The sequence below is a fragment of the Sphaerodactylus townsendi genome, linkage group LG12 (assembly GCF_021028975.2).
Source record: "Sphaerodactylus townsendi isolate TG3544 linkage group LG12, MPM_Stown_v2.3, whole genome shotgun sequence".
Classification (NCBI taxonomy): Eukaryota; Metazoa; Chordata; class Lepidosauria; order Squamata; family Sphaerodactylidae; genus Sphaerodactylus; species Sphaerodactylus townsendi.
Window position 1 is genome coordinate 46,989,377 of NC_059436.1, and position 132,664 is coordinate 47,122,040.

The 132,664-nt window shown below is 54.8% G+C and overlaps 2 protein-coding genes across 8 annotated transcripts; both read left to right on the forward strand.

Moving 5' to 3' along the window:
• The first annotated feature begins 21,714 nt into the window (after positions 1 to 21,714).
• ST6GALNAC6 (ST6 N-acetylgalactosaminide alpha-2,6-sialyltransferase 6) lies at positions 21,715 to 30,544 on the forward strand. The gene is made up of 4 exons (XM_048513044.1): positions 21,715 to 22,111; positions 23,690 to 24,087; positions 25,092 to 25,199; positions 25,668 to 30,544. The coding sequence occupies exons 1-4, from the start codon at positions 21,974 to 21,976 to the stop codon at positions 25,855 to 25,857; spliced, it is 834 nt and encodes a 277-aa protein (XP_048369001.1). The 5' UTR covers positions 21,715 to 21,973; the 3' UTR covers positions 25,858 to 30,544.
• A 6,379-nt stretch (positions 30,545 to 36,923) lies between these two features.
• Positions 36,924 to 120,178, forward strand: AK1 (adenylate kinase 1). 7 transcript variants are annotated; one of them, XM_048512240.1, is made up of 14 exons: positions 36,924 to 37,145; positions 55,196 to 55,379; positions 59,980 to 60,141; positions 62,302 to 62,474; positions 64,309 to 64,422; positions 66,205 to 66,396; positions 69,937 to 70,027; positions 76,445 to 76,524; positions 99,525 to 99,567; positions 106,480 to 106,515; positions 107,964 to 108,127; positions 109,387 to 109,503; positions 112,792 to 112,983; positions 119,831 to 120,178. In XM_048512240.1, the coding sequence occupies exons 1-14, from the start codon at positions 37,086 to 37,088 to the stop codon at positions 119,897 to 119,899; spliced, it is 1,677 nt and encodes a 558-aa protein (XP_048368197.1). In that variant the 5' UTR covers positions 36,924 to 37,085; the 3' UTR covers positions 119,900 to 120,178. The 7 variants fall into 7 exon arrangements, with proteins under 7 accessions (XP_048368197.1, XP_048368198.1, XP_048368202.1 ...); XM_048512241.1 differs by lacking the exon at positions 59,980 to 60,141; XM_048512245.1 differs by lacking the exons at positions 36,924 to 37,145; positions 55,196 to 55,379; positions 59,980 to 60,141; ... (1 more) ...; positions 64,309 to 64,422; positions 69,937 to 70,027 and having other exon boundaries at positions 66,383 to 66,396.
• The last annotated feature ends 12,486 nt before the right edge of the window (positions 120,179 to 132,664 follow it).

A 132,664-nucleotide genomic window follows, 5' to 3' on the forward strand; every position in this document is an offset into this window, starting at 1 on the left:
CCCCCCCCCCCCCCACCCCCCCCCCCCCCCACCCCCCCCCCCCCCCACCCCCCCCCCCCCCCACCCCCCCCCCCCCCCACCCCCCCCCCCCCCCACCCCCCCCCCCCCCCACCCCCCCCCCCCCCCACCCCCCCCCCCCCCCACCCCCCCCCCCCCCCACCCCCCCCCCCCCCCACCCCCCCCCCCCCCCACCCCCCCCCCCCCCCACCCCCCCCCCCCCCCACCCCCCCCCCCCCCCACCCCCCCCCCCCCCCACCCCCCCCCCCCCCCACCCCCCCCCCCCCCCACCCCCCCCCCCCCCCACCCCCCCCCCCCCCCACCCCCCCCCCCCCCCACCCCCCCCCCCCCCCACCCCCCCCCCCCCCCACCCCCCCCCCCCCCCACCCCCCCCCCCCCCCACCCCCCCCCCCCCCCACCCCCCCCCCCCCCCACCCCCCCCCCCCCCCACCCCCCCCCCCCCCCACCCCCCCCCCCCCCCACCCCCCCCCCCCCCCACCCCCCCCCCCCCCCACCCCCCCCCCCCCCCACCCCCCCCCCCCCCCACCCCCCCCCCCCCCCACCCCCCCCCCCCCCCACCCCCCCCCCCCCCCACCCCCCCCCCCCCCCACCCCCCCCCCCCCCCACCCCCCCCCCCCCCCACCCCCCCCCCCCCCCACCCCCCCCCCCCCCCACCCCCCCCCCCCCCCACCCCCCCCCCCCCCCACCCCCCCCCCCCCCCACCCCCCCCCCCCCCCACCCCCCCCCCCCCCCACCCCCCCCCCCCCCCACCCCCCCCCCCCCCCACCCCCCCCCCCCCCCACCCCCCCCCCCCCCCACCCCCCCCCCCCCCCACCCCCCCCCCCCCCCACCCCCCCCCCCCCCCACCCCCCCCCCCCCCCACCCCCCCCCCCCCCCACCCCCCCCCCCCCCCACCCCCCCCCCCCCCCACCCCCCCCCCCCCCCACCCCCCCCCCCCCCCACCCCCCCCCCCCCCCACCCCCCCCCCCCCCCACCCCCCCCCCCCCCCACCCCCCCCCCCCCCCACCCCCCCCCCCCCCCACCCCCCCCCCCCCCCACCCCCCCCCCCCCCCACCCCCCCCCCCCCCCACCCCCCCCCCCCCCCACCCCCCCCCCCCCCCACCCCCCCCCCCCCCCACCCCCCCCCCCCCCCACCCCCCCCCCCCCCCACCCCCCCCCCCCCCCACCCCCCCCCCCCCCCACCCCCCCCCCCCCCCACCCCCCCCCCCCCCCACCCCCCCCCCCCCCCACCCCCCCCCCCCCCCACCCCCCCCCCCCCCCACCCCCCCCCCCCCCCACCCCCCCCCCCCCCCACCCCCCCCCCCCCCCACCCCCCCCCCCCCCCACCCCCCCCCCCCCCCACCCCCCCCCCCCCCCACCCCCCCCCCCCCCCACCCCCCCCCCCCCCCACCCCCCCCCCCCCCCACCCCCCCCCCCCCCCACCCCCCCCCCCCCCCACCCCCCCCCCCCCCCACCCCCCCCCCCCCCCACCCCCCCCCCCCCCCACCCCCCCCCCCCCCCACCCCCCCCCCCCCCCACCCCCCCCCCCCCCCACCCCCCCCCCCCCCCACCCCCCCCCCCCCCCACCCCCCCCCCCCCCCACCCCCCCCCCCCCCCACCCCCCCCCCCCCCCACCCCCCCCCCCCCCCACCCCCCCCCCCCCCCACCCCCCCCCCCCCCCACCCCCCCCCCCCCCCACCCCCCCCCCCCCCCACCCCCCCCCCCCCCCACCCCCCCCCCCCCCCACCCCCCCCCCCCCCCACCCCCCCCCCCCCCCACCCCCCCCCCCCCCCACCCCCCCCCCCCCCCACCCCCCCCCCCCCCCACCCCCCCCCCCCCCCACCCCCCCCCCCCCCCACCCCCCCCCCCCCCCACCCCCCCCCCCCCCCACCCCCCCCCCCCCCCACCCCCCCCCCCCCCCACCCCCCCCCCCCCCCACCCCCCCCCCCCCCCACCCCCCCCCCCCCCCACCCCCCCCCCCCCCCACCCCCCCCCCCCCCCACCCCCCCCCCCCCCCACCCCCCCCCCCCCCCACCCCCCCCCCCCCCCACCCCCCCCCCCCCCCACCCCCCCCCCCCCCCACCCCCCCCCCCCCCCACCCCCCCCCCCCCCCACCCCCCCCCCCCCCCACCCCCCCCCCCCCCCACCCCCCCCCCCCCCCACCCCCCCCCCCCCCCACCCCCCCCCCCCCCCACCCCCCCCCCCCCCCACCCCCCCCCCCCCCCACCCCCCCCCCCCCCCACCCCCCCCCCCCCCCACCCCCCCCCCCCCCCACCCCCCCCCCCCCCCACCCCCCCCCCCCCCCACCCCCCCCCCCCCCCACCCCCCCCCCCCCCCACCCCCCCCCCCCCCCACCCCCCCCCCCCCCCACCCCCCCCCCCCCCCACCCCCCCCCCCCCCCACCCCCCCCCCCCCCCACCCCCCCCCCCCCCCACCCCCCCCCCCCCCCACCCCCCCCCCCCCCCACCCCCCCCCCCCCCCACCCCCCCCCCCCCCCACCCCCCCCCCCCCCCACCCCCCCCCCCCCCCACCCCCCCCCCCCCCCACCCCCCCCCCCCCCCACCCCCCCCCCCCCCCACCCCCCCCCCCCCCCACCCCCCCCCCCCCCCACCCCCCCCCCCCCCCACCCCCCCCCCCCCCCACCCCCCCCCCCCCCCACCCCCCCCCCCCCCCACCCCCCCCCCCCCCCACCCCCCCCCCCCCCCACCCCCCCCCCCCCCCACCCCCCCCCCCCCCCACCCCCCCCCCCCCCCACCCCCCCCCCCCCCCACCCCCCCCCCCCCCCACCCCCCCCCCCCCCCACCCCCCCCCCCCCCCACCCCCCCCCCCCCCCACCCCCCCCCCCCCCCACCCCCCCCCCCCCCCACCCCCCCCCCCCCCCACCCCCCCCCCCCCCCACCCCCCCCCCCCCCCACCCCCCCCCCCCCCCACCCCCCCCCCCCCCCACCCCCCCCCCCCCCCACCCCCCCCCCCCCCCACCCCCCCCCCCCCCCACCCCCCCCCCCCCCCACCCCCCCCCCCCCCCACCCCCCCCCCCCCCCACCCCCCCCCCCCCCCACCCCCCCCCCCCCCCACCCCCCCCCCCCCCCACCCCCCCCCCCCCCCACCCCCCCCCCCCCCCACCCCCCCCCCCCCCCACCCCCCCCCCCCCCCACCCCCCCCCCCCCCCACCCCCCCCCCCCCCCACCCCCCCCCCCCCCCACCCCCCCCCCCCCCCACCCCCCCCCCCCCCCACCCCCCCCCCCCCCCACCCCCCCCCCCCCCCACCCCCCCCCCCCCCCACCCCCCCCCCCCCCCACCCCCCCCCCCCCCCACCCCCCCCCCCCCCCACCCCCCCCCCCCCCCACCCCCCCCCCCCCCCACCCCCCCCCCCCCCCACCCCCCCCCCCCCCCACCCCCCCCCCCCCCCACCCCCCCCCCCCCCCACCCCCCCCCCCCCCCACCCCCCCCCCCCCCCACCCCCCCCCCCCCCCACCCCCCCCCCCCCCCACCCCCCCCCCCCCCCACCCCCCCCCCCCCCCACCCCCCCCCCCCCCCACCCCCCCCCCCCCCCACCCCCCCCCCCCCCCACCCCCCCCCCCCCCCACCCCCCCCCCCCCCCACCCCCCCCCCCCCCCACCCCCCCCCCCCCCCACCCCCCCCCCCCCCCACCCCCCCCCCCCCCCACCCCCCCCCCCCCCCACCCCCCCCCCCCCCCACCCCCCCCCCCCCCCACCCCCCCCCCCCCCCACCCCCCCCCCCCCCCACCCCCCCCCCCCCCCACCCCCCCCCCCCCCCACCCCCCCCCCCCCCCACCCCCCCCCCCCCCCACCCCCCCCCCCCCCCACCCCCCCCCCCCCCCACCCCCCCCCCCCCCCACCCCCCCCCCCCCCCACCCCCCCCCCCCCCCACCCCCCCCCCCCCCCACCCCCCCCCCCCCCCACCCCCCCCCCCCCCCACCCCCCCCCCCCCCCACCCCCCCCCCCCCCCACCCCCCCCCCCCCCCACCCCCCCCCCCCCCCACCCCCCCCCCCCCCCACCCCCCCCCCCCCCCACCCCCCCCCCCCCCCACCCCCCCCCCCCCCCACCCCCCCCCCCCCCCACCCCCCCCCCCCCCCACCCCCCCCCCCCCCCACCCCCCCCCCCCCCCACCCCCCCCCCCCCCCACCCCCCCCCCCCCCCACCCCCCCCCCCCCCCACCCCCCCCCCCCCCCACCCCCCCCCCCCCCCACCCCCCCCCCCCCCCACCCCCCCCCCCCCCCACCCCCCCCCCCCCCCACCCCCCCCCCCCCCCACCCCCCCCCCCCCCCACCCCCCCCCCCCCCCACCCCCCCCCCCCCCCACCCCCCCCCCCCCCCACCCCCCCCCCCCCCCACCCCCCCCCCCCCCCACCCCCCCCCCCCCCCACCCCCCCCCCCCCCCACCCCCCCCCCCCCCCACCCCCCCCCCCCCCCACCCCCCCCCCCCCCCACCCCCCCCCCCCCCCACCCCCCCCCCCCCCCACCCCCCCCCCCCCCCACCCCCCCCCCCCCCCACCCCCCCCCCCCCCCACCCCCCCCCCCCCCCACCCCCCCCCCCCCCCACCCCCCCCCCCCCCCACCCCCCCCCCCCCCCACCCCCCCCCCCCCCCACCCCCCCCCCCCCCCACCCCCCCCCCCCCCCACCCCCCCCCCCCCCCACCCCCCCCCCCCCCCACCCCCCCCCCCCCCCACCCCCCCCCCCCCCCACCCCCCCCCCCCCCCACCCCCCCCCCCCCCCACCCCCCCCCCCCCCCACCCCCCCCCCCCCCCACCCCCCCCCCCCCCCACCCCCCCCCCCCCCCACCCCCCCCCCCCCCCACCCCCCCCCCCCCCCACCCCCCCCCCCCCCCACCCCCCCCCCCCCCCACCCCCCCCCCCCCCCACCCCCCCCCCCCCCCACCCCCCCCCCCCCCCACCCCCCCCCCCCCCCACCCCCCCCCCCCCCCACCCCCCCCCCCCCCCACCCCCCCCCCCCCCCACCCCCCCCCCCCCCCACCCCCCCCCCCCCCCACCCCCCCCCCCCCCCACCCCCCCCCCCCCCCACCCCCCCCCCCCCCCACCCCCCCCCCCCCCCACCCCCCCCCCCCCCCACCCCCCCCCCCCCCCACCCCCCCCCCCCCCCACCCCCCCCCCCCCCCACCCCCCCCCCCCCCCACCCCCCCCCCCCCCCACCCCCCCCCCCCCCCACCCCCCCCCCCCCCCACCCCCCCCCCCCCCCACCCCCCCCCCCCCCCACCCCCCCCCCCCCCCACCCCCCCCCCCCCCCACCCCCCCCCCCCCCCACCCCCCCCCCCCCCCACCCCCCCCCCCCCCCACCCCCCCCCCCCCCCACCCCCCCCCCCCCCCACCCCCCCCCCCCCCCACCCCCCCCCCCCCCCACCCCCCCCCCCCCCCACCCCCCCCCCCCCCCACCCCCCCCCCCCCCCACCCCCCCCCCCCCCCACCCCCCCCCCCCCCCACCCCCCCCCCCCCCCACCCCCCCCCCCCCCCACCCCCCCCCCCCCCCACCCCCCCCCCCCCCCACCCCCCCCCCCCCCCACCCCCCCCCCCCCCCACCCCCCCCCCCCCCCACCCCCCCCCCCCCCCACCCCCCCCCCCCCCCACCCCCCCCCCCCCCCACCCCCCCCCCCCCCCACCCCCCCCCCCCCCCACCCCCCCCCCCCCCCACCCCCCCCCCCCCCCACCCCCCCCCCCCCCCACCCCCCCCCCCCCCCACCCCCCCCCCCCCCCACCCCCCCCCCCCCCCACCCCCCCCCCCCCCCACCCCCCCCCCCCCCCACCCCCCCCCCCCCCCACCCCCCCCCCCCCCCACCCCCCCCCCCCCCCACCCCCCCCCCCCCCCACCCCCCCCCCCCCCCACCCCCCCCCCCCCCCACCCCCCCCCCCCCCCACCCCCCCCCCCCCCCACCCCCCCCCCCCCCCACCCCCCCCCCCCCCCACCCCCCCCCCCCCCCACCCCCCCCCCCCCCCACCCCCCCCCCCCCCCACCCCCCCCCCCCCCCACCCCCCCCCCCCCCCACCCCCCCCCCCCCCCACCCCCCCCCCCCCCCACCCCCCCCCCCCCCCACCCCCCCCCCCCCCCACCCCCCCCCCCCCCCACCCCCCCCCCCCCCCACCCCCCCCCCCCCCCACCCCCCCCCCCCCCCACCCCCCCCCCCCCCCACCCCCCCCCCCCCCCACCCCCCCCCCCCCCCACCCCCCCCCCCCCCCACCCCCCCCCCCCCCCACCCCCCCCCCCCCCCACCCCCCCCCCCCCCCACCCCCCCCCCCCCCCACCCCCCCCCCCCCCCACCCCCCCCCCCCCCCACCCCCCCCCCCCCCCACCCCCCCCCCCCCCCACCCCCCCCCCCCCCCACCCCCCCCCCCCCCCACCCCCCCCCCCCCCCACCCCCCCCCCCCCCCACCCCCCCCCCCCCCCACCCCCCCCCCCCCCCACCCCCCCCCCCCCCCACCCCCCCCCCCCCCCACCCCCCCCCCCCCCCACCCCCCCCCCCCCCCACCCCCCCCCCCCCCCACCCCCCCCCCCCCCCACCCCCCCCCCCCCCCACCCCCCCCCCCCCCCACCCCCCCCCCCCCCCACCCCCCCCCCCCCCCACCCCCCCCCCCCCCCACCCCCCCCCCCCCCCACCCCCCCCCCCCCCCACCCCCCCCCCCCCCCACCCCCCCCCCCCCCCACCCCCCCCCCCCCCCACCCCCCCCCCCCCCCACCCCCCCCCCCCCCCACCCCCCCCCCCCCCCACCCCCCCCCCCCCCCACCCCCCCCCCCCCCCACCCCCCCCCCCCCCCACCCCCCCCCCCCCCCACCCCCCCCCCCCCCCACCCCCCCCCCCCCCCACCCCCCCCCCCCCCCACCCCCCCCCCCCCCCACCCCCCCCCCCCCCCACCCCCCCCCCCCCCCACCCCCCCCCCCCCCCACCCCCCCCCCCCCCCACCCCCCCCCCCCCCCACCCCCCCCCCCCCCCACCCCCCCCCCCCCCCACCCCCCCCCCCCCCCACCCCCCCCCCCCCCCACCCCCCCCCCCCCCCACCCCCCCCCCCCCCCACCCCCCCCCCCCCCCACCCCCCCCCCCCCCCACCCCCCCCCCCCCCCACCCCCCCCCCCCCCCACCCCCCCCCCCCCCCACCCCCCCCCCCCCCCACCCCCCCCCCCCCCCACCCCCCCCCCCCCCCACCCCCCCCCCCCCCCACCCCCCCCCCCCCCCACCCCCCCCCCCCCCCACCCCCCCCCCCCCCCACCCCCCCCCCCCCCCACCCCCCCCCCCCCCCACCCCCCCCCCCCCCCACCCCCCCCCCCCCCCACCCCCCCCCCCCCCCACCCCCCCCCCCCCCCACCCCCCCCCCCCCCCACCCCCCCCCCCCCCCACCCCCCCCCCCCCCCACCCCCCCCCCCCCCCACCCCCCCCCCCCCCCACCCCCCCCCCCCCCCACCCCCCCCCCCCCCCACCCCCCCCCCCCCCCACCCCCCCCCCCCCCCACCCCCCCCCCCCCCCACCCCCCCCCCCCCCCACCCCCCCCCCCCCCCACCCCCCCCCCCCCCCACCCCCCCCCCCCCCCACCCCCCCCCCCCCCCACCCCCCCCCCCCCCCACCCCCCCCCCCCCCCACCCCCCCCCCCCCCCACCCCCCCCCCCCCCCACCCCCCCCCCCCCCCACCCCCCCCCCCCCCCACCCCCCCCCCCCCCCACCCCCCCCCCCCCCCACCCCCCCCCCCCCCCACCCCCCCCCCCCCCCACCCCCCCCCCCCCCCACCCCCCCCCCCCCCCACCCCCCCCCCCCCCCACCCCCCCCCCCCCCCACCCCCCCCCCCCCCCACCCCCCCCCCCCCCCACCCCCCCCCCCCCCCACCCCCCCCCCCCCCCACCCCCCCCCCCCCCCACCCCCCCCCCCCCCCACCCCCCCCCCCCCCCACCCCCCCCCCCCCCCACCCCCCCCCCCCCCCACCCCCCCCCCCCCCCACCCCCCCCCCCCCCCACCCCCCCCCCCCCCCACCCCCCCCCCCCCCCACCCCCCCCCCCCCCCACCCCCCCCCCCCCCCACCCCCCCCCCCCCCCACCCCCCCCCCCCCCCACCCCCCCCCCCCCCCACCCCCCCCCCCCCCCACCCCCCCCCCCCCCCACCCCCCCCCCCCCCCACCCCCCCCCCCCCCCACCCCCCCCCCCCCCCACCCCCCCCCCCCCCCACCCCCCCCCCCCCCCACCCCCCCCCCCCCCCACCCCCCCCCCCCCCCACCCCCCCCCCCCCCCACCCCCCCCCCCCCCCACCCCCCCCCCCCCCCACCCCCCCCCCCCCCCACCCCCCCCCCCCCCCACCCCCCCCCCCCCCCACCCCCCCCCCCCCCCACCCCCCCCCCCCCCCACCCCCCCCCCCCCCCACCCCCCCCCCCCCCCACCCCCCCCCCCCCCCACCCCCCCCCCCCCCCACCCCCCCCCCCCCCCACCCCCCCCCCCCCCCACCCCCCCCCCCCCCCACCCCCCCCCCCCCCCACCCCCCCCCCCCCCCACCCCCCCCCCCCCCCACCCCCCCCCCCCCCCACCCCCCCCCCCCCCCACCCCCCCCCCCCCCCACCCCCCCCCCCCCCCACCCCCCCCCCCCCCCACCCCCCCCCCCCCCCACCCCCCCCCCCCCCCACCCCCCCCCCCCCCCACCCCCCCCCCCCCCCACCCCCCCCCCCCCCCACCCCCCCCCCCCCCCACCCCCCCCCCCCCCCACCCCCCCCCCCCCCCACCCCCCCCCCCCCCCACCCCCCCCCCCCCCCACCCCCCCCCCCCCCCACCCCCCCCCCCCCCCACCCCCCCCCCCCCCCACCCCCCCCCCCCCCCACCCCCCCCCCCCCCCACCCCCCCCCCCCCCCACCCCCCCCCCCCCCCACCCCCCCCCCCCCCCACCCCCCCCCCCCCCCACCCCCCCCCCCCCCCACCCCCCCCCCCCCCCACCCCCCCCCCCCCCCACCCCCCCCCCCCCCCACCCCCCCCCCCCCCCACCCCCCCCCCCCCCCACCCCCCCCCCCCCCCACCCCCCCCCCCCCCCACCCCCCCCCCCCCCCACCCCCCCCCCCCCCCACCCCCCCCCCCCCCCACCCCCCCCCCCCCCCACCCCCCCCCCCCCCCACCCCCCCCCCCCCCCACCCCCCCCCCCCCCCACCCCCCCCCCCCCCCACCCCCCCCCCCCCCCACCCCCCCCCCCCCCCACCCCCCCCCCCCCCCACCCCCCCCCCCCCCCACCCCCCCCCCCCCCCACCCCCCCCCCCCCCCACCCCCCCCCCCCCCCACCCCCCCCCCCCCCCACCCCCCCCCCCCCCCACCCCCCCCCCCCCCCACCCCCCCCCCCCCCCACCCCCCCCCCCCCCCACCCCCCCCCCCCCCCACCCCCCCCCCCCCCCACCCCCCCCCCCCCCCACCCCCCCCCCCCCCCACCCCCCCCCCCCCCCACCCCCCCCCCCCCCCACCCCCCCCCCCCCCCACCCCCCCCCCCCCCCACCCCCCCCCCCCCCCACCCCCCCCCCCCCCCACCCCCCCCCCCCCCCACCCCCCCCCCCCCCCACCCCCCCCCCCCCCCACCCCCCCCCCCCCCCACCCCCCCCCCCCCCCACCCCCCCCCCCCCCCACCCCCCCCCCCCCCCACCCCCCCCCCCCCCCACCCCCCCCCCCCCCCACCCCCCCCCCCCCCCACCCCCCCCCCCCCCCACCCCCCCCCCCCCCCACCCCCCCCCCCCCCCACCCCCCCCCCCCCCCACCCCCCCCCCCCCCCACCCCCCCCCCCCCCCACCCCCCCCCCCCCCCACCCCCCCCCCCCCCCACCCCCCCCCCCCCCCACCCCCCCCCCCCCCCACCCCCCCCCCCCCCCACCCCCCCCCCCCCCCACCCCCCCCCCCCCCCACCCCCCCCCCCCCCCACCCCCCCCCCCCCCCACCCCCCCCCCCCCCCACCCCCCCCCCCCCCCACCCCCCCCCCCCCCCACCCCCCCCCCCCCCCACCCCCCCCCCCCCCCACCCCCCCCCCCCCCCACCCCCCCCCCCCCCCACCCCCCCCCCCCCCCACCCCCCCCCCCCCCCACCCCCCCCCCCCCCCACCCCCCCCCCCCCCCACCCCCCCCCCCCCCCACCCCCCCCCCCCCCCACCCCCCCCCCCCCCCACCCCCCCCCCCCCCCACCCCCCCCCCCCCCCACCCCCCCCCCCCCCCACCCCCCCCCCCCCCCACCCCCCCCCCCCCCCACCCCCCCCCCCCCCCACCCCCCCCCCCCCCCACCCCCCCCCCCCCCCACCCCCCCCCCCCCCCACCCCCCCCCCCCCCCACCCCCCCCCCCCCCCACCCCCCCCCCCCCCCACCCCCCCCCCCCCCCACCCCCCCCCCCCCCCACCCCCCCCCCCCCCCACCCCCCCCCCCCCCCACCCCCCCCCCCCCCCACCCCCCCCCCCCCCCACCCCCCCCCCCCCCCACCCCCCCCCCCCCCCACCCCCCCCCCCCCCCACCCCCCCCCCCCCCCACCCCCCCCCCCCCCCACCCCCCCCCCCCCCCACCCCCCCCCCCCCCCACCCCCCCCCCCCCCCACCCCCCCCCCCCCCCACCCCCCCCCCCCCCCACCCCCCCCCCCCCCCACCCCCCCCCCCCCCCACCCCCCCCCCCCCCCACCCCCCCCCCCCCCCACCCCCCCCCCCCCCCACCCCCCCCCCCCCCCACCCCCCCCCCCCCCCACCCCCCCCCCCCCCCACCCCCCCCCCCCCCCACCCCCCCCCCCCCCCACCCCCCCCCCCCCCCACCCCCCCCCCCCCCCACCCCCCCCCCCCCCCACCCCCCCCCCCCCCCACCCCCCCCCCCCCCCACCCCCCCCCCCCCCCACCCCCCCCCCCCCCCACCCCCCCCCCCCCCCACCCCCCCCCCCCCCCACCCCCCCCCCCCCCCACCCCCCCCCCCCCCCACCCCCCCCCCCCCCCACCCCCCCCCCCCCCCACCCCCCCCCCCCCCCACCCCCCCCCCCCCCCACCCCCCCCCCCCCCCACCCCCCCCCCCCCCCACCCCCCCCCCCCCCCACCCCCCCCCCCCCCCACCCCCCCCCCCCCCCACCCCCCCCCCCCCCCACCCCCCCCCCCCCCCACCCCCCCCCCCCCCCACCCCCCCCCCCCCCCACCCCCCCCCCCCCCCACCCCCCCCCCCCCCCACCCCCCCCCCCCCCCACCCCCCCCCCCCCCCACCCCCCCCCCCCCCCACCCCCCCCCCCCCCCACCCCCCCCCCCCCCCACCCCCCCCCCCCCCCACCCCCCCCCCCCCCCACCCCCCCCCCCCCCCACCCCCCCCCCCCCCCACCCCCCCCCCCCCCCACCCCCCCCCCCCCCCACCCCCCCCCCCCCCCACCCCCCCCCCCCCCCACCCCCCCCCCCCCCCACCCCCCCCCCCCCCCACCCCCCCCCCCCCCCACCCCCCCCCCCCCCCACCCCCCCCCCCCCCCACCCCCCCCCCCCCCCACCCCCCCCCCCCCCCACCCCCCCCCCCCCCCACCCCCCCCCCCCCCCACCCCCCCCCCCCCCCACCCCCCCCCCCCCCCACCCCCCCCCCCCCCCACCCCCCCCCCCCCCCACCCCCCCCCCCCCCCACCCCCCCCCCCCCCCACCCCCCCCCCCCCCCACCCCCCCCCCCCCCCACCCCCCCCCCCCCCCACCCCCCCCCCCCCCCACCCCCCCCCCCCCCCACCCCCCCCCCCCCCCACCCCCCCCCCCCCCCACCCCCCCCCCCCCCCACCCCCCCCCCCCCCCACCCCCCCCCCCCCCCACCCCCCCCCCCCCCCACCCCCCCCCCCCCCCACCCCCCCCCCCCCCCACCCCCCCCCCCCCCCACCCCCCCCCCCCCCCACCCCCCCCCCCCCCCACCCCCCCCCCCCCCCACCCCCCCCCCCCCCCACCCCCCCCCCCCCCCACCCCCCCCCCCCCCCACCCCCCCCCCCCCCCACCCCCCCCCCCCCCCACCCCCCCCCCCCCCCACCCCCCCCCCCCCCCACCCCCCCCCCCCCCCACCCCCCCCCCCCCCCACCCCCCCCCCCCCCCACCCCCCCCCCCCCCCACCCCCCCCCCCCCCCACCCCCCCCCCCCCCCACCCCCCCCCCCCCCCACCCCCCCCCCCCCCCACCCCCCCCCCCCCCCACCCCCCCCCCCCCCCACCCCCCCCCCCCCCCACCCCCCCCCCCCCCCACCCCCCCCCCCCCCCACCCCCCCCCCCCCCCACCCCCCCCCCCCCCCACCCCCCCCCCCCCCCACCCCCCCCCCCCCCCACCCCCCCCCCCCCCCACCCCCCCCCCCCCCCACCCCCCCCCCCCCCCACCCCCCCCCCCCCCCACCCCCCCCCCCCCCCACCCCCCCCCCCCCCCACCCCCCCCCCCCCCCACCCCCCCCCCCCCCCACCCCCCCCCCCCCCCACCCCCCCCCCCCCCCACCCCCCCCCCCCCCCACCCCCCCCCCCCCCCACCCCCCCCCCCCCCCACCCCCCCCCCCCCCCACCCCCCCCCCCCCCCACCCCCCCCCCCCCCCACCCCCCCCCCCCCCCACCCCCCCCCCCCCCCACCCCCCCCCCCCCCCACCCCCCCCCCCCCCCACCCCCCCCCCCCCCCACCCCCCCCCCCCCCCACCCCCCCCCCCCCCCACCCCCCCCCCCCCCCACCCCCCCCCCCCCCCACCCCCCCCCCCCCCCACCCCCCCCCCCCCCCACCCCCCCCCCCCCCCACCCCCCCCCCCCCCCACCCCCCCCCCCCCCCACCCCCCCCCCCCCCCACCCCCCCCCCCCCCCACCCCCCCCCCCCCCCACCCCCCCCCCCCCCCACCCCCCCCCCCCCCCACCCCCCCCCCCCCCCACCCCCCCCCCCCCCCACCCCCCCCCCCCCCCACCCCCCCCCCCCCCCACCCCCCCCCCCCCCCACCCCCCCCCCCCCCCACCCCCCCCCCCCCCCACCCCCCCCCCCCCCCACCCCCCCCCCCCCCCACCCCCCCCCCCCCCCACCCCCCCCCCCCCCCACCCCCCCCCCCCCCCACCCCCCCCCCCCCCCACCCCCCCCCCCCCCCACCCCCCCCCCCCCCCACCCCCCCCCCCCCCCACCCCCCCCCCCCCCCACCCCCCCCCCCCCCCACCCCCCCCCCCCCCCACCCCCCCCCCCCCCCACCCCCCCCCCCCCCCACCCCCCCCCCCCCCCACCCCCCCCCCCCCCCACCCCCCCCCCCCCCCACCCCCCCCCCCCCCCACCCCCCCCCCCCCCCACCCCCCCCCCCCCCCACCCCCCCCCCCCCCCACCCCCCCCCCCCCCCACCCCCCCCCCCCCCCACCCCCCCCCCCCCCCACCCCCCCCCCCCCCCACCCCCCCCCCCCCCCACCCCCCCCCCCCCCCACCCCCCCCCCCCCCCACCCCCCCCCCCCCCCACCCCCCCCCCCCCCCACCCCCCCCCCCCCCCACCCCCCCCCCCCCCCACCCCCCCCCCCCCCCACCCCCCCCCCCCCCCACCCCCCCCCCCCCCCACCCCCCCCCCCCCCCACCCCCCCCCCCCCCCACCCCCCCCCCCCCCCACCCCCCCCCCCCCCCACCCCCCCCCCCCCCCACCCCCCCCCCCCCCCACCCCCCCCCCCCCCCACCCCCCCCCCCCCCCACCCCCCCCCCCCCCCACCCCCCCCCCCCCCCACCCCCCCCCCCCCCCACCCCCCCCCCCCCCCACCCCCCCCCCCCCCCACCCCCCCCCCCCCCCACCCCCCCCCCCCCCCACCCCCCCCCCCCCCCACCCCCCCCCCCCCCCACCCCCCCCCCCCCCCACCCCCCCCCCCCCCCACCCCCCCCCCCCCCCACCCCCCCCCCCCCCCACCCCCCCCCCCCCCCACCCCCCCCCCCCCCCACCCCCCCCCCCCCCCACCCCCCCCCCCCCCCACCCCCCCCCCCCCCCACCCCCCCCCCCCCCCACCCCCCCCCCCCCCCACCCCCCCCCCCCCCCACCCCCCCCCCCCCCCACCCCCCCCCCCCCCCACCCCCCCCCCCCCCCACCCCCCCCCCCCCCCACCCCCCCCCCCCCCCACCCCCCCCCCCCCCCACCCCCCCCCCCCCCCACCCCCCCCCCCCCCCACCCCCCCCCCCCCCCACCCCCCCCCCCCCCCACCCCCCCCCCCCCCCACCCCCCCCCCCCCCCACCCCCCCCCCCCCCCACCCCCCCCCCCCCCCACCCCCCCCCCCCCCCACCCCCCCCCCCCCCCACCCCCCCCCCCCCCCACCCCCCCCCCCCCCCACCCCCCCCCCCCCCCACCCCCCCCCCCCCCCACCCCCCCCCCCCCCCACCCCCCCCCCCCCCCACCCCCCCCCCCCCCCACCCCCCCCCCCCCCCACCCCCCCCCCCCCCCACCCCCCCCCCCCCCCACCCCCCCCCCCCCCCACCCCCCCCCCCCCCCACCCCCCCCCCCCCCCACCCCCCCCCCCCCCCACCCCCCCCCCCCCCCACCCCCCCCCCCCCCCACCCCCCCCCCCCCCCACCCCCCCCCCCCCCCACCCCCCCCCCCCCCCACCCCCCCCCCCCCCCACCCCCCCCCCCCCCCACCCCCCCCCCCCCCCACCCCCCCCCCCCCCCACCCCCCCCCCCCCCCACCCCCCCCCCCCCCCACCCCCCCCCCCCCCCACCCCCCCCCCCCCCCACCCCCCCCCCCCCCCACCCCCCCCCCCCCCCACCCCCCCCCCCCCCCACCCCCCCCCCCCCCCACCCCCCCCCCCCCCCACCCCCCCCCCCCCCCACCCCCCCCCCCCCCCACCCCCCCCCCCCCCCACCCCCCCCCCCCCCCACCCCCCCCCCCCCCCACCCCCCCCCCCCCCCACCCCCCCCCCCCCCCACCCCCCCCCCCCCCCACCCCCCCCCCCCCCCACCCCCCCCCCCCCCCACCCCCCCCCCCCCCCACCCCCCCCCCCCCCCACCCCCCCCCCCCCCCACCCCCCCCCCCCCCCACCCCCCCCCCCCCCCACCCCCCCCCCCCCCCACCCCCCCCCCCCCCCACCCCCCCCCCCCCCCACCCCCCCCCCCCCCCACCCCCCCCCCCCCCCACCCCCCCCCCCCCCCACCCCCCCCCCCCCCCACCCCCCCCCCCCCCCACCCCCCCCCCCCCCCACCCCCCCCCCCCCCCACCCCCCCCCCCCCCCACCCCCCCCCCCCCCCACCCCCCCCCCCCCCCACCCCCCCCCCCCCCCACCCCCCCCCCCCCCCACCCCCCCCCCCCCCCACCCCCCCCCCCCCCCACCCCCCCCCCCCCCCACCCCCCCCCCCCCCCACCCCCCCCCCCCCCCACCCCCCCCCCCCCCCACCCCCCCCCCCCCCCACCCCCCCCCCCCCCCACCCCCCCCCCCCCCCACCCCCCCCCCCCCCCACCCCCCCCCCCCCCCACCCCCCCCCCCCCCCACCCCCCCCCCCCCCCACCCCCCCCCCCCCCCACCCCCCCCCCCCCCCACCCCCCCCCCCCCCCACCCCCCCCCCCCCCCACCCCCCCCCCCCCCCACCCCCCCCCCCCCCCACCCCCCCCCCCCCCCACCCCCCCCCCCCCCCACCCCCCCCCCCCCCCACCCCCCCCCCCCCCCACCCCCCCCCCCCCCCACCCCCCCCCCCCCCCACCCCCCCCCCCCCCCACCCCCCCCCCCCCCCACCCCCCCCCCCCCCCACCCCCCCCCCCCCCCACCCCCCCCCCCCCCCACCCCCCCCCCCCCCCACCCCCCCCCCCCCCCACCCCCCCCCCCCCCCACCCCCCCCCCCCCCCACCCCCCCCCCCCCCCACCCCCCCCCCCCCCCACCCCCCCCCCCCCCCACCCCCCCCCCCCCCCACCCCCCCCCCCCCCCACCCCCCCCCCCCCCCACCCCCCCCCCCCCCCACCCCCCCCCCCCCCCACCCCCCCCCCCCCCCACCCCCCCCCCCCCCCACCCCCCCCCCCCCCCACCCCCCCCCCCCCCCACCCCCCCCCCCCCCCACCCCCCCCCCCCCCCACCCCCCCCCCCCCCCACCCCCCCCCCCCCCCACCCCCCCCCCCCCCCACCCCCCCCCCCCCCCACCCCCCCCCCCCCCCACCCCCCCCCCCCCCCACCCCCCCCCCCCCCCACCCCCCCCCCCCCCCACCCCCCCCCCCCCCCACCCCCCCCCCCCCCCACCCCCCCCCCCCCCCACCCCCCCCCCCCCCCACCCCCCCCCCCCCCCACCCCCCCCCCCCCCCACCCCCCCCCCCCCCCACCCCCCCCCCCCCCCACCCCCCCCCCCCCCCACCCCCCCCCCCCCCCACCCCCCCCCCCCCCCACCCCCCCCCCCCCCCACCCCCCCCCCCCCCCACCCCCCCCCCCCCCCACCCCCCCCCCCCCCCACCCCCCCCCCCCCCCACCCCCCCCCCCCCCCACCCCCCCCCCCCCCCACCCCCCCCCCCCCCCACCCCCCCCCCCCCCCACCCCCCCCCCCCCCCACCCCCCCCCCCCCCCACCCCCCCCCCCCCCCACCCCCCCCCCCCCCCACCCCCCCCCCCCCCCACCCCCCCCCCCCCCCACCCCCCCCCCCCCCCACCCCCCCCCCCCCCCACCCCCCCCCCCCCCCACCCCCCCCCCCCCCCACCCCCCCCCCCCCCCACCCCCCCCCCCCCCCACCCCCCCCCCCCCCCACCCCCCCCCCCCCCCACCCCCCCCCCCCCCCACCCCCCCCCCCCCCCACCCCCCCCCCCCCCCACCCCCCCCCCCCCCCACCCCCCCCCCCCCCCACCCCCCCCCCCCCCCACCCCCCCCCCCCCCCACCCCCCCCCCCCCCCACCCCCCCCCCCCCCCACCCCCCCCCCCCCCCACCCCCCCCCCCCCCCACCCCCCCCCCCCCCCACCCCCCCCCCCCCCCACCCCCCCCCCCCCCCACCCCCCCCCCCCCCCACCCCCCCCCCCCCCCACCCCCCCCCCCCCCCACCCCCCCCCCCCCCCACCCCCCCCCCCCCCCACCCCCCCCCCCCCCCACCCCCCCCCCCCCCCACCCCCCCCCCCCCCCACCCCCCCCCCCCCCCACCCCCCCCCCCCCCCACCCCCCCCCCCCCCCACCCCCCCCCCCCCCCACCCCCCCCCCCCCCCACCCCCCCCCCCCCCCACCCCCCCCCCCCCCCACCCCCCCCCCCCCCCACCCCCCCCCCCCCCCACCCCCCCCCCCCCCCACCCCCCCCCCCCCCCACCCCCCCCCCCCCCCACCCCCCCCCCCCCCCACCCCCCCCCCCCCCCACCCCCCCCCCCCCCCACCCCCCCCCCCCCCCACCCCCCCCCCCCCCCACCCCCCCCCCCCCCCACCCCCCCCCCCCCCCACCCCCCCCCCCCCCCACCCCCCCCCCCCCCCACCCCCCCCCCCCCCCACCCCCCCCCCCCCCCACCCCCCCCCCCCCCCACCCCCCCCCCCCCCCACCCCCCCCCCCCCCCACCCCCCCCCCCCCCCACCCCCCCCCCCCCCCACCCCCCCCCCCCCCCACCCCCCCCCCCCCCCACCCCCCCCCCCCCCCACCCCCCCCCCCCCCCACCCCCCCCCCCCCCCACCCCCCCCCCCCCCCACCCCCCCCCCCCCCCACCCCCCCCCCCCCCCACCCCCCCCCCCCCCCACCCCCCCCCCCCCCCACCCCCCCCCCCCCCCACCCCCCCCCCCCCCCACCCCCCCCCCCCCCCACCCCCCCCCCCCCCCACCCCCCCCCCCCCCCACCCCCCCCCCCCCCCACCCCCCCCCCCCCCCACCCCCCCCCCCCCCCACCCCCCCCCCCCCCCACCCCCCCCCCCCCCCACCCCCCCCCCCCCCCACCCCCCCCCCCCCCCACCCCCCCCCCCCCCCACCCCCCCCCCCCCCCACCCCCCCCCCCCCCCACCCCCCCCCCCCCCCACCCCCCCCCCCCCCCACCCCCCCCCCCCCCCACCCCCCCCCCCCCCCACCCCCCCCCCCCCCCACCCCCCCCCCCCCCCACCCCCCCCCCCCCCCACCCCCCCCCCCCCCCACCCCCCCCCCCCCCCACCCCCCCCCCCCCCCACCCCCCCCCCCCCCCACCCCCCCCCCCCCCCACCCCCCCCCCCCCCCACCCCCCCCCCCCCCCACCCCCCCCCCCCCCCACCCCCCCCCCCCCCCACCCCCCCCCCCCCCCACCCCCCCCCCCCCCCACCCCCCCCCCCCCCCACCCCCCCCCCCCCCCACCCCCCCCCCCCCCCACCCCCCCCCCCCCCCACCCCCCCCCCCCCCCACCCCCCCCCCCCCCCACCCCCCCCCCCCCCCACCCCCCCCCCCCCCCACCCCCCCCCCCCCCCACCCCCCCCCCCCCCCACCCCCCCCCCCCCCCACCCCCCCCCCCCCCCACCCCCCCCCCCCCCCACCCCCCCCCCCCCCCACCCCCCCCCCCCCCCACCCCCCCCCCCCCCCACCCCCCCCCCCCCCCACCCCCCCCCCCCCCCACCCCCCCCCCCCCCCACCCCCCCCCCCCCCCACCCCCCCCCCCCCCCACCCCCCCCCCCCCCCACCCCCCCCCCCCCCCACCCCCCCCCCCCCCCACCCCCCCCCCCCCCCACCCCCCCCCCCCCCCACCCCCCCCCCCCCCCACCCCCCCCCCCCCCCACCCCCCCCCCCCCCCACCCCCCCCCCCCCCCACCCCCCCCCCCCCCCACCCCCCCCCCCCCCCACCCCCCCCCCCCCCCACCCCCCCCCCCCCCCACCCCCCCCCCCCCCCACCCCCCCCCCCCCCCACCCCCCCCCCCCCCCACCCCCCCCCCCCCCCACCCCCCCCCCCCCCCACCCCCCCCCCCCCCCACCCCCCCCCCCCCCCACCCCCCCCCCCCCCCACCCCCCCCCCCCCCCACCCCCCCCCCCCCCCACCCCCCCCCCCCCCCACCCCCCCCCCCCCCCACCCCCCCCCCCCCCCACCCCCCCCCCCCCCCACCCCCCCCCCCCCCCACCCCCCCCCCCCCCCACCCCCCCCCCCCCCCACCCCCCCCCCCCCCCACCCCCCCCCCCCCCCACCCCCCCCCCCCCCCACCCCCCCCCCCCCCCACCCCCCCCCCCCCCCACCCCCCCCCCCCCCCACCCCCCCCCCCCCCCACCCCCCCCCCCCCCCACCCCCCCCCCCCCCCACCCCCCCCCCCCCCCACCCCCCCCCCCCCCCACCCCCCCCCCCCCCCACCCCCCCCCCCCCCCACCCCCCCCCCCCCCCACCCCCCCCCCCCCCCACCCCCCCCCCCCCCCACCCCCCCCCCCCCCCACCCCCCCCCCCCCCCACCCCCCCCCCCCCCCACCCCCCCCCCCCCCCACCCCCCCCCCCCCCCACCCCCCCCCCCCCCCACCCCCCCCCCCCCCCACCCCCCCCCCCCCCCACCCCCCCCCCCCCCCACCCCCCCCCCCCCCCACCCCCCCCCCCCCCCACCCCCCCCCCCCCCCACCCCCCCCCCCCCCCACCCCCCCCCCCCCCCACCCCCCCCCCCCCCCACCCCCCCCCCCCCCCACCCCCCCCCCCCCCCACCCCCCCCCCCCCCCACCCCCCCCCCCCCCCACCCCCCCCCCCCCCCACCCCCCCCCCCCCCCACCCCCCCCCCCCCCCACCCCCCCCCCCCCCCACCCCCCCCCCCCCCCACCCCCCCCCCCCCCCACCCCCCCCCCCCCCCACCCCCCCCCCCCCCCACCCCCCCCCCCCCCCACCCCCCCCCCCCCCCACCCCCCCCCCCCCCCACCCCCCCCCCCCCCCACCCCCCCCCCCCCCCACCCCCCCCCCCCCCCACCCCCCCCCCCCCCCACCCCCCCCCCCCCCCACCCCCCCCCCCCCCCACCCCCCCCCCCCCCCACCCCCCCCCCCAATGCTGGCAGGGGATGAAAACATAATCCATAACATCCTGGAGAGCCTAAGACCTGGCCACCTAATGAGCTAAACGTCTTCGAAGTTGGAGATCGAAACCACGTGCAAAGCTTGGACAGCACAGCGAAGTCACTTAAGGGCACTGCTATGAGAATGTTGCAAATGTGTAATGAAGGTAGTTGAAAGTGAAGTTGTGGGAGCCGGAGGTGGTTGGATTTTTTCATTTTTAAAGATTTTAACATCGTGGCATTTTTCCAGCCCTGGGGAAACTGCCGAAGCTTTCCTGAAACAGCGTCAGTTTCACCGGAGATTAAATCCAGACCGAGAAAGTGAAGAAAAAGGAAACAGATAATCAGTTACACTGATCAGACTTTCCCTCTTATAGAAGCAAAAGAGTCATTCCCATACACGTGCATATTCTGTGGTGTGAGGACAAAATGCATCTATTCGCAGGTGACACCCACAATGCCCAGAGATTGAAATGCAGTTGTAAATTTGTCACTTTAACGTGGTTCTTGTTGATGTCAGAAACTTGACGCATGTCAGGTCGCCTGCCTGACATCAAACGGGCTACAGTCTCTGCAATGTTAATGTGCTTCCCTGAATCGCAGCTCTCTGCCGCCTTTGTACTATGTAACCTGTAGTATGTCGATTGTGCCCAAGCGCCAGTCGGGCTGAGAACCCTTCCAGAGACAAGGAACAAGGTTGGCCAAACCCCCCAAAAAACTTGCCACACAACAGGAATTGCACAAGGATTCGAATCCTAGAAAGAACACCTAGTGAATGATTTGCAACATACTTTGGTAGCATATAGCAATTTTTGAATGATGGAAATAAGTACTAATACTATACATATGCACTGAAGAAGATTAAGCAGCAGCACTTCCAAGCGCGGAGTTTTGCTGCTGCTTCTTTAGAGCCTTGCTGCTCCTTGGCACTTGTACAATTTGAAAGTGACGGCGGATTGAAACTGTTTCTTGAACCGGCGAACCATTTGCGGTTAATGGCGGAGTGGACCCTTTGATTCCACCAGATTCCGCCTTTTTTCCGTGTTTTCCATTGGACTGTGAATGAAATATTTATAGAATTACGGTCGGGAGAACCTTTATGGGCTCATGGAATGATTTCATTCTTGATTATGTTATTTTGTGAATATTGCATAGATGCCCTTTAGTCATTGTTGGCATTAACACTTCCTTGTGCAATTCCTGTTGCGTGGCAAGTTTTCTTTGGGGTTTGGCCAACCTTGTTCCTTGTCTCTGAGAACCCTTCCTGCCAGCTTCAGAATGAACAATTGTCCCCTTGTTGCTTTGTAATTTTTTGTTTTGATGTTCCTGGGGATGGAAGGGGGGGGGGCTTTGGGGCATTAAAAAGGAGTGCTAGAAGAGCCAGGGTTTAGTACTGGCTTCTTCTAGGGCTATGCCAAAGTCTGCCAATAAAGATATCTGATCATAATCACCGAGTCTTATGATTGAAGTCTATAAAATTATGCATGGGGTAGAAAATGTTGACAGAGAGAAATTTTTCTCTCTTTCTCACAATACTAGAACCAGGGGGCATTCATTGAAAATGCTGGGGGGAAGAATTAGGACTAATAAAAGGAAACACTTCTTCACGCAACGTGTGATTGGTGTTTGGAATATGCTGCCACAGGAGGTGGTGATGGCCACTAACCTGGATAGCTTTAAGAGGGGCTTGGACAGATTTATGGAGGAGAAGTCGATCTATGGCTACCAATCTTGATCTTCTTTGATCTGAGATTGCAAATGCCTTAGCAGACCAGGTGCTCGGGAGCAGCAGCAGCAGCAGAAGGCCATTGCTTTCACATCCTGCATGTGAGCTCCCAAAGGCACCTGGTGGGCCACTGCGAGTAGCAGAGAGCTGGACTAGATGGACTCTGGTCTGACCCAGCAGGCTCTTTCTTATGTTCTTATGTTCTTATGAGTCTGATATTGGTCCATATCCTGGGCTTGACAACGTAAGCGCAGTTAAACTTTTCTTCTGACTTTCACACATGCAGGTCAAAGTCCGTGTGAAATCTGCTTAGGGGCCAGACATGGGCGTTTCCAAGTCTTGGGCTCTTTCCCCTCCCTGATCTTTGGCCGCTGCCTCTCTCTTTGCTTCTGCAGAGCCCTCGAGCGGCTGTCTTCCTCATCCTGTTCGGTCTAGTCATGCTGCTGATACTCTACAGCTCCAACAGCCGGAACGAGGACTTCCGCTACACTTCCACGATAGGAAGGGTTACTCTGCCTGATAGCCTGAAGGAATGGGGGGTGAAAAATGGATACCTCCCTGTTTCTGGAAACAAGGTACTCGAAGCACCTGGACTTTTTAGCTGCATTGTCCTTTAAGGGGGGAAAATGTCCTGGTAGGGAACCCGACCTACTCTTGAAGGCTTGAAACCTGGCAGGGGCTGATGAAGAGAAGAGTTTTGGATTTATATCCCCCCCTTCTCTCCTGTAGGAGACTCAAAGGGGCTGACAATCTCCTGGCCCTTCCCCCCTCACAACAAACACCCTGTGAGGTAGGTGGGGCTGAGAGAGTCCGAGAAGCTGTGACTAGCCCAAGGTCACCCAGCTGGCGTGTGTGGGAGTGTACAGGCTAATCTGAATTCCCCAGAGAAGCCTCCACAGCTCAGGCGGCAGAGCAGGGAATCAAACCCGGCTCCTCCAGATTAGAATGTACCTGCTCTTAACCACTATGCCACTGCTGCTCCTACCTACCTACTTTACTGCTACAGTAACATGACTATCTACCTGCTCCTATCTACCTACTTTACTGATACAGTACTTTGGGGGCATGGCTTCAGGTGTTCCTGCATTCTGAGGTTAGGTGGTAGCAATTCAGGATAGTGCTTTCTCACCAACGTTTTTGAAATGCCGGTACCTCCACTGTCCCCTTCTATTATGGTCTTCCACTATTGGGTGGAGTCATTTTTGTTTCAGGTGGCCTTTCCCTCCTTCCTGCCTTATGTTTTAATTTCTGTCTCTGTGCCTTATATATGTGTTTAGTTTTGGCTTTAAAGATTTTTATCATGTATTTTTTATATCATGCTTTATTTTCGTTATTACCCTGTTTCCCCTAATATTAGACATCCCCGAAAAATAAGACATAGTAGAGGTTTTGCTGAAGTGTAAAATATAAGGCATCCCCCAAAAGTAAGACATAGCAAAGTTTTTGTTTGGAAGCATGCCCGACGAACAGAACACAGAAAAATAAGACATCCCCTGAAAATAAGACATAGCACATCTTTGGGAGCAAAAATTAATATAAGACACTGTCTTATATTCGGGGAAACACGGTAGTTGTGCTGGTGGCCCTGACTGGACAGAAAGGTGTGATATAAATCTTGAAAATCATTGTGTGATCCTGGGCTAGTTGCACGTACTCAACCTCACAATGTTGTTGTGAGGATAACATGTAGAACAGGGGTGGCCAACTTATGATGCTCCAGATGTTCATGGCTATGCTGGCAGGGGCTGATGGGAATTGTAGTCCATGAACATCTGGAGCACCATAGGTTGGCCACCCCTAATGTAGAAGAAGAGAGGGTCATAAGTTCCTGTTGGGGAGAAAGGTGGGTTGTAAACGAAGAAAAGAAATAAATTATAGCTCAGAAATAACACGTTATGAGTCTTTCTGTCTGCTTTGTTGCCCCTTGATGGACATGCTCGGGATTTCCGCGCTGACAGTCAGAACTTCATCCTCGGGCGTGTGTGGGCTCAATATGGATCAGGTCCATGGGGAGAGGAAACTTCCACCTTCCCTGCTGTGGTGTTTTCTCAATCGGAAATAATGAAAGCTTTCCAGGGAGTGGCTTTTAGGAAATACTGTTACAGGGAACTTACTTGAAGCGATACACCGGGTTTCACTCTCTTTCTTCCCAGACCTTAGACCGTCACTGTAACCAATGTGCAATTATCACCAGTTCCAGCCACCTCCTTGGGAGCAAAATGGGGCCAGAAATCAACCAGATGGAGTGCACAATCCGCATGAACGATGCTCCCACCACGGGGTACGAAGCGGACATTGGCAACAAAACCACCTTTCGGGTGGTAGCCCATTCGAGTCTCTACAGGGTCCTGAGGCGCCCCCAGGAGTTTGTCAGCAAGAACCCAGATACCATCTTGATCTTCTGGGGGCCTCCCATCAAGATGCAGCAAGTCCTCAACAAGGTCATCCAACGGGTCAGCCTGTCGTTCCCCAGCATGTCAGCTTTTGTAGCTACAGGCAAGCGCATGTACCAGTTCGACAACCTGTTCAGGAAGGAGACTGGGAAAGACAGGTAAATCCAGAGGTGGGATCCAACAGGTTCTCACAGGTTCCCGAGAGTAGGTTACTAATTATTTGTGTGTGCCGAGGGGGGGTTACTAATTGGTGATTTTGCCACGTGATTTTTGCCTTCGTTACGCCCCTCCTCTCAGCAGTAGTGCGCAGAACTTGAAGCAGTCTAGCAGGAGGTGCACTGGCGTGCGTGGCAGCCTGTGCCTGAGTGCATTCGTTTCCCGCTCAAGGACCGGCGCAGCAGCTGCGTCCTTGCCACAGCCCCGCCCAGGAATGCCCCGCCCCCGGAATGCCCTGCCACGCCCCTGTCGTGCCCCGCCCAGCCCCATTGGCGCTACGCCACAGTTTGAATCCCACCACCATGGGAACCTGATACTAAAATTTGTGGATCCCACCACTGGGTAAATCCACATAGATGTATTGTCGAAAGCTTTCATAGCTGGATTCAACCGGTTGCGGTGGGTTTTCCAGGCTGAGTGGCCGTGGTCTGGTGGATCTTGTTCCTAATGTTTTGCCTGCATCTGTGGCTGGCATCTTTAGAGGTGTATCACAGAGGGAAGTCTAACATATATATATATGGTAAACAATTAAAGTGGGATTTACGTTCCATATTGAAGATGGGCCAATATTTTGAAAATATTGAAAGCTTTTTTTGCATGACACAGAATTAACTTCCGAAACGTGATGCCTCAGATACAGAAAATAGGTGACTTGAAAAGGGGAACAGTCAAATGTGTAGTCTTTCAAGGACCGTTAGCTGTGATCACTCAATGAAACTTCCAGGTTGAGGGGCAGCCTACCTCTGAATGCCAGAACCTTTGGTCTGACGCAGCAGAGCTCCACTTGTGTTCTAAGAGTATCTGCAAAAAGTAGCCTGTACGTGAAGTAAGCAAGTAAACAAATCCGCTCTAAAATGCATCCCCGTTTTCTAGTCCTGCGTCTGCCATCTCTTTTGATTTGCCTTGATGATTTCTCCCCCCACCCCCACCCCTGGTCATTTCACAGAGTGACGTCACGCTCCTGGCTGAGTACAGGCTGGTTCACCATGGTGATTGCCGTTGAGCTGTGCAACCGAGTTCACGTTTATGGGATGGTCCCCCCCAATTACTGCACGTAAGTAACTCTCTCTCTCTGATTTACTCTTTTGCTAGGTTGGAATCAGAGGTGGAGCTACCAGGGGGTGGGGCGGGGGTGCGCATTGCACTGGGCGCATGCCTGGGGGGTGGAAAATCGCCTGCACCCCTGCAGTACCCGCCCCCCGCCAACACTTACTTTAGTGAAACAGTGCAGGCTGAAGAAACGGCCTGTCCCCTTCTGGCTGATAACAGCCTGGTGGGAACTACACTTCCCAGGAGACCTTGCGAGCCCCAAGGTCTCATGGGAAGTGTAGTTCATCCTGGTGGGAACAGGCCAGTTTTCCAGCCTGCACTTTCACTAAGGTAAGTGGGAAAGGGGGGGGGGCGCAGAGGGGGCGGGGGGCGGAAAACACAGGGTGCAGTATGGCCCAGCTACGCCTCTGCTTGGAATGTTGCTGCCATTGGCTGTTTTATCCTCTTTCTCTCACTTCCCGTCCTGCAATAGTCAGAACCCTCCGCCCCGCAAGTTGCCATATCACTACTACGAGCCGAAGGGCCCAGACGAATGCGTCACCTACCTTCACAACGAGCGGAGCCACCGGGGTAACCATCACCGGTTCATCACGGAGAAACGGGTCTTTGCCAACTGGGCGACCCTCTACAATATCACCTTCTCCCACCCAGACTGGGATTAGCCCTGCACACCCAATGCCAACAGACACAAGGTGCCAAGCCTGCCTGCTCGGGCAGAGGAAGTCAGGGGGCACCCTCTCTGCCCCCGAAAGAGGAATCCGTTGAGTGAAGAAGCTGCTTCAACAACCCAGAGATTTCGCTGCTCAACTTCCGATGTCCAGCCACCGTCCCGGCACCGGCCTTTCTTTCTGCCCCCCAAAGCCCCCTTGAATCAAGCAAACCGCCCAACCAGTTCAGCATCCTGTCGGATTCCAGGAAGTTCGAAAACTCGGTGTGAACACAGTGGCCTTCCCCCCCACTCGAACTATACTCTGCTACAGCACATGGAAGTTCCATCTAGCTATTTAGAAGCAGCTCAGCCCTTTCTTTACTCAGATGTTAGAACGCAAGTACAGAGAAGAAAGGACGGGAGGATTCGTGTCCTGACTTCTGGAGGGGGTTTGTTATCTCGCTCCCACTCTCCACCTCCCAGCTTACTCACTAAGGTTACTTCCTGGATCTTACTAAAACAAAGCCTCCCAGTTGTTGCTGCTAGCTCTAAGTAGAGCTTCAGCAGACCCCTTTTAAGAGCAGGGTGCCACAAAATCAGCAGGGGGAGAATGTGGCTCTTGGGTACAATGAGGCCCAACCATCAAGCTATACGTTGATGACCGTACACTGCTCCCTTCAGTTTAATGTGTTTTTGTGGAATCTGAGCGAATGCAACTGAGAGGCAAGTGGAATGTCTGCGGCCACTAACCAGGTATGAGGCAAGGGGAGGCCCAAGCTACTACCACCAACTCTCCCCTGCCCCACCCCTGCCCCTGTTTCCAGACTTGCAGATGGCAAAGGAAGACAGACTTGCAAAGGCAACGCTATGCCCCTGCTTCTCCACCCAGCATGTCTGTCACAGTGCCAGGAGGGGTAGGTATGGTCACTAGTTCGGATGCTTTTCAAAGGGGCTTTTTCAAGGCGGATAAACCAACTAGTTGCTAGCTATGATAAATAAATAGAACCTCTCTTCTCAGAGGCAGCGTGCCTCTGGCAACCAGGGAGACATAAAAAACCTGCTTTTGGGTTTCCAGAGGAGCAAGCTTGGCTGGATCCCCTGCAATCCAAATTAACCCCCCCCCCATCTTTTATTTTGAAATTTCAAATCTAGAACGAGTATCGCTTCCTGATTTTTCTTTGTCATTTCTGTAGCACTTTTTCCAACGTTTTGCCGTTCTTGTACAATCACCCCAAAAATTTGGTTGAGATGGGGCAAAATAATATGGCTTGAAATATAGTTCTGAGGTTGCTTTTCATGAAGGATTTTAGGAGGTCGATTTCAGGGTCGGCGAACAGAGTGGAGAAAGGGATGTGGGTTGATCTTTGCCAACCACTTGTCTACTCAAGTCACACACCCCTACAGCTTTCCTACGGGTGTAGTTCCACTTCTGCCCAGAGTTGACCGACCATCCACTGAACATCCGGGCAAAGATCGAAACTTGGTTGCCTTGATCAGGCTTAGCGCTCCTTACTGTGCCCAGCACTGTCCCTAGCCTCTTCACGCTCTATAAGCACAATCACTACTAGGTAGTCAACTTTCCGTTCCACATGTTCACCTGCGTTGAAAGTGCTGGGAAGCGCACCAAAAAAGGAAGCCACCACCCCTCCGCCACGCCCTCCCCACGCCCGCTTTCTACCACCCGATCTCACCGGGTAGAACACGAGGCAGGAGGGCGATAATGGACTGGTTGGAATTATCTTAAAGGAACCACCAGCTGCTGTTTGAGAGTTGCGCTCTTCGCGCCTTCATCTCATTCCCCCCATTAAGCCAATCTGCCCTTAGCAACTCTTTGCAAGATCACCATGGCAACTCTTTGCTGCAAGCGCCTGAGCTGGGGGTTTTTTGCTCTCCAAAGGGGCCGGTGACGCCAGTTTACAACTCCAGCTCCCAGTTTTGCTTGGGTTTTTTGCACTCCGGCACAGCTTGGTGCAAACGGTGGGAGTTTTCCTTCCTAGACGACTTGTTCCTGAGCGGCAGGCAGAGGTTGCCCCTGGGATTTGGAATGGAAGGGTGCCCTCCTGAAGGTGTTTGGGTAACCCTCAGCCGGGTCCTTATCGCGCCATGACGTCCCGGTTTGTACATCAACACTGCAGGTGGCGTCAGAGCAGCGCCAACGCCCAGAGAGCTGCTGTTTATACAGCTACACACGCAGCGAAGGGGTTATATATTTTCGTCCTCTCTTATCACCAGAGCAGCCGCTCGTCAAAAGAGGGGGAAGATGCTTCACAAAGCGAATCCAGATAGACTTGTTTGCAGGTCCCTGCTCAGGATACAGAGTCGTACCCCGTCATCTGCCTTAACAATAACAGGCATGCTCTCCGCCGTGTGATTTGTGAGGTATCTCGTGCCTCCATGTCTACGATCACCGAACCAGTTGTCACATGTTGACTTGAGGCCACCAGTGTCCTTATGGGGAGGGGGAGAAGCCGGGTGGCCATCGCCAGGTGTTGTTGCTATACTTCCTTTCTCTGATCTGTTGCAAATGCCGGGAGGAAAGAGTAGCTCTCCCTGTAGCTGTGCTGGGCAGCTGAACTACCTGTCTCTGTATCTGCATGTTATATTACCTTCTAGGGCTCCATAGACCAATAGGCAAGGCTCCAAAGACTAGATTGCTGAATTCTTTCTCGATTTGTCACCAGCTTTGAATAACCTCGCCATGCCTCAGTTTCACCCTCTGTAAAATGGGTTAGGAAAGGAAGGTCTGTCAGGCCAGATGTGGGGAGGGGTTATCAATATTTCTCTCTCCAAAAAAGCTGTGGGAACACAGAAGATGGTTGATGCTCGGAGGTTTGCAGAATTCACGTCGTCTGCGGTCGTGCTGACCCTCAGAAGAGTGCTGTGCGCCCATCTCTGGAAATCGGGCCGTGTACCCCCAGTGTGAGGGCTTTAGCTTATGGCCAGGCCTGCCACAGGAGCCACTTTGTGAGTCACCGGTGTCACAAATGTGGTCATGCGCAGAACTGCTGGTAGGACAGGCGGCTTGTCATGAAGAGCAGCTTATCCGCTTAACTTTGCTGAAAGCTGCAAAGCGTTGGAGCTGTCCGGCTAGCACTTTGAAATAAAACCACCTTTAGGAATCGCGCAGAGATGAGCCGAGTAGTATTGAAGACCACCTTTGCGTCTTGGTAGAATTCCGGGGGGTGCATGGAGGTGTATCCGTACGCCTAGCTGAGTTTCTGGGAAATCTTTAGGGTCTTTCCTGATATCCTTCACTTCTCCTTCTCCTCGGCTTCGTTCTTCCCTAGGTGGTTAAACTGTGTCAAGACAGAATGAATTCAGGCCGGAGTGGAAGGTGACCTATCGGAATACATCCTCAAGAAAATATCCCCACACATAGAAAACTAGCATGTCAAGGTGGGAGATCAGGTAAGAACTCTTGATCCTGACATGCTAGTTTTCCACGCAAAGTGGATTTTGTTGTATAGAGGAGCATTCTAGCATGTGAGCTGGATTCTGCAGTCTGTAGTAACCTGGCTCTGGCATGAAAAGTAAGCCTAAAATTCCATTAAAAGTGTGAGGAAAAAACTTATCCCATTACCCATATTTATGGGTTGGTCAAGAAGATGGTCAACTATGTAATGTTTGAATGCTGTAGGGCTGTCAGTGGTACAGAATTAAGAAAGGAGTGGCTAGCCTCATTTTTCCCATGTGTACACATGCTAACAAAATCTGGGATGGAGAAAACCCAATTCTTGACTGTTTGCGAGATGTTGCATCCCATATTTTGTATATACTTAACTCCTAGTCCTTCTGAGTTATTGTGCAACTAGGGGATCTAAGTGCCAAACGTAGGATAGCCTCTTTTGTCTGAATGGCTCCGGGGGATACTTAAGGAACCCAGTTGGTCAGATATGTAAAGCAGGCAAGCTGTTAGTCACCTATTTCTGTCCATTTGAAGAAGTATGTGAACCTGCAAGTGACACAGAGTTCTTAATCATAAGACTCCCTACAGTATAATGAAGTGTTCTGTTTAATGCAGAAGCTTTGCAATAAAGTACACTGCCTTATCTATTAGCTATTGTCTCCTGTGGGACCAAAACAGTGCTAGTTGTCTTTATCAGACTTGTGGATGATCAGACATCTGGATCATTTAGTCTTATGTGCATACACTTAAAATAGACATGTGTAGAACTAAAGTGTAATCAAATTGGACCATCCAGGAACTCGGGGCTCATTTAGATTAGACACAAGAGATCCGTGATCAATCGAAGAGATGTCAATCTCCCACCACAAGCTGCTATTAGCTCCCATAGGAGAAAAAACAGGCTCCCAGTGACGACTGTTTGGGACTCGAATTCAGTAGTTTGCAGCTAATTGGCAATTCAGGACTTGACAGCAGGGCCTCGACGCAGTATATTGTATATTAACAATATTGACAAGGAACAGCCGATTGGGATCGAGAGTGCCTTGATGATCTTTGGGGGCAGAGTCTTCTAAAATATCTCTTGTGGTCGGCACAAAGTGTTTCAATGGTGGGTCGCTTTTTTGCATGAACCCTTTTTTGGGAATTCTGTCCAGGAGTCTTGTGCCCTTGACGAGAAGCAGCTAAACGTAACGGAGAGTGTTGTGGTGCCCGGAGCTGCACACCAAATCGGAAAGGAAGAGAGTTTTGTAATTATTTGTATGGAAATAAATATTGCTACATCTTTATCTTGCAATATTTTCTTGTGTTCCTTTTCTTTTAACACCCCCCCCCCCCGCGCACACACACACAAACACAAACACAAACATACATACAGGTCCATGATACCCATCTCCTTGTAAATTCAGAGTACTTTTGAGTGTATACCTTTATGACTGAAAGCAATCAGTTCACCCGTTCAGTTTATCTGAAATCTGTACCCCTCCTCTTTTTCTGTATTCAGTAAGGCCTGAGTTGTTATTTGTGTCATGGTGAATCCTTGACACAAAGCAGTGGCGTAGGAGGTTAAGAGCTTGTGTATCTAATCTGGAGGAACCGGGTTTGATTCCCAGCTCTGCCGCCTGAGCTGTGGAGGCTTATCTGGGGAATTCAGATTAGCCTGCACACTCCCACACACACCAGCTGGGTGACCTTGGGCTAGTCACAGCTTCTCAGAGCTCTCTCAGCCCCACCCACCTCACAGTGTGTTTGTTGTGAGGGGGGAAGGGCAAGGAGATTGTTAGCCCCTTTGAGTCTCCTGCAGGAGAGAAAGGGGGGATATAAATCCAAACTCCTCCTCCTCCTCCTCTTCTTCTTCTTCTTTTTCTTCTTCTTCTTTATCATGTCCTATTCCGGATGCACCCCGGCATCATGATATACCTTGTTCAGGAGAAAGATGGCCAGAGATTTGTGAATGTATCTGCCATTTCCTGAACCGTCTTTTTTCTAGAATGTTCCATTTGGGTCCTTGTGCCTACATAGTTCTGTCCCCAAAGCACGAGGACCCAATCGAAGCATTCTGGAACAAAGACGGTCCAGGAAATGGCAGATGAATTCACAAATCGCCAGTCATCTTTGTCCTGAAGAGGGTATAAACTGGTCTGTGAAACAAACTTCAGAGGCAGTGCAGTTCATAGGGGTGGGGTGGGGAGCAGTTTTACGGTGGCCGGGGCAGTGCCATTCAGTGTAGCCACGCCTTCTCCGAGAAGCATCGAGGAGTTGTGGAGAAGGCGCAAAAATACAAGAAGTCCCAAATCAGACAGCTCACTGTTGGTTTCCAGTGGCCTACACCCAGTGGTGGGATCCAAAAATTTTAGTAACAGGTTCCCATAGTGGTGGGATTCAAACTGTGGCGTAGCACCAATGGGGCTGGGCGGGGCACGATGGGAGTGTGGCCGGGCATTTCGGGGGCGGGGCATTCCTGGGCGGGGCTGTGGCAAGAACGCAGCCACTGCGCCAGTCCTTGGGCGGGAAACGAATGCACGCAGGCGCAGGCTGCCACGCACGCTGGTGCACCTCCTGCTAGACTGCTTCCAGTTCTGCGCGCTACACATGCCAGCTGGGTGACCTTGGGCTAGTCACAGCTTCTCGGAGCTCTCTCAACCCCACCTACCTCACAGGGTGTTTGTTGTGAGGGGGGAAGGGCAAGGAGATTGTAAGCCCCTTTGAGTCTCCTGCAGGAGAGAAAGGGGGGATATAAATCCAAACTCCTCCTCCTCCTCCTCTTCTTCTTCTTCTTCTTCTTCATCATCTTCTTCTTCTTCACACCGAAAATGGTTTCTGAATGTCAGTCACGGGGGAGGGGGGGGCTCTGCCTTGCATTGGAACTTGGCCAAATCTCAGGTGCCTGGGAGGTGACTGGTTGCTCATGGTGGAAGGGAATGCAGCCTTCTCAAACCTTGGTGAGCTATTTGCTGTCACTTTACATGCTGGCATTGGATCTGAACACTGGCATACCCGGGCTAAGTTGAGCTGTGCTGGAGTTCAGCCCTTACTAGGAGGGTTTTGCCGGCATCTTTCATGCATTTGGACAATTGTTCTCTGAAGAATTGTTCTCTGTGCCTGTTCACCCGGCACAGAATAAACCTACATTGCCTTCTGCCCTGCTGTAAATATTAACTAACAAACCCAAACTGTCTTAGATCGGTTCAATTCAGATATCACATCAAAACATGTATATTTCATTTTAATAAACTATTTGTGGTGGGCTGGGAAACCAGGATTTGAATTCTGCTTCCAATCATTGCATTAACGTCTTTCTCGGTGGTGGCCAACCTTTTGGACTCGGCGTGTCATATTCAGAAAACGCCAAGCTTGGCTCTGCTGGCGTGTCGCCCCCCTCAAACAAAAGAGAAACCATTCTTTACTCGTTCATTTATTTTAAAAAACAGTCCCATCGCGTGTGGTGCTCTGTATTATATAAAGAAATGTCAAATAATTACACAAATAACTCAAACGGAGAATAGTTGTTCTCAGGTGTTGATGAAAGTTGGCGTGTTATTGAAAACGTCATAGTTTGTCACCTTTGACACAAGTGTCATAGATTTACCATCACTGGTTTAATCTAATGTTTGAGTTGACAAATGTGAAAATGGTTAGCAAATTAGACTTTACAGTTTGAGATGAGTTTGCAAACTGGCATACTTCCTAACCGTGGTTTGGTGTGATGTGCGAACTGGCTATTGCTCCGTCTCTGGAGGCCACGTCACCTAGACGATTGGTTCGCCTGTACGTTAGGAATGGCTGAAACCATGTTAGCCAGCACAGGCTGTGGTTTAGCATGGTTAATAAATCACACACTTAATGGCACACGGGATCGATTAAACCGCGAAAAGGCCTGCTAACTTTCCTCTCGTGATCGGGCTATGAATACATGGCAGTTGCACACATCCGCTTTAAGCGTTGCGTAGTTGTTTGCAGGGTACACAGATCTGATGGCCACTTCCTTTGGAGACGACGGGAGTTCTCCACCTCTGAATGAGACATTTGTGGAATATAGGAATGGTTTGGAAAGGTAACCCTATCATGCGTGGTCCCGCATCTGCCAAACACCGTGCAGGTTAGAGGCGGATGAGAAACCAGGAAGAAGATGACAATTGGATTGCTGGATAGACTCATCTCTACAATGCTTACATGACATCATGTTCGCGTTGAGGAATAAAACACCCTGCATCCTGGCAAGCAGGCAGGCGAAAACGAGGCCCTCTTACAACCTGTGGATGCGTGTTCAGAATCCAAACTTGACCCAATTAGACCCGGTAGGCAAGTTACACCTGTATCAGCTCATGGGGCTGTAACACTTGTATCAGCTTATCACTGGCCCATCTCGGCCCGCGCCTCCTCCCCAATCATAGTGGTTCTCCAGGTTGCCAGTTTCCAGGTGTGGCCTGGAGATTCTGCCAGAATTACAGTGAATCTCCAGATGACCAGTTCCTTTGGAGGAAATGGCAGCTCTGGAGAGTGGAGACTTTCAATAGTGATGGCCCCTACCCTCTCATAAAACCGCCCTCCATAAAGACTCCACCGCAAAATCTCGAGAGACACCAAACCCTGAGTTGGCAACCCTATTAAACGAGGCAAAATTTGGTTCCCCCCCCCCCCCCGCCCCAAGACCAGCTGCCAGAAAGCCTATCAAGGAGAGCTGCAGGGGTTGGGCCTCCGAGTCTGTGAGCAGCTATGTCCTCTCTCCAACTCGTTCCTTCCTCAGCCCGTTTCTGCCTCCGTTTCTTCCAGTGGCCCACCTCTGAACGCCAGCCTCAGCAGAACAAAGCACAAAAGGCATTCTGAAGGGAAAGAAGCCTTAGGCTGTGGGCCGTAAATTTCTCACAGCTGCAGTGGAAAACAGCGTCCTTGGCCACGGCATCGGCATCGCTGCCCCCTCCCCGCCTCTTTCGCTCCCACCGTAATTCTTTGCAGACCAAGCAACATCTGTCCCACAGCACCACCGCCACCACTGCTGGAAGAGGGACACAGAGAAAAGGAGGCGTGTGGCCCAAAACAGGAGCAGCATGTTTTAGGGAGCGCTCCCCAAATTTAAAGAAGCCTTCATCTTCAATTAAATTTGGAGTTTGTTTGTTTTTGCGTGCATGCCACCATTCAGAAGAAAATAGTATTCTTTCTCTGTATTCAGAGGAGGCCAAACCAGCACCAGCAGCAGCAGCGGCAGCAGAAGAGGAAGAGGAGGAGGAGAAGAGTTGGATTTATATCCCCCCCTTCTCTCCTGTAAGGAGACTCAAAGGGGCTTACAAACTCCTTCCCCCCTCACAACAACCACCCTGTGAGGTAGGTGGGGCTGAGAGAGCTCAGAAGAACTGTGACTAGCCCAAGGTCACCCAACTGGCATGTGTTGGAGTGAACAAGCTAATCTGGAATCCCCAGATAAGCCTCCACAGCTTAAACCACAGAGCAGGGAATCAAACCCGGTTCCTCCAGATTAAGGTAGACCTGCTCTTAACCACTCGGCCACTGCTGCTCCTCTCACAGGAGGAAAGATGACTAAACAATGCAGCTTTCCCCAAATTTAAAAATGAGCTGCCCTTGATCAAGGGGATGCCTTTTCTCCGTTTCTCCCCTTTTAATCCCAAACTCTTCTCAGTCATGATACTCAGAGAAGGAACTTTTTTTATTTTATTTATAGCCTATATTTTCCCAAATCAACTGAGTAGTTTTCCTCACAGTGTCACAAGTAATTCTGCTCAAAAGGGTGGTGTCTGTCGGCACAGGTGGGTTCAAAGGCATGCTCTCAGAGCACAGGTGTCAAACTCGTGGCCCTCCAGATGTTATGGACTACAATTCCCATCATCCCCTGCCAGCATCAGGCTTGCGGGGGGTGATGGGAACTGTAGTCCACAACATCTGGAGGGCCCCTGGGCTGGCCTGTGTTCTCAGAAAGGTTCATCAGGTGGAAGTGGAGTGGATGGTGAGACCCCACAGTCAGCTTGGGGTAGAGCCAATCCTTCGAAGTTCTCGAGGTCCATTACAAGAAAGGTACTTTTGACTTCTTAGCACCGCAGTTCCCTCTTAGGGTAGTGGGTGGGGCCTGTTGGGGTGAGGCAAAACCCATGGGGTCGGGTCATGGGTCAGTGGCTGAGCATCTCCTTACCACGCAAAAGGTCCACGGTTCAATTCCTGGCATTTCCAGTTAAAAAGATCAGCTCAGGACTGGGTCTTAAAAGTCACAGAATATGCAGAGATGCCAGTGTTTGTAAGAGACAAGGACAGTTCTGGAAACCTTTGCGGACTACCTACTGGAAACATATTCAAATAGAGAAATAACAGCAGGATTTGAGATTGAAATGAAAACAGAGGATTGGATTGAAATAGTTTTATAAGAAGGACTAAAAGCGAAAGAAATGCAGATCTGAACCATAAGCACACAGCTACAATTGAGTTTGGATCCTTAATGAGTTAGCTGGAAGTCGTCGTGGATGTATGTAGGGATGTCTTTGAAATGTGGTTTTTTTCCCTTTTCTTATTTGTGTGTTTTTCTTTTCTTTTTTAACTATTACTCCTATATTGGGGGAGGGGAGATTAGATGTATTTCCTTCTGTAGTTTATCCACTCAGGGGAGGGGGCAGTATATCAAATGCAAGAAATAATAATATGTGGCGTAGGAGGTTAAGAGCTCGTGTATCTAATCTGGAGGAACCGGGTTTGATTCCCAGCTCTGCCGCCTGAGCTGTGGAGGCTTATCTGGGGAATTCAGATTAGCCTGTGCACTCCCACACACGCCAGCTGAGTGACCTTGGGCTAGTCACAGCTTCTCGGAGCTCTCTCAGCCCAGTCACAGCTTCTCAGAGCTCTCTCAGCCCCACCCACCTCACAGGGTGTTTGTTGTGAGGGGGGAAGGGAAAGGAGATTGTCAGCCCCTTTGAGTCTCCTGCAGGAGAGAAAGGGGGGATATATATCCAAACTCTTCTTCTTCTTCTTCTAAAATTTTCATAACATAGAAAAAGATCAGCTCAGAAGTTACCGCAAAGCTCGGAACCCCCGGCCGGCTGACAGAGCCAGTCGGAGCAGACACACAATGCATAATTCAACACTGTGCCTTGTTAGAGAACTAGGATTGGAGAGAGCTGGGTTCAAATGCTGCCCCAGCTTGGAAGCTCAGCTGGCAGCCTGCCTCCAGCTCTTGACCACCTCTTCTTGTGGGGATAAATTGCGGGGGTGGGGGGTGGGGGATCCACGCATTCCTTTGAAAGAAGCACATTTAAAAACATGACACGTGGATGCATCTGATGGGGCCAGAGGGGTGTCGCCCCCCCCCCCCGCTTGTCAAGGGGCAGACCTGGGGAAGGGGTCGGGGCTGGAGCTGGAAGAAGAGCTGAGAAAGAGCCCCCATTCCCTCAAGGGGGGGGGTTTCTTCCCAGGCAGAGCCCCCATTCCCTTCAGGGGGGCTTTCCCAGCCAGAACCCCCATCCATCCCCTCAAGGGGGGGGGGGGGCCTTCCAGCCAGAGATGTTTGGTCCTTTCCCTTGAAGCTGGGAGGGCGAGATGTCCCCGTGCAGACCCCAGCCCCAATAGGCACGCCTTGCGTTGCCCCCTCCTCTCCTCTCCTCTGCCCTCCTCCCCGACTCCAGGGGGGAATTCCCTCCAAGGGGCGAGGCCGCTCCATCTGCGGGCACTCGGCGAGCGACCCCTCCCGAGCCTGGCTTGCCTTCCCCGGGGCGGGCGGAGGAGCGGCCGCCCACCGCCGCAGTGGCTGGGGCTGGAGCAGGCAGGCAGGCAGGCAGGCAGCGGAGCAGGCTGGACGGGGACGGGGGCTTCCCGGCGCGCCAGCCCCCCCGGGAGTCCCCAGCATGAGCACGGCGGACGCCAGGGACTACGTCTCCCGCCGGGAGATCCCGCAGCTCTTCGAGGTGAGCGGGGTGCGGGTGGGTGGGGGGCACATGGCCTCCCCCTCTCAAGTGGCTGGGGACCCGGGTAGGAAGCTGGACGGACTTGGGCCTCCGATTCTGTTTGGCCTCCGGTTGCATGGCCCAGAGCCTCTGAGCATGGCCAAAGCGCCCTTTCCCTCCCTGCGAGGAAGGCCGGCCGAAACGCTTACCCCTCCGGGGGAAAACGCGGCTCGTACCCGCGAAGTCGCCAAAGCCTAGCCCGCCCCCAGCGAGGCGAGGAATGTTCCTGCGCCAGTGCAGAGAGCCTGTTTCCTGGCGGGACCGCAGTCTCAAAGCCGAGCCTTGGGAAGTCACGCGGGGAAGACTCTGAACATGTGCAGAGTGCCGTTTGCCAGACGTGCTTAGCCTGCCAACTGTTTGCGGTGGTCATGCTCAGCCTCAGGAAACTCGATGCTCAAGAGCATGTGCTGAATATCTTTGCATCTGGGGACCCCTGCGGCGCGTTTCTGATCGGGGGACCTAAAATTGAGCAGATTCTAATGTTCAGCCTCATGCCAGAGGCAGGCTAGGATTACTGCCATCCAGGCAAATGACATCCAAGTGTTTCCCAGCAGAAACGAGCCTCCAGTGTCAAAGGAGAGCTACCGTACGTCGAAAACAGAGCAGCTAATTTATAAAGCGTATGGGCGGCTAAATTAGTGGACTCGATGACTGAAACGTCGAGATGCGGGTATTTGGTTTAACAGATTGAGCTGTTAAGCTGGGGGGTTTTCACAAAAGAGCCATAAGCCGACACCTGGCAGACACTATTTTGTGAAATAACTTTTCCCTCTCTGGTGATCCATTTTGTTTCTGAGATTGTGTACCCAGACAGGTCCCGAATAGGACGCTAAGAACTTAAGGGTTTGTATGTGCCAGTGTGGGAGAGGGTGTTTTTGGGGGGGAGGGGGGAGCAATATTTAACCCAGGCTGCATTGAAATCATTCATCCATTGTATGGCAGGAGGGGACCATTGCTTTCCCAGGAGAAGGGGTTTTCCTCCACAGAATATTTCCCTGGAAAAAAAAATAATAATCAGGTTTTCATTTGTGCCATTCCCCTTAAAGAAAGGAATTTGTTTTTGGATTTCCTTGTACAGAGAGCCCAGTGTTGAACATCCGGGATCTGGAGTGTGGCACGGTGTTTCAAGGGGGATCCAGAAAGCAGGGATGGCCAACTTTTTCAAGTTAGGGCAGTGATGGCGAACCTATGGCACGGGTGCCAGAGGTGGCACTCAGAGTCCTCTCTGTGGGCACATGCAAACAGAGTGCCCCCCCATCCTGGGCAGACTGGCCTGGGCTGCTGGGCTCAATTATTAGCATTAAACCTAAGACCTAGTTTTGGGGAAGCAGTATAGGTAACCCTGTTAAGCGCTGTTAAACTAAAGCGCGATCCTTTACCTGGAAGTAAGCTCGGTTGCTGGCAATGGGGCTTGCTTCTGAGTAAACCCTCCTAGGGTCGTGGATTTCCTCCACCCATTGGAAGAGTTGCCTGTGACTGCTGCTTCCAAAGCAAAGCCACCGACTTCACCACCTGCTTACTCCTGAGTAACGCTTGCATACCTGTTTCGGAATTAACCGTTTTTTTCTAAACAAAAACCTCAGTATTCAGGTTAAATTACCGTGTTGGCACCTGGCGATAAATAAGTGGGTTTTGGGTTGCAATTTGGGCACTCGGTCTCGAAAAGGTTCACCATCGCTGAGTTAGGGGTTAGATCCTGCACTAGTCTGGCCTCACTGGGAAACATTGGAGGCCCCCCTCCCATCAGGAGGTCTGTCTCTTCCGCCTGCAGCCTGCTGCATGGTTGCCGGTGCAAATGGCAGCTTGTGTCTCCTCTGTCCCCGGTTACAGTACACAAAAACAAGCAATGTGGTACCACTGCATTGTGAGTTTCCTTCTAAAAGCCAGCCAGCAAAGTGCAAAGGAAGGACACCCCCCAGGGATGTCAAGAGGACGAGGTGGAGAGACGCAGGCCTCCCGTTTTCAGCGGCATCCCCGCCATCTTCATAACATCTATAGATTCAGCCTCAAATCAGACTGTCAGGATGTATGTGTGTGTGGGCCATGTGTGTAACAATTCCACGAGTTCTAGAACTGAATTATCTCCTAAATTTTCACAGTGTTAATAAACTTTTTACTTGCGGTACTATTAAGAATGGGTACTGCGGTTCTGAACTCTTGTTTTATTTATGTGGCGATTATTTGGGATTGCATAGGAGTCTGCTGTGGCCATATTTAGATATCACGAGAAGCCTCTAATCTGGAGGTTTGATTCCCCGCTCTGCCGCCTGAGCTGTGGAGGCTTATCTGGGAATTCAGATTAGCCTGTACACTCCCACACACGCCAGCTGGGTGGCCTTGGGCTAGTCACAGTTCTTCTGAGCTCTCTTAGCCCCACCCGCCTCACAGGGTGTTTGTTGTGAGGGGGGAAGGGCAAGGAGATTGTAAGCCCCTTTGAGTCTCCTTGCAGGTGAAAAAGTGGGAATATAAATCCAACTCTTCTTCTTCTTCTTCTTCTTCTTCTTCTTCTTCTTCTTCTTCTTCTTCTTCTTCTTCTTCTTCTTCTTCTTCTTCTTCTTCTTCTTCTTCTTCTTCTTCTTCTTCTGTGACAGCTTCGAATGGAACTTGCTTGTGTCCGCTCACGTTCCTTGTCTTTTTCTCCTGATAGTCCAAATGTTATTGAAGTCTTTCTGGAGTGGGAGGCCTTGAATCAAACCGCAATTTGTTGTGATACCAGTTTGCTGTGTTACCTGAGTGTGGGCACCTGGACCAGACGGATTTTATTCTATCTGCGCCTGCTGATGTTCCTCCCCTTTTTCTCCTCATATGTCAAATGTGATTGAAGTCTTTCTAGAGTGGGAGGACTTGAATCAAACCGCAGTTTGCTGTGATTCCTTTGACACCTGAGTGTGGGCACTTGGGCCAGACGGATTATGTGGATTTTGCCATTCCGCACAGCTTCAAAGAGCACTGAAAGCAGTTTGAAAGTGCATTATTCTGCATGTGCGAAATGAGCCCAAAGTCTCTGCACACAAGCCCCAGCTTTAAAATCCCATCTTGTGGGCACCTGGATTCGGACATCATGGCTAACTGAACTTTGATTCAAGATTTCCAAAACCACGATGCCGTCGATCACATTTTTTGTACAGGGAGAAGGGAGGGGCAGGTGAGACGTTTGAGGGAGCAGATGAAGAGAAATTTGTGTCTTGTCACAGGCAACGATCTGACAACTGAATGTCTGAGGTAACTGAAAAACAGAGAGAACTAAACAACAGGGAAATTCTAACTGTGGTGTCATTTCTCTCTCGGTCCATTCCCGCAGGATATTATGCTATTTCATTCCCACCTCATTTTCCGGACTGTGTGAACCACAGGCACACAGAAATGAGGTGGGAATGAAGTAGCATAATGCTGATGTGGTAGGCTGGGATCTACCCAGAGGTGGGATCCAGCAGGTTCTCACAGGTTCCCGAGAGTAGGTTACTAATCATTTGTGTGTGCCGAGAGGGGGTTACTAATTGGTGATTTTTGCCTTAGCTACGCCCCTCCTCTCAGCAGTAGCGCGCAGAGCTTGAAGCAGTCTAGCAGGAGGTGCACCGGTGTGCGTGGCAGCCTGCTCCTGCGTGCATTCGTTTCCCGCCCAAGGACCGGCGCAGCAGCTGCATCCTTGCCACAGCCCCGCCCAGGAATGCCCCGCCCCCGGAATGCCCGGCCACGCCCCCGTCGTGCCCCACCCAGCCCCGTTGGCGCTACACCACAGTTTGAATCCCACCGCCATGGGAACCTGTTACTAAAATTTTTGGATCCCACCACTGGATCTACCATTTTTTGGACTGTGGATGAGGGGGTCTCGTTTTACAATGCCGCTCTTCCATTAAAGGGTCCCTGCACATGGAAAGGCTGCGCAACAAGGACGGAGCATTCTCTTTGTGGTCCTAGATTTCCAATGCATTGCAGAGGTGGGAAAGTGGAATGGGTTGTTTTAGAACACAAGTGGGAGGTGCTGATTTTGAACCTGCCCCTTTCTAAGTTCCCCACAAGCAAGCAAAGAGGCTCCTGGCCTTGTCTGCTCTCTGGTGTACTAATTCCCTCCTTGAGGAGACTTTGTAAGTAGAGGAAAATATTAAAACAAGATGTGGTATAGTCCGTGCCAACACACTATCGGAAGACTCTACCACAATGATGGCGAACCTTTTTGAGACCGAGTGCCCAAACTGCAACCCAAAACCAACGTATTTATCGCAAAGTGCAAACATGGCAATTTAACCTGAATACTGAGGTTTTAGTTTAGAAAAAACGGTTGGCTCTGAGGCATGCGTTACTTAGGAGTAAGCTTGGTGGTAAAAGATAGCTTTGCTTTGAAGCAACCATGCAACTCTTCGAACGGGTGACTCACAACCCTAGGAGGGTTTACTCAGAAGCAAGCCACATTGCCAGCAACTGAGCTTACTCCCAGGTAAAGGATCGCTCTTTAGTTCTTCCCATGAAAATCAGTGGGGTTTAACAGCGCTTAACAGGGTTACCTATACAGCTTCCCCAAAACTAGGTTTTAGGTTTAATGCTAATAATCAAGCCCAGCGGCCCAGGCCAGCCTAGATGTGTGTGTGTGGGGGGGGCAATTCCCCCCCCTACATGATGAACTCTGTGCGTGCCCACAGAGAAGGCTCTGAGTGCCACCTCTGGCACCCATGCCATAGGTTCGCCATCACTGCTCTACCACCTTCTTCTCCTGCGTGCATAGACCATTTCTTAACACAGGTGGAGTCAACCAAGAATCAGGAGGGACCATGGCATTATTCAAATTAATATCTGCTGTCTGTCACTACATAGAACATTCTCCACGTATCCAGATATTTTAGACAAGATGTTATTTGACCTCATTGGTCCAAATAACCCTGCAGGACATTTCTTCTAGCTCGGCTCTTCTGCAGTTTCCTCTGACAATACAAGGTGTGGTTACACCATGGTTGCGCTACACCACACAAACTGTCTCCATGGTAGAACACTGGATTCTGTTTTGACTACCTCACCTATTCCTCACAGCAAACAATCAAGTTGCATTTGTTGTTATAGCTAGAGAACAGCGTCTTCCTTGTCTCTCCCTCTGCAGTTTGGTGCTCCTATTTGATGGGAATATTCTGAAATCTAATTTTAGCCAGAAAAAATGTTTTCTTCTCTAGGTAACAGAGAGGCCGGCGGGGTTCATTGCCTCACCCGGAACGCTGATCCACCCCTTAGAAAAGCAAAAAGCGTACTCCTGGATTTTTTATTTTGGAGTATTTTAAAGAGTGTTTCTTTTTCTTGCTGGTGAAAGAAATCAGTGGCCCCTGACGTTCTCCAAAAGTTAGTGGTCAAATACCCGCTCAAGATTTTCCTGTTCAGGGAATTGTTCATTATTACTCTATAGAGAGTGTCTTAACCTACTGCATCTGTGTATGGTTCCCCAGTTGCACAGTGGCAGATAGGAAGGCGCTCCAAAGGGTGATCACTACTGCACAGAGGATTATCGGCTGCCCTCTCCCCTCCTTGGAAGAACTCTATAATTCCCGAAGCCTAAAAAAAGCCCAAAATATTCTGAGAGACCCGTCTCATCCAGCACACTCTCTTTTTGAACTGTTACCATCCGGCAGACGATACAGGTCTATCAAAACTAGGACAAAGAGGCTTAGAGACAGCTTCTGCTCTAGAGCTGTGGCTATGCTAAACACCGCGGCTTCGTGTTGATGTTTTGGGGCTGTGTAGGGATGGGTGGAGGAAGGGGAAAGTGAGGATGGGGTATGAGTCTGTGTGCATCGAGGAATGCTGCTGTAAATTTCGTTGTGCGTTCACAATGACAATAAAATGCTTATGCTTTGTATAATCCCGTGAAAGTTTTCCATTTAGCTATAGTGACACTGAACATTGCTTAGCCTTTAGTAAGGCACACGGGGTTACTCGGTTAAATTATTTATTTTGGAAAAGTGTGCATTGTGAATGGATAAAAGGTCCTGTACGTAAAGAGAACCAGTGCGGTACAGCGGTGTGGATGCCGAACTAGGGCTTCAGAATCTTGAGTTCAAATGTTCCCTCAATCAGAACGTCCCCTGATAATCTTCACCAGTATTCTCACTCAGCCTGTCCTACTGTCAGGCTGGAGGTTGGCATCGGGAAACTGCAGGAGGATGGGAGGAGGCAGAGGGCCTTTCTTCTCTGCAAGTGTCCAGCTATCGCTAGCTGAGCTGTGCGGCCTTGGAGACAGGAAACACATTCTTTTATCAAGTGTGAAACTGTTACTTTGCTTTGCTTTGTAGAGTAGTACCTTTTGGCTGGGGGGCGGGGCGCAGGGTGCTATAGGGCAGTGATGGCGAACCTATGGCACGGGTGCCAGAGGTGGCACTCAGAGCCCTCTCTGTGGGCATGCACAAACAGAGTTCGTCATGTGGGGGGGAATCGCCCCCCCACACACACACACCTAGGCTGGCCTGGGCTGCTGGGCTCGATTATTAGCATTAAACCTAAGACCTAGTTTTGGGGAAGCCGTATAGGTAACCCTGTTAAGCACTGTTAAACCCCACTGATTTTCATGCAAAGAACTAAAGCGCGATCCTTTACCTGGGAGTAAGCTCAGTTGCTGGCAATGTGGCTTGCTTCTGAGTAAACCCTCCTAGGGTCGTGATTCATGGTTGCATGGTTGCTTCAAAGCAAAGCCACCAACCACCACCAAGCTTACTCTTGAGTAACGCACACCTCGGAGCCAAGCATTTTTTCTAAACTAAAACCTCAGTATTCAGGTTAAATTGCTGTGTTGGCACTTCGCAATAAATAAGTGGGTTTTGGGTTGCCATTTGGGCACTCGGTCTCAAAAAGGTTCGCCATCACTGCTATAGGGGATATATGCTGGGGTTTTTCACAGACTTTTCAGAAACGTCTTTGCTGTTGCTATTTTTCAGGTTCCAAATAAAGTCCGCTGATCAAATCTACAGTTTCTTTTCTTTTCAGACCCAAGGTCTGGCGCCTACCTCATAAGTTTGTTTTGAAGATAAAATGAAAGAGGGGAGAATCATGTAGTTGGAGGAAGGGCTGAATTTTTTTTTAAAAAGGGGCAGATTATTAATTTCTTGGAGGTAACCGTTTTTGAAATTTAGAAATAACTTATGTTTTTCTGACCCTGACAATTCACAGATGCTAAAATACACACGGATACTTGGGCTCAGCAAGAGGACTCTAAAAATTCCTGTTATGAGGAAATTGCTGTGTTTTCCTGCTTGTTTATCTGACACCTCACATCACAATGAAAGCCAGCCTAAAATCCTACGGGCTCACAGGGCTGTTGTGTACACTATGTACATGTGTATCCTATGCTGAGATTCTTGGAGGAGAGGCAGAACAAAAACATAATACATAGAAGAAGAAAAAAATAACTAGGTTTATTCAAGGAGTCTGTTTCTGCTGCTAACAATTTGTAAACACTGAAATACACATAGTGAAGCCTACTGGTTTTCCATTCACTGTCTCTGGAAACCTGACCTGAAAATATGGCAATGCCACCTAAAGAGGAGGGATCATGTGTTCACCCCACAGTGTTGGGTTGCCAATTATGGGTTGGGAGACTCCTGGAAATTTGGGGGCAGTGCTTGGGGAGGAGGAGGAGGAATAAGAAGAAGAAGAAGAAGAGGAAGAAGAGGAAGAAGAAGAAGAAGAAGAAGAGTTTGGATTTATATCCCCCCTTTCTCTCCTGCAGGAGACTGAAAGGGGCTTACAATCTCCTTGCCCTTCCCCCCTCACAACAAACACTCTGTGAGGTAGGTGGGGCTGAGAGAGCTCCGAGAAGCTGTGACTAGCCCAAGGTCACCCAGCTGGCGTGTGTGGGAGTGTACAGGCTAATCTGAATTCCCCAGATAAGCTTCCACAGCTGGGAATTTGGGAAGGGGAGGCTGGGATTTGGGAAGGGGAGGGAATTCTATTTTGATGTGGCACGATATAATCCACTCTCCAAAGCATCCATTTTATCCAGGGTAGTCTCCAGGGTAGATCAGTTTTTATTCTGGAATATCTCCAGCCCTACCCAGCGGTTGGCAAACCTAAAGCGTAGCATTCTTTTTGATGCCCTTATTAAGGCAAGCAAGAAAACTTGTTGTGCGGGGAGGGGAGGGAGGGTGGGGGGGTGAGGGTTGTGTGGGGGGGCGACGACCCTGGAGATGTATCGAACTGTTTTCCACAGATGTTCTCCAGAGATTCTCAAAAGCCTTATTATACTCCCAAAATAGTAGAAACCCCTTTCAAATTGAGCAAGCATTTTGTGTGTAAGGTGTTTGGCAGTGAATAATTTAAAACGCCCGTAACGGCGCACTTGCGAGAGATTTCAGTATTTTATATCACCCCTGGCATGGTTAGAGGAGGAAGTTGGTTTCCCTGATAATTTTTGCTGCATGAAACTCTGGGAGAATTCAGAGGTAACCCTGTGCTGCAATATGCAGAAATATTTTCCTCTCCAACTGTGTGTTGAAAAATGAAGTGCCTCTGAGCACTCTGCCTAGGACTTACCCTTCCTAGGATGTTGGGAGAGGAGCCATGCTGAAGGATACTCTTTTCAAGCCAGCTGAGTCACAGTCCTCCTTTAGTTTTTGCAAGCAAGGCCCAGGTTTTCTGGCCCCGTCTTTGGAAACTAAAGCATGAAATAAAAAGCAAGAATTACCAGCCTTCTAGCATTTCAGTGTGTCAGACTGTTGCTCTTGGAAAGAGACCAGCGGCACAGCCTTGATGCACTCCCTGCACAGCTAAATCATGAATTCAGTTGCTTTAGTCTACAAGAGTTGGATAGATTTATGGAGGAGAAGTCCATCTATGGCTACCAATCTTGATCCTCTTTGATCTGAGATTGCAAATGCCTTAGCAGACCAGGTGCTCAGGAGCAGCAGCAGCAGCAGAAGGCCATTGCTTTCACCTCCTGCATGTGAGCTCCCAAAGGCACCTGGTGGGCCACTGCGAGTAGCAGAGAGCTGGACTAGATGGACTCTGGTCTGATCCAGCTGGCTTGTTCTTATGTTCGTTCGTTTGTTTGTTTGTTTGTTTGTTTGTTTGTTTGTTTTTGATTTCGTATACCGCCCTATCCCCAAAGGGCTCAGGGCGGTGAACAATATAAAAGCATATATAAACATAAATATATAAAAGTTTAAAATTTTCATTCTAAAACAGTATCCCACAAACCCATATGCAACCCTCCCAAGAAGAGTGATGGGTCCCGATTATGTTAGGGACCCTATACAGCAGGGGGAGGATGAAAGCAGGGCACCCTCAGCGGCTGGTCTCTCCGAAGGCCCGGTGGAACAATTCGGTCTTGCAGGCCCTACGGAACTCTCCAAGGTCCCGCAGGGCCCGGACAGCTGGTGGTAGAGTGTTCCACCAGGCAGGGGCCAGAGCCGTAAAGGCCCTGGCCCGAGTGGAGGCCAGCCGCATCATTGAGGGCCAGGGATCTCCAGTAAATTGGCCTCTGCTTAAGGCCTTAAAGGTCAACACCAACACCTTGAAGATGATTCGGAACTCCACTGGGAGCCAATGCAGCTGGTGCAACACAGGCTGGATATGATCCCAGATGGCACTACTGCCTGTGAGCAGACGTGCAGCTGCATTTTGGACCAGTTTTAGCTTCCGAATCAGACGCAAGGGAAGGCCCGCGTAGAGCGAGTTACAATAGTCTAGCCTGGAGGTGACCGTTGCATGGATCACAGTGGCTAGGTCAGCGTTGGAGAGGAAGGGAGCCAGCCGTCGGGCCTGTCGAAGATGGAAAAACGCAACCCGGGTTGTATGGGCCACCTGGGTCTCCATTGAAAGAGACGAATCCAGGTGGACCCCCAGGCTGCGGATGGAGGAGGTCGGCGCCAATGTGACCCCCTCCCACACCGGCGGCTGGAATTCCCCAATCTCTCCCCCCCGGCCAAGCCAGAGGATCTCTGTCTTCGATGGATTAAGTTTTAACCTGCTCTGTTGTAACCAACCAGCGACCGCCTCCAAACAATGCTGTAGAGCTGCAGGGGCGGTGACAGCTCCCGCCTCCATCGACAGAATGAGCTGAGTGTCATCAGCATACTGATGGCAGACCAGCCCAAAGCTCCGTACCAACTGAGCAAGGGGTCGCATATAGATGTTAAATAACAGTGTTCTCAACCTGGGGTACATGTGCCACTGGGGGTACATGCCCGAGTGTTTGGGGGTACGTGAAAAAGTACATAATGGGTATGCTAACGTGGGGATACAGTTTTAGGGAAATGAGTTGCCAAGGGGTACGCAAGTGAAAAAAAGTTTGGGCACTACCTGTCTAGAACTTTTCTGTTGGTCTCAACACAAACCTGTGAGGAATTGCAGAAGGGAGGTGGTGGAGAGAGGAACTCATTTGTCAAGAAGAGTTGAAGAAGAAGAAGAGTTGGATTTATTTATTATTTATAATTAGTTTTATATACCGCCCCTCCCCCGAAGGGCTCTGGGTGGTGAACAACACAATAAAACAATAGTTACAACAATAGTTATACTCCCCTTCCTCTCCTATAAGAGACTCAAAGGGGCTAACAAACTCCTCCCCCCCCCCAACAAACACCCTGTGAGGTAGGTGGGACTGAGAGAGCTCCGAAGAACTGTGATTAGCCCAAGGTCACCCAGCTGGCATGTGTTGTATTCCAAGCATTTCATGATCCAAATATGGGGCAGTGAAGAAGAAGAAGAGTTTGGATTTATATCCCCCCTTTCTCTCCTGCAGGAGACTCAAAGGGGCTAACAATCTCCTTGCCCTTCCCCCCCCCCCACAACAAACACTCTGTGAGGTAGGTGGGGCTGAGAGAGCTCCGAAGAACTGTGATTAGCCCAAGGTCACCCAGCTGGTGTGTGTTGGAGTGTACAGGTTAATCTGAATTCCCCAGATAAGCCTCCACAGCTCAAGCGGCAGAGCGGGGAATCAAACCTGGTTCCTCCAGATTAGAGTACACCTGCTCTTAACCACTACGCCACTGCTCAAGACTCCCAGGTGCTCACCCAGGAGGCGTTGGTGCGTCGGCTCTCTTTCGGAACCAAACACTTCATGCAGACCACATATAAAAAATATTTTTTAAATTTAATAAAAGAAGAAACAGTTCAGAGACACTGATGTTGACAAGTGCAAATAGCACAACTCAGGAACAAAAAGCTGCTGTTGCCAGCGTAAGAAATAAAAGTCCCAATCTAATCCAATCAGAGAAATTCATTACGTTTCCTTGATTTCATAAAGCAAGCAGGTGCAAGTCAGGAACAGAGTTCAGAAAGGTGCCAAGGAAAATCAAAGCGATGGCTCATGTAACAGCACAAGATATTCTGCATTGGTCAGACCTCACCTGGAATATTGTATACAGTTCTGGGCACCCCAATTCAAGAAGGATATTGACAAGCTGGAACGTGTCCAGAGGAGGGCAACCAAAATGGTGAAAGGTCTGGAGTCCGTGCCCTATGAAGAGAGGCTTAGGGAGCTGGGGATGTTTAGTCTGGAGAAGCGAAGGTTAAGGGGGGACATGATAGCCATATTTAAATGTTTGAAGGGATGTCATGTCGAAGAGGGAGCAAGCTTGTTTTCTGCTGCCTCAGAGACTAGGACACAGAGTAATGGATTCAAGGTGAAGGAAAAGAGATTCAACCGAAACATCAGGAAGAACTTCCTGACAGTCAGGGCTGTTCGACAGTGGAATTCACTTCCTTGGAGAATTGTGGAGTCTCCTTCTTTGGAGGTTTTTAAACAGAGGCTGAATGAACATATGTCGGGAGTGCTTTGATTGTGTGTTCCTGCATTGCAGGGGATTGGACTGGATGGCCCTTGTGGTCTCTTCCAACTCTGTGATTTTATGATTCTACAATAGGAGGAAAAAGATACATCTATATACTTATTGAACCAATGGGATTACTGCACTAACTAACTATAGCGAAAGCTGTTATCTGAAAGATATCCGGGTGGGAACCGCTACAGAAACTAACAGGAATGCTACCCAGTTAACGTGTTCAACTGTTTTTGTGACCTTGTTGGGCAAAAGCCAAATCTCTCTCGCAGCTTTGTTTGCTAAAAAAAAGTGAAACAGATAAACAAGACATTTTAGGTTCAAAAGACATACAAAATGCTTACCCTGTTAAAACATGCTTTCTTTACACCATAGTAAGGTATCTCTGATTTGATTCTCTCCTTCTGGCATACAGTCAAGCTGTAACTGGCCATTGCTCTGTGATTTTCCTCCCTTCAACCGACTCTCTGCTTTTCTGAGCATTCCCAGGACATTAAGCTGACTCAATACTAATCTGCCCAATTTTTCCCCCTGGGTTTTAAAGTTAAGAAATAACTCTTTTTTTTTAAATGTTAGCATATCTGAGGAGTCTCCTGAATGCCAAAGACTCTATCAGAGGACTGGTTGGGTTGCTTTCAGGACTGGCATGAGTTGCACACTATAATAATAATAATAATGGTGATACTTTTTCAGGGGTAGCGTTATGGCCTGGTATTATGTTAGCCAGGGCCCTGCCATATTTCTTTGGGCGTCACTCTTAAAGGGCAGCCTTGGGAATTGTTTGCTCTGTTTCCAGCTTGTACCAGCCTGTCTCTTATCTCACTTGTTAACAGATTCTGCAGCCGGGAGTGAGGGTAGGTTTTGGGTGCTTGTTTCTCGCTGTCCGAGGAACGTGTGTGAGCGTGTCTTCTTGTCCAAAGGCGGGAAGGGTGTGTATGGGAATGACATTGTCGCTATGGGGGATATAATGCTTTGCCTGTTATTATTGTATTCAGTTCTGACAACAAGTCATCAAGTTTCCTGTGCATGTAATCAATAAATAAGAATTCTGCTTTCACAGTACCGATTCATTTATGGGATCAGACTGGGGTTGTGACAGGAGGACATGGGCTGGTTTTGGTGCAAAATTCTTTATGCCCAGAAATTGGAAATCTCTCTACCCCACATCTTCATCTCCAGTATTTTCTAAGGTGTTGGGGAGCTCAGCTGGCTATAATAATTCATTAGCATTCTTCATCAATGATTGGCTCATCAACTGATGTATTCGTTTACATAAGGGTCCCCCATCCCCATCCCTCATTCTTTGCTAAGGAGATGGGGCTACCCTTTTGAGGGTCCATAACTTTGGACCCCCTGAACCAAACTGCACCAAACTTGGGGAGTGCCATCATGACAGTCTCCAGATGATACCCTGAAATTTTGGTACGTCCAAAAAATACACCCCCTGCAGGAACATCCCAGAAATTTGCCCAAGAATCTTTGTTCTGCATTGAGTTTTCTGCATTGCTGTCAATGGGGGTTGCAGGCTGGGAGGGCACATTTCTGAAGGCACAGTCTCAAAACATTCATGGTCTCATCAGGTTTGGTGCAGTTTGGTTCAGGGGGCCCAAAGTTATGGACCCTCAAAACTGTAGCCCCCATCTCCTATTAGCTCCCATTGGAAACAATGGGGGATGGGGCGCCCCCTTTAGGAGTCCATAACTTTGAAATTTTGGTGCCGCTAGCCTAAAAACTGCGCCCCCCGCAGGCCAAAAATGGAAAACGACTAAACATACCCAAAAACGAACCCAGCATTTTGGTGCCCCCCACAAGGTGGTGCCCTGGGCAGCTGCCCACCTTGCCCAATGGGCATTACGCCCCTGTGCTCGGCTGCATCAGCTGTGCGGCCCAGACGCCATCTAGATGGTGTGGGTACGGGGGGGAACGGGGGTAGCGGATGGTTGCCCTCTCTGCTTTTCGTCTCAAGTGGGCTCTTCAAAGGAGGCTCTTGCTGGCTCACGTCTCCTCCTTCTTCAGCGCCCAATTCACAAAACAAGGGGCGATGAGGCAGGGACTGCCAGTATCCAGATCATTAGCATTAATGAACAGAAACAACACAGCCGTCTGTTGATTCCTACCAAAACTGGTGAGGCTGGCAGGCTTTCGACGGGCTGGCGAGATGCCCGTGACTGACGATGCTGCAATTGCTCAGCGTGGAAAATATCTGTCCACATTAACCCTCCCGTTGCGTCGCGGAGCATTCTCCTGAGCCAGGCAGAGCTCCTTTCCTTCGGCAGCAATGACTGGAAGATGCCGCCATATCCCATTCTCCGATCAGATTTGCTCTTGTGCAGTGGTGTAGCTAGGGAAAATTGAGCCCGGGACAAAATCTGAGTTTTGCGCCCCCCCCTGGCATATGGGCAGCACCCCCCCTTCCCCACCATGACCAAACACCATCACATTATAGAACATGCCCCAACACATGAATCTGAACACACCCAGTGCTCCCTAGTTTAAACAACATTGAAAGTGATGCTATTTTTGAAGGGGGGGAATCCACCCTGAAACAGCATCACTTTTAATGTTGTTTAAACTAGAGAGCCCAGATTCTCCTTTTAAATTCACCTTAAAGAGAGACTCTGGGCTCTCTAGTTTAAACAACATTGAAAGTGATGCTGTTTCAGGGTAGATTTCCCACCCATCCACCCCAAACAGCACCATTGTCAAAGTTGGTTGTTGTGGGTTTTCTAAGCTGCATCCGGCTGTGGTCTGGTAGATCTTGTGGCTGGTATCTTCAGAGGTGTATCACAGAGTGGCTGGTATCTTCAGAGGTGTATCACAGAGAGAAGTCTGTTATACACTGTGTCCAGACTTCTCTTATAACAGACTTCTCCCTGTGATACACCTCTGAAGATGCCAGCCACAGATGCAGGCGAAACGTTAGGAACAAGATCTACCAGACCATGGCCACACAGCCTGTAAAACCCACAACAACCAGTTGAATCTGGTTGTGAAAGCCTTCAACAATACTTTCAATGTTTTTTTAATCTAGGGAGCCCAGATTCTCCCTTTAAATCCACTCCAAAGGGGGTGGATTTAAAGAGAGAATCTGGGGGAAATTTGAGGGTGCTTGTCAGGAGAGCAATGTTTAAGATAACAGTACCAAAATTTTAGGCTATCTTTAGGAGACTATCCTGATTATACCACCCAGGTTTAGTGAAGTTTGGTTCAGGGGGTCCAAAGTTATGGACCTTCAAAAGGGTAGCCCCATCTACCATTAGCTCCCATTGGAAACAATGGGGGATGGAGCACTCCTTTTGGGGGTCCATAACTTTGGACCCCCTGAACCAACCTTCACCAAACCTGGGTGGTATCAGAAGGAGACTATCCTTATGATACCACCTAGGTTTAGTGAAGTTTGATTCAGAGGGTCCAAAGTTATGGACCCTCAAAATGATAGCCCCATCTGCTATTAGCTCCCATTGGAAACAATGGAGGATGGGGTCACCCCCTTTGGGGGTCCATAACTTTGGACCCCCTGAACCAAACTTCACCAAACCTGGCTGATATCATCAGGAGAGTCACCTGACAAGAGCCTGAAATTTTGGTGCCACTAGCCTAAAAACTGTGCCTCCTGCAGACCAAAATTGGAAAAAACAGTAAAAAATACAGAAAGCTTCAAACGAACCTGCAATTTTTCCGCCCACCACAAGGTGGCGCCCGGGGCGCTTGTCCCCGGATGTCCCCATGGTAGCTACGCCTGTGCTCTTGTGGCTGTACGTTGCCCGAAACAATGCCACATGTCATTTCACACTGCTCTTTTCATAAAGAAGCCCATGCTCGCATTCTTGGCCTCCTCATTGCAAAAATAAAGTATAATACAGACCAGTCATTTATGCAGTTTCTTCCAGCCGACAGAATGAGGAGGTCATTGCAACGGTGGCACCTTTTCTGGCTAGTCCCCAAGTATTTTTCACACACACACCATGGCACTCAGCTGATCCCCACAGAAATGCCCCCCGTTCCCCGGGTCTGGCTATGGCTTGCTTGGGTCTCACCATCCTCTATTAACTGTGGAGTTCAAGTAATAAAACAATGGAGTTTTCAAGGCAAGAGACTTGCTGGGGTAATTTGCCATTGCCTGCCTCCATGTCGTGGCCCTGATAATCCTTAGAGCAGCAGTTCTCAACCTGTGGGTCGCCTAAGGCCATCGGAAAACACATATTTCCGATGGTCTTAGGAACCGAGACATAAATAATTTTATGGTTGGGGGCAGTGGTGGGATCCAAAAATTTTAGTAACAGGTTCCCATGGTGGTGGGATTCAAACTGTGGCGTAGCGCCAATGGGGGTGGGTGGGGCACGATGGGGGCGTGGCCAGGCATTCTGGGGGCGGGGCATTCCTGGGCAGAGATGTGGCAAGGACGCAGCCACTGTGCCGGTCCTTGGGCAGGAAACGAATGCTTCAAGTTCTGCATGCTACTGCTGAGAGGAGGGGGCGTGACTAAGGCAAAAATCACGGGGCAAAATGACCAATCAGTAACCCCCTCTCGGCACACACAAATAATTAGTAACCTACTCTCGGGAACCTGTGAGAACCTGCTGGATCCCACCTCTGGTTGGGGGTCACCACAACATGAGGAACTGTATTAAAGGGTCACGGCATTAGGAAGGTTGAGAACCCCTGCCTTAGGGCTTTTCCCCACTTCAAAAGTGAAAGTGGAGGGGACCCCTGCTCCGTGTTCGGCGCGCGGTTTCAAAAAGGCGTACTTCCGACCAGGATCCGAAATGTCGTGCACTGAGGGGTGGGAGGAGCGGCAGAATCGGGGTGACTGCGTTGTCGCTGCGTTGTCACTGCTGGTGTAGTGGGGAGTGCTGCAGGACTCTGGGGTATTTGCCGTGAGGAGTGCGCATCTAATGGTAGGTGGGGAATCGACCTTAGAGGTCTCCCATCCAAATACTTGCCAGAGTTGACCCTTCTTAGCTTCTGACAAGATCAGGCTAGCCCGGGCTATCCAGGTCAGGGCTGTAGCAATTTTTTTCCTTACAAGACTCCTGCCTCGTACCATATGTATCTAAGCAACACTGTCTTTACCATCTTTCCATCCCAAGCCTTCTGTTCCTTTCACACATCATGGGAGCTCTCTCCATCATACCTCCATCTGATCAGAAGGTTTGTCACTGAAAGCAAAGAAATCTGGAAAAGACATGTCTGTTTCAGTATTTATAGTGCAATCCTTGACAGAAATACACAGGGGCTGTGGCCATTTAGTCACATGGGGCAAAAAAAGTTGTCTGGTCATGGTCGGGGAGGGTGGCCGCCCATGGGGGCGGGGCGGAAAACTCAGATTTTGCACCAGACTACATTTCTCCTGGATACGCCTCTGCCTAGCCGTCCGCTCACAAGCAGCTCCAAACCAGGATTTTTGAAAAGGATTTAGTGATTGTTTAGCAATTTAAAGAAAAAATGGTTTGGGGGAAATAACACGGGGCAGACTTGTTTGGGGGCGAGATTTGTGCAAAGTTTAGCATCCTTCACCCGTGTTCCTTGGCCTGTGCGGAAGGGCCCTGAGGTTGTCTATGACTCGGATAGTATATCTTTTAATATTTCAGGCGGAAACTTTGTTTAATGAGATGCCTTTTAAAACTAACGTATGGTTATATAGTTACAAGTAAACTTACTTATTGAGCTAGCTAAGAAACCCTCACCTGGCAGTATTTTGCACTTCTGCAGAAGGAAACAAGATACTTTACAAAAAGCCTGTGTTGTACCGTAGACATAAAAAGAACTTTTAAAAAGTATTAGGTGCCAGGAAAAGTTGCAGGCAGCCGCAATGGCACCCCTAGGCCCATGCTGAGGAACCCTAATTTAGAAGATCCTGTTCCAAGAACATTTTCATTTATAAGTAGGGCTAGCAGATGGTGTAGCTGGGCTTACTTGATAGTGGCACCCCATCGGGGCGGAGCGAGGAAGAACTGCGCCCTGGACACGTGTGTGCCCTGTGCCCCTGCCGCAGCGCCCCCGCCCCAGGACGCCCCTGCCCTGTCACGCCCCTCTACACCACACACGCCACCCCCCACACTGGGACGTGCCTGGGGCATTGCACCCCCTCCCCACTACCCTGTGGGCACTACGCCACTGCACCCCATCCTTTGGAATTAATCAGAATGTAGTTTAAAATCACCAGGTAGGGGTGCTGATGGGCCCGCCTTGAACCTGGGTAATCCACTTCTCTGGTTTTCTAAAAAGTGATTGATGTTACTATATTTTCTGCTGTCTCTACAGAGCATGCTAACGGGCCTTATGTATTACCGTCCCGAAGACCCTGTCAGTTATCTGGAACGCTGCTTACAGAAAGTCCGGGAGCTGGGAGGTCCGGAGATGGTCCAGTGGGATACGTTCATCGTTCAAGATCCCCATGCTGTGCATCCCATCAGCAGTGAGAACTTCAAGCCCATCTTCCACAAAGGTGGATGTCAGTCATTCTGCTTTGTCCACTGCGGTAGCGCGTTTGATTTCCGCTTTGGTTGAAATCAGGCCCTCTTCCGCACATGCAGAATAATGCACTTTCAATCCACTTTCAATGCACTTTGCAGCTGTGCGGAATAGCAAAATCTGCATGCAAACAATTGTGAAAATGGACTGAAAGGGCATTGTTCTGGATGTGCGGAAGGAGCCATGGTCTTTATTGTATGATTGTCCATATTATATCGTGGGAATAACAGATGCCCTCTGAAACGGTGGTGTTCTGTAGGAGCAGCAGTGGCGTAAGAGCTCGTGTATCTAATCTGGAGGAACCGGGTTTGATTCCCAGCTCTACCGCCTGAGCTGTGGAGGCTTATCTGGGGAATTCAGATTAGCCTGTGCACTCCCACACACGCCAGCTGGGTGACCTTGGGCTAGTCACAGCTTCTCAGAGCTCTCTCAGCCCCACCTACCTCACATGGTGTTTGTTGTGAGGGGGGAAGGTCAAGGAGATTGTAAGCCCCTTTGAGTCTCCTATAGGAGAGAAAGGGGGGATATAAATCCAAACTCCTCCTCCTCCTCCTCCTCCTCCTCCTCCTCTTCTTCTTCTTCTTCTTCTTCTTCTTCTTCTTCTTCTTCTTCTTCTTCTTCTTCTTCTTCTTCTTCTTCTTCTTCTTCTTCTTCTTCTTCTTCTTCTTCTTAACTAGGGAAGATCTCCTCTCTCCAACAAGGATGCTGCCTCGGGATGCCATATAAAGATAGGAAATGCCCATGTGACCTGAACTGTGTGGAATCTGTATCTCACATGTTGTTATAGTGTCCCTTCTATGTTCTAGATAGGAAAAAGTATATAACCCCCCTCTTGTGTGAAAGGGAAGGGACAACGGATAAACCACAGGTGTCAAACTCGCGGCCCTCCAGTTGTTATGGACTACAGTTCCCATCATCCCCTGCCAGCATCGTGGAGGGCCGCGAGTTTGACACCTATGGGATAAACGGAAGGTTATATTTCTTCTAAACAGTCATTGCGATGAGGTGCTGGAAGCTGTGGCCGCATTGTTAAACAGTATAATGTTAAGTCGTTCTAACCTGTGTTAACTGGAAGGTTGTGATGTCATGTGTTTTTTCTTTTGATTTATATGCCATTAAAGGTATTTGATTGAGAACTAGGGAAGATCCAGGACAAAACCTAGATAAATGTGGACAACAAAACACTTATCTTAGTCCACGTTTAGGGTTGCCAGATCCCCCCTGGCCCCTGGCATGGGATGTGGGGGAAGGGGTGGTGGTAAGGTTACCTGGTCCAGGTTGAGAGTCTCCTGGAGATTTGGGAATGGAGCCTGCGGAGGACAGGGACCTCAGTGGGTTACAATGCCACAAATTTGTCCTTCCAAAGCATCCATTTTTTTCCTGGGGAACAGTCCTCTGTGGCAGTGGTGGGATCCAAAAATTTTAGTAACAGGTTCCCATGGTGGTGGGATTCAAACAGTGGCGTAGCGCCAATGGGGCTGGGCGGGGCACGACGGGGGCGTGGCCGGGCATTCCGGGGGCGGGGCATTAGTAATTTCTCTGTTACTGTAAAAAAACTCTTACTGTAAAAAAAAAGTTCCTAATTTCCAGCTGGTATCTTTCTGTCCATAATTTAAACTCATTCTAGCAAGTCCTATCGTCTACTGCCAACAGAAACAACTACTTCTCCTCCTCTAATTGACTGCCTGTCAAACACTTAATACTTTCAAATACTTAATTTTGTTTCTAGAAATGAAAAGAAGGATACTTTCCTTAAACCAGGAACTTTAGCATATTTCTAAAACATGTTTTTAAAACAGCCCAAAAGGGAGAATTATCCCGTTTTCTACCTTCGCTAACCAGTCACATAGGAAACAACAGGACTTTATGATTTTTGGACCTAATGGAATTTCTAATGGAAAAGCAGACCCAATTAGTAACCCCCTCTCGGCACACACAAATAATTAGTAACCCACTCTCGGGAACTGGTGAGAACCTGCTGGATCCCACCTCTGCTCTGTGGTCTGGAGATGATCTGTAATTCCAGGAGATGTCAGGTTGTGTCTGGAGGCTTGCATTCCTACCCAGGTTAGTTTTAGGGTCTGTCTCCTCCTGTGTTCTTTGCATTAAAACATTAGCTGGTTACTGCCTAAAAATAGCGTGTGCCTTGCTGAATCACAACACTTTGAAAAAAAACTGCTGTAAAGCAAACTGCTGAAAAATTCACCAAGGCTAACCCACTCTTCCCTGATACGGCTCACATCTGAGCAGTTGGAAGTTTTGGCTTCATTGGATTGAGAGAGCCCTGGAGAGTGAGAGCTCTTGATAATATTCTCTTTACTCACTAATATACGAGCAGCTCATAAGGGGAGGGAGATGCCATCCATCAACTGATGTCTGACTCTGCAAAGAGTTATCTGGGCAGGTTCCAACTTGAAACTCATCCCTCGGCCCTACAAAATCATACTGCAAGCTGTTGGTTTCCAACGTGCACGTATATTCCAGCAGAGGAGATTCTACACCAGAAGGTAAATTTGCCCTGCAAGGAAAACATCTGGAGGCCCTGGGATCTATTAAATCTATTTGATTGTTCCTTCAGAGGCACTTTAAGCAATATACAAATGAATGGGCAAGTCAAAATAATAAAGGCTTCCCAAACTCCCCAGGGTGTTGCTAAAAGACGGTTCTCCTATTTCCCCCCCCCAGTACATGCTATTGTTTTAATCAATTAAGTAAAAGATTTAGGGCGTTTTCCCACTTATCTTTTGCTGCGCGCAAGTAGCGCGGGGTCCCCGCGCCTCCCCAATACAGGGGCGGCGACAACGCAGCTGCCCCGACGCTGCTGCTATCGCACCCCCTCAGCGCGCATCATTGCAGGCGCTCTTTGCAACGGCGCCTTTTGATGAAGCCGGGGCGAGCGCCTGGAATGACGCTCGCTGAGAGAAGCGCGCAGCAAAGCAGAGGCGAGGTAAGTGGGAAAATGCCCTTAGAGAGTAGTCCAAAGCAAGTCTACTCTGATATAAACCCTATTTTATTCAGTGGGGCTTATTCCCAAGAAAGTGTTCTTGTGTCCTGGATTCCATATTCTGCCAAAGGGACCCCAGTGTGATTCACAGCAGTTATTTCCAATGATATATAATAGCTGTAAAACATACATGTCAGTACAAAATCAAAATAGTGAGATAATCGTATTATCTTTCAACCATCCATCTGACCCCAGCAGAGGCAGAGTAGATGGTGGTGGAAACAGTCATGGAAAAGGGCCCTGCCTACCTTGACCCTGGATCCCAAAGAAAAAGGGGCACCTGTCTAGCCAGCCCTGAGTAGGAGGCAGAGGCGTAGAGTCCACGGGGACATGTGGGGTCACATGTCGCAGGCGTAAGCCATGGGGGGGTGGGAATCAAGGCGAGGTGGGCCAGACGCAGCAGGAGCGTGGCAGAGGCCGTCCGGCGGGCAGAACTGTGCGCGAGGAGGGAAAACAGCGTGCTGGGCCCCTGTGAAGCTCCTGTTCTGCCTTGTTGGAGAAGCTGACGGTATCCTATCAGTACACCTGGAGACCCCAAAAGTGCAAAGAACGCCTTCCAGAGGCCTTGGCAGGTTGGGAAAGTTGCCTGCGGGATGCTTAAGCCCTTTTTCTCGTGCACCATGAGCCTGATCCAAATCAGAACCTCATGCACCTGGGCATGGAGTTCTCAGCATAGGACTCGCAATGCGCATCTGATAAATAGTACTTGGCAGTGAGCCCAGATGCGACCTGAGGACTGTGCACAGATTTACCTTCAGGCTCCATGCAGTGCACACCCTGGTGTTGAACACCCTGTAGCCGCTAATATTATCTATCTATCTATCTATCTATCTATCTATCTATCTATCTATCTATCTATCTATCTATCTATCTATCTATCTATCTATCTATCTATCTATCTATCTATCTATCTATCTATCTATCTATCTATCTATCTATCTATCTATCTATCTATCTATCTATCTATCTATCTATCTATCTATTGCCCTCCCCTGGAAGGCTCAGGGCGGTGAACAATACACATAGATAGAGCACAATAAAACCAAACACTAAAATCAGTTAAATATTAATTAATTTGGCTCTATATAAAAAATAACACAACACCCCCCGCATTAAAACGCAGCACACTAATCAGCATAACAGATGGCACCTCCTAACAAATCCCCTAAAAGAAAGAAAAGGAGGGGGGGACGGCAGGGTCCGCTGATGTTATAAAAAAGGGGGGGGCATCAGCGCCCAACCTCCCCAAAGGCCTGGCGGAACTCAACTTAATATGACCAAAGATCATGCTCCCCCCTTCTTGCACTTCGTGCCTTTAGCCAGGCAGACTCCCATTCCGGGCGGGGGCACCTCTCCATGGGAGGGGTGTGGAGGGCGATGTTGCGCCCCCACAGGATCAAGTGGGTGGCACCCAGGGTCAATGGACCCCCCATGTCCCTCTGGCAGATACGCCCCTGGCTGGCTGGCTGGCTGGCTCCCAGCTGTCTTTCTGTGGTCCCCATCCTTATGCCTCTGCATCTCTTCTGTAGGCCTGCTGGCCACTGACGCTTGGATCTGGTTTTCCTCGTAGGCTCAGGCAGAGCAGCATACAACCAGTATGAGCACCTGCCACCAGTGGAGAGCCAGTTTTCCATTGAGAGTGACTCGGACATGACGGAATCCACCGGCCTGATCCAGGAATATGACGTCTTTGACCCATCCCGACCTCGTCCCAAGATCATATTCGTGATAGGTGAGAAAGAAAGCATGTACATATTTGCGGGAAATGCAGTTACTTAGAGATTGGGTTCTCACGGGCTGGAGAACAAGGTGGCAGAAAGCAGAAGTGATAATATGGGCTGCAGCCCTGCCGATTGCTGGCAGTGGATGCTGTCATTTTAAAAGAAATCCCTGCACAGAAACAACCACACACAGCTAAAAAGAAAGAAAAGGTAGAGCTTTTCTCCCTCCTGTCCTAGCTTTCTATTTGTGAGGATCTTTTTATTTAAAGGAACATTCAAAGGTGGAATGGAGTCTATTTGTGCAGTCTCTTCTGCTGCTTCATTTTCCTGCATGTAGCTAACTCTTTGGCCCTTTCCACATGGGCCAAATACAGCGCCCTGGGGATGGCAAAAATGCCGTCCGCAGGGAGCTGTTCGCAAGGGGGGCGCAGCTACTTCGCAGCCGTGCCGCCCTCGCTCCTCCCCAGCTGCGCGAAGCCGCTGTTTCCCAACCTTGCTCCCCAAGCGAGGTTTTTGGGAAACAGCGGCTTCCAACTGCTGCCATGTGAATGGCAGCGGCTGGAAGGCGCCATCCCTCCCCCCTTTCCCAATCGACTTACCTTCCCTGCAACCTTCCGGCGCATCACCGAGGCCTGGGCACACGCCCCCCCCCGCCCTGTGACTCTGGAGCGGTCGCGCAGGGCGGGGGGGGGGGTTGTCCCCTGGCCTCGGTGACGCACCGGACGGTTGCAGGGAAGGTAAGTCGATCGGGCGACGGCGCAGTGTGGCCCTGTCTTCCCGGTAGTTTCCGGGACCATTTGTGCGAACAGTCCCGGGGGGGGGGGGGTCAGCGTACATGACCCCCAGCGTGGTCCAACCCCCAGCGTGGCTGTGCGGAAACGGCCTTGCTTTGCTTTAGAAGAATGAGAGGGAGAGACAGGAAGCATGTGATGTGTACACACACAGAGCAGAATGAGGCAGTGGAGTCATGTGGAAGAATCAGATGTACCATTTCAAACGATAGGTGAGGGAATTGTATTTTAGAATATATATTTTTTTTAAATGCAGACAGAAAACTAGCGTGCAGGGAGCTGAACAGACTAGAACATTCTCCCTTGATGCACTAGATGTTTATTTGCAGGGACATTTCTTTCAGGGGAGGAGCAGTAGTGGCTTAGGAGGTTAAGAGCTTGTGTATCTAATCTGGAGGAGCCGGGTTTGATTCCCAGCTCTGCCACCTGAGCTGTGGAGGCTTACCTGGGGAATTCAGATTAGCCTGTGCACTCCCACACACGCCAGCTGGGTGACCTTGGGCTAGTCACAGCTTCTCGGAGCTCTCTCAGCCCCACCTACCTCACAGGGTGTTTGTTGTGAGGGGGGGGAAGGGCAAGGAGATTGTCAACCCCTTTGAGTCTCCTATAGGAGAGAAAGGGGGGAATATAAATCCTCTTCTTCTTCTTCTTCTTCTTCTTCTTCTTCTTCTTCTTCTTCTTCTTCTTCTTCTTCTTCTTCTTCTTCTTCTTCTTCTTCTTCTTCTTCAACTAGGGAAGATCTCCTCTCTCCAACAAGGACGCTGCCTCGGGATGCCATATAAAGATAGGAAATGCCCATGTGACCTGAACTGTGTGGAATCTGTATCTCACATGTTGTTATGGTGTCCCTTCTATGTTCTAGATAGGAAAAAGTATGTAACCCCCCCTCTTGTGTGAAAGGGAAGGGACAACGGATAAACCACAGGTGTCAAACTCGCGGCCCTCCAGTTGTTATGGACTACAGTTCCCATCATCCCCTGCCAGCATGATGGGAACTGTAGTCCATAACACCTGGAGGGCCGCGAGCCTGACACCTGTGGGATAAACAGAAGGTTATATTTCTTCTAAACAGTCATTTATACAAGAAGCATTCAAAACTGGTATCTGCAGTTTATAGACTTAAAAGGTACTCCCTTAGCTATGTACGGAAGGCTGCAGCAATCCACCCAGCCCATTGGTCTGATCATGAGACAGACCGGCAAGGAACATCAAAGGAAGAGGGAAATTCGAGGAATAACTTTGGTTCCCTTGATTCAGAGGAGGTGGGGGATGCCCCTTCCTTGGGATAGCAAATGCACGTCTCACATGCTTTTCTCATTAGCAGAGACCTGGATGCTTCCAGAATTTGCATTCCTCAAATTGTTTTTTTGTGCCTGTCAGGGGGCCCTGGCAGCGGGAAGGGAACTCAGAGCAACCAGATTGCTTCCTATTTTGGGTTCAGCTGCATCTCAGTGGGTGAGATCCTGCGTAACCAACTGATCCACCATGCCACCAGCAGCAGGAAGTGGGAGCTGATAGCCAAAATCATTGCCAACGGGGAGTTGGCCCCTCCGGTAAGCAGGGCACATCTTCCAGTGAACGCAATCTGGGTGAAGTGTGGCTTTCCATTGCTGGGGAGAGTGTGTCTCACATATGACTTTCAGAAGATCAGGGGGACATCCAGTGGTGGGATCCATAAATTTTAGTAACAGGTTCCCATGGTGGTGGGATTCAAACTGTGGCGTAGCACCAATGGGGCTGGGTGGGGCATTCCGGGGGCAGGGCATTCCTGGGCGGGGCTGTGGCAAGGACGCAGCCGCTGTGCCGGTCCTTGGGTGGGAAACGAATGTTTGCAGGCGCAGGCTGCCACGCACGCCGGTGCACCTCCTGCTAGACTGCTTCAAGTTCTGCGCACTACTGCTGAGAGGAGGGGCGTAACTAAGGCAAAAATCACATGGCAAAATCACCAATTAGTAACCCCCTCTCAGCACACACAAATAATTAGTAACCTACTCTCGGGAACCTGTGAGAACCTGCTGGATCCCACCTCTGGGGACATCCCAGGCTAACTTATTCCCCCACTGCAGCAAAGGACTGCAAAATGAACCTTGAAGAAAATGAACCCCTCCTCTGCTAGCAGGAGCAGCAGTGGCGTAGGAGGTTAAGAGCCCGTGTATCAAATCTGGAGGAACCGGGTTTGATTCCCCGCTCTGAGCTGTGGAGGCTTATCTGGGGAATTCAGATTAGCCTGGGCACTCCCACACACGCCAGCTGGGTGACCTTGGGCTCGTCACAGCTTCTCGGAGCTCTCTCAGCCCCATCCACCTCACAGGGTGTGCAAAGTGCATTGAAAGTGGATTGAAACTGCATTATTCTGTATAATGCCCTCTGTCAGCCTGATTGAAATAATGCTGACCTTGATGGTCCGAGGCATCTTCGTGTGTTTTCATTCCCACACAAGTTGCTATGAGTCACAGTCCACTTGGTCAGATGCACGTACTTTCATAATAAGAGTTATATTTGTATTTCATGTGTCCAGTGAAGTGAGTTCTGGCTCACAAAAGCTTATGCTGGAATACATTTTGCTAGTCTTGGACCCCTTCCACACATTCAGAATAATGCACTTTCAATGCACTTCACAGCTGTGCGGAATAGCAAAATCCACTTGCAAACAGTTGTGAAAGTAGATTGAAAGTGCATTATTCTGCATGTGCGGAAAGGGCCTTTAAGGTGCCCGCTGGACTTCTGTTTAATTTTGATTTGAGGTGGGGCTCTGCAGAAGAGAGAAGGCGGGGATTAACTGTTCTATCACCACCTTTACACGTTTGATGGTCAGAATTAAGACCTCTCTCCTACCTTGTTCTGTTGTTTCTCCTAGATGAGCTAGGAAGATGGGCACCAAGCTTGCTTTTTTCCCCATGGGGAGATAATATCAGGCCTGGGGGAAAAGGGCTCAGTTTTAACTGGAGGAGAAGGAATATTAAACCCCTCCTCTCCGCCACACCTGCAATACCAAGAACATCTCATGACAGATCTTCTAGTGCACAGGTGTCAAACTAGCGGCCCTCCAGATGTTATGGACTACAGTTCCCATCATCCCCTGCCAGCATGATGCTGGCAGGGGATGATGGGAACTGTAGTTCATAACATCTGGAGGGCTGCGAGTTTGACACCTGTGTTCTAGTGCCTCATCTAACTTTGGCTTGGAGAGCACAGGCGTGGTCTGTTTGGTCTTGGTCTGTGGCATCCTACAGCGATCACTCACAACTGGATTTTCTACACGGACAAACAATGCAGCTGTAACAACTGCACAAAAAAACAACTCTGTCCGGATGCAGCCCTGGTCTTGAGATGGCCTTGTCACAAAATGGCCATGAACCCGAGATGCTGAACTTGTGTTCCTTGCAGGAAACAACCATTGAGGAGCTGAAGCAACAGTTTATAAAGCAGCAGGATGCAAAGGGCTTCGTGGTGGACGGCTTTCCCAGGGAGATTGGCCAGGCCTTCACATTTGAAGAGCAGGTGAGTGACCAAAAAAGGCCGGAAGTTGTTAGGTCTTGGACGTTCAGCCAATAAACAGACTCTGGATTCTTAATCAGTAGCGTTCACTGAAAGGTTGCAGAATACCCAGCTTGAGAAAGCCAGTTCTACCAGACCTGACTTTCCTGGTTCCCTTTATCCCCAATCAGTTACCCCTCCTGTTTTCCCAGAGGAAGTGTGAAGAGAGTTGTTTGGAGGTTTAGGCGCCCCAAGGTTGTGATAGGGATAGATACAGCCTCCCCCCCTCAGGGCAACAGGCCAGGGTCGGAGCAAGAGGGAACTGCCCGGGGCCTACACGTGCCCTGTGCCCCCATCTGCCCCAGGAATGCCCCCGGAACGCCCCATCCACACCCTTGCACCGACGCGCACCCGGGGCGTTGCGCCCCCCCTGTCCCATTGACGCTACGCCACTGCAACAGGCGCATTCTGTTTCTCTGGAGATTAGCTCTCCAGGGTCATCAGCCTCGTTATCAACAACCTGTGTTGAAGCCATAAAGATCAGAAGAGGGAGGAAGCCCCTTTACATGACAATCGGGTTACAGACATCTTGCAACCAATGTAATTGTTGCAAGGATCTCTCAGTCACTGGACGCAGACCCTGACAGAAGTCAATCGTCGCAAAGCCAGCAAGCAAAAGCAATGGTCCAAAATCAGCAGACAGCATTCCAGCTTTCAGTATTAAAGCCTCAGCACACTCTTGAAAGTTGACTTGACTTAAAGAGTCATGGAACTTCTCATGTACTTCTCCTGGGGATCTTTTATTAAGGACTTGTGAAACCATGTGGCGATGGAATCCGTGGGTCACACCCGTGGCAGGGGTCGTGGCTCAATAGCCGAGTATCTGCGTGGCATGCAGAAGGCCCCACATTTCATGTCATTGTCTCCAGTTAGAAGTATCAAGTAGTAGGGGATGAGAAAGACCTTTGCCCGAAACCCTGGAGAGCTGCTGCCACTTTGAGTAGACTGGTCTTGACGGACCAGTGGTCTGACTCAGTAGAAAGCAACTTCATACGTACAAATATACTTCAAAGGAGACATACAATCCAATAAAGTCATACAATATGTCATACAAATGTCTGCATGCAGACATTTAAAAAGCATTTATACAATAGAAGGAGGAGGAGGAGGAGGAGGAGGAGGAGGAGGAGGAGGAGGAGGAGAAGAAGAAAGAAGAAGAAGATGAAGAAGAAGAAGAAGAAGAAGAGGAGGAGGAGGAGGAGGAGGAGTTTGGATTTATATCCCCCCTTTCTCTCCTGCAGGAGACTCAAAAGGGCTGACAATCTCCTTGCCCTTCCCCCCTCACAACAAACACCCTGTGAGGTAGGTGGGGCTGAGAGAGCTCCGAGAAGCTGTGACTAGCCCAAGGTCACCCAGCTGGCGTGTGTGAGAGTGTATAGGCTAATCTGAATTCCCCAGATAAGCCTCCACAGCTCAGGTGGCAGAGCTGGGAATCAAACTCGGTTCCTTCAGATTAGGTACACGAGCTCTTAACCTCCTACGCCACTGCTGCTCCCAATAAATCTTAAATCCAATTCCTAAAAAAAAATTGCTGGACAATATTATTCAGGTTCAATAAAATAAAATACCGCTAAAAAGATCACACAAACATAATTGCTGGACACGATCTATACAATAGGTCAGAGAAAGAACAGTCTGACAGTCTGACATTTAGCTTAATTGTCGACTCGATCACTTTTGTTGGCGCATTTAATAGTTCCCAAACTTCTCCTGTTAACGCCTGTTTTTTGTCTCCTTCACCGGCAGATTGGCTCACCAGACCTTGTCGTGTTTCTGGCTTGTTCTAGCCAAGAGCTCCGTCAGCGGCTAGAAAAACGGGCGCAGGAGCAAGGTCGCTTGGATGATAACCCCCATGCCATCGAGCGCAGGCTGGAGACGTTCAAGCACAACATCTCGTTGATTGTGAAATATTACCAAGAAAAGGGGACCGTCGTTCGGGTGAGACTGCATGAAGAAGACCACGCATTGGGTTGGTGGGGATGCTATAAAATAGGGGCAAATCCACTACAGGTGGCTGCTGTGGTTCTCCATGGCAGTGGGATATAGCACTGAAAGGCATGCCAGTGTCCCTCCACCCCCGCCAGCAAAAGCAAGGGCGGTCTGGAGGCATGACTGGGGAGGAGCCAATGCTAGTTGGCTTCCACTCAGCCTTTCTCCCTATTGTTCCGGGACTTCGAACTTACACCATCTTTTTTTGTGGCGTAGGTCCATTAAGCCCAATGGGGGCTTTATGGTGGTGGGGAGGTTTTTCTGTGTTTCTAGCCTCCCCGTGTCACCAGAAAGCCTCCTTGAGTACAGTGGGCTGGCAGCCATTTTGATGGGGCTGTTGATGTCGTCAGACTGTACGCTGTCAGATACATGTTTGGCACATCGGGTAGTTGTACCCTTCACAGTAGGGATTTATGGGTTATTTCATAGTCATTTATTTATTTATTTATTTGTTTGTTTGTTTATTTATTTATTTATTTATTTGATTGATTTAATATACCGCGGGCGGTGAACAATATAATATCATATATAAAAACATACATATAAGTTAAAAACAATTACAATCTAAAACAATGTCCCACGAAACCCATATACAACCCTCCCAGAAAAGAATAATGGGTCCCGATGATGGTAGGGACCCCTGTAGAGCAGAGGGGGGGGGGGCACCCTCAGCGGCTGGCCTCTCCGAAGGCCCGGTGGAACAATTCGGTCTTACAGGTCCTGCGGAACTCTCCAAGGTCCCGCAGGGCCCGGACAGCTGGTGGTAGGGTGTTCCACCAGGCCGGCGCTTGAGCTGTAAAGGCCCTGGCCCGAGTGGAGGCCAGCCACATCATTGAGGGGCCAGGGATCTCCAGTAAATTGGCCTCTGCTGAACGCAGAGGTCGACCCGGGACATATGGGGTGATGCGGTCCCGAAGGTACGAGGTTTTAGTCGTTGTTTTGATGCAGCAAAGCCAACCCTGAATTAGTTTTGCCATGGAAGGGACCAGCCGTGTCCTTATTTTAACGCAGTTTCACATGGTTGCATAGTTTAAAATTTAAAATTTTCTGGAAGTGGGCTGTTGTGTTTTGAAGACAAATTACAATCTGGCAACAGCTGAACCAGTCACACGCAACTGATTATGAATGCAGCGCCAGTGGTGGGATTCAGCCGGTTCGCACCGCTTCGACAGAACCGGTTGTTCAAATGGTGCTTGTAAACAACCAGTTGTTAAATGACTTGAATCCCACCACTGTGCAGTGCATCCAAAACTTTGGTTTTGTTCATAATTTAGATCATGGTTTTGTTCATAATTTAGATCATGTTGCAAATGAATTGGAATCGTATGTTAACTGCTCCTCGGGCACCTTGCAATTCCTTTCCATAGCTTCAAAAGATGGCGGAGTCTCCTTCTATGGAAGCTTTCAAAGAGAGGCTGGATGGCCATCTGTCAGGAGTGCTTTGATTGTTTGTTCCTGCATCGCGGGGGGCTGGACTTGATGACCCTTGGGGGTCTCTTCCCGCTCTATGATTCTATGAAACAAAATCACAGGTTGCCCAGAGTTGTTGGGGGCAGAGGGTATATGGAGCTTTGCCACACCTGTATCCTGTGGCTGGCAGAGTGGTTTGCTGCCTCAGTTATAGTTTTATAGACAGATGGATTAGAAATATTTGAAACCATCACCAGGGGATAATGGGAACTGTAGTCCATAACATCTGGAGGGCTGCAAGTTGGACACCTGTGATCAGGACCCTACTTTATAACCCAAGTTTTGTATGTGCTGCAATACTTTGCAGGCATGACATAATTACAAAATTACATATTGCAGGGTAGATTCTCAGCTGCCTGAGAATCTTGGCTTTCATTGTTCTTGTTTTACTTTATTAATCAAAGGGTGGCCCCCATGCCAATATGATATGTTGTCAAACTAGGCCACACAACAGCAAAGAAACCCGGTTTCTAAATCATTGGGGACTCTCCAGGTATGCAGAAAAGAACGACTTGGTGACCTTGATCAAAAAGAAACCTACGGGCCACCATCATGAGGTCTGAGCTTGCAGGCGAAAACTAGGATTGCGGAGAGCAATTAAAAGGCATCAAAGGAACTATTAGGGAGGGAGATGGAATATCTGTGGAAATCTAGAGGGGCAGATTTTGGTTTGGGGGTATTTTTAATTAGTTTCCCCCTCCTAGCGTATGATGCTGCAGGGATCACCAACTTGTCTCCTGAAATAGTAACCTTGTAACAGATCTAATTATTTTTTTCTTGATAATAACACTTTAGCACTTAAATAGCATTTTGGAGCGATCGGAATCTCAGTAGGGTTTTCAAGGCAAGAGATTATTATTTATTATTATTTATTGAATTTAATGTACCGCCCTATCCCCAGAGGGCTCTGAGCTGTGTACAGTGCAAATAATCATACATAAAATCATCATTAAAACACAAGCATAGCAGGTGGAGTGAATAAATTACTGACCAATAAATAACTACCTAAAGTTGATAACTCAAGCTCCATAGCCTGTAAAATACTAATTTCCATTAAAACAGCGAATACTACTTTAAATTGGCATCCCGCAAAAAACCCTTACTTAAAACCCTGCTAAAAAGATGTTCAGGTGTGGTTTGCATGTGCATTGGAACCCTGGGCTTCATGGGTGGTTCCATCCAGAGATGGGATCCAGCAGGTTCTCACAGGTTCCCGAGAGTAGGTTACTAATTATTTGTGTGTGCCGAGAGGGGGTTACTAATTGGTGATTTTGCCACGTGATTTTTGCCTTAGTTATGCCCCTCCTCCTCACAGTGGCGTATTTGCCTGGGGACATACGTTAACTTGTTTTCCTCTTTTTCACTGCTTCACGTCGCACACCATTGTTTGTTTGTTGGTATTATTGAACAATTGTAAACAGTTTTTAGTTTCTTTGAATCTGGAGGCGTGGTGAAAAGGAACTGCACCTGGGGTGCGCGTGCCCTGCGTCCTTGCCACAGCCCCGCCCAGGAATGCCCCGCCCCCATCATGCCCGACCACGCCCCCGTCATGCCCCACACGCCCCATTGGCGCTACGCCACTGTTTGAATCCCACCACCATGGGAACCTGTTACTAAAATGTTGGGATCCCACCACTGGTTCCATCCAAATGCTAACCAGGGGCAACCTTGGATCCGATGAGACAGGGCTAGTGCGAGTTATCCAGGGCTCAACCTCTGCTCAGCAGATATTCTGACAAACCCAAGGGATGGCTATTACTTTCAGGCCCTATTTTGGAAGCGAAGAGAAGGATGTATGAGCCATTTTGGGTCCCCATTGGGCAGAAAGGCAGGGCATTGAATGAATTAAATAAATACCTAAAATAATCGCAGAACTGACTCCCACCCTTGACTGCTTTGGAAGACAGAATGCTAGAACAGTTAGACTTTTGATTTGACCCTTCAGGGTGTGTCTCTTACAATAGAGGCCTTTTCAAACAATCTCTGAAGCTCCATTCTCCTTTTCCTTCCCCTTTTCAGTTTGACGCAGACAGAGAGGAAGATGATATATTTGCAGACATCAGCTCCTGTGTTCAGCAGCGGCTGTTCCCAGAGGGGATGGAGGTCCCAGGTGAGAGAGGCACCCATTTGATCCTGGTTGAATGACCGAAGGAACAGTGCTTCTTGGGACGGTGGAGCTATACTTCTTGTTGTAGTGTGAGCCTTCAGACCTAATTGCAAAATCCATTGTGTATGGGTCCATCACCGGTCCTGTGTGCTGGAAGCAGTGTAGTGTTTAAGAACAGACGGACTGCAGCATGGTGAAGTGGTTAAGAGCAGGTAGACTCTAATTTGGAGAACCGGGCTTGATCCCTTACTCCTCTACTTGAGTGGTGGTCTTATATCTGGTGAATCAGGTTTGTTTCCCTGTTCCTACACATGAAGCCTGCCGGGTGACCTTGGGCTAGTCCAAGTTCTCTCTGAACTCTCTCAGCCCCACTTACCTCACAAGGTGTCTGTTGTGGGGAGAGGAAGAGTTTGTAAGCCACTTTGGAACTCCTTGAGGTTGAGAAAAGCCGGGCATAAATCCAAACTCTTCTCCTTATGTGGTGAAATTTCACTACCAGATGTTCTGCAGCCCAATTCGGATCAGAACCATTGAGGAGAAGGGGTCCTTGCCACAGCCCCGCCCAGGAATGCCCGGCCCCCAGAATGCCCGGCCACGCCCCCATCTCCACCCAGTCTCCAACAGTCACATGAGACTTGAGGGTTCTCCTCAGTCCTTGAGTGTGTGTTACCCAATTTAGACTGTGTCTGTAGTGCACGCAGAGAGTGTTCCCCACACCGGTTTTCTGATCTGAAATTATCTACGGCAGATATTCTTAAACTTTTTGAGTCACGGAGCACTTTGCAGGAGAGAAATTCATCACAGAGCACTATCATTGTGCATTCTTGGCTGGTGTCATGCCCCCACAAAGGCTTTTGTTATTTCCCCATTAAGCTTCAGTTTCCCCATAGTTAGCCAGGGTTTTGTTCATTATAAAGTCTTCTAAGGGAGGGGATTTTAGTTAGCCCCTGTCCCTTTAAGACATTTCCCAAAAGGCAGTCTTCCTTCTTCACCCAGCAATCCCCTGTTTTAGCTCTTGCCAGTCAGTCAGAGTGAGGTGCCAAGGGTAGCTGGAGACTGGAATATTCGTGACGTATATGGTGGTCCATAGAGCACAAGTTAAGGTTAGCAGCAATTAGAACCATACAAAGACTGAAAGAACTAAAAGGAAGCAAGACACAGTGGACTTTCTTGAAAGCAGCCAAGAGAAGACACAGTCTACAGCTTCAAATCTGCTCAAATACTTTGATTTAGACAGACCCAAGAGAGGAGTTAGGATCTTAATTCTCTTAATAAACGTATTGTTGAACTGTTGAACCTGGCTTGTGTCTCCCCCACTCTGTCCTAGCCAAATACAGGACACCAAAAACAGATACACTTGGGGGGGCAGAACAGTTGTTTTTACCTAACTATATTTTGCAAGCTGTTAGTCTTTTATCATTTATATATAGCAAAAGCACAAATTATTTTTTTAAAATTCTAAATAGCTTAAATTTTGATCTAAACTTTGTTTTTCCCATTGGAAGTCATTAAAATTGAAACTTTACTGTACTTTATTAACCTTTAATAGGCATAGATAGATCAGGATTTACACAGACACATTCTGCAGTCTCAAGTATAGTTTAGTAGCAAGGAAATAGTCCACATAACTTGACGGTTGACTTCGAGGGATTCAAATCACTTCAGATTTTTTTTTTTAAGAAATAGCCAGAGCAAATGACAATAAATACCCCTACACATCAATGTAAAAATACAATCTAATATAAAATTGCAATAAAAATAGCTCTGTTTAGCAAGTTAAAAGCAAAATAATACAGCAAGAGGTATCCTACCATGCCGAATATTAGACAGATTGGAGAAGATACCTATCTTTTATAAGAAACTTTAAATATTGTTTTCTCAAAACATCAATCTTGCACATATGTGCCTTTGGCGTATGAGCGACAATATTTTCACCTAGCACCTACATAGGCGCTAAACTGAATGACGACAGTATTGACTATGAACATATTTTTAAGCATTTGGCCATGTTGAGCATCATACACCGTTCATGGCCACACAAATTCTCAGTTTTGAGATCTTGTCACATTTATTCCAGTCACTTTGTGGAGTACTTGGAGATGCTTTGTGGAGCAGTGGTGGATTCTGCACAGGCCCAGTCAGAGGCATAACAAGGGGGAAAGGCACCTGGTGCATCCTCTGTCCCGCCCCGGGACGCCCTACCACACCCCTGGAACGTCCTCACCACACCCCCTCAGGGGCGCGAGCCCAGTGCATCGAGTGCCCCCCTGTCCCCCTGAAGCTACGCCCAGAGGTGGGATCCAGCAGTTTCTCACAGGTTCCCGAGAGTAGGTTACTAATTATTTGTGTGTGCCGAGAGGGGGTTACTAATTGGTGATTTTGCCACGGGATTTTTGCCTTAGTTACGCCCCTCCTCTCAGCAGTAGCGCGCAGAACTTGAAGCAGTCTAGCAGGAGGTGCACCGGCGTGCGTGGCAGACTGCGCCTGCGTGCATTTGTTTCCCGCCCAAGGACTGGCGCAGCGGCTGCGTCCTTGCCACAGCCCCGCCCAGGGATGCCCCACCCCCAGAATGCCTGGCCACGCCCCTGTCGTGCCACGCCCAGCCCCATTGGTGCTACGCCACAGTTTGAATCCCACCACCATGGGAACCTGTTACTAAAATTTTTGGATCCCACCACTGGCTACACCTCTGGGCCCAATATAACAGGTGTAGGAATTTTGAAGATCACTAAACCAGTGGTCCTTTTGCACAATCCCAGATTTAAGGCGCTCCCACGAGAACACATCAGGCAGGTGACGCTTTATTCCCCTCCCACCTGTTCACTTTAAGCTCTGCACCATCCCCTGTCAGGGAGAATCTGCCTGCCTGCCATTCTGTGTAGGTTACCTAGCAGGCTGTGAAGAAGAAGAAGACGAAGACGAAGATTTATATCCCCCCTGTCTCTCCTGCAGGAGACTCAAAGGGGCTTACAATCTCCTTGCCCTTCCCCCCTCACAACAAACACCCTGTGAGGTGGGTGGGGCTGGGAGAGCTCCGAAAAGCTGTGACTAGCCCAAGGTCACCCAGCTGGCGTGTGTAGGAGTGCACAGGCTAATCTGAATTCCCCAGAGAAGCCTCCACAGCTCAAGCGGCAGAGCTAGGAATCAAACCCGGTTCCTCCAGATTAGAACGTACCTGCTCTTAACCACTACGCCACTGCTGCTCCTCTGGTTCTCTGAGCACCCAACAGGGTACAAAGTCCCCTGAGCCCATTTTCTCCCTGCGGCAGCAAGTATGACTGATCTGCAGCAACACATTCATTATTGCCAAGCCTTTTAAAAAAGAGAGAGAAAACTATCTCCATGTGAAGGCGTGAAAGCACCCCAGATTGTATCCGTGGGCTCCAGTCGCTGCCTGAACAGGTGAAGGACGCCCACGTGAACAGGAAAAAGAAAAACCGGTCCCTTTATAACAACTGCAACCCGTTATACGTATGCTTTGCAGAATCCCCCAGTGTTCGAGAACCACTGATCTAGGAGATTGCTGTTTGGCCTATTGGGGAAACCCATGATTGTACATGTTGGTTTTCCCAATAAGTCAAACAGCGTATACCTGGAACTGCAGCAGGTCGGGAAAATGGCACTAGTGAGCGGGGAGGGAAGGATGAATTCTCTTCTCCATGTACTGCACAATCATAGAGCACTGAAATTGAGGAGGAGGAGGAGGAGGAGGAGGAGGAGGAGGAGGAGGAGAAGGAGAAGGAGAAGGAGAAGAAGAAGAAGAAGAAGAAGAAGAAGAAGAAGAAGAAGAAGAAGAAGAAGAAGAGAAGAGTTTGGATTTATATCCCCCCTTTCTCTCCTGCAGGAGACTCAAATGGGCTTACAATCCCCTTGCCCTTCCCCCCTCACAACAAACACCCTGTCAAGTAGGTGGGGCTGAGAGAGCTCCGAAGAACTGTGACTAGCCCAAGGTCACCCAGCTGGCGTGTGTGGGAGTGCTCAGGCTAATCTGAATTCCCCAGATAAGCCTCCACAGCTCAGGGGGCAGAGCTGGGAATCAAACCCGGTTCCTCCAGATTAGATACATGAGCTCTTAACCTCCTACACCACTGCCTTTAAGCCACTGGGTTGAGACACTGGAATCAATAATTTGAGCATTTGCATGCATTTATTTAATTTTAGCACATCTTCCTTCCCAGTTGGGACTCACAGCAGCGTAGAATATTGTTCTCAACCCTGTGAATTAGATCAGACTGGGAAAAGGTGAGGGGTCACCCGAGGTCATCCAGCCAGCTTTTATGATAGAAGTGGGGATTTGAACCAGCACTATTTTTGCCATGCCACACTATGCTAGCTGTCTGTAATGTGTAAAGCAACCGTCCCTGGGAACCCTCACTTGCCCTTTTAGGGAAATGCATAAATACAAATAGGCTAAAATGTGTACGGCACAGTACCCTTAGCACATGGGTTGGACCTATAAATAATGTATTGTTTATTGTTTAATTAGCCCGTTAGATTCTGTTTCTGCCGATCACTTTGACTTGATACCGCAGACTGGAAGTCAATCATTGTGTAAGAAGACGGGCTAAAGAAAGGTGATATAATAGAAGACATGTAACCAAGCAGAGATCTGTGAATTAGTGGACCGTGCAGGCTGTAGATAAAATGAAAATGTAGAGAGGCTGTTCATAGAAAACTAGACGCCAATGGAAGAACATGAACGCGCTCTGAAGACAATCAATCATGCAGAAACTGTGGAGTAATCTTGGCTGTAGTCCTAGAATGTTTGGGACTGAGGTTGGGTTTGGCCAAGCGGGGATCATATATTGGTCCCAGCCAATCAGGAAACCTGATCTAGAACCAATTGCGTGTTGGGATACATTACAAGCTGGCCAGGAAAGTCAACTTGATCTATGAGGATAAGAGTCCTGATTCAGGGGCAGAGCAACTGCTGAGAGAAAAGTTCTAGAATTGATGTTGTACAAGAAGGAAATGAAATGGGGATGAAGGGGGGGGTGTCATTCCTATGTCCCCCTTTAGATGTAAGAATTAGATTGCATCCTCTGGGTTGTTTTTTAAAATGTGTGAATGGGATAGACAAACACGGTCAAGTCAAGTCTGGCCCAGGGTGAGAGTGCATCTCTGGCACAAAAATTAGAAGAGGGAGAGGTGAATGTTCGTACTTCAGAGCCCCATGTCTTTCCTCGAGAGTAGCCAAAGCATTACTCAGAATGAACACATCAGTTTTGGAACCCAAAGCCTGGTTTGCTTTGCGGCTAAACTGGATTAAACATGTACGGTTCCCCATATTTCATTTCCAGAATTCTCAAATTAGGATGGCTGTGTAAGACTCATGTCTCTGCCCATTGGAATTCTGGGAGTATCTTCTCTCCCAACACGCCAGGTTCCTGATGGGTACCCAAGAGAGTTGGCTTCAGCCAGAATAGCCGAGGATCTTGTGGCACTAGAAAGACTAAGTGCTGTATTTGTGGCAGAAACTTTTGTCAGTCAGAATTCACTTTGTCGGTTGTGACGCAATGAGCTTTGACTGACAAACAGGGGCGGGGTGCCCATGGGGACACGTGGGATCACATGTCCTCGGGCAGACATCATTCTGTCATGTGTATGGGGGGGAAATCGCCCCCCACACCCCTCCCCGATGCCGACTTGGCTCGTCTGAGTTGGCGCAGGGGAGGAGGGAATGGCGCCCGCTGGGGAGGGGTGCAAAATCGCAGTGGCGTAGGAGGTTAAGAGCTTGTGTATCTAATCTGGAGGAACCGGGTTTGATTCCCAGCTCTGCCGCCTGAGCTGTGGAGGCTTATCTGGGGAATTCAGATTAGCCTGTACACTCCCACACACGCCAGCTGGGTGACCTTTGGCTAGTCACAGCTTCTCGGATCTCTCTCAGCCTCACCCACCTCACAGGGTGTTTGTTGTGAGGGGGGAAGGGCGAGGAGATTGTAAGCCCCTTTGAGTCTCCTGCAGGAGAGAAAGGGGGGGGGATATAAATCCAAACTCTTCTACTCTTCTTCTTCCTTCCCCCCTCGGCCGGCCCCGGCCCAACCAGGCCACTCCTCAGCCGGTGGAGGCTGAAGGAGTGGCTTAGCAGGGCCGCTGTGGGATGCCCCTCAGCCTGGCCCCGCTAGGCCCAGTGGAAGTTGCAGCCAAGCACCCATCATCCCCGCCCCACCAGGCTGCCTGGGACCGCCACAGGCTCAGGTAAGTGGGGTGCAGGGGGGGGCATAGCTACCTCAGGGTCAGGGGGAGCCATTTTCCCCTGCTTGACCTCTGCTGGCAAAAGCTTCACAATACACTCATGACTCTTTCTGTGCTACAAGACTTTTTGTAGTTTTCTTTTCCATTGACAGCCTTCCCTTCCCCCAGAGCATCCATAAGCATATGAGGTGTGGTAATTTTTGTGTGTGTGTGCTTTTACAACAGAGTCCCCACTCCTGGCCTCGCTGGACTCCCTCTTCAGCCCTGGCCGAGACCCTCTGAAAGGGGAGCACGAGAAAGGGCAGGTAAGTGACACGCGCCAGACTGGGTCTTGGCAAAACTGTTGGATTTTCCAGAACCTCGATTGGCTGGAAGCCACGCTTCCTGTTTCGGAGTCAAAAACAGGAAGTGGGGGTTGGCGGCCATTCCCTTGGGTCCATGGGAAATCAAGCGTGGTCTATTTGTCCAAGCACTGAGCAGCCAAAGGGCAGAGGTCAGGTGTAACCTTGGCACTGACCCGCCATGCTTGGCTGCTTGCCATGTGCGTGAAGCAGAGAATAAATACTGGAAACTAGCAAGGGGGTGTCTTTAAGTGTGAGATGGTGTGAGATGGTGATTGGAGTTGGGGATGAGTTAAATGTTTTTGCTTCCCTGTAGTTGATTTCTCAGGGTTTTTTTTGGCAGTTTGTTTTGTATTATGTATGCAGGGTGTACTGTTTTTAGTACACAGTATAAGTACGTTTAATGCAGATACGCAACACTGAAAAGGCCAGGGAGACAGCCCTTCGGGGATAGGATGGTATACTAAATTTTTATTATTATTATTATTATTATTATTATTATTATTATTATTATTATTATTATTATTGTTGTTGTTGTTGTTGTTGTTGTTGTTATTATTATTGTTATTATTATTATTATACTAATACTAATACTAAGAATAAGAATAAGAATACCTCTCGTGACATCAGGCCTGCAAATCGCTGCTTCTGTTCCCCTCAGCAGAGAGTCCCCATCCATCCATCCATCCATCCATCCATCCATCCATCCATCCATCCATCCATCCATCCATCCATCCATCCATCCATCCATCCATCCATCCATCCATCCATCCATCCATCCATCCATCCATCCATCCATCCATCCATCCATTCATTCATTCATTCATTCAATAGACCGCCCTATCCCCAAAGGGCTCAGGGCAGTGTACAGTAAAACCAATAACAAACAATAAGACATAGTGTGCAAAAAAACCAAAGGTGCATTAAAATCCATTAAAACAGTAGCAACATCATACTTCGTTAACCCATATTTAAAAGAGGCGTCTGAATCACCATGACTACACGTCTGCTCTGAGGTTTTGCAGGGGCCATTCTGTGGGCTGCACCTTCTATCGCTTGCACATTCTCTGAGGTCTGACTCGGTTGCTCCTGTGCGTCTTCCTTATCCTCGCTGAGAAGGGAGAGAACTTCAAATCGATTTTGTAGGTTTAAGCTCAAAGAATGCTCCCTAGTCCCTCTACTTCTTTGTGTCACATTTTTCCAATTGCCCACCTCCGGAATTTGAGAGCTGCCATCTTCCTCAGAGAGATCCCCAATGCGTTCCTCACTCAGTACCATCAGCTCCACTGTGTCGATGAAATCTTGCTTTTTCCTAATGTCTTGAAGCGTAGGTACTCGTGCCTCAAGCTGCTGGATTTTCTCTTCTAAGAGAGCAACATAGGTCGATTCCCCACTTACCATCGACCACCCTTTGCTGCGCACTACTCTCAGCGCGCATCATTTCTGGTGCGCTCCCGGGCTTCCCCATGACTCAAAAGGCGCCGTTTTGAGGAGCGCCAGGAATGACGCGCGCTGAGGGGGCACGAGAGCAGCAGCGTCGGGGCAGCTGCGTTGTTGCTGCCCCTGTAGTGGGGAGTGCCGCAGGACCCCACGCTACTTGGCGAGAGTAGCGCACAGCAGATGGTACGTGGGGAATCGATCATATTGACACTTGCTACAGGTGTAGCTACACACATCCTCTGGCAAAAAACCAAAAATCCCACAGCTGTTGCATCAACTCCCCCACCAGCCATATTTTCCAGATAAGTAGTGCAGGGCCTCCTGTAAAAATTTCTCAACCCCAAAAATGCTCCCGTTACTTGTTTAGATAAGCCCCTGCTTACTGCACTCCAAGGAGACCTAATAGCTGAACCCCTGCCCCCTTGTCAAGACTCCAACTACCTTTTACTATCCCTGAAAAGATACGTCTTTATTGAGTAAAACAATTGCACGCACAGTTAGGCGTGCACCGCTGCTTCCAGAGAGTGAGCAACAGAGCTAACAGCAAGCCGCTATGTTATAAACAGTTGTGCTTAAGGGAAAATGTGCCCACGTTTAATATACCCACCACAGCTCATACTGCCGCAGATTTCTGCGTAACAACTCATTTCGAACAATTCGTTCCTTGGGTATCGATCGTTATTACGAAATATCTGTGCTCCCAAGCGATCATAAACACGCTGAAGTGTTTTGTGCTTTTGAGAAGTCTGTTTATAAACAAGCTACTTCTGTGCAGGGCAAATCCACCCAAGGTTAAATATATCAAGGGCCAAACTAGAGTTTGACTTTTTAAAAGGTAGGTCCAAATTCTTGAGGCCCCATTTGGGTTCCCCCACAACAGCCCAGGGAATTTATATTTATTTATTTATATTTATTTATATATTCGGTTTATAGACCGCCCTCCCCCTAAGTGCTCAGGGCGGTGAACAACATAAGTATGGCTGTTTACAAAATGGCTGTTTACAAAATAAAAAAGTGTTTTTGGGGCTTGGAACATACTGGGAAATGGGGGCGGGGTGAAGAAGTGCTGCTGTCTCCCTACCCCAGCCACTTTCCCATGCTGAATTAGTGCTGGTATGTGTGTGTGTGTGCCGGGGGGGTGTTCTCCCATATTTGCATCTCCACATAGAACAGGAGCCACCTGGCATCATCCCAAGCCCAAACTGGTATGCCTTTGGGGTGTTGTGTGGTTTCTGGGCTGTGTGGCCATGTTCTAGCAGCATTTTCTCCTGATGTTTCGCCCAGTGGTGGGATCCAAAAATTTTAGTAACAGGTTCCCATGGTGGTGGGATTCAAACTGTGGCGTAGCGCCAATGGGACTGGGTGGGGCACGACAGGGGTGTGGCTGGGCGTTCCGGGGGTGGGGCGTTCCAGGGTGGGGCTGTGGCAAGGACGCAGCCGCTGCGCCGGTCCTTGGGCGGGAAACAAATGCACGCAGGCGCAGGCTGCCACGCACGCCGGTGCACCTCCTGCTAGACTGCTTCAAGTTCTGCGCGCTACTGCTGAGAGGAGGGGCGTAACTGAGGCAAAAATCACGTGGCAAAATCACCAATGAGTAACCCCCTCTCGGCACACACAAATAATTAGTAACTTACTCTCGGGAACCTGTGAGAACCTGCTGGATCCCACCTCTGGTTTCGCCTGCATCTGTGGCTGGCATCTTCAGAGGATCTGATGGTAGATGCCAGCCACAGATGCAGGTGAAACCTCGGAAGAAAATGCTACTAGATAGAACCCGGCCAAACTGTCCGGAAACCACACAACTCCCCAGTGATTCAGGCCATGAAAACCTTCGACAATGGCATGCCCTTAAGTTTTTTAAAGAACAGGTAAAGAGAAGATGTCCCCTCTCCGCTTTCTACAGCCAGCAACATAGCAAAAGTAAAAGGATGGGTTTTGATTCGCAAAAATGTTACCGCGAAGTAACGGGTTAAAACTATTAAGAAAGCTCAAGCCGATACAGAATAAAATCAAAGAAATATTTTATTTGGCCAACAACGGGCAAGACCGTATCAGAAGAGCCACACCAAAATGGCAGCGGGTTCTTACTTTTATAGGATAAAGACAGGTTACATCAAAATGGCAGAAAAGAGTACGCCCCGAAAAAGCCCACATCATCAGTCAATCATGTAAAAAGGTGGAGATTTTCCCTTTCCCCAAAACATTTGGGGCTGGCTAAAATCCTTATTGGAAGATGTCAGTGTTTCACCTGTTGACGTTTGGTGAACTAAGGCCCGGTCTTTGCCTTATCAGCATTGTTCTTTGTTGCCCTATTTTCCAGACAAAGAGCCTAAACATTTTCTATGTTCCCTTCTCTGTATCAGAAAAGGGCAGCTTCAAGGTATCTTTTGGGGACATTAAGACCTCGAAAACAGTTTAGTTCGCATATTCTGGGGAATCGAGAACAAGGGGCATTCTTCAGGGTTGTCAAGCCTGGTTAGTAACAGTGAAAGAACAGTAAGCATTAAGGCCTGCATCAGTGATGGCGAACCTTTTCGAGACCGAGTGCCCAAACTGCGACCCAAAACCCACTTATTTATCGCAAAGTGCCAACACGGCAATTGAACCTGAATACTGAGGTTTTAGTTTAGAAAAAACGGTTGGCTCTGAGGCGTGCGTTACTCGGGAGTAAGCTTGGTGGTAGTCGGTGGCTTTGCTTTGAAGCAACCGTGCATCTCTTCCAACGGGTGAATCACGACCCTAGGAGGGTTTACTCAGAAGCAAGCCCCATTGCCAGCAACCGAGCTTACTCCCAGGTAAAGGATTGCGCTTTAGTTCTTCGCATGAAAATCAGTGGGGTTTAACAGCGCTTGAAGAAGAAGAAGAGGAGGAGGAGGAGGAGTAGTTTGGATTTATATCCTCCCTTAACAGGGTTACCTACACTGCTTCCCCAAAACTTGGTCTTAGGTTTAATGTTAATAATCGAGCCCAGTGGCCCAGGCCAGCCTAGATGTGGGGGGGGGGGGCACTCTGTTTGCGCGTGCCCACCAAAAGGGCTCTGAGTGCCACCTCTGGCACCCGTGCCATAGGTTTGCCACCACTGGCCTTCATGATTTCTTTGGTCAGCAGCTTTATGGATGCCATCTCCCCATTATAGGAAACATAATGGGGGGGAAAGAAGAAACAGCCTTACTTATAAGTGGAATTAAAACCCTTTTCCCTTTTCTCTGCGCCTACAAAACCATGCAGGGCCCAAGGGTTCGTTGCTTTCTTCCCCTCCCAGGCCATGCCACTGCCCCGAGCAGCATCGGGCCTTTTCCCACGTGGCAGCTATGAGCCTTTCAAAAATGCTAAGCAGATCTGGCCCTACATCCTGTCCGTTTCAGTTCTGGCAAACCGAGGTATTTGCGTACAAATGATTTCCCGTGCCCTACCTAAGCGTACAGCCGAAGGGCCGTGTCCCTGTGCAAAGGGCATGCCAAGTCACAAAAGGGTTTGTCTGCCCCCCTCCCCCTCCGCCCCTGCCCGCAAAGTAATCCGAACACCAATCTTTCTAATAAGATTACTGTTGATAGCAATATCCCTAGTTGGAAAATATACCAAATGGTAGAAAGTGGAGTTTCCTGTCCGTGCCTGGTACTTTCCCCCCTTCTTTTCCCCACCTCCTTGCATCCTCTTCTGGATTTCCACGCTCTGCAGCTGCCCCCCAAAGTATTGCTATGCTGCTCACGTCCTCAGGAGTCGGGTGTCCTTCGCCAGCTACCCAGCCAGGCAGGGAGAATTCCCACCCCCCCTTCCCAGCATGCTGTGCGTCTGACAACAGTATATAGAGCGGTAAAAATAGCCAAGAAAGACATGCAGGGCAGTTTGCTGGAGAGAAGCAACCCCCTGAGTCCCCCCTCCATTCCAGCGTTGAGAGGTAAGCTGCAGCATCCTTGAAGGTGATGTTTTGTCAGGACCGATCTGCAGAGGAAAGCTCTCGGGCTGCATTAGGAGATGGTGCCGTTTTTTAAATTTTGTCTGCTTGTTTCCATTCGGACGGCTACCCGGTGGAAAATGGATGAAAACACAATTCCATTGTGCTATTTGGCTGGGGATTCGGCAGCCACGCACGAGTTCAGCTAGGCTGTGTGTGTGTGTTTGTTTTGCAGGCCAGCTGTCTCTGTGCGCTTAGCGTAAGGAAGGGCGCGGGGAATAACGCAGTCGCTCAACACGGGTTTGTGTGTTTAATCCTTTGCATTGAGATGTCAAGTCACATACTTTGTGTGCGTCGGGTGTCTGTACCTAAAGACGTCCCTTCTCCAGGCTGTCCCAGCAATCTTGGATGCATGCAAGTAACAAATTCCATCATTTTAGCTCTTCCGGAAGCTCCTGACCTACACAATGTCACTGACCTTCAACAGATGTCTTTTGATGTTTCACACACGCAGGTGGTAGAACGGACCTCAGGCTGCAGGTGGTGGTGGATTTGAACGATCCTTCGCATTAAAAAAGAGCCCTCCTTGCAAAAGGAAAACTAGCAAGGCAGGGAGGACTGCTCTACCCTGTCCCTTTGCTTGCTCTGCTGGTTTTCTTCTTGCAGGCAGTCTTAACATATGGCGGTACTCCACCTGCAGTCTGGAGAGGTACGGCCCATTCTACCATCTCATTCCTTTGCATGTGCGAGCCCACTCATTTCCCCACCCACTCGTAGTTTATGGAGTTTAGAGGAGTCACAGGGGGCCCATCTGCACAGGCAGCCAGTAGGAGACTCTGATGAAGCACATTCCTTTGTTTTTCAGCCTGGCTGGGATTGTGATTGGCTTTGCTCCTCGTCCAGAGGGGAAAGAGTTCCAATTTACTGGTTCCAATTGACTGAAATGCCCATTTTGTTGCAAGTTTTCTGTTGGCTGCCCTTGAAAAGTGCCAGGTTAGGATATGTTTGGAAGGAGAAGTAGAAGGCTTGGGAAGTGCTTATTCTCCCCCTCCCCCCCGGTCCCCACCCACCACTACTGAATTTCAAGCAGAGCGTGTGCGCATGCATAGCAAAGAAAGCAACTTTACTGTTCTAAGTGCATGAATACATGTCGTGTGTGTGTTCTGTTGCATTCAGAGCCAGAGCGGTGTAGTGGTTAAGAGCAGGCGCACTCTAATTTGGAGAACCGGATTTGATTCCCCACTCTGCCGCTTGAGCCGTGGAGGCTTATCTGGTGAACCAGATTAGCTTGTGCACTCCAGCACATGCCAGCTGGGTGACCTTGGGCTAGTCGCAGTTCTTCCGAACTCTCTCAGTCCCACCCATCTCACAGGGTGTTTGTTGTGGGGAGGGGTGGAAGGGAAAGGAGATTGTAAGCTCCTTTGAGTCAAACTCCTCCTCCTCCTCCTCCTCCTCCTCCTCCTCCTCCTCCTCCTCCTCCTCCTCTTCTTCTGAGCTAGCAGCAAGTTACCCGTAAACTGGGACATACACGAAACTGACTTGATGCTGGACGTGCATGCCCCTTCCCCCCTCCCATTTCACCAAGAGAATCCTAATTAGAAAAAGAACTCCAGTTTCCTCTGATGTGCAGGCGCATGCATGAATTTTAACTAGGCTTCTCCCCATGAACCTCATGTAGTGATTGTGGAGGTGGGAATTAACTTCCATTGGACTCCACATCTCTGTTTGAACAATCTGGGTCAGTGGAGTTAGTTTCTAACGTACAAGGAAAGGGAAAGCGAGGAGCACGGGCACAAGGCCACATTGTGACATCTGAACGTCGCCTGTATGTACATGTAAAACCAGGATTGCTCTCTCAGCTGCAGACATGCAATCCAGCTGAGCTGGTTGCTGGGAAATCATTCTAGGGCAGCGGTTCTCAACCTGGGGGTCACGACCCCTTTGGGGGTCAAACGACCCTTTCACAGGGGTCGCCTAAGACCATTGGAAAACAGTCTTTTTATATTTTATATATACCAATGTTATGGTTGGGGGTCACCACAACGTGAGGAACTGTGGCCCTTTCCCCACTTACCTTTGACCACCCTTTGCTGCGTGCTGCTCTCAGCGCACGGCATCTCTGGCATGCGCCGAGGCGTCCCCACGACGCTCTGCGCGGGGTCATCAAAAGGCGCCGTTTTGAGGAGCGCCAGGGATGCCGCACACTAAGGGGGCGCGAGAGCGGCAGCGGCTGGGCGGCTGCGCTGTCGCTGCCCCTGTAGTGGGGAGTGCCCCGGGACCCCGCGCTACTTGAGGAGAGTAGCGTGGGGCTTAAGGTAAGTGGGGAAAGGGCCTGTATTAAAGGGTTGCGGCATTAGGAAGGTTGAGAACCACTGTTCTAGGGAGCTAGATTTGAGTCCAATAGTACCTTAGAAACCATCAGGGTTTTTTTAATATAAGCTTCCCAGAGTCAAAGCGCTCTTCATCAGATACCGGAGCTTTGACTCTCACAAGTTAATACCCACAAAATCTTATTGGTGTCTGAGATGCTACCTGACTCGAAGATGACTGTTCTGCTGCCAACCAAGACTACTACCTTCTGCAACTGTCTTATGTGAAGAGTGCTAATAACACAAAAATGTTCTGTCTCATGTGGGCTGGAACCATAAAATAGGAAGGGACCACCTACTTCTATGTCCTGATGTTGTTATCTGTTATGGCCACATCCCAAGTTCAGTGTACCCATTTGAAATGTTTTTCAAGGAATTGTGGTGTCCTAGGCAGTATGTTTACCAAACCCCAGCTGAATTGTTTTGATGGCCACTTCGGGGGCCCCCTTTTTAGGAACAGTCAAGCATGTTCCTCATACACAATCAGCCAGGGCTTTTGGAACAGTTCTAGGTACCATGTTCTAGATTTCTAGAGGGCGTCACTGTATCCTTCTAATGCTGAGCATTTACATTGCGCCTTCAGTGTTCAAAGTAATCCCCAAAACAGCCCTCTAAGGTAGGCCATTATTCTCCCCATATTGCAGGTAGGGAGACTGAGGCAGAGAACAGGTGGCTTGATGAAAGCCCCCTTCTAGGTTTATAATTTAGATAAGTGAATGCATATTTCCTTCACTTAGGCTCATTCCGCACATGCAGAATAATGCACTTTCAAACTGCTTTCGGTGCTCTTTGAAGCTGTGCAGAATAGCAAAATCCACTTGCGAACAGTTGTGAAAGTGGTTTGAAAATGCATTATTTTGCGTGTCTGGAAGGGGCCATAGTCACATTAGATGGCCAAGCATTTCTCTATGTGTTTAATATAATGGCGAGAGACAAATTTGGCATCCTGGTTTGGACACTGAAGTTCATGGAAATAATAATAAAGACAAGAGTGGCTCTAGGTACGTGCAGAGTGCCTGATCCTCACCTTTAGGATTCTTTCCATGTCATATGGGGAGGTAATAATACTGGGCTTTCGGTATTTCAGGGTTGTTGTAGTAAAGGTATCAAAATGTGAATTCCTTCTCCATGTATATGGAGGGTTGCAGATGTAGTCCGGAAGGGAGGATCTGTAGGTAAGTGGCAGAGCACCTGCCTCCAAAGGTGGATCTGGTACATTATCATATTTTGGGGATGCAAAATGCACTTGAAGTTCTCTGCCTGAAACGCTAGCGAGCCGATGCCAGTCAGAGCAGACAAAACTCACCTTGGTCGAATCCCCACTACTGTCTTAGCCAGGTTTCAGAACACAAACTAATCAGGTTTGAGGGACGACCTCCCCGGTCGAATCCCCACTACCGTCTTAGCCAGGTTTCAGAACACAAACAACCTCAAACCTGGTTAGTTTGTGTTCTGAAACCTGGCTAAGACGGTAGTGGGGATTCGACCCTTGGTAAATCTGTGGTCTATCCCAGGATAAGGTAGCTTCGTGTATTCCCCCCTTCCCGGTTCAGTTTCTGGATTCTATCTTTAGAATGTGTTCATGGTGCAGTGGTTAGAGTTCTGGAGTAGGATGTAGGAGAGCCGGGTTCAAATTCCCACTTCTGTGTGGAAGCTTGCTCAGGGGCTGATAGGACAGCCCCAGAGATCTCACAGAGTTGTTGGGAGGGTAAAATGGAGGAAGAGAGAACAATGTTGTCAGCTGTTTTGGGTCCCCACTGAGGGAAAAAAAGGGGCCATAAATTAATCAGTCAATATCCCCGGCATTGCAAAGTCTTGGGAAAGGCCTTTGAAAGCTGCTGCTAGCCACTGTCTTCTGCCTTTGCCACCCACCTTCTGCATTATGGGATGTTGTTCCTCTGACAGGTTTGTTTGTTTGCACTGTTTCCCCTTTCTATAATCCTAGTCCCACTGCATAGTCGATTGGATGTCTTATGCCAGTGATGGCGAACCTATGGAACGGGTGCCAGAGGTGGCACTTGGAGGGCACGCACACACAGAGTTCGACATGTGGGGGGCAGAAAATCACCCCCCACATACACACATCTAGGCTGGCCTGGGCCACTGAGCACAGCATGCGCGCACCACGGTGAGCAGGGAGGACACGGCTGGCGGGCCTGGTGCCTGTGCTCCGGGTGGCTGCTACCTGAGGGGTGGGGGGGCGCAGAGGAGGCAGAGATGCTAGAAAGGCACAGAGCGGTACATGCAGGACTTACTGGAGGCTAGAGCAGGCTGGCCCCTGCTCGAGCCGGTGGGGTGGAGGAAGAGGGAGCCAGTTAGTTTTTTCTAAACTAAAACCTCAGCATACAGGTTAAATTGCCGGGTTGGCACTTTGCGATAAATAACTGGGGTTTGGGTTGCAATTTGGGCACTTGGTCTTAAAAAGGTTTGCCATCACTGCTTATGCTGTCTAGTCAGTTTCTTTTTTAAATTGTATTTTGTAACCCTCCTTGAGTCTGAGCAAGAAAGATGGGCTATAAGTGAAGTACATGAATAAGTACAAATAATTCTGAGGTAGAGTGGTCAAATGTCTGCTTCAGTATAGGGCCGCTTCATTCACTCAACAGCTTCTGAAAGCCACCGGAAGTAGAGTTAATGGGGCCAATACAGAAAAAGACCCTGCCCTGTCATCCGTGAAGACTAGTCACTGAATTACCAAGGGCCATTGTGAGATCTGAACAGTGTATGAAGTCAGCAAGATCACCCCAGCATAGCTGGACTTGACCAGGAGAGAAGGCAGGCTTGTGGCCTACATGAAAAGGATTCCCTGAACTGACATCTTCCCCCTGCCCTTCCAAAGGTGAATCCAGTAGATTGTCATATTTTGGGGGTACAAAATGTCCTCAACAGGTTGGGTTAACCGTATACGGGCGACCCTTCAAGAATCCACAGTGGTGTGATCAGAGCAAATAAGGCATAGTCATCTACATTTTAAACAACGGTGCCTGTTAGAAAAGAGGCATTTTCATTCAATGTATGTCGGAGGGCCATTTAGATTGGCAGAATGGAATAGAGAGAAGGATGAAATGCCCCTTCTCTGAGAACTACTTTTTAAATCAACATAGGAATACCTACGCATAGCTCTATTCTAAGGTGACCAGATTGTCACCTTGTTAAACCGGGATGGGGGGCGTGCGCATGCGCTCAGCCGCAGGAGCGCACTGCCTTTTGGGGCGCTCCCCTGTTTCTCGCCCTGTGACAGGGTGGGAAAAGGGGAGCACCCCAGAAGGCAAAATCAGGACAATTAAAAACCCGGCGGGACGCGGGACAGATTGGTTTAAGGCGGGACTGTCCCGCCAAAAGCGGGACGTCTGGTCACCTTACTCTATTCACCTAATTGTAAAACCATTGGGAGAGCATAGTTTTTTGAATCCCATTTAGTTTTGGCTGTGGTTTGTTTCTCTCTCCCCTTATTTCTCACACAGAACGAGAGAGCAATAGAGCATGTGAATCCAGTCTAGTGGTAAGGTTTAAAACTGCAATGCAGTTTTAGTTGAGAATGCTCTCTAAGGCTTTCTAAAATTTTATAATGTATTGGCAGTGACAAAGGGAGGGGAAACTGCGCCTGGGGCATGAACTGCCCGTGCACCCGTTCCCACCCTGACACGCCCTGCCCCCGCCCCGACACGTGACTTCAATGGTGGTGCCCGGAGCGAGCCTCCCCAGATGTCCCCATTGCAGCTACGTCCCTGTGTATCGGCATAAGAACATAAGAACATAAGAACAAGCCAGCTGGATCAGACCAGAGTCCATCTAGTCCAGCTTTCTGCTACTCGCAGTGGCCCACCAGGTGCCTTTGGGAGCTCACATGCAGGATGTGAACGCAATGGCCTTCTGCGGCTGTTGCTCCCGATCACCTGGTCTGCTAAGGCATTTGCAATCTCAGATCAAGAGGATCAAGATTGGTAGCCATAAATCGACTTCTCCTCCATAAATCTGTCCAAGCCCCTTTTAAAGCTATCCAGGTTAGTGGCCATCACCACCTCCTGTGGCAGCATATTCCAAACACCAATCACACGTTGCGTGAAGAAGTGTTTCCTTTTATTAGTTCTAATTCTTCCCCCCAGCATTTTCAATGTATGCCCCCTGGTTCTAGTATTGTGAGAAAGAGAGAAAAATTTCTCTCTGTCAACATTTTCTACCCCATGCATAATTTTATAGACTTCAATCATATCCCCTCAGGCGTCTCCTCTCCAAGCTAAAGCGTCGCCAGCGGTGCCGCCGCTCCTCATAAGGAAGGTGCTCCAGTCCCTCAATCATCCTCGTTGTCCTTCTCTGCACTTTTTCTATCTCTTCAATATCCTTTTTGAGATGTGGCGACCAGAACTGAACACAGTACTCCAAGTGCGGTCGCACCACGGCTTTATATAAGGGCATGACAATCTTTGCAGTTTTATTCTCAATTCCTTTCCTAATTAGCCCCAACATAGAGTTTGCCTTTTTCACAGCTGCCATGCATTGAGTTGACATTCCCATGGAACTATCAACTGTGGCATAGTATTCATGCGGATCCCAGCAGGGCTGCCTTCTGAATCGGACAGATGTTGATTTTTTCAATTTGAAGATGTTTCGAGTTCTGCCCAGGTTTTTTGAGAATGGTGCTCAGGGTGCCGATTACTACTGGGAGGACCTCAGCTGGTTTGTGCCATAGTCACTGTATCTCTATTTTCAAATTGTAGTATTTAGTGACCTTCTCATATTCTTTTTCAATGACCCTGCTGTCACCAGGTATTGCTGTGTCGATGATGGTCACTTTCTTGACTCTGATCACTGTGATGTCTGGTGTATTATGTGCCAACACCTTGTCTGTTTGGATTCGAAAGTCCCGCAGGATGTTGACTTTCTCTTTTTCTGTGACTTTCTCTGGACAATGTTCTCACCAGTTTTTAGCTGTCCTAATGTTGTAATTCTTGCATAAATTGCAGTGGATCATCTTGGTCACTGAGTTGTGCCTCTGTTTGTACTCAGTCTGGGTGATCTTTTTACACGATCTACAGTTTTATCAGCTTCCTTGCATGATCTTCACTTTGCATCATCTGAGGATTTTTTGTTTTTGGCCTTGATCATATTTGTCCTAACAGTCTGCTCTTGAGTGGCTAATATCAGTTATCCGGTTTCCTTTTTCAGAGTTCCAGTTACTAACCACAGCCAGGTATTTTCGTTGTCCACTTTGTCCTTGATCTTCTCCAGAAAGTGGACATGCAATGCTTTGTTGCACCAGCTTTCAGTCCTCATTTTAATCACATTTTTTTCGTATTCCTGTTTGGTTCTCCGGGCTTTCAGTAAATGTCTATTTTTCATTTCAATCAATGCCTGTTCTTGACTTTCATTCACATAATCAGCCAGTACATATGTCTCCTTCCACTGTTTGTTTTACTTGCAGTAACCCTCTGCCACCAGATCTCCGGGGAAGGTATAGTCTATCAGTATCACTACGTGGGCGTAGGGCATAGGTGCATTCTCATGAACTTTTGAATTTTTCTATCCAATTCTTCCAAATCAGCCCGTGTCCAGTTTATGATTCCTGCAGTATACCTGGTGTTGGGTGTGTGACCCAGGTGTTGATGCCATTTAACTTGGATTTCAATATTTCCTGATACTCTGGGTGCATCCAGTGCTGACTACAGTCTTCACTTGCCCGTGCTTGATGTTATCCAGCTGCAAAATGCCCCGGTATTTTATAGGCTTCTTCTTGGTTGCACTTGATTAGTTGGCCATCAGGCATTTCTATGCTGTCACTCTCAGTGATCTTGCCCCCCTTTATAGCCACACTGGCACCCTTTTCCAGGCCAAACTCCATCGAAATAGTTGAACTGTGTTTGCCAGCGACTGGATTTCTGTGTCGGATTTCCTGTAGAGCTGCAAATCATCCATGTACAGCAAATGGGAGATTTTTTTTTTCTGTGTCTTTGGCCATTCGATATCCCAACCTTACTGTTAGTGGGATCATGGCAATGTTAAACAGTAAGGGTGATAGTGAATAACCTGGAAAAATTCCTCGCTTGATGTTGATTGTTCCATAGCTTTCAATTTTGACTGTCAAGTCAGTTCTCCACTGTCTCATTACTTTTTCAGTTAATATTCGTATGTTTTTGCTGACACCAATTATTTCCAAGCATTTCACGATCCAAATATGGGGCAGTGAAGAAGAAGAAGAGTTTGGATTTATATTCCCCCTTTCTCTCCTGCAGGAGACTCAAAGGCTTACAATCTCCTTGCCCTTCCCCCCTCACAACAAACACCCTGTGAGGTAGGTGGGGTTGAGAGAGCTCCAAGAAGCTGTGACTAGCCCAAGGTCACCCAGCGAGCGTGTGAATTCCCCAGATAAGCCTCCACAGCTCACGCGGCAGAGCTGGGAATCAAAGCCGGTTCCTCCAGATTAGATACACGAGCTCTTAACCTCCTACGCCACTACTGCTCCTGAGTCGAATGCCTTCTTGTAATCGATCCAGACTATATGAAAATTCATTCTTCAATTCTTGCAATTCTCCATTATCATTTTGTCTACCGAGAATTGACCTTTTTTACCCCTGCTCTTCCTTTTGTTCCCTTTTTGCTCCACTGGCAGGATGTTATAGGCTTCCAAGTAGTCCATGATGTTGTCTTCTACTATGCTGGTGAGCAGTTTGAACACTGTGGCAAGACATGTTATGGGCCTGCAGTTTCCAGGTGTTTGGCTGGATCTTTCTAAATCAAGTTTGTCTTCCCAATCATTAGCCATTCATCCATTTCATCATTTTAAGTGGTTTCACTAAATTGCTTCAGCATTGTTGGCTATAAACAGGTCAGGCATTTGAGCCAGAAGCCATGCAGTTTATCATGTCCAGGTGACGTCAGGCTGACTCGATTTTTTTAATCATATCAGTTGTTATTTCCTGTTCTTGCGTTTGTTTGTTTTTGCCAACACCTTTCTCAAAATCTTTCATCCAAAATCTTTCATTCATCTTTCTCATTTTCCCACAGATCTTTCCAAAGCTGAAGAGTTGCTATTCTCTCTCTCTCTCTCTCTCTCTCTCTCTCTCTCTCTCTCTCTCTCTCTGTGTGTGTGTGTGTGTGTGTGTGTGTGTGTGTGTGTGTGTGTGTGTGTGTGTGTGTGTGTGCGCACTTTCGAGATTGATATTTGTGTTCAGACTTTGGTAGAATTGCCGTTGGCATGATCGAAATTGCTGATTTTGTCTGTACTAGATGATTCTTGCTTCATATTTTTCAATTTTTCTTTCTACAGCTGTTATTTGTTGTTTGGTGATCTCCAGCACTTCTTCAATTGTGTCTGGCCAGTACCTTCTAATTAGTTCTTTCGTGATGTTGCCATTCTTTAATTGTTGTTCCTTCATATTTTTTAGGTTACTGGCATCTGATCTTAGTTTTTTGGTCTTCTGTTCCAGTCAAATGTTCCACTTTGGTTTTGAGGGTCGATTTATCTTGGGTTTAGGTGTTTCAATGCCCAGTTCTCGTGTGACCACTACAGCCGTACTGTACACTAGCTGATTGGTTTGTTTGATGGAAGTTATTTCAATTGTCATTGGTGCCTTGTTCACATCCCTCACTATGGATGCCAAGTCTTTTTTAGGCACCATTTTCCGTGCTGGCAGCCGTTGTCTTTCCTCGTTTGATTGTGCATGCTGGACTATATTTTCCCTTAGTTCTTTTTGTCTTTCAGTCAGACCATCAGTTGTTTCCATGGGGACTTTCTCTGGTGGTTGCACTATTATTTCCTCTCCTGTACTTGCATTTTCATCAGGCAGTTCTACCGTTATGTCTCCTGATTTTTTCTGGAGCATGTACTGTTCTTTCTTCTGGGGTTACAGTTGATTTCTTTTCACAGTTTTTCTGGATTTCTTCCCATCCTGTCTGTAAACAACTTTATTCCGTATGATAAATCGCCTTAGATCTGCCAGTCTTTGCTCTGAGATATTCGATTCCAGGTATTGCTGTTTCCACAGTTTGTACATCCGCTTCAAGTATCCTCTCTTTTTCTGGCTCTGAGTTGTAGTAACAGGCCATGGTAGCACAATTTTCTTGCACACTATATTTCCTTCTTTTGGATCGTTGGTCCGCTTGTAGCTCACTTGTGGCCGCAAGGACAGGGACCCCAGCATGCGACGCAGCCCTTGTTAACCTGCACAATGACTGATGCAGTATAGGATACTTTTGTATTTTTTTCATCATATTGTATGGGTTGGTGGACACTCTTGCAGCTCCACTGCAAATGTAGAAGTGTGTGTTGGCACATTGGCAATGGAGCTTCCCCGTGTCATTTTCTACCCAGCTTCTTCCGCCTGCTGTCATTTTATCTGCATCCTCCTCCACCACCAGAAAGTTGTGAGTGCTTTCGCTAACAACTGTTAATTGCTATGTCATTATAGAGCTATAGCAATTCCTGAAAAGACTTCCGGTGGCACAGTGTTGAAAACAGTGGCTTCAAAGGGGCTGACGGAAGGGAAGTTGTACCAGTGTGTGTGTGTGGGGGGGAGAGTGGGGGACTTTTGAAAATACTTCATGCTTCCCATCCAAGGGCGTACCTAGGTAAACTGGCGCCTGGGGACAAAACCTGAGTTTGGCGCCCCCCCCCGCCCCGCGAATGGGCGGCCACCCTCCCCCACCATGAACAAACAATGATTTTTTGCACCAGCTCACAAAACACCTCCCACTCCCAGCAAAACATACATGGCTCTCTCCCCACCAACTCTTTTCCTAATTTCCTAATCACAACAACCCTATGAGGTAGGTTGTTAGCCTGAGAAACAACTCCAAGCCAGTGCAAGTGGGTGTTAAGCATGTAAATCTCTCACAAATCACCCCCAGCAAAACATTTACCAAACAAATGGGTAGCCCCCATCCCCTGTTAGCTCCCATTGAAAACAATGGGAATGGGGGCACCCCCTTTGGGGGTCCATAACTTTGCTCCCCCTGAACCAAACATCACCAAACTTGGGAGGTATCATCAGGACAGTCTCTGGATGGTACCCTGAAAGTTTGGTGCCACTAGCCTTAAAAATGCGCCCCCTGCAGGCCGAAACGTAAAAACACTAAAAAATTTAAAAACACACAAACGGGCCTGAAATGGTGGCGCCCCTCCACGTGACCAAATGGGGGGCACCCGGGGACATAGGGTACCCCCTGTCCTTAGGCAGGTATGCCACTGTTCCCATCCGAATGGTGTGACAGTGTAATTGGACTTTACTGGTCCCAAAAAGATCACAGAAAAGCAGGCATAGGGAAGAGCACACCATGGACAGGGAAAGGACAGTTAGAGCACATTTATTTATAGGACGTTGTATGTTTGCTTTAAAAAAAAGTAGGCATGCTATGGTTTGAACGCCAAAGCAGAGAGTTTCCTCCATGTGGAAGCAGCTGGCGGGAGAGCATTGCTCCACAATGCTTGCTCTGTTCCCCCTGCAAAGGTGTAGATTTGACCTCTGCAATATTTATGGCTGCGCCATACTTAGAACTCAGAAGCAAGCGAAATCTCAGGACCCTCTGGCCTTATTAGGTGTGGCCGGAGGGGAGTGTAACTGGATCTCTTTCCTTCCCTCTCCAATCAGAGCACCAGACTGCAAAATTCCCTCTGCGGAGCCCAGACTTTGCAAGGAGCTGCAGCTCTATTTTAGGGATGCATCTTCTTGCAGTTCTTCCTGAGCCTTCTGCTGTTATTTTCAAACCAGGCTGAGGCGGAAGGGGAGGGATCCTTCATTAGGAGATGATAGATCGATAGATCGATAGATACCAGTAGAGGGGAAGGAAGGAAGGAAGGAAGGAAGGAAGGAAGGAAGGAAGGAAGGAAGGAAGGAAGGAAGGAAGGAAGGAAGGAAGGAAGGAAGGAAGGAAGGAAGGAAGGAAGGAAGGAAGGAAGGAAGGAAGGAAGGAAGGAAGGAAGATGACAGACAGACAGACGACAGACAGATGACGGACGGACAGACGGACAGACGGACAGACGGACAGACGGACAGACGGACAGACAGATAGACAGATAGATAGATACCAGTATAAGGGAGGGAAGGAAGGAAGGAAGGAAGGAAGGAAGGAAGGAAGGAAGGAAGGAAGGAAGGAAGGAAGGAAGGAAGGAAGGAAGGAAGGAAGGAAGGAAGGAAGGAAGGAAGGAAGGAAGGAAGGAAGGAAGATGACAGACAGACAGACGACAGACAGATGACAGACGGACGGACAGACGGACAGACGGACAGACGGACGGACGGACGGACAGACAGACAGACAGATAGATAGATACCAGTATAAGGGAAGGAAGGAAGGAAGGAAGGAAGGAAGGAAGGAAGGAAGGAAGGAAGGAAGGAAGGAAGGAAGGAAGGAAGGAAGGAAGGAAGGAAGGAAGGAAGGAAGGAAGGAAGGAAGGAAGGAAGGAAGGAAGATGACAGATGGACGGACGGACGGACAGACGGATGGATAGAAGAAAGAAAGAAAGAAAGAAAGAAAGAAAGAAAGAAAGAAAGAAAGAAAGAAAGAAAGAAAGAAAGAAAGAAAGAAAGAAAGAAAGAAAGAAAGAAAGAAAGAAAGAAAGAAAGAAAGAAAGGCCTTACATGAGTTGGAGATGCCTGCGTTCATTGCATAGGAATGTCTAATATTTTATTGCATTCACCCCCAGCACCATTCTGGGAATAATTCCAAAGGAATAGCCATGTGGTAGGCAGTCATTTGTTCCCCCTTGGAGGCAGATGTTAGCAGTGCAGTACAGTCCTAATTGGAGTTACTCCAAGCTTATTGCTTTCAATGAACTTAGTCTGATGCAACTCTGCATAGGATTTCGCTGTTAGTGATCTGCCAAAGGTCAGACAGTCGGTCTGTTTCTTGCAGAGGTGGTCTCTCAAATACAACACTTTTGTCTGTAGTACCACAGCAAACATTTTTAAAGAAAATCCTTGCAAGTAGAAAAGTAGCATATCAGGCAGGGAGATCCTTGTCCTTGCTAACTGATATGCTGCTTTTCTTTTGCAGGCAGTTTTTTCTGAAGGGGATAAATTCAGAGAGGTGGCCGTACTGGCCAGCAGTAGAACAACAAGGTAGCCAAGTCCGTTAGCCCTTTAGAGACCAACAAGATTTGTTGGGGTATGAGCTGTTGAGAGTCTAAACTCCCTTCTTCAGATGGTTTTTGTTGGGATTCAGATTTTCTTGCTGGAGCACAAGTTGTGCAGTCCTTTTGATAACCTTAGGAATTCTGCTGCCTTTACTGCATGCTTTTGGAGACTTTACAGTGCAATCTTAAACAGAGTGGAGTTTTTCTAAATCATTTGAAGGTAATGGTCTTAGAAGTCAGTTTAGCAGTCTCCAAATGGCTCCTGGAGTTTTCCTGGGATTACAAATTCTTCTTCTTCATTGTCCCCATCATCATCATCATCATCATCATCATCCTCCTCCTCCTCCTCCTCCTCCTCCTCCTCCTCCTCCTCCTCCTCCTCCTCCTCCTCCTCCTCCTCCTCCTCCTCCTCCTCCTCATCATCATCATCATCATCATGATGCTTATTTATGTATAAAAGTAACATCATAAAATAATGCTAAAATAATACAAAGCATTGCACCAGCATTTAAAAAAACTCGTAATATATAATAAAAATCTCATATATATCCTTCCAAAATTACAATTGACTACACAGCTTTTCCTAATTTTAATCAGTCTCCAACCAAATTTGACTACACCAGGGGTGGCCAACCTATGGTGTTCCAGATGTTCATGGACTACAATTCCCATCAACCCAGTGGTGGGATTCAGCAGGTTCACACCACTTCGGCAGAACCGGTTGTTAAAATGGTGCTTGTTAACAACCAGTTGTTAAATTATTTGAATCCCACCATTGGAACCAGTTGTTAAATTATTTGAATCCCACCATTGGAACCAGTTGTTAAATTATTTGAATCCCACCATTGGAACCAGTTGTTAAATTATTTGAATCCCACCATTGGAACCAGTTGTTAAATTATTTGAATCCCACCACTTCATCAACCCCTGCCAAATTGGCCCAATTTGCCATGCTGGCAGAGGCTGATGGGAATTGTAGTCCATGAACATCTGGAGCACCGTAGGTTGGCCACCCCTACGCTACACTATAACGGTTCTCCTTGTTCCTACCTTTTAGCATAATCGAAAGGAGAGTTTTCCTGGAACGAGAGACTGTAGGAATGAGACCTTCCCTAATGTGGCTGTAAGTCTTCCAGTCAAATAAGACGACTCAATTATCCCTTCTCCACACAGACAGGAATGTTCTGCTAGAGCAGTGGTTCCCAAATCTTTTCAGGCTGCCGCCCCCTTGGCTCCCAAGCCACCTCTCTAGTCCCCCTCCTGCCTCACCCCCCCCCCCCACACACACCTCTTTCTTGGTATTAGGTCTATTGCAAATTCAAGACAACTTCCAGCATTGCAAACACCACGTGTATTTCACAAATAAAACATGAGCTAGTGATAGTAAACCAATTTACTGAGCTGTTTTAGCAGCATGAAAGGGTATGTGTGCATCTCACCCATGACCTCTTCACAGTTTTAATGGGATGAATGTGCTTGGGGCAGGGATATCAGCTTCTCAACACCAGGCTGCAGGGATTTAAGAAGAAGTCTTAGATGCCCACATTTAGCCTGTTTTTCTGCTTCACAAGAAACTGGGTGACTGGACTGAATCCCTGCTCTACTAAACGTGATGTTGGGAAGGCAGTGAAGTACCTCTTGACTTTGTCCCACAGTGCAGGGTAGTGGTTAGGAGAGAGAACTATGTAAACAGGGCACGGGGTTCATTTCTGTACGCCTGCGCAGCTACGCATGTGTTGCAGGAAATATTAAAAAAGAGAACCGTCTCCACGTGAAGGCGCGAAAGCAACCCGGATTATTTCCATGGACTCTCATTGCTTCCTGAATACATAAATGTCACACATGCGAATGGGGGAAAACTGGATTCCTTTATAATGGCTGCAACCTGTGCGGAATGCACTGGAGAATTAGCCTAGCCCACACTGGCTATTTTTGTAAGGCGCATTGGTAGGGACTGACAATCTCCAGTGTTGTTTCACCCTACAATTGCCCTGTATATAAATTGTTTAATCTGAAGATGCTTTCATGCATGAAGGCTCTCAGTCTGGCTCTCTCTGTTGCTGTGAATACAGAGACCTCTGCAGCAGAATCAATGTCAACGTGATGGTTTTCTCCACGGTTTCCTATGGCACCAGAGGGCTTTTGGTTTTGGTTTTTTAAGTGCTATTGCGCTGGAGGTTAAGAGCTCGTGTATCTAATCTGGAGGAACCGGGTTTGATTCTCCGCTCTGCCACCTGAGCTGTGGAGGCTTATCTGGGGAATTCAGATTAGCCTGTACACTCCCACACACGCCAGCTGGGTGACCTTTGGCTAGTCACAGATTCTCGGAGCTCTCTCAGCCCCACCCACCTCACAGGGTGTTTGTTGTGGGGGGGAGGGCAAGGAGACTGTAAGCCCCTTTGAGTCTCCAACAGGAGAGAAAGTGGGGATATAAATCCAAACTCCTCCTCCTCCTCCTCCTCCTCCTCTTCTTCTTCTTCTTCTTCTTCTTCTTCTTCTTCTTCTTCTTCTTCTTCTTCTTCTTCTTCTTCTTCCTCTTCTTCCTCCTCCTCCTCTTCTTCTTCTTCTTCCTCCTCCTCCTCCTCTTCTTCCTCCTCCTCCTCCTCCTCTTCTTCTTCTTCTTCTTCTTCTTCTTCTTCTTCTTCTTCTTCTTCTTCTTCCTCTTCCTCCTCTTCCTCCTCCTCCTCCTCTTCTTCCTCCTCCTCCTCCTCTTCTTCTTCTTCTTCTTCTTCTTCTTCTTCTTCTTCTTCTTCTTCTTCTTCTTCTTCTTCTTCTTCTTCTTCTTCCTCTTCTTTAACACTATAGGGATGTGTCAATTGCCCATTTTTTAAAAAAAACAACCACCTGAAAAAACCTTCTGGGGATGCCAGATGGCAGCCACAAGGGACTGTGCGAACATGCCTGGGTGGCACTCTTTTGGGGAAGATTCTCCCAAAACAGGTTTAGGAAAGATTGCAGCAAAACAAGAGAGCATTGGGACGGGGCGGGTGGGGGGGAATCTGGAAGGTGCACGAATGCCTGATGGTGTCGTATGGATGCTGGGGAAAAAACCCTCTCCCTACAGGAGCCAGCGTGGAGCAAAAGAGCTGGGCAGAAGTAGACGTACAAAGGAAACAAAGTGTACCTCTCTGAAGGGAACCGTTGCCTTAACTGGATTTACTAGATGCATGCCAGGTGAGTATTGATAATCCCCAAGAAGTCACCGCTGAGGATCTGAACCGACAGCGTAATCCAAGCTATAATGACTCCATTCAATATGCATTATCAACCTTTCACCCAGGCAGCGTCGCAAGACGGCTTCGGAGGCGGCTGCCTGCAGATTGAGGAAAAAGAGGCCCGGGGATAGCAGAAGCAAAGAAGATTATCCAACAGGGTTTTTCTTGCTCTGATTTCTGCCCACGGGGAATTTTTCACGACTGCCTCTCCGGGTTCAGTTTGTGCTTCTCGTCACCTCCAGACAATTGGCTGCGGTTCCTCAGACAAAAGCGATAGGCAGCATTCGTTGCTACAGGAACCGCTTTGCGAGGCACCGGCTTTTCCCCTGTTGGATTGTCGTTTCGTAGACCTGTTTGCACAGCTCTGTGTTTTCTACTTGGACGCTGTAGCTGGACCTGGGGTGTGTTTGTTTGCATTGCCAATCTGAGTGTGTGCATTTAGAGGCAATTAGATTGGACGTACCGTGCTAAAGTGTGTGCGTGTGGGGTGAGGAAAGAATCGCTGCTGTTCTCTCCCCATACCACTTAAACTGCTGTAGCATTGAGGCAGCCGGCCCACGTTGGAGGAGAAGCAAGGAGATTTGGGTCACCTCTTCATTTGAAGCAGAAACCTAGTTACTAATTGTTACTGCCACACCATGGGCGGATGTGTTTATGGATAATCCAGTGAGGCAAGATACTTTTCTCCCTCACATGGAGGCTGAATTTCTTCCCCCTCTTTCCCCGCTTAATATATTTCGAAGGAACAGGCACAGTTCGCCACTTAGCAATACTTTTAAGAAGGGGGGAAGCTGTTGAGGTTTTGGAAACACTGGGATGGAAATTTAAACCGTTTAAAATATTTTCCCCCCCCAGCCCTGAAAGAAGACATTGGAGCAATTTAGGAATCTAAATCCATGCTCTTTCCCCAGTTCTTCATCTGGAGGCTTTATGAGGCTTCTTGAGGCTTCAGTCTAACTAAGTTTCTGTTTTGTTTCTAGGCTGAGGAGTTTTCCAGCTCAGATTTCCTCAAGATGTCTGCAGGTAAGCCGCTTATCAGTCTTGGGGTCAAAATGGAGCAGCAGTGGTGTGGTGGTTAAGAGCAGGTGTACTCTAATCTGGAGGAACCGGGTTTGATTCCCTGCTCTGCCGCTTATGCTGTGGAGGCGTATCTGGGAAATTCAGATTAGCCTGTGCACTCCCAACACACGCCAGCTGGGTGACCTTGGGCTAGTCACAGTTCTTCTGAGCTCTCTCAGCCCCACCTACCTCACAGGGTGTTTGTTGTGAGGGGGGAAGGGCAAGGAGTTTGTAAGCCCCGTTGAGTCTCCTTACAGGAGAGGAGGGGGGGGGGTATAAATCAAACTCTAGTCTTCTTCTGTACAGGAGAACCATAATTTGGCCTACGAATGCAGCCAGGGTGATTGGTGCTATGTCAGTGAGAGAACGGGAGGCATGAACCATTTCCCCTTTATTCTGTTTCCTTGATAGAAATACTGTGGAGGTACCTGTCTTCCCACCCTGACTGCAGTTTGTGTGTGTATGACTTCTAATGGGAAACCATGGGGGCCGGGGGGGGTGTGTGTTAGGGTTAGGGCCAATTGGCTGTGCTGGCAGGGGCTGATGGGAATTGTAGTCCATAACATCTGGAGTGCCAAAGGTTCGCCACCACGGCATGCAGTGATTCTAACTAACGAATCCCTCCTTCATGCAGCTGCTGTTGAACGTTTTTTTAAAAAATTCAGATTTGTTAAACTAAATTTAGTTTTATAACTAATTATGTTCTGCATGTTTTACCCCTTGACCTCAGCGGTAGAGGGCATATTTGCATGCATGGGGCCACAGGGCCGATCCTACCAGTGTTTTGATTCTGGGTCCTCCTGGAATTACAGCTCACCTCTAGAATATAGAGATCAGTTCTCTTGGAGAAAATAGATGCTTTGGGGGATAGACTCGGTGGCAGTGTACCCCACAAAGGTCCCTTTATTCCCCATGCTCCACCCTAATATCTCCAGGACTTTCCCAGTCTGGTTCTGGCCACTCCCAGGAGGGACTTGGTGCCCTAATTTCTGTCCTGGACCTTCTGTATTTAGACCTGCAGAACTCAAGGTGTTATGGGCAGTGGAGTATCTACCTAGGGACAAGGGATACTCTTTGTCCCCTGAAGATTGCTTTGGTCACGGGGCACAAAATTGGCTCCCCCCACGTGACCAGGGAAGTCCTGCTGCTTCTAGTCGCTTGCAAGCTGGCCTGCCCTCAACCTATCATCCACAAGCCAGTCAAGGCAAAAACAATGAGGCAGCAGGACTTCCTGCTGCCTCCAAGAACCCTCAACCCCCCTGGACTCCCCCCTCCCTCCCTTCCTTCCTCCCTCCCTTCCCCAGTCAGAAGAGACTGCAGGCTGCAGTCAGACTGCAGGGGGAGGGGAGGTGGGCACCCTAGACCGTGCCCATGTCCATGGCGACATGGGTGGGGTCAAGGTCAGTGGGGGGTGGAGCCTGGGGGCATCAGGGGGCGGAGCCGGGGTAGCGGTGGGGCAGAGCCTGGGGGGCATCCTGGAGACAATTTGTCTCCAGGTGCCATTTATCCATGGTGCGCCTCTGGTTATGGGATTGTTGGTTCATGAGTCTTCCATCCTGAATTAACTACAAAAGGGACACATAAATTACTCGAGTGACCGCAGTGTTTAATGTTTGCTGGACTTTTCTGCAGACTTGGAAGATCCTGAACAGTACTGTGCGTACCTAGATTCATTTCTGGGCGAAAACATTAACCAGCCCACTCTTTCCATCATTTAAAAAATAGAACACGCACAAATCCAGCGGATTGGCCGTGTCAGTCTGTTGTGACAAAAACCATGGGAGTCTTGCGGCACTTTGAAGACTAACATTTTGTTCCAGCAGATACTTTTGGGGACTGCTGGCCACGTCTTCAGATGTAACAAGTAGTTCCCCTGCCATTTTATGTAGGAGGCCGGCAAAAATAATCACAGTCCATGAAATGCAGAAGGACAGAGGGGAAGGCAGTCTAAAAATCTAATCAATGAATAAATAAATTGTACAGCATTGTACGATTGAGTATATTGTCTATAATTCACTTAATTAAATGAATATTGTATTATTCGATTGGTATATCCCTATTAATGCTGAATAAGGAATAGGTTGAAAGCCTAATGTACACTTAAACCAAAATCAAATGGACTCTGCCGTGGGCTGCTCTTAGTTCAAATTCAGGGGAAAAAGACAGGTGTATGCACAGTCTTTTTTCCCTAGTGAAGAGCAGTCTTTTTTCCCTAGTGAAGAGCAGCCCAGACTGGCCGTTGTTGATCAGGAAAGTGGCATTTTTGTAAGAGCAGGGAAAGGTCAACTTCTGTTTCCTTTGTATTATGTCCAAACCGATATCTGGGCTCCTTACTGGCAACCCTTTGGAACTGAAGACTTGCCAGTATTTCTAGTTACGGAACTCCAGTTGCGGAATTTCAGCATCATTAGCATGACAGCTCCCCGCAGCTTGGTATGGTGGTAAGGGGAAAAAGTTGAAAAAAATCAGCATCGATGGGGATGTCGTGACAAGTGATGTTATTGTGTCAGTGCAATGCTCAAGGATTCAGCCAACACTCTATGGTGAAACCATAGAGTTTGGGGCGAATCTTAGAGCATTGCACTAATGTGATGATGTCACTTCTGGCTTCACTCCAGAAGTGATGTCTCTGCATTGTTGTGATGTTTGTCCCCTATGTCCCCACCCATCCTAGTCTTTTACTGAGTGTCAGCCACTGCCTGGCAATCCTAGGCATCAGACAAGTTTGATTGACAAAGCTCTCTTGGGTGTTTCTGCAAGTGGCTCTTGAAGTCTTTTCATCTGGAGATATTGCAGAGAAGGGCAACGAGGATGATTGAGGGATTGGAGCACCTTCCTTATGAGGAGAGGCTGCAGCGTTTGGGACTCTTTAGTTTGGAGAGGAAACGTCTGAGGGAAGATATGATTGAAATTATGTGTGGGGTAGAAAATGTTGTCAGAGAGACATTTTTCTCTCTTTCTCACAATACTAAAACCAGGGGGCATACATTGAAAATGCTGGGGGGAAGAATTAGGACTAACAAAAATAAACATTTCTTCATGCAACGTGTGATTGGTGTTTGGAATATGCTGCCACAGGAGGTGGTGATGGCCACTAACCTGGATAGCTTTAAAAGGGGCTTGGGCAGATTTATGGAGGAGGAGTCGATCTCTGGCTACCAATCTGGATCCTCCTTGATCTGAGATTGCAAATGCCTTAGCAGACCAGGTGCTCAGGAGCAGCAGCAGCAGAAGGCCGTTGCTTTCCAAATCCTGCATGTGAGCTCCCCAAGGCATCTGGTGGGCCACTGCGAGTAGCAGAGTGCTGGACTAGATGCACTCTGGTCTGATCCAGCTGGCTCTTTCTGATGTTCTTATATCAGGGATTGGACGTACTATTCTGAATTCAAAGCATGGGCTTTAGAGCTGAGCTCCAGCCACCACATCCTGCTGCCAAGTCTTTGTGACTCCTCTCTGCATACACTGGCATTGAGACAGAAACATACAAAGCTGTCAGGCAGACACACCAACCGTTTCCCAAAGTGCACCGTTTCCCAGAGGAGCCAGTGTCTGCTCAGTGGTGTAATTCTAGAAAGCTGCAATCAGGAGATCTTTCAGCGCCGAACCGCTGGGCTGCAGGCCGTTCCAAAAAGGCCCAGCTTTATTTTTAGCTTCTCTGCTTCACTGTCATTAGGTTTCCATCTATTCTGATTTGTGGAAGTTTCCATGGACTTTCATGCATGGGCTACAAGAAAATTGCATGCATTTTGCTATAAATAGATGTGAAATAAGTACGCTTGGTCTCAGGGTAAGACAGTCTGCAGAATCTGGCCAGGATTTGGGCACGGCAGGGGACGCTATTGTCCCTTTTTGAGCTGAATCATTTTTATAGTGAGTGAATCACACAAGTGGTCCCACCCAGGCAGCGACGAAGGGAGGGGGAACTGCGCCTGGGCCATGAGCTGCCTGCGCGCCCCTCCGACCCCCAATCCGCCCAGCCCTGCCCCCGACACGAGACGGCAATGGGACAATGCCTGGGACAAGCTGCCCCGGACGTCCCCACTGCCACCGCGTGTCGGCACCCAGGCTGATTTGGTTGGATGCCAACTCAAGCAGGCAGTTTCCCTTGCAGCAACTCGAAGCTGCAGGGGTTGTGATAACGGGTCTGGAGTGTAGAAACAAGTGCATTCTACACATGGTCAGAGACACTTCCGTTTCCATTTCACGTAAGCTGTGGTTGAGCCCTGGGAATCAAGGCTAAATTCCTAGGCTGAGATTTGTTTCAAAATCTTTTATTCCTCCGGTTCGGAGTTCCCTTTACTATCTATGGGACCCACTTTTTCGTTCTGCTTCCCCTCTCTTTGGGAGGGTTTTAATTGGGGTTTATTGCGTGACGCCATCTTTGTTAATTTTACCGCTGTGTTTTAATTTTAATAGGGTTTTGTTTGTATATGCTGTAAGAGGAAATTATGTTGTGCCCCGCCCAGAGCCCTTCGGGGGTAGGGCGGTATACAAAACCCATAAATAAATAAATAATATAATAATAAATAAATTTATTTATAAATAAATAAATAGATAGGTAGAGAGAGAGAGAGAGAGAGAGAGAGAGAGATAAAGATAAATAGATAAATAGATAAATAGATAAATAGATAAATAAAAATGAAGCTTTGGATTTCAGTAAAAGGACTTGGGGAGGAAAAAAACACTCTGCACATGGTCTGTAGTGATGACATGAAAGGGTGCTGAAGAACCATGCCTTGCTTACACATTTGATATTACGTGATTGCAATAGGTCAGTGCGTGGCCCTCCATAAAGTTTGAATCCCTAGTGTAGGGGTGGCCAACCTATGGCACTCCAGATGTTTATGGACTACAATTCCCATCAGCCCCTGACAGGGGCTGACAGGGGCTGATGGGAATTGTAGTCCATAAACATCTGAAGCCACTGCTAAGCCTGTGTAAAGAGTGCAGTCTTTAGGGGGCAGATTGTTAAGAAGCACGCTTTAAAAAAAATAAAAGAGTGAATTAACTTGCCATTTAATTCCCGGCTTTCCATTGCTACAGAAATGATGAGCTGGGCTGCTAAAATTTTGGGATTCTCCTTCCCTGCGCTAGGGATGGGCCCTGGGCCCTCCTGGAATTACAGCTCATCTCTTGGCTACAGAGATCAGTTATCTTGGAGAAAATAGATGCTTTGGAGAATAGACTCTGTGGCATCGTACCCCACAAAGGTCCCTTTCTTCCCCATGCTCCACCCAAATATCTCCAGGCAGACGCGTAGTGCCAAGGGGGTAGGGGGGTGCGTGGCGCACCAGCCATGCGCCGGTGTAAGGGCGTGGAGGTGGCGTGGGGGCGTGGCAGGGCGCAGTTCCCCCTCGCTCTGGCCCTGTCTCCGGGGCTTTCCCAGTCCGGTTCTGACCACTCTACTTCCAGGGGGACTTGGTGCCCTGGTTTCTGTCCCGGACCTTCTATATTTAGACCTGTAGAATTCAAGGTGTTATGGGATTGCTGGTTCATGAGTCTTCCATCCTGAATTAACAGCAAGAGGGGCCTCCCTTTCAGCTATGCCTCAAGACCTGCCTGTTGGTCGTGTCTGAGCACGGAGAATGCATCCTTTCCAAAGCTTTGTGAGATGAAGGAAACCTTGCAGAGGTGTGAGCAGAAAACCAATATTTCTAATTTGACAAGCCCGACAATGGGATTGGAAAAAAGCTAACCTTTTGTTTTCTCCTTCTAAGAACATAAGAACTAGCCTGCTGGATCAGACCAGAGTCCATCTAGTCCAGCTCTCTGCTACTCGCAGTGGCCCACAAGGTGCCTTTGGGAGCTCACGTGCAGGATGGGAAAGCAATGGCCTTCTGCGGCTGCTGCTGCTCCCGAGCACCTGATCTGCTAAGGCATTTGCAATCTCAGGGAGCTATTAAAGCACAGAGCACCTATAGACAAGTTGGCACCTGTAAACAAGAGGCTGCAGGAGACCTTTGCCTAGCAGATTCAGCCAGAGACTTCCCATTCATTTTAGGGAAATATGCTGTTATTGTCTGTGGGGGGATCGATACAGAAATATTAAAGGCAAATAAGGTTTCAAAGCAAGAAGTCCTACTTGTGTTGCAAGGGATCCTCTGAGCCAAATTTGAATTCTGTATCTGAGGCTAGCAGCTTGGAAATCCTTCCAGGCCTTTGCTCCAGCCTTCACGTGGTTGCTGGAGATCTCCTGGGATTACAACTGATCTCCAGGTGACAGAGATCATCTCACCTGGAAGAAATGGCTGGTTTGGAAGGGGAACTCTATGGACTATTGAGGTCCTCCCTTCCCCAAACTCTATCCTCTCCACCCCCAAAATCTCCCGAATATTTCCCGACCCAGAGTTGTCAATGCTTGCCTGCCCTGAGGTTGGAACCTTGACCTCCCAGATGTTCTAGGAAACAGTTGAGGTCTGGCCTCTGCTGCCGCTTAGCGACCGTCTCCGTGGCAACCTATGTTGAGCCCTGACCGCAAGGCCTAGCCTAGCCAGGCGCCAGCTGTGGAAAGCGGAGAGGGCAGAGACTTGCACAGCGAAAATGCGCTGAGCAAATAACTAGGGATCGGAGGAGAGTGAATGAGTTGGAGACTTTGGAGAGATGGGCGCGCGCTGCTCCTGCGTGGATGACTCCACCATTAAGGCCGGCAAAGGTTTGTGTCTGGCCTCGTGTGTTCAGGACCTCCCGGTCTGGATTATACTTTTGTTAACAGTGCTTCGAAGTAGCAAATAATTTATTTCGGGGAGGGAGGGGTGCGTCCTTCTTCCTCAATGGGAAAGGCAGCTTAATGTTTTCATCCCTTCTGGGAAATCCAGTAAACAACCCAGGGATTCTGTTCCTCTACAGCTAACCCGCTTTCTTTTTTCCTTTCTGCAGATAAATTGAAGAACCACAAAATCATCTTTGTCGTAGGTAAGCAAAAGTCTGGTTTTCAACCTTGGGCTTTTTTGTTTGCTTGCACCACTAGAAGATTTATTTTATTTTATTTTATTTTATTTTATTTTATTATTTTATTTGTTAAATTTGTAGGCCGCCTCACCCCCGAAGAGCTCGAGGCAGCTTACAATATGGCTGTTCTCTAGGACAGCAATCAGTACAACACAAAACTTGGACCCATTAAAAACTTAAGCGGCAGTTACTAACAATAAATATAGATTAAAACAACAACAACAAAGGTTGTTTAAAAAACAGGCGCCCGATCTGAAGGCCGAAAAGGGGTAGGGGGTAGGCAGGACCCAAGATGGAGTCAGGGCCCAACCAAAATGGAATACAGGCGGCCACAGTTTCAGTGGGGGGCGGTAAAACCGCGGCCAGCCCCCTCAAAGGCCCGGTGGAATAGCTCCATCTTACAGGCCCTGCAGAACTCACCAAGGTCCCGCAGGGCCCGGACAGCTTCTGATTACTTTTTATAATGCTTCTGATTACTTTTTGAATAAAAAAAAATACTCAGTCCCTGTTAGTTAAAAAGGCACATAAAAATTGGGTTCCATGAGGATAGAATCATAGAGTTGGAAGAGACCACAAGGGCCATCGAGTCCAACCTCCTGCCATGCAGGAAGGCACAATCAAAGCACTCCTGACATATGATCATTCAGCCTCTGTTTAAAACCCTCCAAAGGAGGAGACTCCACCGCCCTCCAAGGCAGCATATTCCGCTGTTGAACAGCTCTTACTATCAGGAAGATCTTCCTAATGTTTGGGTGAAATCTCTTTTCTGGTACCTTGAACCCTTGTCCTAGTCCAGTGATGGCAAACCTTTTTAAGACCGAGGGCCCAAATTGCAACCCAAACCCCAGTTATTTATCGCAAAGTGTCAACCCGGCAATTTAACCTGTATGCTGAGGTTTTAGTGTAGAAAAAACTAATTGGCTCCCTCTTCCTCCATCTTCACACCCGGGCCGAAAGCAGGGCCAGCCTGCTCTTAGCCTCCAGTGCAAGTCCCTGCATGTAACGCTTGTGCCTTTCTAGGCATCTCTGCCTCCTCTGCGCTCTCGGTAGTAGCAGCCACCCGGAGCACAGTAGCAACCAGGCCTCGGCCAGCCAGGTCCTCCCCTTGCTTCACCGTGGTGCGCGCATGCCGTGCTCAGTGGCCCAGGCCAGCCTAGATGTGTGTATGTGGGGGGTGATTTTCTGCCCCCCACATGTCGAACTCTGTGTGTGCGTGCCCACAGATAGGGCTCCGGGTGCCACGGTTCGCCATCACTGTCCTAGTCTCTGGAGGAGGAGAAAACAAGTTTGTTCCCTCTTCAACACGACAGCTAACGCCATAACAACTTCAGGGCCTAGAATATCTTGGTGGAGTTTTCCCTTCACACATCATTTTTGTTAGCTCTGTATCAGATTCCTCCTTTTCATTGCAGGGGGCCCTGGTTCGGGAAAGGGGACCCAATGTGAGAGAATTGTTCAGAAGTATGGCTACACCCACCTGTCCACGGGGGACCTCCTGAGAGCAGAAGTCGGCTCTGGCTCAGAGCGGGGGAAGAAACTTTCTGCCATCATGGAGAAAGGAGAATTAGTGCCTTTGGTGAGTCTGGGGTGCGAATGATTGGTTTATCCTCATATGGGCAAGGCTGAAGGGTACATGAGACTCTTTACTGCGGGTTCCGCTTGGGCTGCAAACCCATTGCAATGAATTGGTTTCCGTATGAGTTCAGAAATAAACAACATCTGTTTTTCTTTCATTGTGAGCACCTGCGTCGCATGCAGAAAGCTGCAGGATCGCTTCCTGCATGAGATCTCCAGTCCCTATTGGGCAGGGAGGTTGCTTTAGTAACCCCTTCTCAGCACTCAGAAAAAATTAGTAACCACTTCTAGAGAAGTGGTGAGAACTGGTTGGATCCCACCTCTGGGCATAACCCTAATGCCCCTTCATGTAGATTATTTTCAATCAAGGCATTAATTCCAGGTACAAAGACTTTTGGGATAGAAATCTTTGGTTAGGTGAATGAAGCTTGGTGAGATGTAAAGAGAGGTGAACTGAAATCAATAGAGGTCAGAAGCAAACACTGCAGACTTAGACTCCTTCCACATATGCAGAATAATGCACATTCAATCCGCTTTCACAATTGTTTGCAAGTGGATTTTGCTATTCCGCACAGTAAAATCCCGCTTCAAAGTATATTGAAATGGATTGAAAGTGCCTTATTCTGCATGTGTGGAAGGGGCCTTAGACATTTTTTTCAGTACACTCCTAAAAACAAGGCACTAGATTAAAAAAATGAAAGAGCAGCTGAAATATTTGGGATTCTGAGGGAAGATAGCTTTTAAGCCAGAATGAATCCAGTATATTGCTGAACATGAGGAGAATTTGAATGTAAATTGCTCTCAACCATTTATTTTCTGGTTAATCTGTGGACAGTTTTTTCTTAAATTGAAAAAAACCCTGATGATCTAATGGATAACACCCTGGGAAAGAATGGCATAATTGGTGGATTATGGCTGGGACAGAACACAGAGTCCAAGCTTCAAAGTAGGGGTGTCCAACCCTGGCCTTCCAGATGTTTGTGGACTAAGATTCCCATCAGCCCCTGCCAGCTGCAATCCATAAACATCTGGAGGGCCAGGGTTGGACACCCCTACTTTAAAGCTTAAACTCTTATGTTCGAGTACTGGCAGAGTCTGATGGGAATTGTAGTCCATGAACATCTGGAGGGCCAGGGTTGGACACCCCTGCTTTACGGGATCTGCAGATCACAGAGAACTCCAGGTGTCAATATTTAGTTCCTTCCGAGTTAGCAAAGAGTGCCTTCTGACATCAACAGCATTTTTCATCTCTGCCCAAAGGACACCGTTCTTGATATGCTGAAGGAGGCCATGATCGCCAAGGCAGACTCCTCCAAGGGCTACCTGATTGACGGCTATCCCCGGGAAGTGAAGCAGGGCGAGGAATTTGAGAAGAAGGTAAGACAGTGGTGCCTACTGTAACTCCCCAGGACACTTTCAAAACAGAAAAGAAGATACAGAGGCTTAAAACCCCCCGCTTGCATTACGCTACAGTCCGGTCCAAACTGAAAGCCTCCTAATCTGAATTGAGGGGAAAAAACTGGAGGATTCGTTCATTGCCTTCCTAGCATAGCATCTTTTTGTGGCAGTGAACATCTCAATGGATTGATGAGGGAAAAGGGAAAGCTGAATGTGAGTTAAGTGAGTTGGGTTTCATGGGTAGATGAAGGCGCAGGACACTTGTGGGATTTTGCTGTATTTGTTTGTTTGTTTGTTTGTTATTTTTTGGCATTGTCTCTAATCCTGAGGACTAGTAACTTGCAACATTGGCTGGTGAAGAATAGATAGGCCCACTCTTAGGTTTGGGAAGGCTATCAAGTGGTAAACACATCCCCCTCTTGTGAACAGAAAGTAAGGCAGCAGGGCTATGACAGAGGGCCTTTCCCCACTTTTCCCTCGGCTGCCGGGCTACTGTAAGCGCAATTCCCAGCTGCCAGCAGCATTCCCTGGCGCTATGCCTCGGCATCCCTCACTGGCCCCGCGCCTCTGTGCGGGTTTACTCAAAAGGCTCTCTTTGCAAGAGCTGCCAGGGATGCCTCAAGGCTGAGGGGCTGGAGTAGCGGCAGCGTCGGGGCAGCTGCACTGTCGCCGCTCCTCTCGTGGGGAGTGCCGGGGGACCCCGCGCTACTCTCCTCAAGTAGTGCAGGGCTTGAGGTAAGTGGGGACAGGCCCAGAGCTTCTCCCCTTAGCCTGTGCTGAATTATGCAAGGATAGCTGCTATCCAGGGTTCTTAAGGCTTACAAGGGAGGGAGCTTCCTTACAGTTTTTCAGGATTCAAGCGCACACAACCCCTCCCTCAAATTTCTCACTATAGTTTAAAATGCAGGACATAAAACATCAGTCCTGAAAATGTAAGGCAGGTGTATCCAACTCTGCCCTTCCAGATGTTCATGGACTACAATTCGCATCAGCTTTGCCAGCATAACATCTGGAGGGCCAGAGTTGGACGCCCCTGATGTAGGGTCTTTAAATATTTTTAATCATTTTTATTGATTGTCTCAAAATAATTATACAGAAGAACAGTAAACAGAAAAACAAGAAAAATAGCACAAGAATAATAAACTGAAAAATACCTAACCATAAAACTAAAACCATAAAACTAAACCAACCGAATTAACATACAAACATAATACACTGTGAAAGAGAGCCTTCTGTCTTTTATCCCATCTATTCTTAGATAATTTCATTAGCACCCATTGATATATATCAATTTAACAAATACTTATAACCTTAACGATTAATGTGTTTGTGTTATTCAGCTCATAGGAGCAGCAGTGGCGTAGTGGTTAAGAGCAGGTGCACTCTAATCTGGAGGAACAGGGTTTGATTCCCAGCTCTGCCGCCTGAGCTGTGGAGGCTTATCTGGGGAACTAGATTAGCCCGTGTACTCCAACTACTATACTAATAATATTTTAACTACAACCACAATACATATTCACTTCAGGAAAAGAAGTGAATTAATGTTTAAATCTGTGAAATAAGCAAAAACTATCAAAATAAAACATTCTTTGTAACCATTTCAGCACAACACATAAAATATAATTTCCATTTTACTCCAGACTCCTGTTTTCCGCCTTCTACTTACACCATTAGTTAACTTGGCCATTGTAGCGTATTCTGTCGTGTGGTCTTCCCAAGTTTTCGCACACGTGGCAGATCTCCGCTTTCCATCTGGTTGCAAATATTACTCTGGCTGCATTCGACAGACATAAGGAATTTCCTGAAGTACTGTCAGGGTCCATTCTGGAGGACGTGAAGATCTTGGGGCATGCTGTTTGTTCAGGGTGGCTTCCGTGACCTTTCACTCTGCATGCCCAAATGCAGTCTTTTGAACACTCTTTGCCTGTAGTAATTTGAAGAGGCACAAGATGGCAATGTGGAATCTCTCTGCGGCGCTCAGCTTGCTGGGGGAACAAGTATACATTTTTTTAAAAAAATGCCTGGCCTGGTAAGAACAGAACGTCCAGAAGCTGAAAACGTGAAAATTATAATCAATGTACGTGTCGTGCTTAGCTGAGCTGGGTGATTGCATTTGCGATTGTATGCTGAGTGATTTCAGTCTAAGCCCATTGATTTCTTTGGGCTTAGACTAGAGTTATTGCGGATGGGATTGACAGTGACTTGGCAGGGGTACAAAAACAATAGCAATCAAGGGCTGCCCCTTCTGCAGCTCCAAAACTAATGAAAAGCAGAGCTTTTTCGCTTTGGTGGAATGTCGTTTTTATGCCAGCTCTTGCAATGCCTTTAGGAGGCTGGTTTTAATTATGCATTGCATACAGTTTTTCCACCTTTGAGGTTATTTGGGAAAAAGTGGTCTATAAAGATAGGAAATATATCAACGTGTGGACAAAGAAACAGTGACACTTGATCACTGTTTTATATTTAATGGGAAATGGATCACACAAGTTCGGATCTGCTGCAGAATCCTGAAGGGGAATAAACAAGAAGAGTTGGGTTTATATTCCCCCCTTTCTCTCCTGCAGGAGACTCAAAGGGGCTTACAAACTCCTTTCCCTTCCCCCCCTCACAACAGCCACCCTGTGAGGTAGGTGGGGCTGAGAGAGCTCAGAAGAACTGTGACTAGCCCAAGGTCACCCAGCTGGAGTGCACAGGCTAATCTGAATTCCCTAGATAAGCCTCCACAGCTCAAGCGGCAGAGCAGGGAATCAAACCCGGTCCCTCCAGATTAGAGTACACCTTCTCTTCACCACTACGCCACTGCTGCTCCCATAAATCATTGGAAATCTCCCCTCCCTGTGCGAAGCAATAATGATGGCCGAGTTTTTTTGTATTTATTAGTTTACTTCATTTATGCCCCACCTTTCTTCCCAATGGGCACTTAAAACCAATTACACTGTTTTCCTCTCCTTCATTTTGTCCTCACAAGAGCCCTGTGAGGTAGGCCGGGCTGAGAGTGCGTGAGTGACTCAAGGTCATAGGACTGTTAAGCCTTCCAAGAATGCAGGAACCCCTTTACCAGATCCATGGGGCTCCTCTGTTGTTCTGATTAGCCCGAGTTTACTATCAGACAAAGTGAAGATGGATGCTAATACGGCACCCTTGTGGAGTAACATGCCACACTTCTTAGGAGTTCTTCCACACCTCTCTTGACCAGCACTGAGGTGGGGCGGGTGAGACAAGCGTAAGGGTCACTTCCCCCCCTTCCCTCACGGTTCCCCTCTTCAGATTGCAGCACCCACGTTGCTGCTGTACGTGGACGCCGGCAAGGACACCATGGTGAAACGTTTGCTGAAACGCGGCGAGACGAGCGGTCGGGTGGACGACAACGAGGAGACCATCAAGAAGCGCCTGGAAACCTACTACAAGGCCACCGAGCCTGTGATTGCCTTCTACGAGAAGAGGGGGATCGTCCGCAAGGTATGTCCCCTTTGGCTTCCTTGGGTTTGGGCAGCCCGCCGGCTCACAAGGCTCAGGAAGCATTGACAGGAAGGATTGTTTGCTCCCTTTGATGTAAAAAAAAGATTGATAGAGCACAGGAGGTCAATTTTTGTTGCGGTGGAACAGGGGCCACTTAACCGACACCCCGTTTCTCTTCTACTTGTATTGGCTGGGGGCATTCTGGCTTTCCATCCCATTTGGCCGCTGAGGGCCAAAAACACCTTTATTTATTCATCTATTTGAGGAATCCCCAACTTTTTTGAGCCTGCGGGCACATTTGGAATTCTGACATGGCACAGTGGGCGCAGCAACCAAATGGGTGCCACAAAATGGCCCCAATCCATATAAGAACATAAGAACTAGCCTGCTGGATCAGACCAGAGTCCATCTAGTCCAGCTCTCTGCTACTCGCAGTGGCCCACCAGGTGCCTTTGGAAGCTCGCATGCAGGATGGGAAAGCAATGGCCTTAAGAACCTAAGAAAGAGCCTGCTGGATCAGACCAGAGTCCATCTAGTCCAGCACTCTGCTCCTCGCAGTGGCCCACCAGGTGCCTTTGGGAGCTCACAGGCAGGATGGGAAAGCAATGGCCTTAAGAACCTAAGAAAGAGCCTGCTGGATCAGACCAGAGTCCATCTAGTCCAGCACTCTGCTCCTCGCAGTGGCCCACCAGGTGCCTTTGGGAGCTCACAGGTAGGATGGGAAAGCAATGGCCTTAAGAACCTAAGAAAGAGCCTGCTGGATCAGACCAGAGTCCATCTAGTCCAGTACCTGCTCCTCAGAGGGCTTCTCCACCAGGGTGCCTTTGGGAGCTCACAGGCAGGATGGGAACCACCTTAAGAACCTAAGAAGGAGCCTGCTGACTGTATTCCCAGAGTCCATCTAGGTCCAGCACTCCTCGTGAGTGGGCCCACCAGGCCTTTTGGGAGCTCAAGAGGTGGGATGGGAAAGCAATGGCCTTAAGAACCTTAAGAAAGAGCCTGCTGGATCAGACCAGAGTCCACTCCATAGTCCAGCACTCCCCTGCTCCCTCGCGAGTGGCTCACCAGGTGCCTTGGGAGCTCTCACAGGCAGGATGGGAAAGCAATGGCCTCCAAGAACTAAGAAAGAGCCTGCTGGGATCAGACCAGAGTCCATCTATCCAGCACTCTGCTCTCTCGCAGTGGCTCCACCAGCCTTTGGGAGCTCACAGGCAGGATGGGAAAGCAATGGCCTTAAGAACCTAAGAAGGAGCCTGCTGGATCAGACCAGAGTCCATCTAGTCCAGCACTCTGCTACTCGCAGTGGCCCACCAGGTGCTTTTGGGAGCTCACAGGCAGGATGGGAAAGCAATGGCCTTAAGAACCTAAGAAAGAGCCTGCTGGATCAGACCAGAGTCCATCTAGTCCAGCACTCTTCTCCTCGCAGTGGCCCACCAGGTGCCTTTGGGAGCTCACAGGCAGGATGGGAAAGCAATGGCCTGCTGCTGCTGCTGCTCCCGAGCACCTGGTCTGCTAAGGCATTTGCAACCTCAGATCAAGGAGGATCAAGATTGGTAGCCATAGATCGACTTCTCCGCCATAAATCTGTCCAAGCCCTTTTGAAAGCTATCCAGGTGAGTGGCCGTCACCACCTCCTGTGGCAGCATATTCCAAACACCAATCACACGTTGCGTGAAGAAGTGCTTCCTTTTATTAGTCCTAATTCTTCCCCCCAGCACTTTTAATGAATGCCCCCTGGTTCTAATATTGTGAGAAAGAGAGAAAAATATCAGTCACTCGTACTCCATGGCTGCCTTTTGCAGTTTAAACGCAGGTTGCGGATCAAAGCACCCCTACCGTGGTGTGGGTTTTTTGGAAGTACATTAGACGGCAGCGGGGAGGGACGCTCCAAACGCATCTCGCCGCAGCCCCGTTGCTGCTGTTTGCCTCGTGGTTCCTGTGTGGCTGTTTTTCCAATGGAACACTCACATTCTTTGATAATAGACGGAACCCAAGAAGTGATGGCCCTGTGTAGTCTAATGGTTCAAGTGTTTGGGCTGGCGTGGGAGGGTCGGCAGAGCAAATCCCCCTTCATCGGCAACGTTGGGTTTGGTGACCGTAGCCCTGTCATTCTCTGTCTGTCTGACTAACCACCTCACAGTATTATTGTGGGGGCAAAACAGGCGAAGGGGAGAATCATGTACTCCTGACACTTAACACCATTACACCCCACTGGTAATAATGCCTATACTGGGTTCAGTCCAAAAGGAATCTAAAGGTTCTATTCTCTTCCTCGAGGAGGGGTGGGGAGGAGTTCCAGGGCAAATTTATGGGCTGGCTCAGGGGTCTGCCACCTGCGGCTCTCCAGATGTTCATGGGCTACAATCAGAGGTGGGATCCAGCAGGTTCTCACCAGTTCCCGAGAGTGGGCTACTACTATTTGTAGGTGTGCCGCAGAGGGGGGTTACTTAATTGGATCTCGCTTTTCTTCCCGCCTCCACACCCTCGCCTCCCCGAGAGGCATTCTGCCTTTGAACGTGAAGGTTCCATATAGCAATTGCGACTAATAATGTCACTCCCTGAACTGGGTTAATCCCTTCCAGGTACTGTAATTCGTTGATTCTCAGCCTTTCGTACCTTTTATCTCACCAGTCTCTATCAAAGAACCTGTGTGTTTCACCATTGCTGTGCTCAGATTTGTGAGTTGGGGCATTTTCTATAATGGGATGATGATTTAGAAATGACCTGATGCAAAAAATTAATGTGGTGGGGTGTCTGCCCATGGCATCCAACTCAGGTTTTGCCCAGGGCTCAGGTTTGCCTAGGTACGCCTCTGCCCCCTTTGCTGAGGGGGGGCTGGCGAGGGAACCTGTTACTAAAATTTTTGGATCCCACCACTGGCTACAATTCCCATCAGCCCCTGCCACCATGGCTGACTGACAACGAGGAGACCATCGAGAAGCGCCTGGAAACCTACCACAAGGCCATCTACAATCCCGGGCTGATGGGAATTATAGTCCACGGACATCTGGAGAGCCGCCGGTTGCAGACCCCTGGGCTGGCTGATGGGAAAGCTGCTGGCCTGTAGAAATATTATTATTACATATTATTATTATTATTATTATTATTATTATTATTATTATTATTTATTTATTTATTATATTTATAAACCGCCCTCCCCCGAAGGGCTGCCTTGTATGGTGAATAAAAAACATACGCTGGTGATAGAGCACACAGTAAAACAACATTAATATTCATTAAATTCAAATGTTACTTAATAATGGCTCTATATATGTTAAAACTACTCCCGTTAAAAAAGCAGTATGTCTGGTCAAATAAATAGATGGCGTCCTACTAACAGATCCCCTAAAAAGAGAAAGAGGGAAGGGATGGTAGGATCCACAGATGTTATAAAAGGAGAAAGAAGGGGGGGGGGCATTCTGCTGCTTGGCACCCAGCTGCCTGTGTTTGCTCAAAGGGGTCGTGGGGAATCTGTCAGTTATCAATCAGTGTGTCAGGTTCCCCGTTCATGACTGTGGTGGCTGCGAGCTTTGGGCCTAGACGAGGCTCCGCAGCTGGAGGTAGCCGTCACATGTCATGCCTGGAAGTCGCGTCAGTGAGGTGGGGGAAGAAAGAGGGGAGGGGGCAGGGAGGCTCCGCTGAAGACGCACCCGTTCGTTCATATCCCAAAGGGAGTTCACAGCAGGGCGCTGTAAGCCTGGCTCAGTAAGCAGATGAGTCATCATCTCACTGGGAGGAGAGAGAAGCGGCAGAAGGGCTGCAGAGACAGCTTCCCCCCCCCCCCCCAGTGGGGGACGCAGTGCTGTTTGGGTGGGGAGGAAGCGGCCTCTGAGATGCAGGGCAGTCCGGCGTAGAGAGCTATTGTCGCTTGGGAGCAGAGGCACTCTGGCGGCATTCGTATCTAGCAAGGTCATCTGGGGCAGGATTGTTGCAAAGGCTGGAGTGCAGTTAGACGTCTGCAGTTCGGGTTCCACAGAATCACACAGGCCCTGCTGGATCCACGTCAAATGTCTGTATCCTCAAAGACTTTTGTGGCTGGAATCAACTGGCTGCCGTTTGTTTTCTTGACTGCGTGGCCGTGGTCTGGTAGTTTTCGCTCACCACGTGTGGGTGGAACATTAGGAGCAAAAACAACCAGACCGTGGCCACGTAGCCCAGACAAATCACAACAGACAAATATTCACCATTTCCGGCCAGCTGCCTTGAGGAAACCTACAACGTTTGCCCCCCGCCTTTCCTGCTGCAGCCAATATTCAGAGATACACTGCCTCAGACCATGGAGGTTCTATTCTGAACTGTTATAATTTGGAGCAGTGGATGGAGCAGGACTATATCCAGCCCGAATAGGAACGTTTGAATAGCCTTGCTGGATCAATCAAAGGTATCCATCTAATCTGTCACAGTCTTTCTAAACAGCTACATAGGAGCTCTCACAACAAAGACAGCAGTCCTCCCGCATTTACCCCCTCCCCAACCAACTGGTGAATTCAGTTATGCTGCCTCTGACCAAAGGAGCTCCATTTAGGTGTCATGACTAACAGCCATTTAAAGGACGAACCTCTATAAAGTTTTTAAGTTGTCGTAGCTTGCGAGCATCGCTACATCCCGTGGCAGTGAGTTTCACAAGTTATAAGAACATAAAAGGACCTTATTTTGTGCATAAATCATTCATTCATTCAGCTTTTATTTGGCATAACCAATATAAAATCACATCAAAAGACAAACTTGTAACATATATCAAATAGAAGAGGAGGAGGAGGAGGAGGAGGAGGAGGAGTTTGGATTTATATCCCCCTTCCCTCTCCTGCAGGAGACTCAAAGGGGCTGACAATCTCCTTGCCCTTCCCCCCTCACAACAAACACCCTGTGAGGTAGGTGGGGCTGAGAGAGCTCTGAGAAGCTGTGACTAGCCCAAGGTCACCCAGCTGGCGTGTGTGGGAGTGTACAGGCTAATCTGAATTTCCCAGATAAGCCTCCACAGCTCAGGCGGCAGAGCGGAGAATCAAACCCGGTTCCTCCAGATTAGATACATGAGCTAGAGTTGATTCATACATACTATTGCTTATGGGACACTTCCAATAGAAAATTTGCATCCATTTTGCAGATTGTAGCATCAGAATTATTTAACAAAAACAATAATCTGCTTGGTTCATCTAGCTCGCTAGGTATCATAGAAAGCAACCTAGAGCAGTGGTGGCGAACCTTTGGCACTCCAGATGTTATGGACTACAATTCCCATCAGCCCCTGCCAATTGGCCATGCTGGCAGGGGCTGGTGGGAATTGTAGTCCATAACATCTGGAGTGCCAAAGGTTCGCCACCACGGACCTAGAGTATTTAATTCTAATACTTGCCGATTTGGGACAACAGAACAGTTGGTGAGATAATGTTTCTAATTTGGTTTGCATCACACAAGCACACCCTTTTGCTCACTTCTAGATTGTTATATCTACCACGTAGTATAGCAGAAGGGAAAACATTGAAGCGAGCAAGTGAAAAAACTCTTCTCTGGTCTGGATTGGTCAGATGATACAAATAGGAGGCCATTCTGTTATGTTGTAAAGGGATTGATAGATGTAAAGGTGAGCAAATTTTCCTCGCTGCCAGGGTTAAATAGTTCCATTCTCTCTCCAACAATTTTTGCTTTAATAATTTATACAATTCTGAACAAGTTAGAAGGGGGTCAAGAGGTATACCAAGTGATTCGATCTTCCCCTCTGTCAGTGAGAACCATGAATTAATCTGGGTATCTGATAGTATTAGATGAACCAGAGAGTACTTATTGTAAATATAATTGTGCATAAATCTACGCACAAGCCTTTCCACTATTTTATTGTTGTTGTGTTTCCTCTCTTCTTTTTCTCCTTTTCACTATTGAAATGAAATAGACTCACTGCAACAGATGGGGTACTATAGCAGTACAGGGAGCCAGTGGTGGGATTCAAATGGATCAACCACTGGTTCGGCCTCCCTCTGCCACGTGCTCCCCCCATTGCCCACTTACCTGACTGCTGTGCCCCCCAGCCCCCCCTTTCCGATGTTGAGCGGGGGGGAGGTAAGGAAAGGTGGCGACTTTGGGGGGCCAGTACGGGGGCAGCCAACTGCTGATTGGGCAGCGCCATGTAGAAGAGGAGGAGGAGGAGGAGGAGGAGTAGTTTGGATTTATATTCCCCTTTCTCTCCTGCAGGAGACTCAAAGGGGCTTACAATCTCCTTGCCCTTCCCCCCTCACAACAAACACCCTGTGAGGTGGGTGGGGCTGAGAGAGCTCCGAGAAGCTGTGACTAGCCCAAGGTCACCCAGCTGGCGTGTGTTGGACTGGACAGGCTAATCTGAATTCCCCAGATAAGCCTCCACAGCTCAGGCGGCAGAGCTGGGAATCAAACCCGGTTCCTCCAGATTAGATACATGAGCTCTTAACCTCCTACGCCACTGCTGCTCCTCTGTTCCTCTGGGCTGTTGTGCCGCCTTTGCATTTATTTGTGCTCCTATTTGTTTGTTTGCTGTCAAGTCACAGCTGATCTCTGGCGACCCCTGGTGGGGTTTCCAAGGCAAGAGAGGTTGAGAGGTGGTTTGCCATTGCCTGCCTCCATGTTGCGCCTCTGGTCTTCCGTGGTGGTCTCTTGTTTAAGTGCAAAGCAGGGGCGTCCCTGCTTGGATTCCACGATCTGACAAGATCAGGCTAGCTCGGGCTATCCGGATCAGGGAGATTTGGGCTAGCAAATAAGGATCAGGGAAGATTTCTATTTTAAAACGGGAGGGTGCTCTGTGCCAAGAGCCCAGGCCTTGGGCCTACAACGTGGAGCCGTTCCAGTGGCAGTAATGTCAAATTTTTTCTGTTGTCCTCAGCTCAACGCAGAAGGCTCCGTGGACGACGTATTCAAGCAGGTCTGCACCCATTTGGATGCCCTGAAGTAAATCACCAAAGGACCCCGAAAGGCTCTTTCCCCCCTCCCTCCCCCCTCCCCTTCAGCAGTGAACAGCAGTTCTTGCTGGCTCCCCCAGCCCCGTGCCCATCCCCCGATTTGAGCAGAAGAACCCCAGGAGCCTCCCCCAAACTCCGATTTCATCTCAAGGGCTGTGACAGCGGACGTGGCTTTATCCTGTTTTCGTGGACGGAGCCCCCGTGGAGGAAATTTCAAGGACATTGTGTTTGGCTTCCTAATCTTCTCTCCAAAGTAAAGTTCACTTTCATGAGTTGAGATGTTTTTTATCTCCCCCGCCTCCCCTCCTCTGCTGCCGCAACAGGAAGGGCTCTTATTGTGCATTCCTTACTCGAAAGGTTGATTAAAGACAGGAAATGGCCTGTTTATCCCACACCAGGGCATCTATTACAGAAGGGAATCCGTTTTCTTTGCACTGTGGTGGATGGAATGAAAAGGTAGGCCGGATTAGCCTCTGATCAGTGATGGGATTCAAATAATTTAACAACTGGCTGTTTACAAGCACCATTTTAACAACCGGTTCTGCCGAAGTGGTGCGAACCGACTGAATCCCACCACTGCCTCTAATCCAGATTATTTGGTGGGACTAGATCAGAATCTCCATGCCCAAAATATATAAGAACATTAGAACAAGCCAGCTGGATCAGACCAGAGTCCATCTAGTCCAGCTCTCTGCTACTTGCAGTGGCCCACCAGGTGCCTTTGGGAGCTTTCATGCAGGATGGGAAAGCAATGGCCTTCTGCTGCTGCTGCTGCTGCTGCTCCTGAGCACTTGGTCTGCTAAGGGATTTGCAACCTCAGATCAAGGAGGATCAAGATTGGTAACCAAACATCGACTTCTCCTCCATAAATCTATCCAAGCCCCTTTTAAAGCTATCCAGATTAGTGGCCATCACCACCTCCTGTGGCAGCATATTCCAAACACCAATCACACGTTGCGTGAAGAAGTGTTTCTTTTTATTAGTCCTGATTCTTCCCCCCCAGCATTTTCAATGAATGTCCCCTGGTTCTGGTATTGTGAGAAAGAGAGAAAAATTTCTCTCTGTCAACATTTTCTACCCCATGCATAATTTTAGAGACTTCAATCATATCCCCCCCCCCCCGACGTCTACTCTCCGAACTAGAGTCCCAAACGCTGCAGCCTCTCCTCATAAGGAAGGTGCTCCAATCCTTCAATCATCCTCATTGCCCTTCTCTGCTCCAGTCCCGCAATCATCCTCGTTGCCCTATAATCCTTGGAAAAAGACATTAAAAAGAAGAAGAAGAGTTTGGATTTATATTCCACCTTTCTCTCCTGTAAGGAGACTCAAGGTGGCTTACAAGCTCCTTTCCCTTCCTCTCCCCACAACAGACCCCTTGACCCCTTCTGCACAGGCAGAATAATGCACTTTCAATCCACTTTCAGTGCACTTTGCAGCTGGATTTTACTGTGCGGAATATCAAAATCCACTTGCAAATAATTGTGAAAGGGGACTGAAAGTGCATTATTCTGCGGAAGGGACCCTTGTGGGATTGAGAGAGTTCTGAGACAACTGTGACTAGCCCAGGGTCACCCAGCAGGAATGTAGGAGTGGGGAAACACATCTGGTTCACCAAATGAGCCTCAGCCACTCATATGGAGGAGTGGGGAATCTAACCCAGTTCTCCAGATTAGAATCCACCTCTTCTTAACCGATACACCACACTGGCTCTACGTAGCACAGGAAAATCACTTCTTTTGATCAGTGTCACCATCTGCGCATGAATAAATTCAAACATCATTCTAGGATTCGAAAGCCCTGTTGATTCTTCTGCCCTTATTTGTTATAAACATGTCCCTCTATAATGACACATAAAAGGGGAGAATTCAGGTTTCAGTTGAAGAAAATCTGTTCCTTTCCATTGCTATATGCAGTGGGAGCTGAGAGTATAATAAAGGTTTATTCCGCAGGGGTGTCAAACTTGCGGCCCTCCAGATGTTCATGAACTACAATTCCCATCAGTCCCTCCCAACACGAGCATTGGCTATACTGGCAAAGGCTGATGGGAATTGTAGTTCATGAACATCTGGAGGGCCGCGAGTTTGACACCTGTGCCTTACAGAGATTAGGAAATATGTGGCTAGGTTGGATCACTTCTTCAGGGGAGGACTCCCAAGATTAAGTGCTTCTCTGTATCCTGCACGTAGGAAAGTAGCTTGTCAGGAAGGCTCTAAAACTGACACACTAGTTTTCCGCACGCAGAATGTATTTTTGAATGGAGGTGTAATAGTTCTAGGGAGTGCTCAGCTGCAATCTGAAGTTGCTCAAATGAGGTCCAGGTAGACCACTTCAGCGACAATTAGGTGGTTATAGGATGCGTGACTACAAAAGAATTAGAGGAGGGTTTGTTGCTCGTAATTGGGTTTGTGTTGAAACTGAGACGAAATGAGCAGGCCAACTTTAATCCTGTACAAGGAGGGGGAACGGAGACCAGCTTCCCCCTTTCGATGTGGTTTCCAGCTCTTTTACTTGCTACCAGGTTCCAATCTGAACTTCCTACTTGGAAATTCTAGTTCCGTGTGCTTTTCTCTTGCGCTCTCTCTCTCTTTAAAAAAAAATAGACACTCATCTCCACACATAGTTATTTTCCTCACTTTATTGGAAAAGGCTCTTTCGGGAGAAGGGGGAATGTGTAACTGAAACCCTGGGTGGTATGTTGACACCCGGGTGAAATTTTGTAACACGAACACTGTGCCTCATTGTCTGATTGTCCTCTCAACTATGGGATCACTCTGGACAATCAGATAGCATTTTAAACACACCCTCTCACACATTCTGAAGATAGTGGTATCCCCTTGTTTTAATTTTTTTTTTGTACAATGATTTACATATTTATAACGGGGAGGGAGCCGGCAACGCCCCCGCCCCACTCAGAGTCTTAAAGGCCTTGTGTTTTGCCTCTGTATGAATGTATTTATCACATCATTATTAAAGACCGTTAGGGGAAAGACTTCTCTCTCGAGTGTGTTAGTGTTGTGTTTTTTTTCCAGCACCTTCGGTGTATTTTTGCCCCTCTCAGGCCGTTTCCGCACGGGCCAAAAAAGCCAGTAAAAGGTCAGTAAAAACAGTGTTACCGTGTTTCCCCGAAAATAAGACAGTGTCTTATATTAATTTTTGCTCCCAAAGATGCACTATGTCTTATTTTCAGGGGATGTCTTATTTTTCTGTGTTCTGTTCGTCGGGCATGCTTCCAAACAAAAACTTTGCTACGTCTTACTTTCAGGGGATGCCTTACATTTCGCACTTCAGCAAAACCTCTACTATGTCTTATTTTCAGGGGATGTCTTATATTCGGGGAAATAGGGTATACGCAGGGAGTTCGCACGGCTGTCGCTGCAGAAATGACACTGTAACGATGCAGCAACGCTCCAGCAGGCCCACAATGGTTTATTCAAAAATCGCTCACTGGGCATGTCTTTTCAACAACGGCGCTTCACAGTTGGCGTCGTGCGAAGTGCCCGCTAGGAAGCGCAGAGCCCACCCGCCACAATGGCGGCCCACACTGGCCAATCCCGGTGCCGAACGCCCGTGACGTCTACCCTGGGGGGAAAAGAACGCCGTTTGCAAAGCGCAGCTGTGCAAAGCGCCGGGGTTCAGCCGATGCGCTACCTGTCTACGGAGCGCCCGCCCATATGAATGCTTCATTGCTGCAGCGTTGCCAATAACACCAACGGCACTACTCTGTAGCTGGCTGTGCAGAAACGGCCATAGACTGGAAAGGGACTAAGGAAAATTATTCCACCTCTACTGCACGCTGAAGCCGTCCACTGAAAACAGAGTCAGCGTCGTTCATGGAGTCTCTTGGTTCAATTTGTCATTCCAGGTGCTTTGCAGCAGTGGTGTAGGAGGTTAAGAGCTCGTGTATCTAATCTGGAGGAACCGGGTTTGATTCCCAGCTCTGCCGCCTGAGCTGTGGAGGCTTCTCTGGGAAATTCAGATTAGCCTGTGCACGCCCACACACGCCAGCTGGGTGACCTTGGGCTAGTCACAGCTTCTCGGAGCTCTCTCAGCCCCACCCACCTCGCAGGGTGTTTGTTGTGAGGGGGGAAGGGCAAGGAGATTGTAAGCCCCTTTCAGTCTCCTGCAGGAGAAAAAGGGGGGATATAAATCCAAACTCTTCTTCTTCTTCTTCTTTACTGACTCTTAAGCAGGGTTGTTTTCATATGGGGCCGTTTCTCATCTTGCTCTCCGCCCTGAGTCTCTGCACAGGAGGGTTCTTCCTCCCCCCCCCTTGTTCCCTTGGGCCTGCCAAGCCTCCCACCCCTTCACCGGTGGGATTTTTGCATTTTTAAATAAATCAGTAGTACATATAGGGCTATGTATAGGAATATGGTGGTTCAAAGTGCCGTCAAGTCTCAGCTGACTTATGACTTAGAGCCGCCCTGTAGGGTTTCCGTGGCAAGAAATGCTCGGTGGCGATTTGCCATTGCCTGCCTCTGTGTCACAACCTCGGTACTCTGTGCAGGTATCCCATCAAAATACTAACCATGCCAACCCTTCTTCGCATCTGAGATCTGATGAGATCAGGACAGCCTGGGCCATTCAGGTCAGGCATATACAGCGATATAGAAGAAGAAGAGTTGGATTTATATCCCCCCTTTCTCTCCTGTAGGAGACTCAAAGGGGCTGACAATCTCCTTTCCCTTCCCCCCTCACAACAAACATCCTGTGAGGTAGGTGGGGCTGGAAGAGCTGTGACTAGCTCAAGGTCACCCAGTTGGTGTGTGTTGGAGTGTACAGGCTAATCTGAATTCTGCAGATAATCTCCACAGCTCAGGCGGCAGAGCTGGGAATCAAACCCGGTTCCTCCAGATTAGAGTACAGCTGCTCTTAACCATGACGCCACTGCTGCTTATTATTATATACCTACTTATTATATACCTACTATCAATGGTGGGATTCAAATAATTTAAAAACCGGTTCCAGTGGTGGGATTCAAATCATTTAACAACTGGTTGTTTACAAGCATCATTTTAACCACCGGTTCTGCCGAAGTGGTGCGAACCGGCTGAATCCCACCTCCGCCTACTATAAGTTTTTTAAAACCTTGGTGAGAAGCCCATTGGTGGGGGAAGCAGGCGAATGGTGGTTGTGAGTGGAAATGTAGAAGTAGTAGCAGATTTGCCTGTAATCTTTTTGGAAACCATGCTACCCTGTTTCCCCGAATATAAGACATCCACTGAAAATAAGACGTACTAGAGGTTTTGCTGAAGTGCGAAATAGAAGGCATCCCCCCGAAAGTAAGACGTAGCAAAGTTTTTGTTTTGAAGCATGCCCGACGAACAGAACGCAGAAAAATAAGACATTCCCTGAAAATAAGACGTAGCGCATCTTTGGGAGCAAAAATTAATATAAGACACTGTCTTATTTTCGGGGAAACACGGTAGGTAATGGGGCTGGGGAAAACCTGCGTGTTGTGCGGAAGCATGGGCGGGGGAAGGGGAATTGTGGGCAGTCGGAATGCAGAACGTAGAGCCCCCGTGTGAAAACAACCCAAGTTGGGCTCTGGTCAGTGCAGGTTTGGGTGCAAAGAAATATGTCATTGATCACTATGGAAGCTGTGACCAGAGCATCTGACCAAACTGCCTTTTGTTGGTGGGTGCCTTCTTCCTCTTTGGGTCATGCTTCTCCGTTCTTTCTCACAATGTTTGATGCACCGGTTGTTCCCCATCCAAATCTGAAACACACTCTCTCAAACGTGTTGGTTTTAATTTCCAGGCATTTACCGCACACCTGAAGCTGCAAACTAAAAAATGTAATACAAAAGTATGGAGTCCCTAAAAACTTACCGTATATACTCGTGTATAAGTAGGCCTGCATATAAGTCGAGGCACCTATTTTTACCACAAAAAAACCTGGGAAAACTTATTGACTCGCGTATAAGTCGAGGGTGGGAAATGCAGCGGCTACTGGTAAATTTCAAAAATAAAAATAGATACCAATAAAATTACATTAATTGAGACATCAGTAGGTTAAATGTTTTTGAATGTTTATTTCAAAGAAAAACAATAAACTCGCTCTGTAAGTGGAAAAGAAGATCAATAAGAACAATATGATCTCAACAATAACTTTAAAAGTACAAAAACCTTAGCTCAACCAGCAACCAAGCTAAAACACAAGAGTTAAAATCCTTCAAAACTAGATTCCTCCTCCTCATCTGTATCTCCAAATGTAATCCAACTTAGTTTTTAAGAGGGATATTATCAGAAATGGAAAATCTACTATTAGCTTCCATTGTAAACAATGGGGGATGGGGCACCCCCTTTGGGGGTCAATAACTTTGGATCCCCTGACCCAAACTTCACCAAACCTGGCTGGTATCATAAAGAGACTCTCCTGATGATACCAGCCAGGTTTGGTTCAGAGGGTCCAAAGTTATGGACCCTCAAAAGGGTAGCCCCATCTACTATTAGCTCCCATTGGAAACAATGGGGAATGGGGGCACCTCCTTTTGGGGTCCATAACTTTGGACCCCCTGAACCAAACTTTACCAAACTTGGCTGGTATCATCAGGAGTGTCGTCTGAGGGTTCCCTGAAATTTTGGTGCTGCTAGCATAAAAACTGTGCCCCCTGCTGGCCGGCAAAGTAAAAACACACAAAAAGTTTTAATTACCCTCATATAAGTCGAGGGGAGCTTTTTCAGCATTAAAAATATGCTGAAAAATTTGACTTATACATGAGTATATATGGTACCCAAACACTTACACCAACATTTAAAAAACTGGGAGAGAATTCTTGGAAAACTAATGCATTTTCCCCCGGTTGTGCTCATGGGCTACAATTCCCATCAGTCCCTGCTGGCATGGCCAATTGGTCATGCCAGCAAGGGCTGATGGGAATTGTAGTCCATGAACATCTGAAGTGCCAGAGTTGGACATCCCTGCTCTAAAGCAACCAATCAATCGGTCAATCTTTATTATGATCATAGTCCAGCGTAAGGTAAATAAGAATTAAAATATATTAAAACTGTAAACAAATATCTAGTAGAATCTATTGGCAGAAGAAAATTGGGAACACAAAAAGGTAAATGAAGAGAGATGGGATAAGAACATAAATATTAAAAAGAAGCAAGACATAAGGGAACAGTGAAATTAGCGGATAAAAAATTAAATATTAGGTCACAGTACACTCTAGTAAGATAACCTTAGTATTCATTAAGCCTGTTTTATAGCCTACTAGAAACAAAAACCAACCACACCAAAGGCTGCTACATCAAAACCGTATAATAAGGAGTCAGAAGGAACACATTTATCTGCCTACAAAAGCACAACACAGGTCAAACAAAGCAACAACATACACACAGCAGACAGGAATAGGCTGAAATTGACAAGCCCAGAATACCAGGGGAAGAACACACAGCAAACAGGGACAGGGTGCAATTGACAAGCACAAAATACGGCGGGAAGAACAGGTAAGTCCAGTAATAGGCAACACTACAAGGTCAGTGTGCAGGAATGCAAGCTTCTCCACTGCGAGATTCTTAATATAAAGGAATATTTTTTTACCAAATTCTTCAAAACGCGTGGATATTTCCAACAAATATAGTTTAGGATGGGACAATCCGGCTTTTCTTCCCGTTTCACAATTCCAAGACGGCTTCCACAGCAGCACAAAGTGTTTAAGCCTGCCCAATCATGGCTTTTGTTAGTCACTACAAAAATAACGTACATAAAAGTAGTGCAATAAATAACTTATCTCTAAATACAATAAATATTAGAAATATTTCAAAATTATAGTTATAAATATCCATTACAATTGGTTGTGGTGGGTTTTCCGGGCTGTGTGGCCGTGGTCTGGTGGATCTTGTTCCTAACGTTCTGCCTGCATCTGTGGCTGGCATCTTCAGAGGTGTATCACAGAGGGAAGTCTGTTACACACTGTGTCTAGCGAGAAGGGAATGTTTAGTGGGGTATATATTGTCTATGTCCCAGGGTGGGGAAACCAATCAGCAAGTATATTATAATGATTTATAAATTCAATTTCAATTCAATTTTAACCTTTAATGGCATATAAATGATTTATAAATATCGTTAAATATTAAAAGATAAAATTAGACATGGCATACAAAATTAATATGGTCATACTGACATATTAAAGTGCCTGCTCCAATTTTGGCAGGCCCTTGCCCGCCTAACTCCAAACTGAATGATCTCCTGAATAATCAGGATCCCAGGTTATTGGCAATTGTGGGCAATTTCTTGATTAATACTCTGAAATTATCCTCTGGCCTTTCCTCTCTGTATATATTATGCTTGCACACTTTCAACATTCCTCCCAGCTCTCTTATTTTGTCTAAATTTATCTGGTGTACTTCTTTTGATGCCCAATAAAGGTTACAGTACTGTATATTAAAGTGCCTATAACAGTGATGGCAAACCTTTTTGAGACCGAGTGCCCAAATTACAACCCAAACCCCACTTATTTATCGCAAAGTGCCCACACGGCAATTTAGCCTGAATGCTGAGGTTTAAATTTAGAAAAAAAAATGGTTGGCTCCCTCTTCCTCTGCCCCACCCTGCCAACTTGCTCTAGCCTCCAGCAAGTCCCGCGCGCACCACTCTGTGCCTCTTTAGCATCTCTGCCTCCTCTGCGCCCCCTCCTCGGGCAGCAGCCACCCGGAGCACAGGCACCAGGCCTGCCAGCCAAGTCCTCCCTGCTCACCGTGGTGTGCGCATGTCATGCTCAGTGGCCCAGGCCAGCCTAGGTGTGTGAGGGAGGTGATTTTCCGCCCCCCACATGACGAACTGTGTGTGCGTGCCCACAGAGAGGGCTCCAAGTGCCATCTCTGGCACCCGTGTCACAGGTTCGCCATCACTGGCCTATAAGAATTCCAATCAGTATAAGGCTACACCACAGACCATCCTGCCATAGAGTCCACCCTTCAGAGATGACATTTTTTCCAGGAGAACTGACCTCTGCTTTGTGGCCACCAGTTGGAATTCTGGGAGGATTCCAGCCCCCTCCTGGAGGTTAATCAAAACCACACTCTGCACCAAACAGCTGAACAAATGGACTTATGATCCACCCGCTTTTTAGTGTCTCCAAAATCAGGTTAAAGAATTTAAATAAAATATATCTACAAAATAAACCATAATAAACAGACCCAAAATAGTCTTGTTTTCAAATAGTGCTATACATACTGCTGTGTTTATGGTTTACAGTAATCAATGGCCGATTACCCACCAGTAATGTGCCAAGAGAGAAGATGCATCAGGGCAAGATTTCTCGTCCCGACGCGCCTACTCTTGCCCCGCATGTACTTCTCACTTTCCACTGGAAAAACGAGAGCACAGTGGTACAAGGGCGGAGAACAGCCTGCAGTGGGTAATCGGTCAATAGCTTTCTCAGTACCAACACAGGCTGGCACATAGGTTCCCTAACATAAGAATTGTTGCATATACAGAAATCTTAAATTGAGCACCTCTGTTGTGTACAAATTACTTTATAATGAAGTCAACCCCCCCCCCCCCAAAAAAAAAGATTGGGTTTGGTTTGCACCAGCTCCAGCTTTTGGACCATCTTCAAGGAAAGCCCCATGTAAAGTGCATTGCAGTAATCAAGATGGGAGGTTACCAGGGCATGCAGTACTGAGGCCTGGTCCCTTCTGTCCAGATAAGGGCGAAGGTGGTGAACTAGCTGGAGCTGCCGACAAGCCACTTGTAATTCCAGGGACAAGGAAGAATCCAAGAGCACCCCCGGATCTTGCACCCAGTCCTTCAGGGGCAACGCCGCCCCATCCAGCACGGGGTACCCTCTGATCTCCTGGACTTGGGGACCCACCACCCACAGCACCTCCATCTTATCTGGATTGAGCCTCAGTTTGTTGGTCCTCATCCTGCTCAACGCCGCTTCCAGGCAAGTATCCAGCACCCGGAAGGCCTCACTTGACTCATCTGGAATTGAGAGTTTGGGAGCAAGAGATCGGGGAAGAAGCTGCGGTTGCAGAGACGGCGGCAGAGGAAGGAAGCCAACTGTACAAACATTCTCAGATGTCGAACTCATCAAATGAGGCCGAGGAGCCGGGGGTGATAAACAGGAACTGACGGTGAGTCTGCGACAAGCAACCCAGTTCCGGTCTGTGAAGCCGCAACGGGACTTGGCGCGTGCCTGGAATGTCGAAGGGGAAGGATGTGTTGATTCCCCCCATCGGCACACATACCTCACCTCCACTTGGGAGGAGGCAAAAAGAATGTTCCAGTAACGCCCAAATATCTCTTGTCTTGCATCAGGCAGAGATGCAGTGCACCAGATTGGCAACTGAAGAAGAAGAGAAGAGTTTGGATTTATATCCCCCCTTTCTCTCCTGTAGGAGACTCAAAGGGGCTTACAATCTCCTTGCCCTTCCCCCCTCACAACAAACACCCTGTGAGGTAGGTGGGGCTGAGAGAGCTCCAAGAAGCTGTGACTAGCCCAAGGTCACCCAGCTGGCGTGTGTGGGAGTGCACAGGCCAATCTGAATTCCCCAGATAAGCCTCCACAGCTCAGGCGGCAGAGCTGGGAATCAAACCCGGTTCCTCCAGATTAGATACACAAGCTCTTAACCTCCTACGCCACTGCTGCTCCTTGAGCCTTAATTGATAATTGAGCCTTAAATCAGATGGGGGGGGGGGCAGGGGGGAGGTTTTCCAGAATTAAAGTAGCAGTTCTACTCAGTGACTCATATCTTTTCTGGGATCCTCACTGCCTGCTGTCGGAGAAGAACAAGTGCAACAAGAAGGCCAGTAAAGGAAAGTCCCAGAATGCTGATGACCTCAGTGGCTACCCTCACCCTGGGTAGCCCCCCAGAAAGTGGGCGGGCTCTACCACTTCTGTGAATGGACTGCCAGTCTGGAGAACCGGGCTTGATTCCCCACTCCTCCACATGAGTGGCAGACTTTTATCAGATGAACTGGATTGGGTTTCCCCCTCCTGCACATGAAGCCTGCTGGGTGACCTCAGGCCAGTCACAATTCTCTTGAGATCTCTCTCAGCCCCAACTACCTCACAAGGTGTCTGTTGTGGGGAGAGGAAGGGAAGGAGCTTGTCAGCCACCTTGAGTCTCCTTACAGGAGAGGAAGGCAGGGTGCAAATCCAATTTTTGCTTCTCTCATAATCGAGAAGCGTGGGAAACACAGTCAATAGGTCACTCAGCGACTGAAGACTGTTCAAAACGTTTCAGCCAGAGAACCGCTCGAAAGGGAGATTCATTTAAAATGTTGCGAGTCTGGAGATAAAACCTTTGGGGCTGAACATCTTGCGGAACTCCATGCCTCAAAACGTTTTAAATCAATTGTGTGGGAAAGCCCAGTGTTTTCTTGGAGAGTTTGAGGAAGCAGAGACAAAACTCCTGAAACTTAACCTCAGACTCAGCAATCCTGGCTGAACTTCTTGTTGTCAACACTGGATACAAGCACAACAATGTGGACAGTGTGAAAAACCTAAACAACTATTGCTCTATGCTCATTTGTCAAAATCCAAAACAATTATTTGTTGTTACTGAGGGGTCTGGATCTTTTAAGAGCAACTACTACAGTCTTCTCCTTAGTCCAGGGCCCGCCAAAACTTTTATCTCCTTGGTTTGAGCAGGATAGAACTTGGGGGAAGGGGAAAAAATGGGAACTTCTCTCCAAAGAACGAAAGTTTCCCCACTCATGGACAAGCTGGGAAGAGGCATTTGCTTCTCCATCAATCACACCATAGTTGCTTCTGTACCAGCCAATGATTTTGGAATAGGTACCATTCATTCATTCACTCCATGGTTACCAAGCATCCAGATGACGCTTTGGCCAATCTGTCCTATTTCCATGTTTTCGATGTTGCTTTCCATCTTCTTTTTAGTCATGGTTTGTGGCAATCTTTCTTTAAAAAGGTAAAGTTTCCCCTTCAGTCGTATCCAACCCTGGGGTACCACTGTGAGCAGTGAAATGGATGGATGGCTGAATTGACCATGAGCCAGCTGCCAGGATATCTGACCCACAGGGGACTCAAACTCCTGATCGTGTAAGTGGCAGTGCAAGCACTTAACCACTACGCCACACAGCTCCGAATCTTTCTTTATGGTCCTTTTAACATGTAAAACACAGTTGCAATTCCAGCATCTCCAGTGTGCTCTGGCAAAACACAAACGAGGCCTTTAGGTCTAATTCCATGTTTCTTTAAACCTCATTCTTTCGTTCTTTGCTTGTAAGCAGTGTCCAGTTCTTGTCTTCCTTGGTTATCTCTTTGTTTGCAGAAGCCGCACTGTTCCTGAACAACTTGAGGGGGTTGGGCCTTAATTACTACATTTCTCTTTGCATCCAAAGCAATTCCTCATTACAATCTCAAAAAATAAAAGAGAAACGATTAATGAGCAGTCAGTTTTGCTGCAGAGGGAAAAGCAGTAATGTGAGACAACCCCACACCGGAATATCGTAGCTGCTGCAAATGAACATGAAAAAACTTTGGACGCTAAAAATGGAAACTTAAAAAACAACAACCACCCAGAGGTAAGGAGTGACATTTCTGTAGAAGAAGCAGGATATGTGATGGACAAGAATTACTTCCAATTAAAACCATAGGAGGATATCGTCTATGAAGCTGGGCGCTGCTGGATTTTTATAGGAATGCTGTCCATTAGAGAGCCAACTTGGTGCAGTGGTTAAGTTTCAAATCTCCACTCGTGTCATAGAAGCTCGCTGGGGGACCTCTCAGCCCTGACCTGGACTAGTGTTTGGATGGGGGACCTCCAAGGAATAGCAGG

Excerpts from the sequence above, each read along its gene's own strand:
- ST6GALNAC6 (XM_048513044.1), top strand. The coding sequence starts at position 21,974 with ATGCTGCTGATACTCTACAGCTCCAACAGCCGGAACGAGGACTTCCGC. Across the intron at positions 24,088-25,091 it reads AAGGAGACTGGGAAAGACAG|AGTGACGTCACGCTCCTGGC; the intron begins GTAAATCCAGAG and ends GTCATTTCACAG. Across the intron at positions 25,200-25,667 it reads GTCCCCCCCAATTACTGCAC|TCAGAACCCTCCGCCCCGCA; the intron begins GTAAGTAACTCT and ends GTCCTGCAATAG.
- AK1 (XM_048512240.1), top strand. The coding sequence starts at position 37,086 with ATGAGCACGGCGGACGCCAGGGACTACGTCTCCCGCCGGGAGATCCCG. Across the intron at positions 60,142-62,301 it reads CAAGATCATATTCGTGATAG|GGGGCCCTGGCAGCGGGAAG; the intron begins GTGAGAAAGAAA and ends TGTGCCTGTCAG. Across the intron at positions 106,516-107,963 it reads CAAAATCATCTTTGTCGTAG|GGGGCCCTGGTTCGGGAAAG; the intron begins GTAAGCAAAAGT and ends TTTTCATTGCAG.